Source organism: Leptodactylus fuscus, chromosome 2, assembly GCF_031893055.1.
Source record: "Leptodactylus fuscus isolate aLepFus1 chromosome 2, aLepFus1.hap2, whole genome shotgun sequence".
Classification (NCBI taxonomy): Eukaryota; Metazoa; Chordata; class Amphibia; order Anura; family Leptodactylidae; genus Leptodactylus; species Leptodactylus fuscus.
In genome coordinates, this window is record NC_134266.1 from 215701529 (window position 1) to 215842465 (window position 140937).

At 42.7% G+C, this 140937-nt stretch overlaps 2 protein-coding genes across 6 annotated transcripts; one reads left to right on the forward strand and one right to left on the reverse strand.

Annotated features, from left to right (window-relative positions):
• Positions 1 to 9085: 9085 nt before the first annotated feature.
• On the reverse strand, positions 9086 to 86476 carry LOC142195605 (formin-like protein 3). Of its 5 annotated transcripts, XR_012715100.1 has the most exons (28): positions 86224 to 86476; positions 40985 to 41068; positions 38118 to 38198; positions 36384 to 36460; positions 27709 to 27792; positions 27195 to 27347; positions 26329 to 26440; positions 26044 to 26120; positions 24365 to 24458; positions 22736 to 22810; positions 22542 to 22652; positions 22279 to 22428; positions 21373 to 21474; positions 20689 to 20986; positions 20171 to 20233; positions 19958 to 20082; positions 18375 to 18577; positions 17557 to 17791; positions 16802 to 16870; positions 16637 to 16717; positions 16413 to 16542; positions 15266 to 15426; positions 14289 to 14390; positions 13654 to 13746; positions 13166 to 13289; positions 12854 to 12971; positions 12217 to 12260; positions 9086 to 11535 (listed from the first exon to the last, which is right to left on the reverse strand). XR_012715100.1 is itself a non-coding variant. In XM_075265514.1 (27 exons), the coding sequence occupies exons 1-26, from the start codon at positions 86329 to 86331 to the stop codon at positions 12880 to 12882; spliced, it is 3084 nt and encodes a 1027-aa protein (XP_075121615.1). In that variant the 5' UTR covers positions 86332 to 86476; the 3' UTR covers positions 11476 to 11535; positions 12854 to 12879. The 5 variants fall into 5 exon arrangements, 2 of the variants coding, with proteins under 2 accessions (XP_075121616.1, XP_075121615.1); XR_012715102.1 differs by lacking the exon at positions 27195 to 27347 and having other exon boundaries at positions 26329 to 26437; XR_012715101.1 differs by lacking the exon at positions 27195 to 27347.
• Positions 86477 to 100157: 13681 nt separating this feature from the next.
• TMBIM6 (transmembrane BAX inhibitor motif containing 6) lies at positions 100158 to 115314 on the forward strand. The gene is made up of 10 exons (XM_075265504.1): positions 100158 to 100264; positions 106490 to 106581; positions 108307 to 108415; positions 109185 to 109305; positions 109879 to 109927; positions 110657 to 110754; positions 111417 to 111496; positions 111680 to 111780; positions 111891 to 111966; positions 113378 to 115314. Exons 2-10 carry the CDS (start codon positions 106526 to 106528, stop codon positions 113399 to 113401), a joined length of 714 nt encoding a protein of 237 aa, XP_075121605.1. The 5' UTR covers positions 100158 to 100264; positions 106490 to 106525; the 3' UTR covers positions 113402 to 115314.
• The last annotated feature ends 25623 nt before the right edge of the window (positions 115315 to 140937 follow it).

Sequence of the window (140937 nt, forward strand, 5' to 3'; positions counted from 1 at the left end):
AGGGGTCCTCTTCTCCCGGCGGGGACCCTGCCGGCTCGTGCGCGCTCCTGTCTGGCTGGCGCGCCGGGTCGGGGTTTTCCCCGGGTATAGGAAAGCTAGACCTAGGAACCTTTCTCAGGTTCCTCGGGTCCGCCGTCTAGCAGGGTCCGCCGCGCAGGTCTCGCAGCGGCCAGAAAGAGAATAACCCCTAGACACGAGCATTGCCGTGGTAGTTCGGGGGGGGGGGGGGGTGTCCCCCGGTCCCCCGGTCCCCCGGTCCTTGGGACCATACCTGAGTCGGATCCCCCCCTCCCCCCTGTCTTCCCCCCCCTCCCCTTTTCTCGTGGAGATTCTGGCTCCGTTGTAGCCCCTGCCCTCTGGGCGGGGCTCCGGGCAAAACCCCGCCCCCTGGCCTATTTAAGTCCCCCTAGAGCTTCAGTTAGTGCTTGTCGCTCCGGTTGCAAGCACATCAGTTGGTGAAGCTCCCTGGTCATTTTATTGCTGGAGAGCTGTCTTCATTGACTAAGATTTGGTGGACATGGCCGGGGGGGAGGTTGGGGAGTTGCATCCCTGGGGGCAGTAAGTAGTTAGTCTATCCTTTTCTTCCTCCTCAGAATGTCTTCTTCTTCCTCCACTGTTTCTCCTAGAAGGAAGTCTGCTTCCAAAAGGAAGCATCTGGCGTGCGCTTCTTGTAGAGTGCCGCTGCCTGATGACTCCCAATATCGGTTCTGTCAGGGGTGCAGAGCCCCCTCTGTTGAAACAACTCCCATGCGAGAGATGGTTTCCTGGGTGAAGGGGTACGTCCAGGACTCCATGAAAAGGATGGAAGCCGTCTCCCTGGCCAAGAGGCCACGGCTGGATTGTGAATTGTCCCTGCCGCCTCTGGAAAAGCTGCGCCTCAGGGATGTGGAGTCGTCTTCTAGTACGGAGGAGGAGAAGGAGATTTTTCCCCTGGACAAAATGTCCAGAGTATTCAAGACCCTAAGAATCAGAGACCGGGAAGGCGGGGAAGGCTCTAGCCGTAGGTCTCGTACCTTCAGGCCCTCTTCGGAGATGCTCCGCCTGATGGAGGGCGAATGGAGGCACCCGGAGAGATCCTTTGCGCCATCCACACGCTTCAAGGCACTTTTTCCCGTCTCTGAAAGTCAACTAAAGGCGTGGGGTCCCCCACCAAAGGTGGACGTCGCCGTGGCCAAGTTATCAAGGTGCTCCATCCTTCCATCAGAGGACGGCTCGGGCCTCAGGGACCCCATGGATCGCCGAGTCGAAGGATCTTTGAGGCGTGTATATTCGTCCGCCTCTGCCCAGGCCTCTTTGGGCATGGTCGCAAATGAGGTAGCAACTGGCTTACGCGCAGAACTGTCATCCCTGGCCAAGGACATCGATTCCGGCGTGGATCGTGATGATCTCCTCACAGCAGTGTCCGACATCACGCTGTTGGTGGATCACCTGACAGAGGCTACCCATTTTCAGACCCGTCTGGCGGCTAGATCCATGGCACTGGCTACTGTGGCTGAAGCCCTGGAAGGCTGACCTTACTTCCAAAAATAGCCTCTGTGGTCTCCCCTTTGAGCCCGGACGGCTGTTCGGAAGGGAGCTCGACCACATCATGGAAGGCTGGGCCGACTCCAAGGGCAAGAACCTGCCACAGCCCCTTGAAGGTCGGAGTACCTCCTTTCGAGGAAGAGGCACCCGGAGAGGCACCAGAGGCCAGCGGCGATCCGGGAGAGGAAGAGGTCGGGGCTCATCTCGTGGCCGTAAGAATGCCCCCTTCTAATTCCCTCTCAGTACACCCCCCCTCCCTACCCTCCCCTGGGGTGGGCGGTCGTCTTTTCCACTATGTGGAGGCCTGGCGGCAGAATATTCGGGACCCCTGGGTCATCCAGACGATCCAGGAAGGCTATAAAATTAATTTTGTTTCCCAGCCGCCATAGAAGATGGTAAAAACCCGCCCTCTTCAGGGCCCCAAACAACTTCATCTGGAGAGATTGATTCAGGAGTATGTGGACAAGGCCGCGCTAGAGGTGGTTCCTCGCGCAGAGCAAGGCACAGGCGTCTACTCTCCAGTCTTCCTGGTCCCCAAGTCATCAGGCGAGTGGCGTATGATCATCGATCTCAGGTATCTGAATCACTTCATCCGCAGGATGCGGTTTCACATGGAAACCATAAGGTCAGTACTACCTTTCATGCACCCTGGAGATCACTTCGTCACTCTGGACCTGAAGGACGCCTACCTCCACGTACCCATCTTTCTGGCACACCGAAAGTTCCTAAGGATTGCCGTAGACATACAGGGGAAAGAGGCGCACTTCCAGTTCGCAGCCCTCCCGTTTGGCGTATCCTCCGCCCCTCACACCTTCACAAAGGTTATAGCTCCGGTCGCTGCCGCCCTGCGCCTTCAAGGCATATTCATAGTCCCGTACCTGGACGACTGGCTTCTGAAGGCTCATTCAAAGGAGGTTCTTACCACGCAGGTGCAGACCGTCGTAGCTCTACTAGACAAGCTGGGGTGGCTGGTAAACTGGCAGAAGTCAGTGATGGTGCCATCAACACGAGTTCAGTTCCTGGGACTTATTCTAGACTCTCTCAACATGACGGTCTCTCTACCCTCTTCTCACAAAAGGAAAATTGCTCGGGCGGCACATCATTTGTCTTCCACACGAAAGGTCACCATCAGGACGGCTATGAATGTCCTTGGATTGATGTCCGCTGCCCTAGATGCAGTTCCTTGGGCCCTATGGCATATGCGCCCTCTACAGAACGAGATCTTGAGAGTCTGGAATCACAGACCTTCAGGTTTACAGAAGCCAATCCAGTTAACCATCAGCACCCGGCAAACCTTGCCCTGGTGGACCCATCTGCGAGATGGGAAGTCCTCGGTCCAGCCCACCTGGACCCTGTTGACTACAGATGCCTCCCTCACAGGCTGGGCAGCTCATCTGGGGGAGACCCCGGTTCAAGGTACATGGAATCAGCGGGAGAGGACGCACTCATCCAACTGGCGAGAGCTTACCGCAGTTCATCGAGCCCTTCTGTCATTTGCACCACTTCTACGTGGGAAAGTGGTCAAAGTAAGATCAGACAGTCTGACGACAGTCCACTATATCAACAAGCAGGGAGGAACCAGGTCCCCCTCGCTCATGCAAGTCACCAACCTGATCTTCTCCTGGGCAGAACGAAACCTCTCCCAGCTGGCCGCGGTACATATCCAGGGCCGCCTGAACATCCTAGCGGATCAACTCAGCAGAGGCCGGCCGACCGCAGGCGAATGGTCCCTGAATCAGGACATCTTCCACTACCTGACCAGGAGGTGGGGTCTCCCCGAGGTGGATCTGATGGCCACCCAACACAATGCCAAAGTAGAAAGGTTTTGCTCCCTGTACCGGGAAGACAACCCTTTGGCTGTGGATGCCCTGTCAATACCATGGAGGTTCGAACTGGCATACGTGTTCCCTCCCATCCCGATGATACCGAAGGTATTGGCGAAACTCAGGCAGGACCAGACTTCGGCAATAGTGATCATGCCGTTCTGGCCAAAAAGGGCATGGTTCACCGACCTTATCCTTATGAGTCGGGGGAACTACTGGAGGCTTCCACCAGTCAGGAACCTGGTGTCACTGAACAGTCGGCCTTACCTGGGCCTAGACAAATTCAACCTCACTGCCTGGAGGCTAACCGCGCCATACGCGCAGACAGAGGATTGTCCCAGGGAGTGCTAAGTACCTTAGCCCATTCAAGAGCAGAGGCAACCAATCAGAGCTACCAAAGGATTGCCCGGATATTCCGAGATTGGTGTACAGGCAGCCACCGCGATCCAGACAGAGATGCAGTCCTAGAGTTCTTACAGAACGGCTTGGAGAGAGGACTAGCACCTGCCACCCTCAAGGTTCAAGTGTCAGCTCTATCTGCTCTCCTGGAGATACGGTTATCACAAGATCCTCTTGTCAAACAGTTCCTTAGGGGGGCTGCCAGGCTCCGCCCCCAGGTACGGCCCCCTGTCCCCAGGTGGGACCTGGCCGCGGTTCTACAAGGGCTATGTGCGCCCCCCTTCGAACCATTATCTGAAGTGGACTGGAAGTACCTGTCATTTAAAGTGACCTTTCTGTTGGCAATAACCTCCGCCAAGAGGGTTGGCGAATTGCAGGCTCTAGCAGCCTCCGAACCTTTCATAACTTTCTTTCCTGACAGAGTACAGCTAAGGTTCGTCCAAGGATTCTTGCCGAAGGTACCCACACTTCAGAACACCAATCAAGTGATCACCCTACCGGGTTTCTTTCCCTCCCCTGCTACTGAGTAGGAGGAGAAGCTACACACACTGGATCTGGTAAGAGCACTACGTATCTACCTGGATCGTACAGCACCGTTCCGAAGATCAGAGAATCTTCTGGTTAATGTGTTTGGCCACAATAGAGGCGCTAAAGCATCAAAGGTAACCCTGTCTAGATGGATCAGAGAAGCTATCAGCTGTTCCCTACGGGCTCAGAATCTTCCTGTTCCAGATTTCCTACGAGCCCATGCCACCCGATCAGGGGCGACATCATGGGCAGAAACACGGTTCCTCTCTCTAGAGCAGATATGTGCTGCAGCCTCTTGGAGCTCACAGCTGACTTTTGCCAAACACTACAGATTGGACTGGCGTACGGCCGATGCTACAGCATTTGGGCACTCCGTCTTGGCATCAGCCTGCCAGGAGGTCCCGCCCTAGGGGAGATAATACTTGCTAAATCCCCAGTTGTGCTGCTGTTGGGCGTAGGGGGAAATCTGTTTTCCCTTAGCCCAAACAGCAGCACAAGGCTCCCTCCCTAAGAGGTGCTATTGTACAGATTTTGTGTATGTGTGTGTAGCTCTTGGCATAAATTGCTCTCTGTATATCATACTTGTTACTAACACAAGGGAGGAGCATGTCTTCCGGCCTCTTATAGGGGTCAAAAGCTGTTAGGTAATTAAAAATTCCACCTGTCCTAACAGCTCTTTAGGGGCAGGAATACCCCAGTTGTGCTGCTGTTTGGGCTAAGGGAAAACAGATTATCATTCATAATCTTTCTTTAGTAGTGCTCAGTTTTCAGGACTAGTGGGCAGCATTTGTATAGTTCAGAATAGATGGGAGAATCTGAAAGTCCTTTTGGCAAAGGGACACTGACATAGCGGGTGGATAGATGCACACAGCACAGGTTACTCTTTATTAGGTTTTTAATACTCCTTTTAATGTTCTGATCGTCATTTCCCTAAGTTTCAGCATTTTACGGATACCTGTCCTGAACCGAAAATTATAGTCACCCTAAGGCCTCATCCATACTTTAGCATTATATCACCAAGAGTGTATCCTAAACACACAAAATACACAGGAGACCACTTGTGATCTTGGCTTGGACAAGAAAGCAGAGGTAAAATGCTGAAGTGTAAATGAGGCCTAAGGCAGGTGTCAAGTTTTGCTATTTTAGTCTTTCTTAAAGTAAAATATTTTGAGAATTAACCTGTTCTATAATAAGCATAGCCTTAGGCCGCTAGACAGTGCTTTAGGCTCAGGCCCAACAGGACAACCCACAGCTATAAAGCGCTGCAGGAAAAAAACGTGGCGGCAACACATTGCAGTTCTTCCCGCAGCACTTCAAACTGAAAGGCCACAGGGTTTTCCTCTGCAGACTTTGTTTCAATCATATCTATGGGGAAACCATCGGCATGTCCGTAGATATTATTGACATGCTGCGATTTCCAAAATAAGGCCAGTTTTAGAAATTGCATCGTGTCCACACCGCAGTTTTTACCACAAAGTGGGCATGGGATTCACAAGAACACCATCCGCTTTGCAGTTACTGTAAAACGCCACGATTTCTCCCATGGCGTTTCTGCCACGGGCAACTCATGGCATTTCCGATCCGTGGGGCCCCGGCCTTAGTCAGTATTTCTAAGCCAAAACTAGGAGTGAGTGAAAAGCCTTATGAAGTGTTTCATTGCAGTTTTTAGTTCCACTTTCACTCCTGGTTTGGCATACAAATAATATTACAAAATACTGACAAGTGTGAAAGTAGCCTTAGAGGTTTTTTTGTAGGTGGATTTTCAAGGTAAAAATCTCAAGGACTCAAAAATAAATAAATATATATATATGTCTTCCAGCTTTTCCATTCATTTTATTTGGAGCCAGGCAGATTTTTTCCTATAGGTCATTTTTTCAACTAGAGGAAAAAACCCATGATCTATCTTCAGGCAGATTCCGCCTTGCAAAGCCCCTTGAAATTAATGGAAGGCAGAAAAACGCCAGCGGGTTCCACTTCAAAAATCTGCCTACAAAAAACTCAGTGAGAATATACCATTCTACCTACATGTGAACGTACCCAGTGATCGCTCCATCAAACCTGAAGCTTCATTCACGTGTGGTGGAAGAAGTGACAGTCTGGATAGAAGCAGTACTTGGCATCTTCTGTGTCTGATACATTGGTGAGCATATACTAATAAAATACACCAAAATTCATGAACAAAATTGCATCAAAGAAATGGACTACAAGTTCATGATGTGTTTAGACAAATTTTTTAATCCTTTCCTGCCAAAGCAAATTTTCAAGTTTTCTGTTTTTTTCCCCTCCACCCTACCAAAAGCCTTAGCATTTTTTTTAATGCAGATTGTGAGCCCCATATAGGGATCACAATGTACATTTCTTTTTTTTTTTTCCTATCAGTATGTCTTTTGTAGAATGGGAGGAAATCCACAAAAACACGGGGAGAACATACAAACTCCTTGCAGATGTTGTTCCTGGTGGGATTCGAATCCAGGACTCCAGCGCTGCAAGGCTGCAGTGCTAACCACTGAGCCACCATGTTGCCCCTGCATTTATATTTTTCTGTTCATGTGCCACATGCTGGATAAATTGGACTTCCTATTGGCACCATTTAATATTCCATACACTGTAATGAAGCCAGGTCATTATTCTAAAGAGGGTGGAACTGGGAAAACAATTCAGTTGTGCCGTTATGTTACAGGTTTTGTTTTTACGGCATTATTTAGTGTAAATTAAAAAGGGAGCTTAACTATATTTTACAGGTCAGAGCAAGTACAGCAATACCACATTTATATAGTTTTTACATTATAATGCACTTTCCGAAAAAAAAAAAAAAAAAAGCTTTCTTTGCGTTGCCAAAATTTCTTATTTTATTTACTTATTTAAAATAAAAAACCTTTTATTTTTAGTCCCCCTATAGGGGATTTGATCTTGTGTATTGCAGTATATCATAAGAAAACCACAATTCTATTACACTCTGCTTTTCACTGGGTATAAAAGAAGATCACTGACGACAGGCCTGAAGGACCGATATGGGATGTCCTCCTGGCTCACCTACGGCCACCTACTGGTGGCACAGATTCTGCAGCTGTATACCACTCAGAGGAACCCTCTGTCAATTGGTTCTAATCCGGTTATAGTAGTTGTGAATTCTTCACAACTCACTACGGTCAGAGCTCTCCCTAGTTTAATTCATTGGCACTGTTGGTTAACAGTATTACACTATGAGCAGCTCGGTGCTATTTTTTTGTTTTATTTCTTTGATAACAGGCCTGGGAGCCTTTGATAGCCAATGATCTGTCATGGCAGCATTGTTGTTGGGAGGAGGGAATTGAATCCTATATGGTAATGCCGATGCACCACAACAGATTAGATGCCACAGTCGTGATTGACTGCGGCATCTAAGTAGTTCACAGCTGCAGTTCCTTCTATAAGCCCTGTCTGAATATCATTTAGACTAGGCCAGTACAGAAACTGGTGTTCATGTGACATAAGAGCGCGATGTCACACTATTACATTGCACCTAATGACTGTGAATGTGGTCATGCTGCAATCCGCAGGGTGCCGCAATTACAACACAAACAGCAGAGATCCATACCTACTATATTTTTGTATATCTATATGAATTGCTGGATCTAACTAGCACCTTGATATTTACAATTTTAATGTTACATGGCCAAAAGTTTCACAAAGTGTATAATTCAAAGTTCTATTTGGCCAAGTTTCCATCTGTCTACTGTAGATAAAATAGAAATAGCAAAAATAATAAAAGTATATTTACAAACTAATGATAGTTTTGTCCTGGTGTTCTAACATATGAAAAAAGTTCTATATAGTCTTATCTGTTCTTCATGCTGGTTCAGGAAAGTGCACAAGCACTAATAACCAATATGATGGTTAATGGCTGATATATAAGCAATGTTACAATATGCATTCTGTAAGGCTCAGTACACATCTCCATCATCGATGCTGCTGGAATTGATAAAATAGAAGCATTGGGTCTCGCTTGATGGACAATAGCGTTGTTTTGACTACAAAAGTATTGCTAGATGTAAGCTCTTTTCTTCCTGTTAAAAATTCAACAAAGGATCGTACCAGACCCCCTTGATAAATATGTCTATATAGTCTTGTACGCCAGTCTTAAGGCCCTGACTGGTACAAGGCACATCTGAATTATCAAGAGCCCATGTGCCAAATAGTTTTATGGTGTGACTTATGATAAGTACGTCTGACTGGGGAGTTCCTGGCTTGCACATATGTGCAGAAAATAGTGAATGAGGTGCAGAATGGGGGATATGGCACATCTTTGGTGCATGATAGTGCCAGGAGCCAAAGATACATTATCACCCATATAAAACAGAAAACTGGCGTTTATGAGGTGATAAATTCCCCCAGAGTTTCCAGTTGCATTTTAGTGGTTGGCCACCAGAGAGCAGTATAGGTCAGCAAACTGTAACTGGTCCTTCAGCAACAGCAGGAGATTTGGATAGGAAAACAAAGTACGGTAACAATGGCTTGTGTAGAACAGGAAAGAGCAGACAAATATCAGACATGTTCATTTGCTGTTATAATGGTACCTCAAGCATATTTTGCTGTGCAGCACATGCCAGTATTGTCACATGTGGACTAAAGTCATCTGATTTACAGGAAGAGATTTCTGCTCATTCTGTTATTGGGAGTCCAGTGGGCGGTCTCATTGTAAGTAAGTGTGCATACAGAGGTAGCTGTCAGTCACTGTCCACTAGACTCTTGTGACCAGAACTGAATATTTGTGGCTATGATAATGGTGGTAATAAAGACACACATAGCTGGAGGGACACAAACACTCACAATAGGGCTCTGCACATTTATTGTCAACAAAATAAAACACAATAACATAAGAGAGCGCTAAATACTTTCCTGAAATCTGACCATAAGTAAACGGAAAAAAATGACCTGTAACAAACAAGTATTGGCATCTAACATACTGTACAAGATTAATACACTGAGAAAAGGCACTGGAGCCTCTCCATAGCCACATGGCCACCGGCTACAGCAATGGAGGAGGCTGGGAATGTATTTCACATGCACAACAGTTACAGTATAATACCATGGAATGAGTAAGAAGAATAGTTTGCTGCTGGCCTCTATGGCTTGGCCACATCCTAGTGAGTTACAGCTGTCACAGCAATCGTTTCTGGGACACAGATCTGTCCACAGAGACCAGGCCAAGTTCTGAAACAGTATATTAAAATGTTTTAGAAAACCAATTGCAAATAGCTTATGATAACACAGTATGTAGGGAGAAATCTCTGATATGGCCATAGTAGATTGTCTAGCTAGAGCATAAGGTGCAGGTCTACGTGAATAGCTCTGTCTGCATCCAGTCAGCTGGGTTTGGTCCCTAAGGTCACCTTCTGGGTGTTGGATACACAAGTATAAGTGAGCCGGAAACATTTCCACGTGATGCTCCGTCACATCATATACCTTAACATGTATGACATACCTGCTAAAAGCACGACAGAACATAACTAGATAAAGCGACTAACACAGTGAAAGCCCATTTAGTATGACAGCACGCCCCCTACTGGTGACATGACACAAACATGGAATGTCTCTGAGATCCAGGACATGAACAGTAAGTCCAGAGTCTCTACTTGGCTTTGGCCCATATACAACACTACAGTACTTCCCCATAACATGCGGCTCATAACTCTCTTAAAAAGCAAAATGTGTCACTTTAAAAGTTGTGGCCCCGTTTTTCCTCATCTATTAAAATACCTCTTGCTTAGCGCTATATTAAAAAATACAATTCTTCTTGTGAACCGAGACTTTGGCAAGTAGTGTCACCGACTGCCTGTTGTCCAAGGAAAGCTCCAGGCAATTACACATCAGATTCTCTTCTAAGACTGTACATATAAAGCTCCAGATCTGGACAATTTAGAAATAAATTATCTTTACCAAAATTAAAAACAGGGCACGCTAATGCCCCCTAGACATAGATGTAGGGTAGCACATCAAATCATAATACCCAAATCCCAAACCTACCAAAATATAAAGAAAAAACTTCACTGTGAAGTATGTATGGGTAGGAATGGGACAGCACTGCTAGATACTCAGTTCAGCTATAGCTAAAATACATACATATATATAGATTTTGATATATAATAATAAAAATGTGCGCAGACTGACTGTGTAAGGTCTGTGCATAGTGGATTTAAAGGATAGATATCCAATGTACTAAACCCTGTCGGCACTGCTTTATCATGCCCAGGAGCAGAAGCGTGCCAAGTATTGTCTCCCCAAGTGCCAGTGCCGACAGAAGAGAGATACATTAACAATGGCAGGATGGATTGCAGATGGTTGTAGTTCTTAAAAGTCAGGCACATATTCTCTTACAGATGGGAGAGAAGCTGTAATATCAGAAAGGAGGCTGTCAAATTTCCTTATACAGAACTTGACGGGCTATGAAAACCAATGCCACAAAGTCATAGTAAGTTGGATATCTTTCATAGATATGCCGATAGTACGGGAGGACATAAAAAGCTCATATAAACATTCACAGGCCCTCTGCCATGTATACCTGGCTCTACAGTAAGGCAGAAACAGAAGGAATGGCATGAATGTCCTCACCACTGCCTACTTACCATTCCCTTTAGATCTTCATGTGAATTTCTACACCTACCTACAATCCACGCGAACACTTGATAGGTCACCTCACAACTTTCTGGAGCTATCTTGGCAAATTCTCTACTTTTCACCATCCCCAATAACCATTACCAATGTGTAGGGTAATGTGAATCTAATTCCACTGACCTCATCACAGCCATTAAAGGTAAACCAATGACCGTGCCAACCCTACCACGTGACAATGCCTGAGTGGCGGCATCACTTTAGTGTTCAGACTATCCACCTGCAGACTTTTTAGCACTTACAAGGCACTTCTTTGTAACAGTTATTGCCTGCAGCAGCCAGTACAGTTCAGCAGAGAATATTACAAAATATTTACATTTTTAACAGTAAAACATTAAAAAATATATAAATAGTAAAAGAAAAATAGTTCTATAATACTGTAGCAATAAGGCACTTTTCTCCTCTGTAAAGTGTCCCGGCTTCTTCATTTCCCTTACAATGTGGAGTGGAGGGAGGAGCGCAGAGTCACCTGCTAAGTTCTATCGCTCTATCACCTCGGGGGCAATAGACAGCGCAGCCCAGCACGACGTCTGAAACTGGAAGTGCTAGATCCGTCGCCAGGCGTTCCGGAGGACCGCGTCTGCTCTTCTGAAGGGTTGGTTGCGGAGGTCTGAAAGATGGAAAGTAAGAGCTGATGAGATAAAGAAGAGGCTTTCGAGGATGGAGGAAAGCAGACTGGCGTTAGCAGTTAGTGGCGGTTATCAAATTTTCTGAAATATGTTTAAAAGTGTGTTAAGGGGGAGGGAAATCTCCTTCCTAGTCATATACTGACCTTATACCCAGTGTCCTCTTGGGACGGGTATATATACTGGGGCATTAGTTCTAACAATTTCTGCAAAGCCAGCGAGTTAGTCCTGCAATATATTCCCATTCAGCAGCTTCAGAGGTGTTTGGTAACGGTGTGAACATAGATATATTGCTAATAGACAGCCTCAATCCATGTGTTACTGTATGTGCTGCAGTCTGAAAAGCACAGAAGCTGACTAGTCAGACAAGTCTTCCATGTAGTAGGGTTATCTTCTTGTTCTTTAAATTAAGGACCATCGGTATAAAACCATGTACCATGCTACACCTGTTTCTGTGTCAGTGGTGTGCCCTGGGTGGCATAGAAATGTACGGTAAGATGCAGCAATATGTCCTAGTCCAACCCTTTATTAAACCAGTAAGTGGCACCTCTGTGCAAGGTGCAATAGTCAGAGTCCCATGACATAAGTCAGCCCTCTCCTCAAGCAGAAGCAGCATAGCCTGCAGTAGCTGATGCACATACAGCTGTTTCGGGACAGTTTCTTACCCTCTGCAATAGGAGGGATAGAACAGGATCTTCCTGGGGCTAATCTGAGAGATAAAATAAAACATGTATGTATATATGTATACTCAAGAACAAACTATCCTGGGATAAGTAGTAAGGAGGACACCATGAGGTCATGAAGAATTCAGCGTGCAGAGTTGTCATCCATTATTGCCAACATACCAGGTAACAGCCCGTAGAAGCACAACAGGGAGGAGAGCCGGGTCACATACTCCAGGGCTTTCAAGTCTACACTTATTGTGCCCAACAAGTCTAGAAAGACTGTATTCTTAATACGCACCATGTATATCATGGAGTGGAAGAGTAACAATAAAAGAAATATCTTCCCACTGCCTTATTGTGCTTCATATTTCAGAGGGAATAAAAGGTAAGTATATATGTAACATATCCAGAGAAGATTACATATATAACACGGCCACAGAGCATTGCGTGTTCTCATAGGTGTCCAGGCATGAAAAGAACATGCAGTCAGGTGCATTGCAGATTATTAGTAAAGTGACTACAAGGTTAAAGCATAGAGCCTGGGCATGCATTCCAGCGTTGTCCAAGAGCGCCATCCATGGCTGAACAAAGGAGGTGACAATGCATGCATAAAGAGAGTGGAGGTACCTTTACATACTTTTTTATTTTTTAAAGGCACTGGACTTAACAGTTTGAATCCTCAAAAAGGGATGTATCACAGAAGAACCGAGAGCCTCTCTTGGCTGTTCTGGCTGTGAAGGGGACACTCTTCAGGACTGCAGCCATCAATGTGGGTTGGGGAGACAGAGAGATATACATAAATGGTCAAATAATATCAAATCTCAAGCCTCATCATAAGGAGCAGACATCCCCAGGAGTGCAGAACCTGCAAACTGGAAATAACTCCATGGGGTGTCTGAGTTTGCTGTAGAAAAAAATCTGCATTATTCCACACGTAAAAGAAACCCACCTGTGATTATATCCTCAATGGTTCCATCTTTGCCTTCATACACAGGGCGATGGTCCTTGGCCTGCCGCCTCCTCAGCTCTGCTATCAAATCTTGTTGTTGACGCTTATTTTTTTGCATTGGAGACTGAAGGAGGAAGTAAAGATGCTTTGAATTGACCCCTGGATATATAGAACATTACAAGTATGCCGTATGCATGTAAATTGATAAGGCTACGTTCACATCTGTCATGTTTTCTCCATTCTTCTGGTCCATCACAAGACCAGAAGAATGAAAAAACAGTCTGTTGAATGATGGACAGCAATGAAACCCCAGGGACCCCATTGACTATACAGGGTTGGGTAAGGTGCCCGTTATATTGTCATAGAATTGCTGGAGAAAAAAGTCGGGCTCCCAGGACTTTCTTGTCCAGAATTTCTGCTCGACTCTGTGCTGAAGGCTCCAAATACAGATGTGAATTCAGCCCCGGACAGTATCTTCTATTACATACCTTAGGATCCATCTTCTTTGCCTCCTGAGCTAGTAACTTTTCTCTTAGTACCTCCTCCTGCTTCTTCCGCATCTCATTCTCTTGCTCAGCATCCTATTTGAAAATAGTGCATATTGTTATTCCAACAAACACCTCATACGGCCCTCATCCTGATCTTTTCCATATGTGACAAAACCCATGTGTTACATGTGGTTAAAATCCACAGCAATCACAAATTTATTCCACAAGAAAATCTACAACAAACCTGCCAAAACTAAAAGTAACTTATGAGCGGAGACAGTAAAGTCCAGTGCCTGGAACAAGTCAGTTTATTGTGTCAGTAGGCACTGTATGTAAAGTGAAGTCTGAGATCTGAGATTTGTTAGGTACACTCACTCTGGAGTGGAATTATCAATGGACCAGTGTATGCTCCTACTTGTACTTGAGTCTATTCTGAATGCCGTCCCACACACTGGACAAAGCTGTTCCGCAGTTACTGTTCAGGTGACCACACCCCAAGGACCTTTTCCTGCTGGAACAATCACAGGAAAGAGCCTTTCTTCTGGGGTTTGAGGACACGCATTAAACACACAGGTGGTTCTGCAGCATCCAACAGGCTTGCACACTGCTCTATGACACAAGGTTAATTTCTGTACCTTATAGGATTTGATGAATCTGGCGAACACTGGAAAGAAAACAGAGGGCGGCGTTGTCTTTGGATTTTCTCCAAAGTAATGCACCACAGCTGCGTACGCTTCCTGCAGAGGAGAAAAAGAAGAGATCTGGAGATACTGTTGTAAGAGTGCACAGAACTTCTCCAGAATACGTTTCCTGCAGGCAGAGAGGAGGGAAGGGTGGGAGGGGGATCACAGTGGGATGGATTGCTATAAATACCCAGACAGAACAGGCCAATAAAGCAGGAAAAAACAGCTGATGGAGAAAAACAATACACAGTTGAAAAAAAAAAAACAGTAACAAGCAAGACTAACACCACTAGGCAATAGCCTGAGACAATACGACATTCTGGGGGAACTACAGTCAGATACAATACTTGGAGGTCAATTGTTGGTACAACGGACAGAGGTATTTACTTGAAAGACAATGGTAGACAACTATGTAAAAAATATTCTCTTGCAATTCCCACAGTACAGTTATAACTATGGATGGATCCAGTACACTGGGTGTCAGGACCTCCATAAGAAAAAACTAGGAGAAAGCAAATCAAGCAGAAATATGGACAGCTATGGGCATCCACATCTACTAATAGTTTAGCTAGAAGAAGCAGATACAACTCTAACTTTGCTCCACTGTCTATGGCAAAGATGGTTATTAAGCGGGTCATACTTGAGATATATAAAACGATCCAACCCTTTGCCCTCAGAGGTTTCTGACAACAGATTACTGACTTCTCCCCATTGAAAACACGCATGCTTGGCCAAACCGTGAATACATGTGTACTGGGGAGTCAGGAGGAACAGACGTCAATTGAGTATGTGTTCTGCTGACAGCTACTGAAGGCTTATGGCCAGCTTTATACCACTATTTTCAGTTACACATTCATTACATATGACCCACATTATTCCACACAAGTAAATACATGACAAGCATTGCTACCTTTCTGCAATTTGCTTACCTCCGCTGTCCTAGCATCTTTCTGAAGCTTGTCTAGTTTCCCTTCATTTGTGCTCACAAAATTCTTCAGAACACTGTTATCATGGTGGCTGCTCTCTTTGCGGATCAGGTCCATTCCCTTCCCCAGCTCCCTGACATCCAATAGAACATTTTCTAGAGACACTGCAAATATAAAACAGAATTACGTCCAGTAACTTCACAACTGCACCACAGAAACTGCATTGCCAAAGACGACCATTAGCTACCTAGTAGGATACAGAAGGGACACAGCTCTGTATAGGGGACTGAGCTGTGTCAACAGTCTGCTTACAATGGTTCATATTTTCAGTACTAAACTTTCCCGTGGGTTGCCAAACTAGAGGCACAAACTTCGTTCCTGTCTGTATAGACAGTACATTAGAATGCATCTGCTTTATGGTGGTCATAGTGGATGAGAGTTAATGGACTCATCATCGATTGTTGGAACACCTAAATATACATTAGATGGTCCTGCTGAACTTGCCACCTTTGGCCGACATTCATCAAAGTCTATGGCCATATCTTTAATTAAATAACTCTTACCCTGTGTACTCAGCAAAAAAAGTAGCAAGTCATTCTACTGTATCCTAGTGTGTTCTCTAGTAGGGCCAGTCTTACAATTGGAATTGTATATATGGAGAATCCTGAAAAACCTGATTTAAGTAATATGCAATTCATTATAGGATGATCTATTCCCTTTAAGAAAACAGATCCCCTGACATGAGGTTACCCTTTGATATACCTTACATCAATACTAGCACTTGAAAAGATCCTTGCTTAATCTCATTATAATGGACAGATGCCTCCTGATCAAGGCCTGAATGCCACAAAGGATTTCTCTATACCTCAGGCAATTGTCAGAGATGAGGCGAAATAGTCTGCACAACATGGGTATAATAGAAAGCAAACAAAAATGTGATCTAATTGTTATACAAAAGCCCTTGAGCAAGATCAGGACCAGCAGAGAGAAAGTATGCATGAAGATCAAAGCAGCCACTGCTATGTAATGGGCATATGGAGAACAATATACTGGTATTGTTAGGAGAAGATTTCATTTTAAAAATGTAATAAAATGTTATAAATGTTTCTTTCGTATTACAGAGGCGACATTATCAAGCCGATGTCCTCACCTGCTGCTGCCTTCTCCACAAAGTGAAGCTCATTGTAGAAAGTTGCCACGTCAGGATACTTCTCCTTGCAAATCAATGCAATGTAGTTTAATAGGGTCATTTTCCTGTCAGTCGACTTTGTGTCTTGGAGCTAAAGCAAACACATTATTACATAGCAGAATATCATCCAGCAGTAGACTCCTGTTCAGTGCTGACAAGCTCTTAAGTGATAATGTCAATCTTACCAAGTCCAGGCTCTGGAGTTTGAAGCCATAAACAGATCCTCTTTTGCTGCTATTCATGTAATTGCCTAAAGCGAGGATAATCTGCACAGAAACAAGACGCAGAAGAGTTACCATCTCACAAAGCATTTAATACAGTCTACACCCTATCCTAAGGCTCTCACCCACCTCCAGCATTTGTTTCAACTTCGGCGAGGACTTGACTGATGCGGACGCTGCGATCACTGCGTTGAGTTGCTGAAACGTTAGAGAATGTATCAGCTGGACATAAAACAAACTGAGGCTCTAAACACTACACATCTCGTCCCAGTGTAAAGAATATGCAGATGGAACAAGCTAAAAGTATTCAACACTGTATGCACATCCATATTTACACTGCATTACAGTAATCTAGATCTCGGGCTCTGTTCACATTTGCATCCTGTTAATAGCAAAGATCAAAAATGGGCAATACATATAGTATACACAAATAGCCAGAGTGTTAGTAACACTAGAATACAGAAGCCAATCCCCCAAAAGCACTGAGAAGAGGTGAAGGGGCCTCAATATACTCTGTCCCTCCTGTACACAAAGTAGATGTGCCAAAATAATGCCATTAATGCAATAGCAGGGGGTAGACCAGAGATAACAAAATAAATAGAATACCAAGTAAATATCAGTATGGAAGAAGGGAAGGAACCTCAGTGGGAGCGGACAACCCACACATATAGCAAATTCATAAATGGACACCACAACACACAACCAGCCAACACCAAGAGTGACCAATGGACCACACTGATCTATAATGCACTCTCTCAGGTACCAAAATGTGGCTCATTGGTTTTGACAGGAATATAATACTATTCTTCCCATCAAATACAATACAATCTGCGATGGAGGATCCCAATAGTCTCCAACTACTACTATTACTAGAGTCTTCATACCGGTGTGAGCAGCTGCAGGTTCTCATTGAAGTTGCCCATAAACGTCATGATGGACATTCTCTGGGAGAGACGTTCTACTTTGCTGAAAAGCATCATAAATCGGTCTTCATCAGAAAGGTCCTCGAGAGGCTTCCTCTCCCTCTCGTACTGTCTCAGCAACTTAACTTCTGCTTCTGTGGGAAGGAAACGCACCAGACACTCCACAAAATCCACAGGTATTGTCCGCAAGTCGAACCTGTAATGAATTGAAACCAAATGAATTATTTTATGAATCTGTAAAAATATATAACATAAAATGTAATGGAAAAAAGTTCTTATATAACATATTTAATCCCATGAAACTAACAGCTGTAGAAGTATGTTCTGGACATGTGCTAGTGTGTTATTTTCTCATAGTGGGGTGTTTAGTGCCAGCAGCTGGTTATCGTAAGGGGCCATTAACATGTAGGAATTTGACGTTGATTTGGGAGTGGATTCCACATCCAAATAAGCAGCAGATTCCACCCAGATTGTTTTCAATGGGAGCCAGAGATCGCAGCAGGGCACTGAAAACAAGTCATCTTCATTTTCCACTGTGAATGATCCCTAAAACTCTGTTTGGCACCTTATTTGCCAGCAAGAATAGTGCAGCATACTACCCTTGGTGTTAAGGTGATGGATACCATCAAAGTTCCTTAAGAGACCTAATATAAATTGATGGGATGTCTTAGGCTTCCTTCATTTCTGTTGTACATGTAAGCCATGGAACAGATGTAAGCGGATTACAAAATGTAAGGGGAACACGTAAAGTAGGAGTATGATTGAAATGGGAAGCTTACGTTTGGATGGCTTTACAGATCTCCTCCGTTGACCTCCCAGCTTTTCGCAAAGTGATGGCCAAGTTCTTGGCACGGTTGGCTTCTAGAAGAGTCACTTTACTAACAGCCTTTTGAGAAGTTTTATTCTTGGAGCAGGTTAGGTCTATGCCAGCCCCCTGAGCTTTAGTTTTGAAGAGTTCTTCAAATTTATCCATATCCAGATCCTACAACAGAGAAGAATAGTAGATAACATAGCCTGATACCAGGAAAACTACCTACTGAATAGGGACTGTCAAAATCTTTGCACACACAGGGGTAGATACACTAAATATACTGCCAATGTCTGTAAAGTGCTGTGGAATATGTAGGTACTATACAACTAAGGCCAAGCCCCCACATTATGGAAATGCAGTATTTTTGGGTGCTGCGGAAATGCTGTAGAATAAGATGTTCCTTTTACAGTACCAGCAAAGTGAATTAGATTTTGGTTAATCTCACACACACATTGTGGGGGAGCGGGGGAGGCAGCAGAAATGCAGCATTTTCAGAAACATGCGGGGTTTGGAAAAACACAGCATGTTAATTCTAGCTGCAGGATTGTAGACACTTTCCATATAAATTTGACAAAGGAAGGAAAAAGACAGAAAAAAAAATGCAGCAAAACGTTGCATGGTTTTTTTAGCTGCATTTCACTACGTGGGACCTTAGCCTACGAGAAATAAATAAATACATCTCAGATGTGCAAACACAGACTAGACAGTCCTTAACTGCACCAGTTTTTACAGTCTGTGATGCCATTTGAAAAATAAGTGTAATACTTGTGATGAACCATCCCCTTTTTGACAACCCCTGTCCCTTTACTGAAAAGACCCACCACTTGATACAAAAGATGCAGAACACTAAAGCTGAGGCCCCACGTTGCAGAAACGCAGCATTTTCTGTTGCAGATTTTGATGCGTCTTTTTAAGCAAAAGTCAGGAGTGGAGAAAACAAAAGAGAAACATCTAAAAACTTCCTTTATATTTTCCATTTCTTTTCAAGCCACTTCTAACTTTGGCTCAAAAAACCACAGCAAAATCTGCAACAAAAATCGCTGCATTTCCGCAATGTGGGGCCTTAGCCTAAAACACCTAGCCCACACTATTCCACAGCTAAAATTAACATACAGCTTTTTTTCGGCACTGTGTGGATTAAATGAAATCTCATGCGCCTTGCTGGTACTGCAAAATGCAACATTCTTTTTTTGCTGCATTTCCGCAGCAGACACAGGTATTCACCAAAAGCATTCAGAATTTTAGAACATTTTTATTCGTTTATCTGCTTCACTCTTTTTACTCTTTAGTAAATTAGTCCAATACTAAAACTACCACCTTTGGGGACAGTAAAGTACAGGGATTAAGGTGGTATAGTTGGGATGGGAAGACAGATTGGTTACATGATGAGGGGAGGGGTAGAGCTGCTCTTATTAATAACACCCTATCAATATAAGGAGATAGTAACTACATGTTGCAGACGTCCTTTACAAAAACATGAATTATTGTTGCAAAAAAGACAACAGCACAGTCAGCAACAAGAAATACTATAGGATTTTTTTTTTTTTCTACCTGTAAAATGCGCTCATCATCAAGATCACTGAACACTGTCCCGCTGATCTGGTTGGGCTTGAGAGCCGTCCAGTTAAACACAGGCAAGCGGAATTTTGTTTTTATTGGTTTCTTGATTCGGATGGCTGAAATGGGAATGTTATGGTAAGTCGCAAAGAGAAGTCAGGATGATAAGAGTTGTATAAGATTCTACTTTCTCATTGTAGGGCTTACCAGCTAATCCAGTTGTGATGATGACAGGACAAGAGGATGGAAGTGGCGGTGCGGGAGGACATTCTAGGAGGAAATTAAATATAGTTCAGATTAATATATCCACAGAATGACATCACGTATACATGTCTAAATAAATATTCATTCACAACCCAAAAGACTGGCTGCCATTACACTTTGCTATTATTGAGATGTTCCAGCATATAGGCTTATGTAGAATGGACACAATCAGCAAAACTGCAGGCAATACTAGTAGTATAAATAGTATAGTTCTTTACAGACCTGTACATATAAAAAGCTAGTCTGTAGTGCAGTACTTATTATATATTGCTGCCACTCCAGATAGTCTGTGTGTTCATCGTCTGCCAGTTGGTTTTTAATTGATAGGTGTCATAACTAAGACTATGTAAGGTTAGGTGGACAGACAATTTTTGATGTCTAACCTTTTGCTATAGAAAAGCACGTGTCTAAAAGTGATTGTGATATTCTCAAGATGATCTTAACTTAAATTTGCCCCTTACTGTGCATAAGTGGCGGAGGTGGGGGAGGAGGTGGAGGCGGCGGTGGTGGAGGAGGCGGAGCGACAGGAGCTGGTGCAGGAGCAGGTGGTGGTGGTGGAGGTGGTGGGAAGTCTGCAATCAATGACAAATCTCCACCAGTACCACCGATAGGTACAAGCATAGTGCCAGCAGACCCCTGCTTCTGTTGGTGCAGAGCATTGGCTTGTTCCAACTGGCGGAGATGTTGAACTGCTTCCTCCTTTTCTTTGATGATTTTTCTTAGCGTGTTCACCTGGTGACTTGTTTTTTCATAGGTTTCCTAAAGAAAAAGGTTTCAGTCAAAAAAATGTATTCTGACTGTGATAGTGCCATAAGGTACATAATTTGTGGCAAATTCCAATATTATTCAAATAGAACTTACATTCTGTAGAACAATGGTATAAGATGGAAAATGTATCCCTTATAATATATCTGCCAAATATACAGCAGAACTATAGCTATGTGGAAAATAAAACATTGTAAATTTGGTAAGGATTTTTTAGTACTTAAATTAGAATGGCAAAATCTTTGAAAGCCTATAGAAACCACAAGATCAGGAGATATATATATATATATATATATATATATATATATATATATATATATATATATATATATATATATATATATATAATATCCCACATGTACTCATTCTCAGCATCTCACCCTCATGAGCTCAAGGTCCTTTTCTCGCTGTAACAGAGTTTTCTCAAGTTCTGCCACCCGCATCATGTTCTCATTCTCCAGATCCAGCAGCTTTTCGGTCATCTGGAGGAAAATCATGGTTTTAACAATTAGATGTGTAACGTCTTCAGCATCTACTAAATAAATGCCCACTGGCAACTCTGATCTTCCTAAACACAAGTTGAAACTAAAAGAATTTCTCATGTGTTTTTTTTTTTTCCTTAGACAAGAAGAGAAAAACCCTTGAAAATTTCCAAACGCTCCAAAGGGGAAGAAAAGGTCATGTGCAGCCAGACCTTTCACTTTCATATGTGCAGTGCTGCAATCTACAAGCATTATGGAGATCACCGGGTAACACGTTGTTTCAAGGAATCACATCACATGATTCCACAGGCACTGCCAGGTTTATAATAATATATGTTAGTTTACTGGATGCCTGAGCTGGCATAGATTTTAGCGCAGGCACAAGTCTCTGCTGGAGGATGTGCCTTATTGATGACCAGATGGGAGCCTTTACCTAAATGAGGCACATCCACTGAGGACGCAGGATTATTAAGCCCCATGTACTAAAAACACTGTTTTTAATAAATCACCCTCAATGTGCCTATTTGGCTGGGCCATATGGACACATTTATGGGGTTCCCAGGGAAAACGGATTTTGGCTGCATATAGGAGATCAAAATAAAACACAAATGAGATCACCTCTCAAATATTTAAAGCACATCAGCACTTCTCACCCCTATAACCTGGGCCACTCACCCCATTAGGAAAAAACAACAACAACAAAAAAACACACCTCACACAAACTTTAAAAAAGCTTAGATAAAGATGTTCTTTATCTAAAAGGTGAAGTCTAGCACCAATTGCAAGAACCATGCCTATACTTACATGAGATAAATGTTCCTCCAACTCTTCCACTTTCTCAAGTGCAACATTCTTGGTCTCGGCATCTTCCAACAGACCCCCAACATCAAACACATTGTCTAGGTAGGCCTGGATCTGAACCAACAGTTTCTCGCTCTCTGTGTGCTTAGACTTCTGTTGGGAAACAGTAATTCAGACTTTGACATCAGATCAGGAGATGTATTTTGTCAGAAACCTCTTGAGGAATCTCATTTTAAACAGGTTTTTAAGAAAATAATTTTTTTTACCTCAAGAAATTCCTCAAGACCCAACTTGGTGAACTCGTATTGAAGATGTACACGAAAATTCATGTCTTCCACAGAATGGACCACAATGTTAATGAATTGCATACAAGCAACCTGTAGAGGCGATAATTTACTAACTTGTAAACACTGGACTTTTGGGATCAGAATATGTATCAGAGAATAGTGCTGTCACTTACCATGAAATCAATGTTGCCGTCTTCATTCCTGAAATATTCCATGAGCTTCTCAAAGCGATGCTTCTCTTTACAGACCTAAAAGAAATATTCACCAATTCACTAAAACGGCTCAGAAAACAGAAAAAACATAGCAAGGCATCTTCATCGGCACATTGGTGCATAAACGTCAGCCACACTGACTAAAGGAATAAAAGCAAACATAAGGAATGCAACCCCAAAAGACCCCCATGTAATATTCTGTGAAGGCAAAGACTACTCTAAACATAGGATAGTTTTATTATAAAACCATCTGCCTAGAAATGTAATCTATACAGTATTTGTGTAGAATATTAATCAAAGAAAAGATGAAAAATTACATATATATATATATATATATATATATATATATATTTTTTGTTTATTTATTTTTTCGTCCCATCAGTTATCAGCTTGTGTCTGATCTACATCCATTCCAGTCACAATATCATCCTTATGGCCACTGTAATATACCTCTGCCTCATTTTCCAGCTGGAAATAAAAATCGTCTTAATTATAATATTTTGGCAACTACACATTCATTCAGATAGTGATGTTGCCCACACCAGGCTTCTTTCAATGCTCTTTTGGGCTGTTTGGGCCACCGTAGATAGTGAAGTAACCTAGCAATACAAGACGCTTTTCTGGGTTCCTCCACCTCGCAGCAGCCTAGTGAGGTAGTCTAGAGACACAAGACGCCAGATGGTGCTTCTGCTCATATTCGCATCTTTGACCATTAGATTTCAGGAGTTTTTGGTTACCTAGATATACAAGTGTATACGGTGTCACCATATACACCACTATTAGAGATGAGCGAGTACTATTCAAAACGGCCGTTTCGAATAGCACGCACCCATAGAAATGAATGGAAGCGGCCGGCTACGTCCATTAATTCCTATGGGTGAGTTCTATTGGAAACTGGAGTTTCGAATAGTACTCGCTCATCTCTATGGATATAGTGGTCTACTATAGCTTAGCCTTTGACAAGACTCATAAATAAACCTCACTGACACATTGATATTTTATTATGTTTGACCATCTCTCATACCCAACACAGGCTCAAGATCTGAGCTGAAAAAGGGTACATGTACTAATAAATAAACGATACTGACTACAGATAAGATCATTCAGGGCTTTACTGGAGACGACACAGTCAGACGACAACTAGGCTTCAAGCCCACCGGAATCCATGATACAAGAGACCAATATTCCTGATACCGAGTTGTGTCCACAACCTTTGCACAACAATTCTAAGTGAAAGAAACAGGGCTATGGAGTCCGACTCCTTCATAAACGGCAGACAGTCATGGTCAGCCAGAAACGGAAAAGTTCCTCTAGCTATTGACTGAACTTTTATGAAAGTAAATATGTAACAAGCTATTATAATGAATTATACAATATTAATAATAGCATGAAGTAATTAAAAATAATTAACCATTTTATTTCAGCACTTTTTCCTGCCTCCAAGTCCACCTTTGGTCCTGACTCTGAATCCACCCTTATATTAAAATACTACGCCTAGAAGAATGCCTCTCTTTTAACTCCTTTATGTACTGACCACAACAAAGAACGCTCTTTATAATATTTATTGAACGTCTTAAGCTCTATTTTTACCTCTTTAAAGTTGTCAAAAGCAGAAAGAATGATTTCATGTCCTCCTCGGACAAGACACACAGCTGCCAGTAGTTCTAATACAAGAGCTTTAGTCCTAAAATTAAAAAAAAAGAAGTCAATTTTAAGAAATCAAAGGTGGACAAAATGCGCAGCTGTCGACTTTTACATGTTATTTAAAGAGGTTTTCTGGCCTGATGGAACATTTTACCAAGAGCTTAGGGTAGGTTCACATCCGTGCTTGTATTTCAGAATCCATTACAAAGTTGAAACCAACATGGACTCCAGTGACTATAATCTCTATTATCCATAATAGTTAATTTTTATAGTAAAATGACACCATTTTTCCCCCATAGAATCTGTGACAGAAGCTAGGCAGATGTGAACTTTTTGTTAGGTGCACATTAGTACAGGGCTCTCCATTGTTTGGGCCCATCGGGGAACCTGAACCATGGAGAGCTGGACCACTACAACAGTGGTTACACACGGACAACCAGCTGACCCCACTGACATAGGACACGTCGCTGGGAGTCAGCTGATTCAGAACTGAAACAGTCAGAAAAAAAATGTCCTCCTTTCTCCAATGGAGACTCCAGCGCAGATGTGAACCCAGCCTTAACATGAAGATTTTCTTAGTCTTCCTCTACTGTTTTGTTGAAGGGCCTGCATAATCCCATAAAACTGTTTATAGAAGGGGCTAAAGTGCTAAAATGCTGAAAAAGGAGTGATGTGCACCCATCCTCTGCCACACCTGTTGTGATGCTACCCTAGTAGTTGTAATGACAAGTGAACACGACACAATCACTTTAACCAAGCACTAGCTTAAAAGTCATTTGTTGACACCACTGAAGACAGTGACTGACTATAGTAGACACATGTTGAGTCAACACATTGTTGCTGGGGAGGGGGTGAACATAAATCTATGGGAAACCTGGTAAGCGTGGGCATGGGATCAGAGGATTGGTAACATAATTATTACGATTTTTGCTATTTTTATAGTAAAACATTTCATGGGGTTAAAAAGTTTCCAAACGGTACTGTAGAGGGAGGCAAAGAAAATCTCAGGACAGACTATGAAGACACCAAGGTATAAAGCAAAGTAATATGTGACCCACCAGGGCAAGCACTAGTCAGCAGCTGTAACTTAGTTTTAGGCTAACCCATACTTTGAAGCCCCTACAACACTTTCTTTGATTAAAGCTCAGGCCCAAGCTTTTTTTTGTTGCAGATTTTGTTGCATTTGTTTGAGATAAAGCCAAGAAGGGCTACAAAAGGAATGGGAAATATTTGGGAAGCTCTTATATTTCTACCTTCTGCTCAATCCATTCCTTGCATTGGTTCAAAAAACACAGCAAAGCCTGCAACAAATAAAAGCTGTATTTCTGCAACGTGTGTGTATATATATATATATATATATATATATATATATATATATATATAAAAATTAATCTCAATAACAGGGTGAATATGCTGCATGCCACCCTGGGGCACACATTGCTTGGATGGTGTGTTCCTCTGCTACTGTCTATTGTGCCAGTCCCACCTCTCCCACCCTTCTCATTGTTTCCTACATTATTCTTGCAAACTAAGCAAGTAGGAACTAGCACTTAGTATATAGTCTGTGCAAATACAGAGATTGATGAGAAATGTGTTAATATTAAAAAATGAATAATGCACATTACCTTGGATTCTTGTTGTTCAAGCTAAGAGCAATTTCATTGACTGCATGAGGATGAGACATTACTAGATTGAAGCCGTACTAAAACAAAAAGGAAGAAGAGGGAAAAAAAATAATTATATATATATATCTCTCTATATATATATATATATATATATATATATATATATATATATATATATATATCTCAGAGCCCAGACTCAATATATTATTATTGTCTTAAGTAATCTTCTCACCCCATCACATGATTGGTCGGATACTAACAAATCTTGTGAGAGCATACACTAACCTGGTAGTTCATGATAGCCCGTAGGCACATGATGCACACGTGTACGTCGTCCTTCTGACTGACCAACCTGGAGTTTTTCAAAGCTTTCTTTCCTGGCAATGTATTGTAGCTGCTATTGGGAGAAAGTAATTTTACACAGGTTAAGTGCTTTGCTGGCTTTGTCCACCATTAATATGACAAGTTCCAGCCTTCTCTAGCTGCACAAGCCTACAATGGTAAATGAGGTTATAATGAAGTGTTGGTTAAGACATTTTCATGGTACTTGGGTTCCAACAATGGCATTGCCTGAAGTGAAGTAATAATCATAATGTGGTAGGGGTTTTATTTGCAGCAGTAACACCCAAAAAATAAAAGGGGTCGTACAATGTTAATATAATCTTCTCTTCAGCATCTGTGTACAAGGAAGTTGGAATGGGGGTCCCGGTTTCCATTTTCAGAAAGGCACTGCTCACCGTTTAGGATTGACAGCGCAGTGATAATGGCATATAGGCATATACAATCTCCCCCAGTCATGTCACTTTCCAAGCCTCAATATTTAATGGTTTGCCTATGATGACCTATGGTGAATGGGTGCTGAATAGTGAACCATTCACACAGGAATCAAAGCAATACTAAAACACAATGAGAATGAAGACAGAAATAAATAATTTATATGCCAACCACAATATATGATTTGGGGGAAGCTCCAACAATAAAATCTATCGAAAAATGAAAGGCTAGAAGCTTATGTATGGGGAAAGACCTTTTATATTTCCAGGTGCTACTTGCTCACATTTTCATGAATGGACATGGATATGGAAGAATCACAAACATGGCATATTGGCAGGCTGGCTGCAGGGACAAAGAGCAGGCACACAAATACATACCGGAGCACAGACTGGCGGGCAGAGCGAGCGAGGCCGTTGGTGAAAGGGGCAGGGAGGGCGTTGGGATTCTGCAGATCCTCGATAGATCTGCTCCACGATTTTGACTTTTCAACCAAGCCATCCTCCCCGTTTTCCAGGCCATCAAAATCAAACCTACATCAAAGGGATACAGAAGAAGCTTGAGCGGCCAGGGGGCAGAGAGAGGGCTGGATAAAGCAAAGCTACAAAGCAGAAGAATGGTTTCCAGACTGAAAATGTGCAATGGCTGGAGTGGCTAGGACCAAAAACACAGACAACTGCAAACTCAGCTCCAGATGGAAGGCGATGCAGGATGAAACTGTTATTTGGAACACATGCTTCTACTTCAGCACTGAGAGACACAACTGTACAATGGACCATCATTATTATTAGTGTTCAATGTGCGGAGATATCCTCCTTATTATTACATCTATATCTAGGCTCTTAGAACTTATCTCTTCCTTGTGTATTCCTGCGTGGTTCTGTCTATACTTACATAACCGCGCACTGTGCAAATGAGAGATACTCCACCAACACATCCAGTCCCTTGTTGTCATTGTTCAAAAACTCTCGCACCCACCTGGAATAGAAGTCAGAGATGTCTGGGTCATAAAAAGCAGATCAGATTGGTTTTATATTAGGTGCTGTCATGTTACAGTATAGGACAGCAGTCTCGTGGTGAAGAAGTGACTCAGAGCATCACAGATAACTATGATACTGTGAGCCCAGGTCTCTGCGCAGAGTGCAGTCCCTGAAAAACAGTCCACATACGAACCACATTTTTGGGACACAAAATGCCGACGTGCTGCTGGTCTTAATGGGATCAGATTACTCCAACATGGCTAATGCTTTTATGTATAAGGAAAATGTTCGTTGTTGTACCATGTTAGCCAGTGGGTTAGAAGTATAAAAAAAACACAAAAACTTGATAATCTTCAGTAGTTGATACCTTTTTAATGGCTAACTCATAATGATGACAAATGGCTGACGTTTCGGAACGCAAAAGGCTCCTTTACTTTGATAAAGGAGCCTTTTGCGTTCCGAAACGTCAGCCATTTGTCATCATTATGAGTTAGCCATTAAAAAGGTATCTACTACTGAAGATTATCAAGTTTTCGTGTTTTTTATAATGCTTTTATGGAAGAGTTATTTCTTCTGGTAAACAGAGGAATCTGTGACTTTCAGAATAACTTTCTATCTTATATTTTAGTATAATTGACCAGTAGGGCACCTAGCTAGTATTGTTAAGACTTGCCCTGGAGTACCTTCACTCATGTGATCCTACCAGCTTTATACCTTCATTTCCAATACAGTTATCCCTTACACCTTGGACAGAACGAAATATATACACTGTCACTTTAACTGAAAAATACAGCCTGCCAAACTAACAGAGATCTGTGTAGGCGCAGGAGTCATTGGGGAAATCTGGGAGGGTCCAGCAATGAGGCCTATAGTATTATAAATGCAGATGTGTATAAATACATATCATATATACTGTAACATATCTATAATAGTAAACTGTATGTAAATTATATTTTTTAAGCCAGGCACAAAATGGTATAAATCCCTTTACTAAAGCTGTAAGTCCATATACTATATTATATTACTCAAGTCTTCAGGTTTCTTTTTCCCCCATAGACATGATATGAAATGACCGTATTCTAATATAACAACTAGCTATGACGGACTTGCTCTTCCAGCACTCACAATATAATGTCCCCATTCAAAGTGTAATTGACAGCTCGGGCAGGATAACCCCCTGGCCTGTGCACCGACACAGTGTAAAAGTACATGAGGGCCCCAGCTACATGCCAGGAAAGAAAATAAACAGATGTGAGCACTTCTCAGCGCGGGGACTGTTATGTCTGTGAGGTACCATAATTATCCGGCAGTCACAGGATTAGTCAGCGGTGCAATAGTCTAATATAATGGTATCAATATGAGTAAGGAGAAGGTGCCAGGGAACTTACCCCGTGCACTATGCTGCAGCCAGGGCAGAAGGTACAGAACACTACAGGGCAGATTCATCAATGTCCCCAAACTGATATATGTCTACACACACACACACACACACACATATATACACTATTCACAAGGCTGAGAAAATTCAGCATTTTCAGAAACACACATTTTAATATCACAGTGGAGCAGACGTACTACATTGTCCTTGATGTTGATGCTGTAAAGGGTAATGGACACTAGCTGGCAACTTTCCATTTCTTCTGAAAATTAATAGTTCAGGTGGAACATCTTATCTATCTATCTATCTATCTATCTATCTATCTATCTATCTATCTATCTATCAGGGAAATGCTCCCTTCTCCCTCTATCTTATCAGTTCCTCTCCAGCCTGCTAAACTGCCTCACTGGGCTCCTCCCCCTCACCTTTCCATAGACTTCTATGCAACTTGTTCTGTCTGTGAGTCTTCACAGTAAACAGATCCGACAGTGAACTTAGCAGTTGCAGAAACTTGCAGTTTAGCAGACAGGAGAGGAGCTAATAAGAGGAGAAGCATTTCCCCCTCTGAAGAGAATTGTTACAAGGTTTCTTACATTCACCTGAATTATTCAGTGACTCTATAAAGCAGTCAGCAGTTCAATGGCAAAACATGAAGTGACCTTTCATTCCACAATAAATCATAATGCAGCATTAAAATACCTGGTTCCCAATTCATTTCTGTAAACTGACCAACAGATTCTTGGACTACCCTATGCACACTGTGCTTTGCTAGGCTGAGACATATCCTCCCTGCTCTTGGAGGAGCAGATGTGAGGAGAAGAGTCCCGCAGTGTATATAGAGTAGTCTGGGACACTCCTGCCCATTTTACAGACATGAAGAGGAGGTTGAGAAAAAGAGGAACCAGATATTTTACCTATCCATTATGCATTTTAGGTTATTTTTGTAATAAGGCGGGTTGCTTTACGATATATATATATCATACAAACCAGACCCTATACTAAATGTCCACCTTTAATTCTTTTGTATAAAAGGAACACATAAATAAGACCCAGAACCCCTATTTTGGGGCTGTTCCTGCCAATAACTATACCTCACAGTGCCATTTTTGCAGTATGCCCATTTACGCTATAAAGCGCTTCCTCTAGTATAAATCTATAAAATTCACAAAAAAATGTTTGTAAGTTTTGCTCTCATATTTCTTATTGCTTTTGTAGTCCTAACAAGTTCTAAGAAGCTACATCACTCCGTTTCTCACACATAAAGCCATTTAACTCATCAGTAAGTTTTGGGGTGTGGGAACGGGAGTGAATGTTGGAAACCAAGCAAAGACAAGGAGAACTTCCAAAATCTCCATGCAGATGTTGTCTTTGGTGACCTTTGAACCAGGACACGAGTGCTGCAAGGCAACAGTGCTAACCAGCCAGCCAGTGCTCTGTCAATTTAAAGAGTCTAGAAGTCTTCCCAAAACTATGCTACTTGGCAGATTTTGCAATGACGCATTTGGGAACACTAGGTGTCAACTATCTGTACTGGCTTGTCACACAGCTTTCCCAGATACAAATATTAAGATCTAATTTACCGTATATACTCGAGTATAAGCCGAATTTTTCAGCCCAGTTTTTGTGCTGAAAAAGCCCCCCTCGGCTTATACTCGAGTCAGCAAAAAAAAAAAAAAAAAAAAGTTTTTTGTTTTTTTTTTTAGGAGGGAGTCTATGACCAGCCACAATATTAATGTATAGAATCTCCCATAAAATAGTGCAAAAGAAAAAAAAAAAAAAAAAAGATTTTAAAAACATAAAAGTTCTAAAACACTCCTTTTCCTAGAATACATACAAAAGTAGAAAATGACTGTGAAACACATACACATTAGGTATCCCTGTGTCTGAAAGTGCCCGGTCTACTGAATATAGAGGATCTGCAGTGCTCCTGTTCCGTCAGGAAGGGGTTAATAGAAGCACTGCAGATCCCCTATATTCAGCCAGACTGAAGTGGGGGGAAGAAAAAACCCAGTCCTCAAGCTCAGGGAAGGGGCAGACAGACAACCAAAACACCCCTCCCCTTTCCCAGCAACTACTGCACCCCCCCCCCCTAGGCTTATACTCGAGTCAATAAGTTTTCCCAGTTTTTTGTGGTAAAATTAGGGGGGTCGGCTTATATTCGGGTCGGCTTATACTCGAGTATATACGGTAACTACAGCTAAAGAGAATTATATTTTTATTTTTGTAAAGATTGTATTTTTACATTGTTGAATATGTATGTATGTAGTGCAAATGCTGCAAATTTTATCTCTGGATTTGCAGAAAAATCCACTGTGAAATACAGTAGCAGCAAAAGGGAAGAGAATTCAAGCAATCACAATCACAGCATGTCAGTTCTTCCAAGGACTTTCACCCATTGCAATGCATAGGGTAAAAATCACAGGATATCTGCAACAAAATCCAAGGTATAAAATATTAAGTATAATCTGTAGAGGATCTTTTCTAGTACTTGTGACTGCGCAGTGGGAGGATCTATGAAATGCAGACTAGGACAGTTAGAGAATATTGACTTCTACACATACTAACTTATACATATACCCTTCTGGCTTGTGTGCAAGGGAACAAAAGAAACCAATGTGAGTAAGTGACAAATCTGCTAGAACCGCACACTCTCCCCCGAGTCAATGACTAAACCTTTACAACAAAAATTATAAATAAAATAAAACTGTAAGGAGGATGAAATGTAAGTAAAGGTTAAAGGAAACATGGTGGTAGGAGGAAAGTGTTCACACCATGTCCACAATGTTGGACAAGTTATTATGGGGGCTGTGATGGGGAATGTACACAGTAGTAGGTGAGAAGGATTGCAATGTGACATATTAGTCAGTAGTGGTGTGACAGAGGCTTCTGTGACGGATGTTGGGTGACGCTTTCTGACTATAGATAGGTTAGCTCCTTTTACAAACTTTCCAAATTCCTATTTATTGTGTAATGTCAAAAAATCATTTATAAAAAAAAAAAAAAATAGTGGAAGACTACAGCCAATGTTATTAACATATAGTCAGATGTGTTATCTCTTCTAATAGTAATTCACTAAGGATGTTGAATATGGCTCCAGATGGGACCATGGTAGAGAGGGTAAATATCAAAGTGGAGAGGGAACATAGGAGGGTATACAGGTTGGGTTACTTGTGGAGGCTCAAAAGCGGCCAAAGCTTTCCTCACTATACAGGGGCATGGCTGTGACAATTCTATTATTATTAGTATTAGTTGATTCCACAGTATGAGAGGAATATTAAATAAACAGGATAATCCGTAATTCAGGGCATTATAAGCCAATAGACCTCATTCTCCTCATCCTCCAAGCAGCATCTTACCACCATTTTTTATCATACTCTTTTACACTTGACAATACCAGTTTAGTGCCATATAAGATGTCTGTCCACCATTATTGAGCAGCAGAATGGGATCAGCGTTCTAAATTCCACTTCCAAAACAGACCACTACATAATGCACAGGTTTACCTATACATGTATGGTTTTGACAACTAGAAGCTAAGTTTGCCTCTTTCCCTTACTCTTTAGATCCCCTGATGGGTTGGAAACACATCAAGTTGAATAGAGCGCATGCAGGCTTCAGCCTTATGTGATACTGCCCTCGTAAGAGTGGGAGTTATTTAAAGGGATTCTACCACTAAACCCTTTTTTTTTGTGGCTAAGACATCGGAATAGCCTTTAGAAAGGCTATTTGTCTCTTACCTTTAGATGTGGTCTCCGCTGCGCTGTTCCTTAGAAATACCGGTTTTTACAGGTATGTAAATGAGTTCTCTCGTAGCGATGGGGGCGGTCCCCAGCGCTCAAACAGCGATGGGGGCCTCCCCACAGCTGCCAGAGAAGTGCCAGTGGATACCACGTCTAAGGGCTAGTTCACACGTGAACTGCCCGCGCGGGTTTTGACACAGAGAGAGCCGCGGCGAGCCGCGTCTCTCTCTTGTCAAAACCCGCCCGCCGCGACCATCGCTGTCGCGGCTTAACCCTCTGCTGTCGGCTCAAATGAATGAACCGACATAGGAGGGAGCTGCGGGGGGCGGAAGCCGCGCGACTGAGACAGTGCGGCTTCCGCCTGAAGAAAGGACATGTCCTTTCTTTTCTCCGCTAGCAGCAGCTCGCCGCTAGCGGAGAACAGAAGCCCGGCGGTCTCCATAGACCACCATTATAAGGGGAGGTTTTGGACGCGAAATCCGCTGTCAAAAACCTCCCCTTATACTCACGTGTGAACTAGCCCTAAAGGTAAGAGACAAATAGCCTTTATAAAGGCTATTCCGACGTCTTAACCAGAAAAAAAAAAAGGTTTAGTGGTAGAATCCCTTTAATTGGGGTCTTCAGGTAACAGGGAAAGGGTATATGGCAACTTTCTGTGCTCCATGGGTCCAGTTTCCTGTCCTTACTAACCCCAGACTAACCCATCCACACTGTTTTTGCTGTAAGACTGTTCTATTTGTTATTACTAAATAATCAGATACATGACGTCTTATCGATATATGATGTGTGAATCCATAAGTTTTATGGAAATATGATATTTTAATGATTTATGATCATTGCATTTTATTAATTATTAGTAAAAAAAAGTTTTATTAGGGTTCATGTTGCGGTGAGTTTTTTGCCCTGACAAAACTAATGGTGAGATGTGATTTTTCGCTGTACGCCAAGCCTATAGTTCTTGCATTCTGTGTTTAGAAAGGTCTCCTTCAGACATTTTTAAACACAGAACACAAATAATGCCAAAAATGACTCACACACGTCCGGCTTATAATCTATACCGTATTTACCACATACATGCACATTGCTGAGTTTATATGTAATAAAGCAATTTTATATGTTTTTTGTATACTATGGCGTTGCACTGATGAGGATAGCAGCCTCGTTTGACTCTAATTTTACTCTGCAGCATCTCCGTCATGTACATGGGCTCTGGCACATGACTCAGTCTGACACTGGAGCCGAGGAGCGACTTTTTCCTCTCTCAGGCCAGCAGCCCGCCTATTTCCTGTCTGCTGCCTCTACAGTTCCCCCCTCCACCTCCTGCACATTTCCTGTCTGACTACATGCTCTATTTCTGGGGTTGCTTACAGCTGACGTATGCCTGAATCCCACCTAAATGATGCCAAAAAGTATTCTTTTTTTCTCCTAATTTGCTTCTGCGTGTATTCAGGTTACTTTATTCCCACAAGCTACTAGTCTGCCGTGCTGGTTAATTTCCAACCTAGGAAGACTGAAGCCAAAAACCTGTTACGTAATACTGCTTTCACAGGCTGCACTACAGCACGTTACATTAGTGCGCTCTAATATTCTTCCATGTATTGGAGGAGTTACATTCCTCCTTGTAATGCCTCAGCTGCTGCAGAACCTTGCTTCATGAGAACTACTGACTGTATAGCAGAAGCATGAGGATATAAGGGTCTGCAGCAGCTAAGGTGTGTATTTACGTATCAGACGCAGTGTGTCCTGAGGGTCAGCCCACTTTACTTCTCTATATTACCTACAGTACTGTGTAAAGGTTTTAGGTAAGTGTGGAAAAAAATGCTGTAAGGTAAGAATGCATTAAATAAAAAATAGTCGTGTTCATAGTTTATTTTTTTCAATTATAAAATTAAGTGAATTAACAAAAGGAATTAAAGGGGTTGTCCCATCACAAGGATCCTATCTATACTGCTTGTTAATGTAGATGTAAGACTTTTCCTAAATACACTGCTTCAGCAGAACTGCTTTGTTTGTCCACTATCTTACTTTATTCAATTCTTTGTGGCCACAGCCCTGACTTAGCTACTCATGAGTCAAGTGATGTGTCTGCCTGCTCTCAGGGGGGAGGGAGGAGGGGCTAAGTGCAGGGAGCCAGCCTGTGTTTCTAGCTATTGCTGTGTCTACAGCACGTGACCTTCCTGCTATCAGATAGGGGAGAGGAGCTGCTTTCATTTCTTCTGTTCTCCCAGTTATTAGGCTAGCTAATTCAATTGTGTTCATTATGGCAGAGACAGGCAGTCTCTGTATGTAACACAGAATGGAGTTGCTGCTGCCTGTACTTCATAGTCCAATATGGGTGGGCGGAGCTACATGCGAATTTGGGGGCGGAGCTAAAAGGCAGGTTGCATGTGAAACCCCGCCCACCAAATGATGCAAGAAACCAGGAAGAAAGAAGATTTTACAGCAGTAAAGACTGATGAGTACGTGAGGTGGGAATACCCCTTTAAATCAATATTTGGTATGACCACCATTTAGAGGAGCAATCCTAAAAGTGATGATATGGCCTCCACAAAGCCCTGATCTCATCATTATCAAGTCTGTCTGGCAATACATGACGAGAGAGAAGGATTTGAGCAAGTCTTCATCTGAAAAATCTCTAGTCAGTTCTCTTAGATGTTTGGAACAACATTCCTACAGAATTCTTTCAACAATGGTGTACAAGTGTACTTAGAAGAACTGACGCTGTCTTGAAGACAGAGGACGGTCACACCAAATACTGATGTGATTTACATTTCTCTTTTGCGCTCAAAAATAAGACTATTAACACTTATTTCTGAAAGCATTTTCCATGCCTAAAACTTTATTATAGAGTACTATATATATATTTATTATATAATACTCCATGATGGTTGCATACAGCACTGGCAATTACACAGAGCTTAAATCATGTCCTAAGGAAGAATAGACATGCAGGAAGTGGTAATGTTCCTGTTATTTTTCTTCCTTCCCAGTTGCCACCTCTAGGCCTGCTGTACCAGGACGTTTCATAGCACATCCTGTTAATAAAGTCAAGATACACCTGCACAGGCCCTTCCTTTGATACGCCCATAGTCAATGCAGTGTGTCCAGACACTTTAGATTTTGGCAGTGTTATACTTAAAGGAAGTTTGAACAAGTTAAAAGGGTTTTCCACTTCCACAGACTGATGGCATACAAAGCTGCCATACCAGAGAATGGGAAACAGAATGAGTGAATTGGAATACTTGTATGATGCTAGCTCTAAGAAAATATTAGCAGGTGTGAATAATTAGTATAGCATTATGGCAAAAATAATGTATTTGTTGCTACACTTATAAAAAAAAAAATCCCATAAAATAAAAGTGATGATCACTGGGAGCCTCACACATCACTAGAATGGAGATACTCAGCATCTGCAGTCCTCCAGTGAGGAGGAAAAAGAAAGGGGCATTTAGCCCTGGACAGAGCACTCACCCAATGTGATTTGTCCTGAGAGATATTTCCAGTTCTCGCAGCACTTTTGTAGACTCTTGGACCCGTCTTCTAAACTTCTGAAATGTGTAAAAGAAAAAAAGTAAACAGGAGTTAAAAGGTGCCGTTCTCATACGGAATTTCACACTGATTGACTTTGAGGGGGATTACGTGTCTCAATCTGCACTAAATTCTGCGCTGATTTTTCCTCTCACTTTCTCTCTCTAAAAAAATAAGCGCCCTGCTTGATATTCCTCCGATTTCGTAACTGATACAGCCACAGAATCTGCGTCACGATCCTGTTCAGCAGGTGAATGGTGCGGCTGAAGATGAAGGGTGCTGGAGGGGCAGAAACGGAAGAGGAATCTAAAGCAGACTTCCATTTACAGAGTGTAATGCTGACATAATGCTTTCAGTTGTAGGAGACATGGACAAATCTGCAGCAGAATGGAAAGGGATTTGAAAGTCTTCAACATGCCCTGAGTTTCATAAGGGTTTTATTCCACTACATAAACATAAGGATAAAAAGAGGTTATCCAGATTCTAATATCGGAGGTCATCAATATTAGATCTGTGAGGGTCCAGACCCTGGAAACCCTGCAAACTGGGGACAGTGCAACTCTCTGTTATGTTTACATGCCAGGAGCTGCACTGATCATTCACCATACGATCTGTTGCAGTAGGTTTTGGTACTGCAGCACTGCTCCATAGACTTCAATAAGTCTGCACTGAAGTACCTAGAGACGCTGTTATAGTTTGTTTGGCGAGTGAACAGCACAGCTCGCAGAATATAAACATTACCATGAAATGTCCTTTTCCTGAAAAGCAGTTCTGTGGCGTCAGACTCTTGCAAATCATGACATGGTCATGACCTTTCCTAATGTCTATGTGAATTCAGAGGCCTTAAAGAGGTTTTCCAGGCTACAAATATTGATAACCTATGCTAAGGACAGGTCATCAATATCACATTGATCCCACCAATCAGCTGTTCACAGCATTTGATACACCGAAAATGAAGCAGGTTGCAAACAGCTCCATTCTTTGTGCAGTGGCCAGACCAGAGTATTGCACATCAGCTTCTATTTATTAGAATGTGACCCTCCTGACCCTCCCTAGAATGTGGAACCTCCTAACATGACTGAAATTCCAAATATACAAAAATATATATTAACATATGTCAACCACTGGTAAATACTGGGAACTTATAAGGCAAGTTAGTCCAATACTTGGCTCCTTCAACTTACAGAGTGACCTATAAATTGATCAATGAGGCTCTTATTTACAGGATCTTCACACTGCACTGCTGCTTATGCAATCCCTTTACCTGGCTGTTACAAGACATAGAAAAACTTATTGATATCAAGTGTTTTATCTCTCTGACCAACAAAATAGCAGCTCTACGGGGGTGAAAAAGTCCTTATTGTATTAGTCAGGAAGATAATTCACTGATCACCAGAATGTGGTTGACATTTCATAGACAGTAAAGCAGCTGTACGGTGTGAGAACTCCAGCAAACAATCTTGGCTTCCTAGTCTCCGATGCGAGTGCTAAGAGATATTCAAGGTAACAGAGGTTACAATAGCAGTAAAGCTTTATAAAAGGCTACATATGGATGCCCAACCCTGTCACTTATTCATGTCATTATACCAGCCAATAACTTTAAGGAAAATTTAGGCAATCAGCCTTAAAAAAAAAAAAAAATAAATTAAAAAGTGTTATAATAGAATAAACCATTACCTTGCGTGTCACTCCAGGGTCTAAGAAAGATTGTAGTTTCTGGATGTAAGTGTGCGGGGGATTTTTGACTTGAAACCTCTCCTACGTACAAACAACAAAAGGTAAAAATGTAATATAACAAAATTAAAGTGGAAAGACATGTTAGGCCGAGGTTACATCTGCGTTGAAGTCTCTGATGACTGAAAATTGACAGATGAAAAAGTGCTGCAAGTCTAATAGTCAATGGGATCCATTGGGCACCATTGGTGTCTGTTGTTATAGAGGTCCTTGTGTCCGCTGTTCTGGCCCACTGACCAATTAGAACAATTGACACTGCGGCACCGATTTAAACTTAGCAGAAGTTTAGAGAAGTGAATCATCCCTATCATTTTCTATCACCAAAAGTCTCCTTTCATAACATTGATATGGGTGCTCTACCTGTCAACTATACAAATTGGTAAAATTCTGTAGTAGAATAACATAACAACATGGTGGACTCGAGCACCACCCGAGCCATTCTAGAGACCACCTTCCCTCGTTTTATAATTGGGGATTCACTTTCAATACAACTCTACTTTTGAGGATATTTCCTAGATTGATGTCAAACATGAATCAAAAAAAACAAAAACAAAAAAACTCCAAAGCCAGTGTGAAAGAGTGACATAATGCAGAAGTGACTAAGTCTACACTTCAGCACTTTTTGATGTAGTCTGGAAGTTTTAACCTTGTGACCGAGAACCAAATTTGCTGTATAAACTTCTTATTTCTGCAGCATCCTGTTTACATAGTTATATTAAGTATAGGGAACATTCCTAGAGCAGCCAATCGTAAGTCTAAGTAGAGGAAAACAGAGTGGTACAGAAAGAAAATGTGTAGAAAAACAACACTCTTACTTTGAATGGAATCTATCCTCAGAAAACTGGCCTATTATTTAAACAAAGTTTTCATGATTTGTTTTAATCGATGGCGATTTTCTCCTGCGACTAAAAACAATTCAAAATCCTACTGTTTTCACCTGGCCATTGAGCCCTCACATAGAAGGACACTTCCTGTTCTGTAGAGATCACTTTTCAGCTGTCATCTCATTATAATCACAATCAAGGTTACAATGAAAGCTAACACTTATACATATATAAATAAAACAGGATCACACATATATAGTGGGTGATGTCACAGCTCACCTACCCCCCTGCACAATGATCTTTACAGAGGTCACAGAGCATGCCAACAACACTCCCACTGAAATCGACAGGTAATTTTCTGACTGAGGTGCCTAACATCCAAACGTCTGCTGGAAAGCAAATCCCTGGCTCATAGTTTCAAACCGCAGCACAGGCGAGATACAGAACATAATATTAAAACAATCTAGTAATTATTTTGTAAAAAAAAAAATACAGATGCTTTTACAGATGCTCTGAAATGGACTAAAATAACCTTTCAAGATGATTTACTGTAACTTAGTTGTCAACATAATTGGAAACCAGAGAGACAATTATTACAATGGATGGCGCCAGATATTTCATTTTTACCTCTTGCTCTGCTAGGCCCCATACTAATCCAGAGTGGGCCACAGTAAACAGAACTCAATTTCCCTTGTGTTCTTTGTTCAGGATAATGTATCATCAAAACCGTCTTCAAATACAACGGTCTTTATTGCTCATCGCAACCAATGGCAACTCCGTTTTCATTTTTCTCAAGCAGCTTAAGGAATCAGCAAGGCTCATTGTATCGTTCCCTGCCAGTCGTGTCCTACTCTTTACGGAGGGCAGTAGTATTGTGCAGGAGTGTGTCCAACATGCCGTATTTGACTAAGGTAAGCTTTGCGGTAATGGAGGCCTATGTAAACACAAGCTCTCTCATAGAAACACAGAATTGCTGGTTGATTTTTAGACCTTTCCATTCCAATGGAAATAAAAACATGCAGGGTTTGGTGAGGACCCGGCATAACAAATAGCAAAATAAACAGAAAACTACATGAACCTAAAGTTTTTGGAGACATCCAGTAGTGCAATGGATAGCCAGAAGAATATGGCGTGTTTCAGTTTGCTACTGCATATGATCATTAACAGCCATTTCCATGAGTAGCAATTCATCAAGTCCAATGAAGCATGGATCCATGTACAACATTCACCTGAGCTGCACAGCCATAATATAATTCAAAAATCAGTGTTTGGTGCCTGGCTAGGGGTAGGCAGTATGGATCCAATATTCTTTGCTGAAAATGTGAACACAGCCGTGTACATGGACATCTTCAAGCAATCCTGGGCACTGATCATGAGTCCTGTTTCCTTCAGCAAGACAGGGCGACTTGGCATACATGACATGTCCCTGTGCCGAAATCATCAAGCTTTCAGAGAAGAACGTGCAGTTGTGCTCTCCAGACCTAACAATGTCTTATCTGTAAGGTTACCTGAAGAATAGGTTTATAAACTAAACCCCAGACATTGGCCAAACTACAACAGAAAATGGAAATTCATGTCTGGATTACAAAACGCGTGGTGTTACAGAAGGTGTTCCTGGCCATGATAGCATGGGCACAACTTTACATAGATACTGACGAAATTCACTTCCAGCATCTCCTGTAGTCTCTTCTTCCATTATCCTGTACAAACTACTCAAGTGTAACAGAGTTCTGTTTTTCATGAGCTTGTACTACTTGCTGTGGTTTACAATATGATGTAACCACAAATAAACCTCTTCAATGTACACATATGTTTGTCTATCTGCATGCAATACACTTAGCACTGGCGGTGCAAGGCGCTGCAGCTTCATCCCATTAAATTAAATAGGCTATAGCTGCAATACCATGCACGGTAGCTAATATATGAGTGTCAAGCAGGTAAACACTGTAGGGACTATATATAGAGTATATAGACACAAAGCCGTACCTGATCACAGATGAGATCCCACTTTTTCTCATTGTCATACTGTCTCAGGAGTCGCGCCTTGTCTGGGGGAAGATTCATGGAACTCTGGAAGAAAGAATCAAGACAAAGGAATCAGCCACATGAAGCGTTTCACTGAAAACCGCCGTCCATTTATTATCTGCACACACACATGAATCTGCCTTACATAATTTTTCCATAGATTTTATGGAATCTCATGCTAACTGTTCACTGTCCATTTTCTTTTATGAGCGCCCTGAAAAAAACCCAATGTGTCTATAGGACTGCGGCTACAGTATATAAGGCACAAACTAAAACCCTTGTGTATAACGGCAATTACATTATGTGGTGTGTCTATATACCATATATTATTCATACACATCACGCACAGTACTTGGTGGAGTAGGAGGTGCAGCTTAGTAGGAACGGTCCAGAAGTTTCTACATAAATAACCATAAGTAACAAAGAGCCCAGAAGAACTTTCCTGCACCCAGTCACATCTATTCTCAAGCAGAACTTTTTACTGACTTTTTACCAATCCTCCACACTCAGACGTTAGAGGGTGGTTCATTTCTATCAGTTTGCTTTATTCTGTGACATCATCTCGCCTTTGATAGCATTTAAGACATGAGACGGAGAACATTTGGAGTTTTGCATTGGTACAAGAGACCACACCACAGTACAGTTTGTCTGTCCCACCTTCTTAGCATGAGATTCTTTCCATTTATGAAAGCAGCAATTTCCATAGGACATAGAAATGCAGCAATTACCAATAGAAGTGCATATATGTAATGGTGCCCCCCCTCCTTTTGATTTAGAGTTGCTTCATTTCTCTTTAGAACAAGGTTATTGCTAAACATGTGTAATAAAGAGGAGCATGTGATAATCATAAGCACTTCACCAGACTATGAATGGATTGTATGAGCCCTGCATGTCCCAGAATGTAGGAGCAGATTCTGCTCCCTGGCAAAGAACACGGAATACCCAACTCATCTTCAGCTCGCACGCCCCAAGCACTGCTCCACATTTAGAAAACAGTGGTTTTGTTTGTGCCTCGCCTCGCTGCAGGGATGTTATTAGTGCTGGAGAGGGAGTTTCCTGGTTATCAGATCCATCAGCACTGCCTGAAAGGATAGGAAAGGTTCCCACACTGCCACATACATCGATTCTCAGGCAGAAAATCAAGGTGCTAAGCATGTTCTCTACACAACAGACTGCATATTACAGGTCTGTACTACTTCCGAATTTGGACGCCCCCAAATATTGAATGAGGTCTCAACACTGTATTGAGCTATTCATACATTCACGTTCAACTAAAGGCAAACCACTGCAGGGTACAGCCCGATACTTACAGCTGCAGATCACAAAACAGCTTCAAGATGAATAGATTTGTAATATGCCACCGACTGACATCTTATACCTGCTTTGTCAGTGTGTTAGCTCATGTATTATCATGGGGCTGTGAGCCCAGGTCCTATACCTGTCTGTTTTACAGGCCAGACTCCCCGAAGCAAATGAATGGCATACTCTAGGATAGTATTCAACACTGTGCAGTCTAGTATGCTCCTGATGTATAGTATACCACCAATATAGCTATGACTATGTGTATATTAGTGAAGCAATTGTGATCCTGCGGTTCCTGTCAAAGGGTTTTTGGGCTTTAGTGAATGTCACCTGTGCCATCTGCCATGTCTGAATATATTCTGGGTTTAGACTTTAGTCCAGAGTCCATAAGAAAGAGATGGACAGTCTTTGTAATGTCGGTGGCATCAGTATAAGAATTAGAGTCCAGCAAATATATTACTATTACAACTGGAGATAATGGGATAATTCAGTTATTTTACACAGATGTACAGATGAGAATCCCTCATCCACCACTAAGCATGGATACCACACATTCAGGGCGATAAAAAAAAACAACAAAAAAAAAAATCTCAAATGTGTCAATATATTAACATTTCCTGGTTCTGTAGGGCCGACTCCGAAATGAGACATGAGCTCTCCCCTGATAGATCAGCTGTACTGTAGGATTGCAGTCCATTACTTTGTGCAAACAATGGGGTCTAAAGAGCTCTGGCTGCTAACCAGAATGGGGGAAAATGAGGAATGAGAGCAAATTCCAGCACTATTTATAGCGATTGCTAAGTGGGTCGGCAAAACTTTATTTGTGATGGCAGCAGAAATGGAAATTTTTTTTTTGGCAATTCTTGACACTGCACAGACCGTGACCAGGTTTATTGTGTTAAACTATTAAAATCGGAATCTTCTGGAAGAATAGAATCAATGACCACTTACAACTAGTCCAAGAGCTCACCCAAAATGATTGCCAAATATTCATTGTAATCCAATTGTGCCCTCCTCTTATACTCAGACAAATAAATCTGCAGGTGAAGTTTACCTGAACTCACAGAAAAGGTGTCCTTATACGTAAGATTAACTGGTAGGCCTTAGGTTAGTTTGGGACTACATGGCTGCGATAGCCTTTCTACGTCCAATGAGCGCTGCCTCACCCTGCACAAGCAATGTAAGTGCGACTGACAAATGATAAAGTTATGATGTATCTCTAGTATACACCATCCCTTTATGATAGTTAGGAGCTAACCTCTGGTGTAGCACTGTGTCCCATTCATTCTTGGTATTCCTGTGCACTACCGCTCTCTCCTACCTGGATGTGGCCCCATGGCTGACTGCAGCTCATTGGGCAGCCGGGTGGCAAGTGCTCCAGTCATATGTGTTGGGGTTTTGTCAGGTATAAACCACACTTTCTAGGCTTATCAACTGAAGACCTATCCTTAGATCAGTGGGGTCTGATACAGTTCAGCTGTGGGGCGCTACATTTACACTTCACAGGTCATGTGACATGATCATTGCTGTTGTCTTTTCAAGTAGCTGATCAGCTAGGATCCCAGATGTCAGCCCCCTGCCAATTTTCAACTGATTATCTAGCCTGAGGATAGGTCATCAATTAATAAGGTCGGAAAGTAGTTTTAAGATATGATCTGAATGGCCTACCTTTTCAGTAAACTCTGACGTGAGAGTAAATGTTCAAGCTAGTGCATAATAAATAATAATAATAATAATAATAATAATAATAATAATAATAATAATAAATCAGCAGGGGTCAGTATATTATACATTATAAATTCAGAGACCATCACTATGATCAGCTAGTTCAGTAAGGTCGTAGTTGTGTATAAGCCTTACCATTCCCTATTAACATCTTCCCTTGTCATTTCTGAGCACATTACACTGACAGCCTCCGTCACCCTGATCTGCACTAATCCTTGTACTTCCATTCTGCAATTATTTTGGTTTACTCTGAATAAGAGTTAGCCTCCCTCCATTTTAACACATAGGGCCACTCCCAACATAAAAGACCCTGAAATCCAATTTAGTGACTCCAATAAATTTGTACAATCTTTGCTTTTCTGCTCCGCATGTGAAAAAAAATCACAATCTGCTTCCCACACACTGGTTCACGTCTAGAGGTAAATCTTGGAGTTGTCTTCACTCTTGTTTCAGTTTTATTATAAACATACTCACTGGCCACTTTATTAGAGACACCTGCCCTTTCACAATTACAGCTTCTCTGTATGGAAATAGGACATGTGGCCCAGGTTCGCAGCATACATTGTGCGCTAGCTTTCCTGTCTCTGTTTTCGTGGAAATCTACATGAGAAAGGGAATACGGCGTGATCTGAACAAACTCAAAGAGGACCATTGGTGCTAGACTCGTACTTTACAGACTGCCAACCTTGTGGGGTTTCTTATGCAACAGTATTGAGCGTGTACTTAGAATGGCGTGATCAAGAAAAAACATCCAACGAAAGGGGATCCTATGGACATAACCACTTGTCAATGAAAGTGATCACAGGAGGATGTCAAGAATAGTTCTCATGAACAGGTGGTGCCCAGGTTAGGAATCCGACCTGGAACAACATCCTAGTGCTCCAGCTAAAGAGTCTGAATGCACCATACCTCATTCCTTAGCATAGATGGTCTAGACAACCACAGGATTCAGTGCCAGTGCTAAGGGATGAAGAAAGGCAAGACCCCAGTGGGCAAAAGAGCAAAACTGTATCACTAAGAAGTGGAAATACAAGCGTACAAGTACACGCGGCCTACAAGCTTGCTTTAGAACCCGGTCAGTGAATCTTTCCTCCTCATATCTGCCGATCCACCTGGAGACCCATCTGCCGCATCCAGCCTAAGCCACGTGTTTGAGACCCCTGAGCTACGATATACAGTATTTTTAAAGGACAGGCACCCTTTCCAGTCCTTATTACGTATAATACCTAAGAATAAAACTGCAGCATTTCAAAAAATTATTATTTTTTTTTGGGGCACCCATACTTTATATGAAGGGTGCTGCTTAATCCTCTTGTTTATACACAGACACACATATACAGATGTAGAAAAGTAACCTGAATGTCTACAGTTAACGTATATACTTGAGTATAAGCCGACCTGAATATAAGCCGAGGCCCCTAATTTTACCACAAAAAACTGGAAAATCTTATTGACTCAAGTATAAGCCTAGGGGGGAAATGCAGCAGCTACTGGAAAATTTGAAAAATTAAAATGGTCGAAGATTTTGGTAGCAGTAGGTGCGGGGAAAGGGGGAGGGGTGTTTTGGTTGTCTGTCTGCCCCTTCCCTGAGCTTGAGGACTGGGTTTTTTCCCCCCACTTGGAATTCAACCTGGCTGAATGTAGGGTATCTGTAGTGCTCCTATTAACCCCTTCCCGACGGAATAGGAGCACTGCAGACACCCTATATTCAGCCTGGCTGTAGTCAGACTGAATTCCAAGTGGGGGAGGTCTGCCCCTTTAAGCTCAGGGAAGGGGCAGACAGACAACCAAAACCCCCCCACCTTGCCCAGCACCTACTGCACCCCAAACCCCGACCCTCCATCAACATCAATCTAGTATTTATCCCCTATGGATAGGGGATAAATAGTTTAAAGATCACTCTTACTTATTCATTTCGGTTAAGGGGATATTGTTATATACACTCCAGACACTGTATTGTTTGCACGGTGTAGGTTGTACTCACATTCTGCTGCAGTTGTTCCAGGTAGAGAAGGTTGTCCAGCCAGAAGGTCCACAGGGAGTGCAGCGGGATGCCCTCACTGTCCGGCTCCTGCGACAGCTCCAGGTGATGGTTCAAGTGCAGCTGCTCATCGCTCTCTGCCTTCACCTCCCGCCGGCCCGGACCAAGCGCCATTTTCCTGTGGACCCCGGCAACATCGTCCCTTAACTGCGCAGAGCGTCAGCAGTTTTGGTGGCACAGTCCGGACCCGCGTGGAGCGCCATCTTCCTGTGGACCCCGCCAGCATCGTCACTTAACTACGCAGAGAGTCAGCAGTTTTGGCGGCAAGGTCCACGGGGAGTGCAGCAGGATGCCCTCACTGTCCGGCTCCTGCGGCAGCTCCAGGCTGGTGATGGTTCAGGTGCAGCTGCTCCTCGCTCTCTGCCTTCAGCTGCCACCAGTCCGGACCCGTGGGGAGCACCATCTTCCTGTGGACTCGACGCAGTTAGTGACGATGCTGGCGCTCCCCGCGGGTCCGGATCGGCGGCAGCTGAAGGCGGAGTGCGAGAAGCAGCTGCACCTGAACCATCACCAGCCTGGAGCTGCCGCAGGAGCTGGACAGTGAGGGCATCCCGCTGCACTCCCCGTGGACCTTCTGGCTGGACAACCGCAGTAGAATGTGAGTGCAACCTACACCGTGCAAACAATAGTGTCTGGAGTGTATATAACAATATCCTCCATGCGCTTGACTCGAGTATAAGCCGAGGGGGACTTTTTCAGCACAAAAACTGTGATGAAAAACTCGGCTTATACTCGAGTATATACGGTATATAAAACTATGAAAAGTCATTGAAAAAAAAAAAAAGATTTCACGCTGCAGCAGACGTCCGGGTTAATCTGCTACATCTGTATATATTTTATATACACTGTAGTATGTAGTTACACTGAGCATACAGCTGGTGATTTCCTTCTGTCTAATCCCTAGGGGGCAGCAGGGGACACCAGGTACTTAACACTGAAGATCTAAGACCATGATCCGACATCCCAGAAGATGAATTTAGGGCTGGAATCTGTTTTTGAAATTACAAGCTCTTGTGCTCACCGCATCGCCCACATACATTTACGAGGACAGATTTTTTTTTCCACTGGCCAACGTACATTGCTTTAAAAACAGTACTTGCTTACTCCATAGTGTCAGGATAGTTTGCTGTGGGATACCCCCTTTACTACCAGGAATGGGGGTAGGGGGGTTTATGAAGGGGGAGGTGGGACTGTAGCATTTATGTGTACTCTGGTTAAGCTGGAGCACATCTGTGCTAGCTCCCTGCAGGGCCCAGCACTCCCTCCCCAGCCCCAACACATATATACACATATTTTTGCTGCTAGGCTCAAATTGCAGATTCCCAAATCCACCTATAAATTCCCGCCCACTTCCACCTCAGCCCTGAAAAGTGCCCCTTCTGTAGTAGCGAGACTACAGACAATGAGTTATTTTCAGACACAGTCATGTATAACAGGAGCCAGCTGGCCCATCACTGAGGGTGCAATGTTTGCAGGACTCACAAGCCCCTTCTGTGCTGGTTTGGATGAGGTCTCTCTTCTCATAATGTTTTTATGTGTCCCCCTCTTAGGCATATACATAGGCGCAATTGCCACCTTATACTTGTTGCTGCTGTGTTGAGCCTAACAGATGATGAGAATATCGGACTTTACTCCAAGCATTTCTAGTAAGGGTTAAAAGCATTATAAAATGCATATTATGAAAGGATAGAGTTCGCATATCAATCTAAGGCAGAACAGTTCATCTCCAAATGTTTCAATGTACTTAAACTTTTAAGGCCTTGTGCACATGACCGTGGATATGAGCCGGGTCTGAAGATGAATGTCTGGATGACATGGTCGATGTCGGACCCATTTATTTAGTCCAGTGACATCAGGCCACATAACGGACAAAATAAGAATATGAAAATATATGGTCATGTATATTGGGTGATAGAAATGAATGGGTCAGTGTGCTAGCCGTGAAAAAACATGGCGAGCACACAAACAATATACATGGTCGTGTACATGAGACCATATAATAAAAAGGGGTGGGAGGAATACAACCTGGACACTGCCAATGCAATATGCAGACATATGTATCTTAATCAGTATAATCTACCTGTGCTTATCTAATGCTGGCCATACATAAATAGTCAACATTAGCAGATTTGGCCAATATTTCTCCCAAATTAAATAAAACTGAGCAAGCCTTTAAGCCGGTCAGTGCTGAAACCACTGAATATATTAGAACATCCAAACAATGAACATTATGCACAGCAGCGATGTAACATCTACGGATTCTGTCTGGAACCGGCATTGGTAATTTGATCTGTCTAGGCCATCATAGATTTGTTCCTTGTACAATAGCAATTACCATTCTGCACCGCACTAAATGCATTACTAATGCACAGTCACTCCGTACATAATTCAGCTTCTCCGTCTTCCTTCTCAATAGACTGTACTGTGGAGCCAGTGTAGAATGTGAGCCAATGGACGTAGGTTTTACAGCCTGCCATTATTTCTACCACTGGTGGAGAGAAGCGACTGACTGCTACAAAAATCTAGTGAGTATAGCTAGCCATGTAAATGACACACGATCAAGTATTTTACGTTTTCTTATATCAAAAATTGGGGGGTGGGGAAATGCCATAAAACCACTTTAGGCTAAAGCCCTGCAGTGAAAGAGCACCGTGAGAAAAACCTTGTCAGCAACACATCGCAGTACACCCCACAGCACTTTTAACAGAAAGTCTGCTGAGTTTTCCTCTATGGACTTTCTGCTTCAATTACACCTATGGAAACACCAATGTTTTCTGTATAGGTATAGTAGACGTGCTGCAGTTTCCAAAACCTCAACGGTTTTGGAAATTGCAGCATTTCCACTGCACGTATTTTTCCCCTGAGTGGGGACAGGATTCCCTAGAGTTTAGCTGTAGAGGTCATGTTTGTGGATGGCTATATCATCCCTCCAATAAAGTAAATGAAATCTGATACAGCAGTGATAAAATGCCCAAATACCTGCGCGAACTCTGCAGCCAGGCAGGTATGTCATCATTGCACTACAAGAGCCGCACTGGAACAATGGGGACTTATCAGGTTCGTAATGAGCCCATTACTTTATGTCATCCACTTAACCCCCCCACCCCCACATAGTTTTAAAGGGGTTGTCCAGTTTCAGTAAATAAAAGGGTTTTTTTGTACAATGAAAAGGAATACAATTTCCGATATAGTTTCTGTATTAATTCCTCATGATTTGCTAGATCTCTGCTTTCTGTCATTCATGGTTTACTTCCCATGAATAAAAATCAGTCCATGGTCATGTGATGGACACACGGGTGTATGACTTGTTACAAGGCAGAACTCCGATCACCGTTAAAGGCTGTGCACCTGCGTGTTCATCACATGACCAAGGACTGATTTTTATCAACAATGGATGGCAACAACCAGAGATCTAGATAACCATGAGGAACGGATATAGAAATTTGGAAAATCGGAAAAGTTTTCATTATACAAGCAATAACATTTATCTGCTGAAACTGGACAATCCCTTTAATTATTTAGGAAAACCCCTTTAGACTAAGGCCCCAAAAACAGGTGGTGGAAACGTATTCTGGTTTTTCCCACAATACTTTTCACAGAAGGTCTGCAGTTTTCCTCGGCGACCTTTCTGCTTCTATTATACTTACATGGAAACCGCTGCGTTTTTGCAAGTATAACTGACATGACTTACAAAAATGCAATGGTTTTTCAAATCGAGGCATTTCCGCTGCAGATTATTTTCTGCAATGTGTGGATGGGATTAGCCAGAATCCCATCCACTTTGCAGAGACTGTAAAATGCCATGGTTGTTGCCGCAGCGTTTATGCTACATGAGGCCCCGACCTTAACAATGAAATTAAAGGATTTCCTTTTCAGACACATTTTGGCGAAGAAACGGTTTTGTAATTCTCGACAATTCCTTTCATGTCTACCAGTTTCCTAGGACTCACCAAAATTCAGGGTGTTTTTTGTTTTTTTTTTGACCTAGCTGAGGAGAACTCAAGGACTTAGCATTGTAGTTGATTTTTTTTGTACTTTACAAGGAATTACTTTCACAGTTTTAGCTAATCCATGAATTAGGTTACTTACGGTACTTGCAAAAAAGTAAACACTGGAAGCTTTTTTTTTTTTTTTTTTTCTCCAATTTCCTTCAAGACACAAGACCATCATTTTTCAGTAAGTAGCGTCATAATGAAAAGTAGAAAGGGAGCTGCAAAGGTTAAAATACAGCAATACTCCAGAAACATGTCCTTCCGCCTCTATTCACTGAGACATGTGCAAAAAAATGATTATTTCTCAAGTCCTCTGAGGCCTTGTGAAGACAATGGAGCTATTTCCTCTGCTTGTTTGTATACAGATTCATATGCGAATGATTACACAAAAACCCGCTGGAATGTAAAGTTTCTAATTTTATTTTAATTTGTTTGGTGTAAATTATTATACAGACATATATATATATATATATATATGCAGGCTCGAGCTACGTAACTAGTTTACTGGTGGCAGCCAAGCCACTTACGATGATGGATTAAAAGAAATACATACACATCCTTACATATCGTACATGTAAGCAATAAATGAAAAAAAAAAAAATATATATATATATATATATATATATATATATATATATATATATATAATATACACAGATAGATAGATAGATAGATAGATAGATAGATAGATAGATATTATGAATGGCTGAAACCTTCTAATAGTCTCCCAGGCCAGTCAAAACACAAACACCCCCTCATATATACTCGAGTATAAGCCGACCCAAATATAAGCCGAGGCCCCTAATTTTACCACAAAAAAACTGGGAAAACTTATTGACTTGAATATAAGCCTGGGGGGATGGGGGATGCACCATTGCAGATAAAAAGTCTGGTCATGTGCATTACAGCTTAGTAACTCCATGTGCCTCATAGTAATAGCAGTTAACCTCATCATGTCCCTCACATTAACCCCCTGTGTGCCTCACCTAAGAGTTACTGATATGTAGGACATATGGAAGTAATGATTAGGTATTTTCATAATTAAGGTCCTTCATTAGTACCCTCATGTGTCTCACATATTTGTAACCCTTATATGGGGCACACAGGGGTTAATATGAGGGACATGATGGGGTTAACTGTTATTAATGTGAGGCACATGGAGTTACTGAAACTAAATTAATAGCCCCAAATGCCGGACATTACTAGGCAGAGTAACTAAAGGAAGGTCCCCGTGTGTCACTTTACTGTAGCTTCCTCTCCTCCATACAACAGACATCTTCCGTAAGGCACAATGAATCCTGGCCACTGACTTATCTGCAGATGTTACATTCTAGTGGCTACAGGACATTTGATGACCTCACAGTCACGTGATCTAAATGACAAGCCAATCACAGAGCAGTAGCACTAAAGGACCTCCCCCTTTTTTTAACTCACGCAGGTCCTTGCAGGTCTCTGTGCTCCGTGGACCCTGACTCGAGTATAAGCTGAGGGAGCTTTTTCAGCATAAAAACTGTGCTCAAAAAGTCAGCTTATACTCGAGTATATACGGTATATGTGTGTGTGTGTGTGTGTGTTCTGCATTCATTTAGGCAAAACGTATTATCATTGGCACAACAAACATACTTACATGTACATCAGAGAGCCAAAGTGCAGCACGTTTTCCCACAATATGGGGATGAGATTAAATAAAATCTCATTCACTTAGCAGAGACTGTAAAACGCAGTGTTTTTTTCCGCTGAGTTTTCATAATGGCCAAAAGACCTGCATTTCCATTACATGTAGCCTTAGCCATTCAATCCCATCCCCATGCTCCAGAGAAAAATACAATGGAAAATGCATGTTAATTCTACCTACGGAAATGCTGTGTTTTCCCCTTAGACTTCTATAGAGTGAGGCAAAAATGGAAAACACCATGGAAAAGTAGTAAAACAAACAATTTATGCAGCATTCTGTGAATCACTATGCATGGCCTTAGCATAAAGGGGGTTTCCATCCCAATAGTGGGACTACGGTTCGCTCAGCCACTACTGTGAAAAGGGCCGGTATCAGCTTCACTCCTATCCAAGTAGTCCACACAGAGCTGCAGAGTGTGGCTCCATGACTTTAGTGAGGACAGGGCTGCAGATATGTGACTATTACTTGAATAGGAGCAGAGCTGCTACCAGCATTGTAGACCACTAAAAAAAACACTGCAGAAAAATGCAGCGAAAACCCAATAGATCTGTGTGTTTTTTGACTGCTCTTTTGCAGCGTTTTGCCTTTTTCCAAAGTCTGGGGAAAACCCAGCGTTTCTGCAAGCAAATTTAAAATGCTGCGTTTTTCAAAAATACATGGGTTATTGCAAATGTTGTGTTTTCTGCTGTCTACAATGCTGGTATCATGTCTAAATAAGACCTAAAAAAAAAGACTATCAATATCAGATTGATGTGAGGCTGACAACCTGATCGGCTGTCTGAACTGACTCACTGACCTGTATGCAGTCTGTCTGGTAGACGCTGTGCAAAATAATACTTGAAGTGAATGGGACAAAGCTGGAATAGTCTGCACTGTTGCCAAGTCAGTGGCGTGCAGCTAAGCGTACCCATGAAAACAAAGAAGATGTTGCGGTGCTCTGAGTGTTGCTGCCCCTTCAAACAACTGATGGGCAGAAGTTCCTAAAGTTAGACCCCACTGGTCTGATGCTGATGGACTGCTCTAATGATACAGTAAATTGGAGAACCCTTGTATATAAATATATTAGGCCACTTTCGCAAGTCAGAAGGCGGCTCCAAAGCAAAGCAGAGGTGACCCACATCCTTCTATTGTAGCTTTTTGGCTTACAAATACTTACCAATATACTGTGTGAATGTGGGGGTCTCCTAACTAGTAACCCACAAATCCCAAATTATGTTGGGAAGGCCTTGCATGAAATCACCACAAACTTCAGATTCCATCCCCATAACTGGTAGCCAGAAGACACAGGGCGCAAATGATCAGGTTACTAATACTGAGCTTTAAATAAAATAAAATAAAAAAGTCAAGATGGCAATCCCCACCCCCATGTAAATGTAATACAGCACTGGAAAACCCATGTAAGAAAATAGTGAGTGTCCTGTATCAGTTCGGTAGTGAAATGTATCCGTTCCAACATACTTTTTTCTCATCATTGTTTAGGGTGTGAGCACTTGGCTTAGAAGACTCTAAGATTTCCTAAAACTGGTGACACAATTATCTGGGGTCACTTACACAACTTGATACATAGAAACTAGACTGTTCTGCTCCAGAAAAACTATGACTCAGGCTTGGGATAAATGGCAACCATGCCCAAGATACATGATGCACGGCCAGGGAGGATAGGACCGCGCCGGCTAACAAAGTGAATGTGGTTACATTGCAACCTGCCAGATTCCATGCCTGCAACATTGCAGATACCAGAAACACAAACACACAAAATTTTTGGAGTCCGTCATGTTGCAGTCATGACAATGGGTGGGTCAAAATGCAGCCACATTCACCAGCTGAAATACAATCAGCGTGACATTTCGATATTTGGCTAGGCAATATGTATCGTGGCTAAAGGCAATGTGTAGCCCTAGCTTTATTATTAATGGTTAATGACACAGGATTTCTAGAGGTAGAAAGTCCTCAGAGGAAAACTTTGCAGACTTTTTGCGACAAACGCTGCGGAGAAAAAACGCAATGCGTTTCCTACTGAATTCTCTACTACTACACCTATGCTCTCCACCAATTTATGTTAACTATGCAGAGATGACAAGCAGTCTACGCATGTGACCACTGCAGGCGATCACTGGCTGCCGCCATCTTGCAGGTAAAAGACAAAACACTGGAGTGGAGGCAATGAAAGCAGAGGTCTCAGTAGGTGGGGAATGGTTCTTCTATTATCTCATGCCATCCAATGGGGGCCTGATCCTAAGAAAGAAATGTAATCATACCAATAACTATGGCAGGGAACACGGCATAGAAGTTAGCATATCTATACACACTGATTTTTGTAATTTTTTTTCAGAAAAATTTCCATAAAGCAAATCCTTCATTACAGAATACAGCGGTAAAGCAGCTAGGATGTATCCGGCACAGCAGTAATGGCTGCCAGGTCCTGGCACTTATCACAACGCTCTTACAGATTAGAGTTGCTTCACATTAGCTGCTTGATGGATGACATATCCCTTATACATGTACGCTTACAGTAATCTGTCTCATTGAGTAAAGAGCATCTCTGCCTTACATACATGAATGGCTTCATCCACATGGACAAAATAGCAAAATACATAATACAGTTTACTCCATTGTGAGAACTGATACTGGTGATGTCATCATGTATTTACATGACGACATAACACATATTACATCACCAGTATCAGTTCCCGCATTGAAAGCACTACACATATTAGAGTTGCTGATGTCATTATTGATGAGGGAGTTTTCTTTATGGAAGGAGCTGAAGAATTTTTAATGAGAGAATTCCTATTTTAGCAGCTTATACCCCCGGAAGGACTTTCCCATAGTGAAAATTTCTTATCAAAGAAAAGAGGTGTCAATACTGAACATGCATTTGAACGGATCCTGGCCTATACTGTTATATAATGACCTACATTTAATAATAATGGTATATTTTGTACGCAATTATTGCACTTTGGTTCTGTAGTGAATGGGTGCTGATCTGCAGCAATTCGGCATAGCCAGTACACAGCGTTTCCCAGGCCAATCTACTTTATAGTTCCAGTGTTGGCGGTGGCAGAGACCAACAGATTGGTTAGGGGCACCTGGTGTAAACCCCCCACCGATCTAAGGATCACTCGATGCAAAAAGCCTGATAATCCCTATAATTCATACAGAGTTTTTTTGTCAGGAAATTGGTCAGGAAACTCTAAAAAACGCCTCACCATACAGTCCTAACCAGTCAAAGTTATGGAGTTTCAAAATAATTAATAATAATTTTAATTATATTATATAATTATTGATACTGCATCATTAATTAGATACATAGTTTGTTACAGATTTACTATCATAGGAGTCAAAGTCAGAGTCGGGCATTGGAAAAATAGAGGAGTCAGAGTCGATGGTTTCAACTACCAACACTACAGGCCTGTTCTTACCTCATACAATGATCGAATATTCCTAGAATATGCCAGTATTATAGGACTGCTAAGGTTGTGACCCTCACTGTGCAGGGGAACTGTAACACAGCTCCATCCATTCCAGTGACTAGGTATAGCCAGGTGGCCAGGACTGCTGCTACATAACAAAAACCATTGGAGGCATCACAGCACAAAAACAGAGGGTCTCCATAGTGTGGACGTCCACTGATCATCAGGTGATAGCATACCCTAGCAATATAGATTATTACTTTAAGTGATCCCGGTCATTCCAACAATTACACTTATCTCACATGAATCTACCTCCCATTACCCAAGACATTCCTTAGATAACTGCACAACCCACAAGTATGTTGCTTATAAACAGTCAGACGATTTGGAGGGTAGATATCTTTTGGCTCAGTCATGAATATAAACTTACAGAATGTTCTTTTTGTGTATGTAATCACCATCATCACCATAATATACAAGTGATCGGAGCTCACTACTCCAGTATAAGAACATAACACAGTGTATTCAGACAGATAGCTTGGGTGCACTTAAAGCGGCATCAAAATTGCATCAGAAGATACATAAAAAATAGCAAAAGCTGAAGCAACAAACCAGATTAAAAATAAATAAATGTATGTCTCAACCGCAACCAACCTGATCAAAGTACTAATAAGTGAGTGAGAGTCTGGTGAGTGTTTTCCATGCTCAATATACGGACCTATTGATTTTTATGGACATATTTTGCCCATGGCTGATCCTTTCAACGATCAAGTTTTATTTTTTATTTTTTTAACGCTAAACTGCAATAAGTTTCATTGTCTTAGGGCTAGTTCACACGTGAACAAAGGGGCGGATTTTGACAGCGGATTTTGCTTCAAAATCCGCCCCTTTACAATGGTGGTCTATGTAGACCACCGGGCTTTTTTTTTCCGCTAGTGGCGGGCTGCCGCTAGCGGAGAAAAGAAAGGACATGCCCTTTCTTCAGGCGGAAGCCGCGCGGCTTCCGCCCCCGGCAGCTCCCTCCTATGTAGGCTCACCGCGTCTCTCTCGGTGTCAAAACCCGCGCGGGCAGTTCACGTGTGAACTGACCCTTAGATCTGCGAAAAAACAACAATATATGATTTTGACAGATGGGTGTGTTTAGCCCATAAACCTAGTAAAATAAATGTGAGTGTGTCCTGTCCACTATGAACCTAGACAGTAAATGGAGTCCTGAATAAGCTCTTATGCAATTATATTTGCAAGCAGTAATAATCTATTGAACTCCCACTAGAAGCTGTGATATAGGAATTCACATTACAAAAAAATATTTATATGTACGTGCCACACAGCCTAGAGTAGGTTCAGACAGAGTATTTTGGACCGGAACCTGAGGCGGAGGTCGTCTCAGGTTCCGGTCCAAAATACGTGTAGCCACAACTGAATGCCAAGGCACTGCACCGGCATCCAGTCGTGCACTCCGCTCCAGATTAAGCCCAATGAATGGGCCTAGTTGGGAGGAGGGAGTGTCTTCAGACCGAATCACGAGGTGAAACGGCCTGAAGAATGAGCATCTCACTTCTTTTTCCGGTAGCCAAAACAAACCGGCTCCCAGAAAAAAAAAAAGAACTGACCGGCTCCCATTGATTTCAATGGGAGCCGTCTTTTTGGTTAGACTGAGTTCACAAGGAGTTTTTCGGTAAGGAATTTGATCAGGAATCCACCTCAAAACCAGCCTCCAAAAAAGCCTATTGGAAGGCTTTTTTTGGAGGCTGATTTTGAGGTGGATTCCTGACCAAAAAACTCTGTGTGAACTCAGCCTCAGGATTTTGAGGCAGATACGACTTCAAAATCATGACCAAAATACTCTGTGTGAACTTAACCTTAGGCTGTGCTTGTCTGACATATTTCTGGGACCGAACATTGAGCAGTGACCTGTAGTCCAAGCATCAAAGTTATCCATAATGCTAGGAGTCCCACCTCCCCATGGGACTACTGTCCCTACTGTAATCATGTTTTCAATACAGGGCAGTAACCCAGAGGGAAGGCCCAGGGTATAACTATAATGCTTGGAGTCTAGGTCCTTTGTCACAAAATATGGTCCCATGTGAAGCGGAACTTAACGTAATAGAGCTAACTTTCTCTCCAAACAGGAGCTCTACCAAGTAGAGTATCACACATGATAACTTAACCAATACCACTTTGGATAAAAGATATGAAAACTCGCATAACAGGAATTCAGACAACCAAACAAAATCTGGAAAATCTGCATTTACAAAGGCTGCAATGAGAATAAGATTTCAACAAATCTAAATCACAAACTGCACCAAAACTCTAAGGTGTAAACCGACCTGTGTTATGGATTTTATATCTTTGAAACTGCATACGGATATCATACAAGTAATTCCCCCCCTTAGTGATTATTCTCTACTCCTCCGTTATGTTAGAAATCATCCAGATGTAAAACCTACACATAGCATCCTATGGAGCTGCCCACATATGCATGGTGTACTGCTGTCAGGAATCACAACAATAACCAGGCAACCATATGGGCAATGCTAAACCGTCTTATGGGCCTGAGCAGAAGTTCTTAATCTGTACGTTTTTAAGTCACTTCATATAGCAAAGTAAATTTTTCTGTTTCCTTCTGTTCGGGAAGTTGTAGACAATTGATCTGGCTCCCAGCACTAGTGACAGGCTGGAGGTAAATTATACGCTTGTCTAAAGATAAAAGACTTGTCGCAGCTCCACCCAAGTAACCCATGGTCATTAAACTTCTTCAGGGAGAGAGTTCATGGGCCCTGGGAAGATCGCTCTGGCATGGCTTTGTTTTTTCCACCTATTCAAAAGGGCAGAGGATAAACTTTCCTCCGGCAGTCACTCTCTCCCAGCAAGGACGCCCCTGAAATCAGAAGAGAAGGGACAGACCCCGAACAGAGGAAACAGGAAATCCATTACATTGTGGCCTAAAATTAAAATACAGCATATGACTTTTCCAGATAATTCAAGGTTAAAAAGAAAGCTACTACTGGATGAAACAAGATAAAAGACATATCCAGCTACTAGACATGCATGAGAGTGATCAACATTAAAGGGGTATTTATAGAGTCACATCAAGTAGAGAGGTTTCAATCTAGCTGAAAAAGACAATAGGTTGTAAAGATAATGTAAGCAAGAAAAAGGCTCAGAATGGTAAAAAGGAAATCTCACCTCACCAATCCCCCACCACTCCTATCACAATGAAGTGGTCACCACTGCGGTCATGTCCGGTGTGATGAGACGGACTGGGAAGTAGAGAATGGCAGAGACCTGGGCAACATCACAGTGGAGTAGTGAGAGATCGGTGAGGTGAATAATGCTTCTTTTACCAGAGGTTTTCAATGTGTAGTAATATGTGCAAGTCTATACTGCACTTCTGTGTGTATGTCTGTATGCCCTATGGACCCCTCGCTATTATGTGCAGCAAATACCACATCCTGGTAGACTTCATTCACACTGGCTGCTGTGCCAAATATATGCCACCTGCAGCTGAGAAGTCAATTGTCAGGGGTTTCAGCAGATGGCCGCACATCAAGCGGAAGATCACAAAAGCTTGTATGTCCCGTAATAGAATCTCTTAACACAACAGATATGACCTGCAAAACTAAACAGAGATGTATAAAGTTGCTATAATACTGCCATTTACTTTCTTTTAGCCTTCTGTAGATATGTATAATCTCATGCTCTACAGGAAATATTCCAGACCTGTAAAGAGAAACCCTTAGAGGCTCACATTTAACATTCAAGTTGAGAATATCAGAAGTCCATGTTAGGGCTAGTTCACACGTGGGCAAAGGGGAGGTTTTTGACAGCGGAATTCGCTTCAAAAACCTCTCCTTTAACATGGTGGTCTATGTAGACCACTAGCTTTTTTTTTCCTCCTAGCGTTTTCCGCCTGAAGAAGCGACATGACCTTTCTTCAGGCGGAAAACGCCTGAAGAATTGCATAGAAGTGAATGGGAGGCGAAAACCGCGCGGTAAAAAACCGCGCGGTTTTTTGCACACAAAACCGCGCGGTTTTTTGCAAAAAACCGCGCGGTTTTCGCCTGCAGTTTCTATAGCACATATAGGAAAAAAAACCTAGCGAAAACCGCTAGCGAAAACCGCGTCAAAAACCTCGTCAAAAACCGCGTGGAATGCAAAAAACAGCGTCAAAAAAACTCCTCGAGGTTTTTTACCTCGCACAAATAAGCTAGGCGGTTTTCACGTGTGAACTGACCCTTATATTCCAGCTATAAAGAGCAGGACGTCCTGTTAAAAACAGGCCACAAACCATCCATACAATTATAATTATTGCTATTGAGATTAATGGGTACCCACAGTCTGTCCAGGTAGTCCGTCTGTCAAGATGTTGTCTGCCCATTAAACCAATAGCAGCAGTGCATATAGGCCTGAACAGGAATCTGTCAGCAGTAAAGAGAGGATTCTACAGTTTACCTCTTATTACCTCTGTTATTCAGTTCTGGGGCCCCAGTTTCATGTAAAACGTGGTTTTATTTATATAAAGATGAAGGGAAAAGTGCTTTGCCTGGGAATCTAGAGCTGAGACTGAAGCCCAAGCAATCTAAGACACCCCAAAGCACTTCTCTCATTTGCATATGAAAAAAGTAACTATTTACAAGAAAATGGGGCTCCAAAGCTGAATAACAGAGGTAGGTTTGGAAACTGTAAAAACACCTCTACAAGGTATTGGGAATTGGTTTATAATTCATTTACTGCTGGCAGACTCCCTTTAGACATAAGTGGGTACATATCTATAAAGGTTTGGTTGCCTAGAACACCCCCTACCCGTAGTCTTGACTGACGGAAGGAATGGTGAGGGTGTACTGAGGACAACCTGAGCATTTCAGTGCCTTGGGACTGCCAACCGGGCACTAGGAGCTCATTTGCACATGTAATAAAAGCTTGATTTCACAACATCTATGTCAGTATCAATGGTCGGAGACTTGTGTTTCAACATCTATTTAAGTCCCCTCTCAGCACTGTTGTGGCATAAAGAAGACCTTTCATGTCCTCTGACATAGAAGGTATTGCGTACCACTAAAACATGGACAGTGGGCTGAATTTAGTGCACCATCAGCTTTGCTGGTATGCACCCTGGGGTAAAAAAAAAATATTGGTGCTGTTCGTTTCGGCTCCAATATCCCTAAACTGTCAGAAGGGCAGGCCTTACAGCTCACTGTCATCCCTGGGTTGTAAGGAATGTCCTCCCAACAGTACACTTCCACAGCCTTCTACTGTGCAGGATGATGCTAGGCTATAAGGCGCACCTTTCTGACAGTGCAGAGTATCTGAGAGATGGCGGCTGCATATAATGACCTTGCAGCATTAACGAAGTTCTGCTCCAACTGAAGTTAATGGCGGTTGAACTGTAAGAGTGCGGCTCAGCCACTATACAGTGTACAGAGCCATCTGCTTCCACCTCCATACCTTGTGTAATACCTGCCTGGCAGCAGTCCTAAGGAGCACCAGTCAGATATTAGTGAACTATCCTAACAATAGGCCATCAACAAAAATATCCTAGATGACCCATTTAAAAAGGACCTTTCACTATCTCCAACAAGTCCACCTTTCACTTAATAGGCTCTACTCCATGGATTCTGGCACAAATGGAATTTTTTCTCTAGCCACCACCAATCCTGAACAATCTGTGCTGTGAGATTTGATGTCTGATATACTATTTAGTCTCTGTACTGCCGGGAGGGCGGTGTCAGGCAGGGGCAGACAAGGGGTGTGACTCTGAGTTCTGCCACTGGCTGCCTCTGATTGAAGCTCTGACCCACGCCCCCTGCCTGACACCACCCACCTGACATTACTGAGCTTATATAGCACATCAGGCACCAAAACTAACTGTGCTTGAAGCTCAGGAACAGTGGGGAGGGGAGGGGAGGGGAGGGGGGGGAGAGAAAATTCCAATGGAGAAGGAGCTAGTGGAGCAGCGACTATTTACAGATGCTGAAAACTAGAATTGGTGGAAGTGGTGAAAGGTCCTCTTTAAGAAAAACATTTATTTAAAAAGCAAAAAAAAAAAAAATGTTAAACCAATATAGCAAAAGTGAAAACTAGACCAGAGTAATGCATGGAGTGAACAAACAACTGTGCAAACTAAAGTTCATGGTAATGTGCTCAGTCAAGAGTGAAATAGCAGTGCGTGGTTATGGGAAATTCACAGACATGCAGAGTCAGCCCTGGCACACGTCACACAGGGTACAGCTGACCAGAGAGTGGGGGCACTGAGAAACAAACAAAGAGCCTTCCTTCATGCCTGGCTTTAATCCGAAATCCTGGCATGAGCTAACACTACTTCAGGAACACCGATCCATGGCTCCTAACACCGTACACAGTGACCTAATGAACTAGATATACTGTATACTCACACATGCTATCTGAAATAAAAAGAGAATTCCTCCAGGAAAGTTCACCAGTCAGGGAAATGTGAAAATAAGTATTGGTCCCATTATTTCTGGCAATGGCTTGTTTGGGGCGGGAGGCCTAGTCTACTTGATACAGATTACTGTATTATGGCTAGACTTTTCATGTAAAATACACAGCCTAGATGTAAAGATGGGCAAACACATTAAATACATCAGCTGAATCTGCCAATTTTAACAAGTTTGGCAAGCCATCTCATTTTTATGGAAGTTTCTAGACTATTCTCCATTGGCAGATGCTGGAAGAAAGATTGTTCCTTTGTTAAAGTGGACCTTACAGCACCTCCATCAACTCCAGTTCTCTGCATTGGAAGTTTTTCTCTAGCCCCCACCATTCCCGAGCAATCAATGCTGTTAGTTTTGGTGGCTGATATGCTATTTCGGCTCTGTACTGTCAGGAGGGCAGAGTCAGACAGGAGCAGGTAGTGGGTGCGAGTCTGATCAGAGGTGGACCATGTCAGAGCTCAGAATCAGGGTGAGATTGTTGAGGGCTAGAGAGAAAATTGCAACTGTACAGGAATCAGTGGAGGAAAGCTAAATAACAGCTGCTAAGAACTGGACTTTGTAAAGGTGTTACAAGTCGACAGCAGCTAATTCCCCTTTACTCATTCAGAACACACACTGACCATGCATATGTATTGGGCACCAGGAGGAATAGCATTCAAGGTATATGGGAATAAACAGACCCTTTTCAGTGCTGCCTCAGTTTTACTTTACATAGACACAATACCTTTCTCTTATTGACACCACATATCCATTTATGAAGTGTATTACTAAAGCTCTCCCAGACAAAGATGTGACTGCATATGAATTACTACATAGGAAAAATATCTCCACATCAAAGCCAAGTTTAAGATCTCAATAGCACTGGGAAGCTCATACTGGAATTACAGAAAAACGAACGGGGTTAAGATTAAACCCTTCTTACAAATTGCTAACATGGGAGTAGTTTCTAAGCAGATCTATGAGATTGATGCATGAAGATGTAAGACAATGTAGCACATGGGGAAATATTACTTACTTCTTCTACCTATGAGACACAACATCTGATAACAATTCTTGTAAAATCATGACAACCCCAATGCATCTTATGTGGACTTTGTAAGGTCACATGTTACTTTGCACCTCTATAAAGATGAAGGTGAAATCTCTAGGCATAGTCTCTTTAGTCCTGGCTACTAGGCAGGGCAGTCTGTAGTCTGTTCCTACTCATTTTCAGCTTTGGGAAAATTACAATTATTTTTTCGGGCGTTTTCATTTTTGTTTGCTGCCTCGCACATAATACAATACACACCCTTTAGCATCTGCACACAGAAAGTTACGGCTCACAAATTCAGGCCATGTGTCTCAGCGTCATGTAAAAGAGGCCATTTCCAAAGTATTAAGCGACAGATTGTGAAGCGGAACGCACTCAGATGAGTGACATCCTCCATGTACGTTTTGTTATGCATTCACATCTATAGGGGCTTCGGATCCTCAATTGGAACAGAATAAATCTGAAGTCTGCATAGACATGAATGCCTAATATAATGCACTTGGATGTCACTTGGTTGTGTGCATGGGAGTCCTCGAAATGCAACAACAAAAAAAAAAAAAAAACACTGCTGCGTTTTTAATTTTTTCATACATAGCTGCTTTACAGCTCGGATTTGTACAGGGGCGTATCCGAGCTGCCATAGAGGTGCATTTAGTATTTGAAGACTTCAGTGCAATGTTACAGTATATAGCTCTGTTAGTACTAATGTCATGTCCGAGCACTCACAAGCACCATTCCTATGAGGAATAGTTTTCGGCTGCATAAACAACAATACAGTCACAATGCGCAGCCCACCGCTGATCTCTAGCCCTCAGATTTCCACACAAAGAACATTTTCTTCTTCACCACTTCATTCACTAGATCCAGGAATCAAAACAACACAAATAAGGGTTGCTGTGAGCCTAAGTTCACACCACAGAGTATATGTGCAGAAGGCGTCTTTCATCTTCCATGAAGCAGATAGCAGGTGCAGGAGAAAGCAGGGAAACACTCAGAGAAAACACACACGTTGTACGCAAGATCCATTATTTTCATTGGACTGGTCCCGAAAACTAAATTCTACAAAATATTTTATAAACTTCCCAAAACACACTTAGTTCACACGTGAAAAAAGTCTAGCTGATTTTGTCACTGATTTTTCAGCGTCGCTTTTTTTGGACACTGTTTTTTTGCATTGGACGCTGTTTTTGACGCTTTTTCAGTCACTGTTTTTTTGAAGCTTTTTTTTTTGCATTACAAAAAAGTACATGATAAAAAAAAAAACGCTAGCGGTTTCAGTCGCTGTTTTTGCCAAAACAGCTGCAAAAATAAGCAACCAAAAACCGCTAGCGGTTTTTTCAGCGCCCCATAGACTCCTATTCATTTTTTCAGGCGTTAAACGCCTGAAGAAAGGTCATGTCGCTTCTTTTTCTGCTAGCAAAAAAAGCTAGCAGAAAAAAAAAGCTAGCAATTCACATAGGGCTACATTTCATGGAGGCTGATTTGGCCGCGAAATCAGCTGTCAAAATCAGCGTCCATGTCCCCGTGTGAACTAGCCCTAAGGCTTCAAGTTGTGGAAATGCAGTGTTTTTTTGTTGCAGATTTTGCCTTGAGTTATCGTGCCAGAATCAGCGCCAACTTCATCTGTGTGAATGCCCCCTTAAATGTTTCCCTGCTCCTGACATTGGGTCAAAAAAAAAAAAAAAAAAACACAGCAAAATCCACAACAAAAAATACTACATTTCTGCAAAGTGAGGCCTAAATCACAGAAACACAAAAAACAAAAAAACATAAAAAACAAAACCAACACTTATTTTTACAGCACCAGCAAAGTGAATAGGATTTAATTTGATCTCATCCATACAGTGTTGGCCAAAAGTATTGGCACCCCTGCAATTCTGTCAGATAATACTCATTTTCTTCCAAAAAATGATTGCAATCACAAATTCTTTGGTATTATCTTCATTTAATTTGTCTTCAATGGAAAACCACAAAAATAATTGTCAAAAAGCCAAATTGGATATAATTCCACACCAAACATAAAAAAGGGGGTGGACAAAAGTATTGGCACTGTTTGAAAAATCATGTGATGCTTCTCTAATTTGTGTAATTAACAGCACCTGTTACTTACCTGAGGCACCTAACAGGTGGTGGCAATAACTAAATCACACTTGGAGCCAGGTTAAATGGATTAAAGTTGACTCAACCTCTGTCCTGTGTCCTTGTGTGTACCACATTGAGCATGGAGAAAAGAAAGAAGACAAAAGAACTGAGGACTTGAGAAGCAAAATTGTGAGGAAGCATGAGCAATCTCAAGGCTACAAGTCCATCTCCAAAGACCTGAATCTTCCTGTGTCTACCGTGCACAGTGTCATCAAGAAGTTTAAAGCCCATGGCACTGTGGCTAACCTCCCTAGATGTGGACGGAAAAGAAAAATTGACGAGAGATTTCAACGCAAGATTGTGCGGATGGTGGATAAAGAACTTCGACTAACATCCAAACAAGTCCAAGCCTCTGGCACTGGACTGCTTGACTGTGTGCATGGCATTATGAAGTCTGAAGACTACAAACAAATTTTGCAGCATAATGTAGGGCCCAGTGTGAGAAAGCTGGGTCTCCCTCAGAGGTCATGGGTCTTCCAGCAGGACAATGACCCAAAACACACGTCAAAAAGCACTAGAAAATGGTTTGAGAGAAAGCACTGGAGACTTGTAAAGTGGCCAGCAATGAGTCCAGACCTGAATCCCATAGAACACCTGTGGAGAGATCTCTTGATGGCAGTTTGGAGAAGGCCCCCTTCACATCTCAGGGACCTGGAGCAGTTTGCCAAAGAAGAATGGTCTAAAATTCCAGCAGAGCATTGTAAGAAACTCACTGATGGTTACTGGAAGCGATTGTGCGCAGTTATTTTGTCTAAAGGTTGTGCTACCAAGTATTAGGCTGAGGGTGCCAATACTTTTGTCCGGCCCATTTTTGGAGTTTTGTGTAAAATGATCAATGATTTGACTTTTTTTCATTCTCTTTTGTGTTTTTTCATTGCAAGCAAAATAAATGAAGATATTAATACCAAAGAGTTTGTGCTTGCAATCATTTTCTGGAAGACAATGAGTATTATCTGACAGAATTGCAGGGGTGCCAATACTTTTGGCCAACATGGTATATTGCTTTAAAAGAAAAAACTGAGGAAAACTCCATTTTCCAAAATACATGTGTTTTTGAAAATCGCAACACGCAGCAAGAAAAACAACACCAACAAAAAAAAAAACGCAGTGAAAAAGACTCAAAAAGGGAAATAAAAATGAAATAGACTAATCACTTGGATTAATACAGTGAGATGTGGCTTAGGAATATGTTGCTCTCATTGCCCACCTCCATTTCTTTAGAATACACTGTAACCATCTAGGGGTTACATATCATTAGTTTCAGGTTTCTGGGTTTTAACCTCTTTGAATTTTTTTAAAGAACGAAATAATAGTACCATTTATATAATGTGCTCTATAAAAACACCGCTACCAGCTGTCTAAACTGCAACACAACCCAAAGACACATTCTGCCTTAGGACCTGAAAACAAAGGGCACTTATCTCTACCTATCCTGTTCGGATATTGGGTCTACAAATTATTGACTAGAAAGAGATATTAAAAAGTACACAGCACCACAGCAAATGTCTCGTGTAAAGGGGTTGTACCAAGTTATATACACAATCACCCATCTACAGTATCGGTGACAGTCTAACGGATAGCACCCCCAACCAGGTGAACAGGGGCCCTGTTTCCCACCTTATTAATGAAGCAGTGGTCACGCATGTGCGCTGCCACTCCATTCTTCTCTATGGAAATCTGGAATAGAAGCCAAGTCAGACTTCTTTGTGTTGCTGTCACATGTTCCACTGAAAAAGACAGGTTATATTTTTAAAGGGGTTATCCAGGAATTGGGACAACCCTAGTGGGAGACAGAAGAAGTATAAAATAAAATAAAAAAAAAAAGCATATGCTCCTGTTTCCGACACTCCTTTGTGTCCATTCAGAATTGTGCTAGTACTTTCTTACCAGAAGTCCTCCGCCTCAGGTGACCGCTAAGGGGGCGTTCACACTACCGTCGGTGTCCGACATGTAGTGTCCGCTCCTAGTGTCCGCTCAAAATCTGTCACGGACACTAGGAGCGGACACTAGATGTGTCCGTGACACCTGTCATTCACTTGAATGGGCATCGGGTGCGTTCTTTTGCACTCCGTGCCCTTCCTTCACTGTCCGCAAGAGAAGATGTCCAACTTCTCAAGCGGACAGAGAAACCCTGCATGCAGGGTTCCTCTGTCCGCTTGAGAAGTCGGACATCTTCTCTTGCGGACAGGGAAGGACGGGCACGGAGTGCAAAAGAACGCACCCGATGCCCATTCAAGTGAATGACAGGTGTCACGGACACATCTAGTGTCCGCTCCTAGTGTCCGTGACAGATTTTGAGCGGACACTAGGAGCGGACACTACATGTCGGACACCGACGGTAGTGTGAACGCTCCCTTAGATCGATCTATAGTCTCAGCAGACGCTGTAGAGGGACCAGTGATGTAATTCGTATTTCTTACCAGTCACTAGTAGACACGGGACTTCCAGCAGTGAGGTGCTGGTATAAGACTGAACTGACACTGTGGGTGAACAAGAGAGCACCAGGGACAGGAGGGAGTGCTTTTATTTTTCTTCTCCATTTTACACCTTCCCTGGACTCCATATGGGTTCCAACTCCTGGACAAGACTTTTTCTCCTAGTTCTCATAAATCTCACATCAGATATCTCTGGCTATAAAGCAACTGGCCGTGGCGAGGGCCTCCCCAGCGCCTTGGTGCCATACTATTATACAGTAGGGCAGTGGTGAAGAACTGAGGTTCCTTGGGCCCACCAGACAAAATGAATTTGAGGGTCCACCCTCCAACAACCCCTAGGAAAAGCACAATGTTATCCTTCAAATGTGTTTTTCTTTTCTGGACCACTATTCTATTGTGTTAGGCACAGACATGTTTGCTCTATTTATCTCTATACCCCATTTGGCAGATATAAGAAGTTCTTACAAAACACCATTTTCTTTGGATCCTCTCGGACTCTGGTGGCCAGTCTAACGCTGGTGTACGGCCACTAATAAACAATTCCCTCCAAGCTAGAATATCACAAGAGCCTTGATCACGGGGTTGTACAACATTAGCAAAACAGTGTCACCAACAACATGTCGACAGGTGTGCACTGTTTCTAGAAGAAAGCAGCCATCTAATCCTGTACAAGCCCTTTATCGGGTCAAGTAGCTCACAATGAATAAAGATGGACACTGAAGCAAGTATTTACAATAAAAAATAATATCACAATTCAATATCAGTAGATAAGGTCTATATCCATGCTATCAGTCATAGTCAATCATTTTCCATATAGTATAAAAAAACTATAAGACAACAATAAGACTACATCGGAATACACAGCTGACCTAAGTCTAAAAATAAACCCAGCCTCTAAGTGTACAGGACGGAGATCACTGAGACTAAGATTTTCTACAGACTTATCATCCTGTGACACATGGCGCTTAGTATCTGGGACAGAGTCCTCTCTCTGCGGTTCTGGAATTTCCTTTTCTCAATCCACTGCTTCCGTTCCAAGATGAAGGAAACACTCAAGTCTCTACCACACAGGCCTATCCAGGGACGTTCTGGTAAACGCCGGTGACACACTATCTGGTCACAGGAAGCAGCTGGATGCTGCATTTTGTGTTTTCTTTAAAAAAAAAAAATAATAATAATTAAAAATTAAAAAAAGAAAAAACTCAATAGGAAGCAGTCAAGCATAAATGTAGTTCTGCTCCTCATATCTGCTGAATCTAACCTTGTGAATTAGTGAATAACACGCACTGAACTCCTGGAGTCTGACCGCAGAGTTTGGCTACAGGTATGGGCTTTGAGTGGAAAGACTTTGAAGCTGAAGCCACGCTTTGCCGAAAAGCCACATTTTTGGTGCAGATTTAGCCGTTTTGGGATTTGCTTTTTATAGACAAAGCCAAGAGTTGCTTCCAATGGAGCGAGAGATATAGAAGAAGCACTTACACTTCTACCTCACTAAATCCACTGCTGGCTTTGGTTACATTTTATTTTTTGGCAAAATGTGGTCTTGCCTAAGGACCGTTTGACATAGTTTTTTTTTTTAAGATTAAAAAGATTTCACCTCCAAAAAACCCTTATTGGGAACTGGTTACCATAAAAATGCTGTGTATTCTACAGGCAGCATGTTATAGAGCAACAGGAGCAGAGCAGATGAATGTATACTTCTGTGGGGGGAAAAAAAAAATCAGTATAACTGGTCATTTGTCTATTTACCTCTGTATTCCTTATTGAGTCCAGTGGGCAGTTCTAACAATGACTGAGCACTGAGGGCAGCTCCGATACACCGGACTGCTGCGCCCCACTGTGCTATTGGCCTCCTTCCTGCAGCTTTTGGTAAGTGACAGGGCCAGAGACCTAAAATGAAGTCTTGCCTGGCCCTGTATTATTATTACATGTACAGAACTGGCAGGCCAGAGCAGGTATACAGTACATGCGCTGAGTGCAGCACAGTACATCAGGAAGGAAAGTGCGTGGCCCTGCTGCTTCCGAGTGTACTGTGACACAACCAGCGCATGCGTAATACACCTATGTAACAGTGTTCTTGCTTTTATATACATGACCATGGTGACAGACTCCCTTTAAAATCAGCAAACACCTAAAAGGATGCAGAAGTTTGGTAAGCTGGTCTAATGCAGTATTGCTTCTCAGCAGCAGATCACCAGGAGGGTCTATCAGCCCCATTGTGACGGTGGCAGTAAGAATCCCTGTATGGAAATTGTGCATGCAGACAGTATACAAAACAACAACAACAACAAAGGCCAAGCACTACACGAGCTCAGTTGTTTTTACTGAGAATTCAGGATCCAACCAACTGCTACAAAAGGGATCCGCTCTCCCCAGGTATACGTGACAGATGTAGCTTGTCATCTTACATAATTAAACATGAAAAACTCCTCTGGCAGATCATAGCATTAGTATAAGTGCTGCGATAACAATTGTAGGCTTAAGCCACAGGCATCATCAATATTACCATCCTACCCATCTGCCCTATAGATATAGAAGAGAAAAATATGAGACAGAGTTACAGGAGCCCTTGTAAAACAATTACCATGTATACAAAGAGTGAGCACATAGTGAGTAGATGCCAAGGTATTGGGCTCCATGCACACAAACATGTCCTAGTACGCAGACCCTTTATTTTCTATGGTTTGTATAAAATAAAGTTACACAATTTTCCAATATACTTTCTGTACTAATTCCTTATGGTTTGCTAGCTCACTGCTCACGCCCAGTGGATACAAATTAGTCCATGTCATGTGATATACAGTCCATGGTCATGTGACCACACACAGCTCGTTACCAGACAGATGTCTAATTACTGTGCTGGGACTATAACGAGGGACAGGAGCCATTTGCTTCGTGAAAGTGGCAAATTTATTAAAAAGGTCTAATTGTCCACAACAACCAATCACAATTCAGCTTTCATTGTATATTCTGCTCCTGAATCTGTGCTGTGATTGGTTGTATGGGCAGGCAGTCTTCCTTTACACAGTTTAATAAATCTGCCTTATAAGTGTTCTCATACCCTCACATGCTCTGGTGACATCTAGGTTTACACTAGCATTCAGGGATTCAGTCCCCCATTCCGCTTAAAATTGGCGGAGGACTTTCTCTCCGCTGATTTCATCATTAACTTATCAGATAGGGTTTCCATTTTCCTGGTCCACAAGCGGACCCGAAGAACTGAACCCTCAGCGCTAGTGTGAACCTACACTCACCGGCCACTTTATTAGGTACACCTGTCCAACTGCTCGGTAACACTTAATTTCTAATCAGCCAATCACATGGTGGCAACTCAGTGCATTTAGGCATGTAGACATGGTCAAGACAATCTCCTGCAGTTCAAACCGAGCATCAGTATGGGGAAGAAAGGTGATTTGAGTGCCTTTGAACGTGGCATGGTTGTTGGTGCCAGAAGGGCTGGTCTGAGTATTTCAGAAACTGCTGATCTACTGGGATTTTCACGCACAACCATCTCTAGGGTTTACAGAGAATGGTCCGAAAAAGAAAAAACATCCAGTGAGCGGCAGTTCTGTGGGCGGAAATGCGTTGTTGATGCCAGAGGTCAGAGGAGAATGGCCAGACTGGTTCGAGCTGATAGAAAGGCAACAGTGACTCAAATAGCCACCCGTTACAACCAAGGTAGCCAGAAGAGCATCTCTGAACGCACAGTACGTCGAACTTTGAGGCAGATGGGCTACAGCAGCAGAAGACCACACCGGGTGCCACTCCTTTCAGCTAAGAACAGGAAACTGAGGCTACAATTTGCACAAGCTCATCGAAATTGGACAATTGAAGATTGGAAAAACGTTGCCTGGTCTGATGAGTCTCGATTTCTGCTGCGATATTCGGATGGTAGGGTCAGAATTTGGCGTCAACAACATGAAAGCATGGATCCATCCTGCCTTGTATCAACGGTTCAGGCTGGTGGTGGTGGTGTCATGGTGTGGGGAATATTTTCTTGGCACTCTTTGGGCCCCTTGGTACCAATTGAGCATCGTTGCAACGCCAAAGCCTACCTGAGTATTGTTGCTGACCATGTCCATCCCTTTATGACCACAATGTACCCAACATCTGATGGCTACTTTCAGCAGGATAATGCGCCATGTCATAAAGCTGGAATCATCTCAGACTGGTTTCTTGAACATGACAATGAGTTCACTGTACTCCAATGGCCTCCACAGTCACCAGATCTCAATCCAATAGAGCATCTTTGGGATGTGGTGGAACGGGAGATTTGCATCATGGATGTGCAGCCGACAAATCTGCGGCAACTGTGTGATGCCATCATGTCAATATGGACCAAAATCTCTGAGGAATGCTTCCAGCACCTTGTTGAATCTATGCCACGAAGAATTGAGGCAGTTCTGAAGGCAAAAGGGGGTCCAACCCGTTACTAGCATGGTGTACCTAATAAAGTGGCCGGTGAGTGTAGTGTAAGAGGTTAAGACATCAGAGAGCCTGCAGCTATGACACACACTCAGCTCCTGATCGGGAGCAGTCTAAGGGCCCGTGCACACGATGTAACGTGGCGTTCAGTCAGTCTGATATGTAGACTCGTGTCAGAATCAGCGCTTCAAAACAGAAGCCCATTAACTTCAATGGGTTCCGTTTAACGCACATAACACATTGAAATCAATGGGTTAAAAAGCCTCCCATTGATTTCAATGTGTAGCGCGCATAAAATGGAAGTCAATGGGATTCTGTTTTACAGCGTTTGATTCTGATACGAGTTTACGTGTCAGAATCAACGCCGCGTTACATCGTGTGCACGGGCCCTAAAGACCCACTGTGCACCATAAAGGTACCTATGATGGACCTGGCACTGCCATAATGTTTAGAACAGATATGAACATATCCCAACATGTGAATACAAAATATTTAGTGGGAAAAAAAAAGTGAAAAAAATACAGCTCAAGATACTACTGTACGATGAGACCTTTTTCAGGCGCACACACAGCAGGTTGTTGTTCTCCAGATTAGTGTCAAGTTAATCTTTATTGGATAACGCGTTTCGGGCTACATGCAAAGCCCGTTCTCAAAACCATTTGGATACCTATTATATAAATATAGATTTTTTTTTAATGTAGATTGTGAGTCCCACATAGAGCTCACAATGTACATTTTTTTCCCTATCAGTATGTCTTTGGAATATGGGATGGAAATCCATGCAAACACGGGGAGAACATACAAACTCCTTGCAGATGGTTTTTTGACCTTGGCGGGATTTGAACACCAGGACTCCAGCGCTGCAAGGCTGCAGTGCTAACCACTGAGCCACCGTGTGGCCCCTTATATTAATATAGATTATATCAAAACCCGTAAAACTTACATTCTACAAATTATTTTCAATCACTACTATACTACCAAGCTCTTATTATAAAAAATCTAATAAGGAGAAGACAAAAGGATGTAGGATACAGATTTTTTTTTAACCAGCATACAGACTTTAATGGGCTAATTTTCATGTCGTTTTTGCAGTATTGACATTACTGGCCCTTTAACTGGCATCCTAGAAAATACTAAAATAGGGCAGTGATTAATAACAGACTACACAAAAAGTCCTCGAAATTGGAGAAAGAGCTGGAAAAGACTGTTCACTGTAAGTCATCAGGCTCTCAAAATTTCTTCCACGAATAAGGAAAGCCACAAAAATGTGCTTCTTTTCCAGGACATCACAGCACTCATGTCTCTCAGCTGCTTCCCATCCATTACGCTCGCTGACTGCTTTTTCACTTGGACAATAAAAAGTGTGGATACAGATGCCAAACTGCTCCACTTTAGAGCTTATTCACATGACAGTGAAAAACGACCGTCACATGGCCGGTTTTAAAAACAATGACAGGGAATGAATGTATTCACACGTCCGTTTTTTTGTACAGGCAAAAATAAATCAGTCAATAGTCCATTTGATTGACCCAACAAAAATCAATAGAAAATAAAATAGATTGATGTCCGAGTTACTTCCTTTAAAATCGGATCAATGGGTTGGGTCAAAAAAAAGATCAATGAAATTCAGCGTTAAAAATGTGATGGAGAATAGACAACACTTGGGCGTCAAATATAGACACAGAACAGCTGGAACATGGAACATTGTGTCCCCATTTAATGACTGAGAAACCGAATACAGCCTCATACACAAGACAAGAGCTTGTCAGCAGCTTGTCATAGAGCAAGAGGAACTGAACAGATTGTTGTAATGGTGTAGGAAACGATTCAGTATAATTATATTCGTTCTCAGGAGTCCAGTTGGCGGTTCCTGTCAGTGATTGACAGCCTACCCTAATGAAATAACTGTCAGTCACTAAGTAGGACCGCCCACTGGACTCCTAAGAATAGAATGAATAAAATATAAGTTATACTGAATCTTTTCTCACTAAACTATATATTTATCTGCTCAATAACATCATACCTGCAGACTGGTTGCATTACCTGTTACAACCACAGCAATCCATTTAGGTTAGCATTATCTTATCTTAGGATTATCTTTATCACAGACAGCCTATTTAGTTCCAGGGGCTCAACAGAATATTTTCTGGAAATTGCATCAATACTCTGCCATAGAAAATCTCTAGCACTGCAATACACAATGCAATGTTATTTTCCTAAACCAATGCCAACAAAATAATAATAAAAAAAAAATAGTACAATTAAAATCAGGGGTGCACAGTCCACTTCTATACAGTGGACAGGACTGCTGAGCCACTCCTGTTACTTGAATAGGAGCGGTGCAGCACAAGAGACCTGTCTACTAGCAGCAATTGGCACACAGAGGCTGCTATAACAGCTGATCTGTGCGGGGTCCAGGTGTCAGAGCCCAACAGATCATATACGGAGGACCTACCCTGTGTATAGATCATCAAAATGAAAGCTCAATTTGAGTTAAGGCACCTTTGGATGCCAATCTGCTCCACTTTACAGCTTATTCACAAATCCCATTTAGCAATGGTCATATACTGTCACATAATAACAGAGGTTGGTGGAATTACAAGGAACCTGACATGTAACATAATGTCTTATCTGCATCTCAGCAGTTTGTCATAGGGCAAGAGGAGCAAAACAGCTTGATATATAAGGTTAGCATCATTGGGCCTGAATACACTGTGATACTGTCTACTAGTAGCTCCTGGCACCGGAGGCTGCTAAAACAGCTGATCTGCGTAGGGTCCGGGTGTCAGACCTCAATATATCACATGCTGATAACCTACCCTTTGGATAAGTCATCAGTATGAAAGCTCGATTTAAGTTGTGAAAACTCTTCTCAGCCGCATCTCATGAGAAGTCTACATGGACAGGTTAACAAAATCTAAAGGCAGAGATAAGCTCAATGTGAACATGAGTCGGTAGACTCAGTATAGAAGACAAAGTCTACATTATAGCAAGTGATATGAGAAGCCTGAACCCAACTCCCTCGTGAATTCCTAGAGGTGAAGGAGTCTCTGTGATGTTTCTTCTGTCACTTAAGCAGCTGTTAAAAAGCAATGTCAACATTATTATTTTCTATCTCAGATTCCCAACCTGAGAGAGAGCTCCCATCTGGCAGTGGGAGAGTCAGTGTGAATCACAGCCAAGACATGTATATCTTGGTTATTCCAAGGATTTATTTGGAAAGCCTTCCATCTTCTACAAACGGGAGGTGCCATTACAAACCCTTGCAGATGATGCTCTGGGTATTGCTATGGAGAACATACTGTACTTATGTGTTTGCTTTGAATTGTACACATAGCTTGCATTGGCCGGGTCACAAAAATAGGCAAAATTAATTATAATAATTATAGTAATACTAAAAATAAGTTAAATAATAACACCAGTCATATGATAGCCCATATTCTGACATTGACAAAAGCTATGTACATATAAAGGCTATGGACAAAATTTGACATAGAAGAATATGTTTCTGATTTATTACATATGTTAGCGCTTACTATGAGCACATTTCATGCAATTGTCATTCCTTCCTTCACTCTCAGACCCCTGATAGAAAGTTTACAAGTTTTTTTATTTTCTTCATGTGGAAATGTCCCTCTCAGTAACACAAGATGGATGTGAATGCTGTGTGTACAGGATGCCGCAGTCTTCGCTATAGCTGTCATGCATCAACACAACTTCATTCTTGGAATGATTTCTCCTTCTACAGCCCAAGAGGGACCTCTTGTCTTGCAGTTGATGTTCTCCTTTCTCACAACACTAATACACAACTTTGTAATCTGCCTCCCCCTCCTTGAAGGCTTGGATGCTGTTGGCCAAATCCATTTATTTGGTGGGACCAGTCAACCATTTAATAAGTGTTGGGGGTCTCCTAATTCTCTCCTGATGTCAGATGTCTGAGGAAAGAAGGATTGAGCAAACTGGATTTCAACATGCCTGAACCAACATCAAAGGTGTCCCTACTCTCCCTACGAAGAACACATACAGGCTTGGCATCTATACTGGATTACAGTATTTGCACTAGATATTATAACTTTGTTTTCACACCATCAGAAAACCCATTTAGCAATCTGTCATCTCAATCTCTTGGATCCAGGAGGTGTTCTTATCTGAGCTAGGGGGCCTACAGAACGCAACTCTGCCCCATGACCACATATTCAACCAGCAGAAGGGCCCCTAAAAATTATTTTTCAAGGGACAACATGGTGACTTAGTGGTTAGCACTGCAGCCTTGCAGCACTGGAGTCCTGGGTTTGAATCCTGCCAGGAACAACATCTGCAAGGAGTTTGTATGTTCTCCCTGTGTTTGCGTGGATTTCCTCCCATTCTACAAAGGCATTACTGATAGGAAAAAAAATGTAAATTGTGATCCCTATATGGGGCTCCCAATCTACATTAAAAATATATATATATTTCACATGTGCATCGTAGACCAAGAAATGTTAACTAACAAAAAAAATGGTGTGTGCAATCCATCATGAGTATATGCCCAAAATGTAGCTACTGTGTGGTGAGATGTAAAGACTGGTAAACCAATATCCCACCACATCCATAAATTCAGAAGGGGGGAACTGATGAAACCAAACTCGTAGTTTTCATTACAGTTTTGTTAAGATCTGCTATATATAAACCTTATGCCACCTTCAAGTACCATCATAGACTTCAGGCAGATACAGTATAAGGAGTACAATGTACAAACAAGTAGCTTGCTTGTCCAAAGTCAAACTATTTTAGTCTACAACATACCACTGTCTATCTAACCTCACCTATATATTATATATATATTATCATTGTATTAACTGGATACATGTATTTACGGTATCCTGTGACCCATCCAGGGCTCGGCAAGTAGCTCTAAACCATATAAAGGAGTCTGTATAAAGTGTAATTTGCCATTTTGCTACTCAGTGACAATACTTGCAGGTAACACTTATATTGGCTGCAGTACTAATAGAAAATGGAACATCACTAGTACCAAAGCCATCGTTCATCTTCATAGGGAGGATGCTGCAAACATGCAATGGGATTCAACAAAATGGATGCTGCCATAACAAAGCTCCATGGCAAGATTACTACAACATAAGAACTTTGTGTGACAGAAATCTGTGCATATACGCTTCCTAAGTCTCAGATGCTGAAAAGAAAAAAAAAAGAAAAAGAATCAGGAAAGCAAAGGGGGATGTGGTGAACCCGGACCACTCAGGAAACCCCTACTGAATATGCTGAATGGTGATAAAGCTGCCAAAATTCACTTTAGAAAAAAAAAATGGTTGAACTGAAACAATTACAAAGGCTCAAAACTGCTAGGATCTCTATTCCATAGTAAATGCAAGTATTATTCCTGATCAGGACACTGAATTATCATATGGTGACAGGGAATGCCAAAATTCAGACTGATTGTAATAGTAGTATAGGGTGGTGAAACACTAGAAAATAATGATTGCTTAAGAATAGCGCCCCTCTTGTTCATGTAGGGTGAACATTGAAATATCCATATGCTAAGTTTACATGTGCCATATTTGTTGCAGATTTTAGGCACAGACTTCTGCCCCAAATAAGTGCCACAATTGTGCCATATGTAGGTATCATGAGCACTAGGTGAGATCGAGGCTTGCTTACTTGGAGCTGGGTTCCAACTTAATCCACCGCAGAAGCTCAATAAGTAAGAAGGGACCCAGACATCACAAAACAGATTTTTCAATTCCTTATAGTGGAGCACAAAAGTACATCAGCACCATTTGGCACATCAGACAGTCGGATACTGCAAGACCTGAACTGGACTTGGATCAATAAAGAATTGAAAAATATATTTGGAATGTCTTAGACCCTTCCTGAATACTGAACCAGTGAAGTTGGCCTGTTAGATATGGTGTGTATTTGGCCAACATGGTGAAGATGATGCCAATAACTGGACCCCCATGTGTCTAATATAGAGAACCTATGTTTTGTATGAACCATCAGATTCAAAGTCCCAGAAAAAAAAACTTTAATATCTTCTTCTAAATTTACTCTAAAAATCTAGAACCTCCAATTATATAACTCATCTGCTGCTTTTGCAAGACAGATACTTTATGATCTATTTTCTAAGTTTTGGTGGACATACCCTCGTAATTACACGGCGAGGATGACCATTTTAACATCTGCGAGCTGAAATAACCTCTTGTTATAAAAAGAATGCTAACTATAATAGCCAACTGTATTCAATAAATCAATGTACAGGGGTGTGTATGCTTACACTTGCACAGGATATATACAGTATATATGGCTATCAGACACTGTTGAAGCTGTCTCATATTCACATAATTTCAGAAATTAAACGGAAAGTCTTCCCAAGTCTATTTAACTGCCTCCACAAGGTTACAATGCACATTATAGTGATAAATAACATGCCTCTTTAATCTAGGTCACTTTTATAGATTTCAGAAATACAACTTTGAAATTTTATGCTAATAAGGCAGTTGGTGCACTGGGGGCGGGCCTTCAACTCAGGGATCACTGCTTTTGCCACCCTGCCATCTCCTGCCTGCAGCACCCTAAGCAGTGAGACTTGATCCTCCCATCACTATGACATCACCGATTCTACTTGAGCAGCACAATTCACTCCCAGAGATGAAGGTCCGCCCCTTGTGCACCAACTGCGTTACTTGCATAAGAAATCAGAGTTAAATTGCCGAGTGTGATCAGGGTAGGCTGATTTACTAAAACTCAAGTAACCAGTCCTGACGCGAGTTAGAATGGAAATCTACACCAGTTCTTACTTGGTGTATATTTCCATTTTGGCACTCAGGACCTCCAACAGATTTATGAAAAGGCCATAGAATTTTTATAAACCTCTTGGCCCCTGCGCCAGTCAGGCCATTTATTAAGACTGGTGTGCAATACACCAGTCTTACTATATATGCCCATTATGTCAATCTGCTATATATTTTCCTCCCCGAGTTATTGTCCCCCTTTCCTTCGACCCTTAAAGGGTCTGCCCACCTTCCCAAGTTAAATTCTAAATAAAATAAATTATCTCGACTTCCCTCTCCACCCTACATAACCGCCTCTAACCACAGACAATGTGTGACAAAGCAGGAGATGTCACTCAAGCAAGCAGAGCTGGGGGGGGGGGGGCAGAGCTGGGCAATTAGGGGCAAAACTAGAGCAGAGCGTAAAGCCCTGGCAGAAGAAGAGATGCCCCTAAAGCCGGGGCCCCATGTTGCGTAAACGCTGCTTATTCTGGCTAATCCAATCCGCACATTGCAGAAAATAATCTGCAGTGGAAATGGTGCGATTTGAGAATGTTTTTTGCAAATCACAGCATGTCAATTATACCTACGCAAACACTAGTGGTTTCTGTATATAGGTATAATGAAAGCAGATTCTGCAGAAGAACACTCTCCGGACTTTCTGTGAAAAGTGTTGTCGGAAAAAAAAAAAACGCGGTGGAAACACACTGGGGCCTTAGCCTAAAGTCCTTTTCAGCTCATTTGTATAAAATGCTGATTTTCATGAGAATGGACTTGCCAAACAGAATAAGAAAGACGTCTTTGGAAAACGTAGAAGCAGCCCTACAAGGTACTGCCATTAGTCTGATACTGATTTTCCTGATGACAGACTCCCTTTAAGAATTGCATGCAGTTTTGAACAGCAGTTATGACTAGTACATATAAACCAGAGGCTGTCAATTTAATGGACATTAACATACAGATGACATGTATAGTAACGTGCCCTAGGGCCAAGCGGCAAGGTATTCCTGAAATTTAAAGCTCTAAGCAGTTCTTCAGTAAAGAAGTGCCATGTAAACTCAGTCTTATAACTCAAAAGAGCCAATGAGCGAATAATGTCAAATGGAGAACATCTGACATAATACAGTTCACCATAACTATATACAGTATAGCAACATCATATCAGCCTTCATACATCCTCAAGGTAAGATGTCTTATATCAGACTGCTTCACAACCAAAACACTTACCATCAAAGGGAGTCTATCATTGGGGAAACATCTTTTTAACTAAAGCCACGTTGGAATAGCCTTTATAAAGTCTATTCTACTCCTGCCTTTACTTCTCTTCTCCGAGCTGCCGTTTGTCCCAAAATGCGTTTTATTTTCATATGCAAATGATGCTCAGGGAGTACAGGGGGTGTTCCCCTGTGCTTCGAGCACACCATTATCATCCCCACCACGACGCCTCCAGCGCTGCTTCTTCACGCCCCTTGCATCTTCTGCTGTTCCTCTTCGCTTCACAGCACACATGCCCTGTCGGACCTGCCACTTTGGGTTTGGACAGAGCCATTGGCGCATCAGGGGAGGGCCATCTGTATTTCCTGAGCATTATTCGCATATGTGAATAAAACACAGAGAAGTGTGGTAAAGGCAGGAGTAGAATAGCCTTTATGTCTTCTCCATGCCACCGTTCGGTAGAAATCCCGGTTTTCCAGAGTTCTCTCGCAGCACTGGGGGCGGTCCCCAGCGCTCAAGCAGCAATGGGGGAGTCCACAACGCTGTGAGAGAAATCTCCAGCGCCGCCTCCATCTTGTTCTGGAACGGCCTCTCCCTGCGTCTTCTTCCAGCGCTGGCTCCAAACTTCTAGGTATGCACAGTCGGCTCTGCCCTTGAGTCTCGGGCAGAGCTGACTGCGCATGCCCACCTGGTGTAAGCGGCCATTTTCTTGTGGCTGCTTACACAGTAAACTGGAGTAAGCGGCCACAAGAAAATGGCCGCGCGCATGTGCAGTCGGCTCTGCCAAAGGCCCAATGGCAGAGCCAACTGTGCATACATAGAAGTTTGACCCTAGCACCGGAAGAAGACGCGGAGAGAGGCTGTTACAGAAGAAGATGGGAGGCAGCGCTGGAGAGTTCTCTTACAGCATTGGGGACGCCCCCAGTGCTGTTTGAGTGCTGGGGCTCACCCCCAGTGTTGCAAGAGAAATCATTTGCATACCGAAGAAAACCAGGATTTCTACCAAACGGCGGCGCGGAGAAGACATCTAAAGGTAGGAGAAGAATAGCCTTTCTTAACTCTATTCCTACGTGCTATCGAGAAAAAAATGTCGTTTTAATGATAGAATCCCTTAAAAAAACATGTTTTCCCAATAATAGACTCCCTTTAAAGAAACTGTGAATATGTAATTGTAATGGAAAAATTGACGAAGTCTCTTTCAGATGCCTTATCTGGCTTCAACACAAATGTGACACTAGAAAGCAAAGTGAAAATGAATGAAATAGCAACCAACAAGGGTGATTTCTGATTAGGTCACAAGGTCACCATGTCATCCATTAACTGAAGTCCAATAGCAACAAAAAGTAAAACCAGTAAAAAAAAATACAAGCATCATTCTGCCACATTCTAGCGCAAAATCCCCTTATATAAAACTACAAATATCAAACGGGTAATAGAGAAATACCCACACATGACCTGACCAACTTCCTCTTTGTGGTTTGAAGGAAACTCCAATGAGAAAGTAAATTGTAAATCCCCTCTACACCATGATATCATTAATCGTCCTCCCTTACTACTGACCGTGACGATACCCTATAACCACAAGTAGTCTTAGAGTTTTTGTTCACAAGGCACCCAAATATGAAATTATTTTTTTTTAGGGAAATTCTCTGGAGCGGCAGTGTACCATGGCAGGGATTACACAGCGAGATGTGAATTGCCAATTGCAGAAATTCCAATATGATGTTACAGTAATTTGCATTGCTTTGCCCTTGGGATCACCATAACCGTGATAGCTACAGGACCACCACATCTCTGATAGCAAGACGACCCTCCAATATAGGATATTCATACTGGTAATAGCAAGAAAGACCCCTAAAATACAGTGCTAACCACAAAACTCCCATAAAAGGCACAATGAAAAACCACAAAGTAGTCTGCCCCTGGGTGGTTGTGATATGGCGGATGGCTCTGGATGGACCGGATATGTGTGGGTCTCTTCAGCCAGAACCAGTACTGAGCCCAGAAGTGCAGCAAGTCAGTGCCCTGTACAGACAATGCAGTCTACAGGAGGGTTTCTGGTTTGGCCAGTATAATGCCATTTGCATAGCCAGGTGAGCCAGGAAACTCTTTCTCTAATGTCAAGGCTAGGTCTTTCATATGCATCAAAGCAGATACTCAGGAATGCCACCTACAGAGCTGTCTGTAACAGGTTAAATAGTGTATGGGGAGAGCATTTCCTGTGTTTTAAATGGTCATTTCTGTGGTTCATTACCCATTGTTCAGTAGTCTTTCCGCTGGTGTTTGTGCTTTACCCCTCCCTGTTGCAGGCTATAGACTTCTGAAGACTACGCAGTAGTATCTATATCTATTCCGAAAAGATTTACAACCTTAAATCTGAACCGCTTTATCTTTTTTTTATAAAAAAATAAATTTAAAAAATTAATGTGCATTGAATAGATGTCCACCAAACAGCTATGCCCCAATTCCCACATAAATATATTTGGAGCTGAGCATGAATCCCATAAAGAGGGATGTGCAGCCGCCCGACACCCTGGCGCCACTGATCTCAAGGGAGGCAAAGTACTGTAAATGTTATATCCTACCTGCCTTACCTCAGTATCAACAGCAGGCAGCGGTAAACAGTCAGGCTGTCCCATACAAACTAACCAATTGGTTCCCACGTGTGACCAGCTAAAGGTATTCAGTAATGCAGTTCTAGAAATGACTTTGCTTCTTTCTTCCAAACTCTTTTCCACCAGAGCCAAAAATTTCAGACTGATCAGAACCTGCCTGTCCTATAACTCTGTGAGCTTCTGAATGACTACGGCTGTAGGGTACCGTATCTACAGCATCATGTGACTACCGTATACTATGGCCAAGGTGATTTATTGGCTCTCAGCTTTTATTAAAGAACATGTTGTAAAATCTATTCCTACAAGTCGCTGAATGCAGTGCACATTGGTTCCGTTAGCTCTGATATCCCTTCACTGTCAGAAGGGCGGGCCTACAACTTAGCATCATTTTTGGCCCATAAGGAAACCCCCCTAACAGTACTTTTCTATAGCCTTATACTGTCAAGGGGGTGTTCCTCACAGCCCAGCGATGACACTAGGCTGTACAGCCCGCCTTTCTGACAGTGAAGGGATAATGGCACAGAAACAAACAGCACCAATATTTATGGCACCCGGGATAACTGACAATGAGCTGAAATCAGCACACAGTCAGTTTCTAACAGTCTATAATACCGCCGATGTCCAAGGACATGAAAGGTCCTCTTTAATCTCAAGAAGCTTAGCAAAACCAGTAGCTGCCCATAGACCTTATATGTATAGCTGTCAAACCCATCAATTTCAATGGGTTTGGTGAACACTCTAATGTGTATAGGGACCTCCAGACACCCCCTTAACTGCAGATATCAGGGAGATAAGGTTTGGGCAGTTGAATTTCAACCACTTGTTCCTTTAGTCACTACCAAAGGAGCCTTGCAGTGGATTTCTGCCCTTCTTCTTGTTCAGTACACATGTATTACGGATACATACACCTGGGGATGACAATGAGACATCACATTTTTCGTTTACAAAGCATCCCTAGGGGTGACCAATACCACCATTTACCTATAGATCAGAAAATCTTTGTGAACTATACCACGAACAAAAGCCTCAGACAATTGCGCACTTGCAGTTAATTATCTTAAGTGACTGTCCAGTTAAGGCCCCACGTAGCGAAACATTACAGGAAAAAAAAACAAGTTGTGTTGTGTTTTTCATTACGTTTTCACTGAGGTTTCTCTGCATTTTTTTCTCCCCTTATTAAATAAATAGGGAAAACATCTGCAATTCTGCAAATAAAATGAACATGCTGTGTTTTTTACAAATCCATGCACTTCTGAAAACACAACTTTTCCACAGCTCTTTTTTCCCACAATGTGTGGTTGTGATTAATAAAATCTCATTCACTTTGCTGTTACTGTAAACTGCAGTATTATTTTCTTCTAAGTCGCCACAGCAGCCAAAAACGCTGCATTTCTGCAACATGGGGCCTTAGACCCCAACAGGTAAAGTCAACCTGAATTGCACATGTCAAAGCCACTACACATCCCAGCATGTCGTGTTGTCACAGTAACTTAGTCTCATCTTTTTTGCGTTTTTTTGTGGGGTTTTTTTGTTGTCAATTCCCATCTGATAATTTGAGAATGTAAATGTACTTTATCAGAAGATACACATAAAAAAAAAAGTTGCCTTAAAGTGGAGCATCACTTTAATAAGAAACCAATTAACCGTCAGTCACTAAGCAGTTAATTATGGAATCCTAAATCTCTAGCAAGATTAAGATGGACAATCCCGGATAATCTGTGATGGCCTCATGTCTGCCATCCCCCATGCACTACTTGTCTAATCTCTCTATATTAGAAGCCCTACTTCTACCACTATATTGCAGCACCAGAGCGCTTGTCCACAGGTAAAGAATTGACAGTTGTTCTCTGTTGGTCTCGGATACGTCTTCTGCTCCATAAGAAATAGCTGTCTATTGGAGCTGCCTTGTAACACGCCTCCTCTATAGAGTTATGCACAAATTCCTCAAATCCCAAAAGAGACTTCAGCCAAGCAAGGGAAAAAAAAAATCTCGACTGAAGAGAAAAAAAAAAAAGGAAAAGAGAGACAGCACTCACTGAGATCTCCAGACCTAAACAAATAGGCAGTCTATCATGAGCTCTAGAGTCACCACAGGCCAGATCCATAGCAAGAGACAAAAATGTAACCAAAACCAGCCGCGCAACGAAAAGGCAAACTCCAGACAGACCCTAACACAGAAACACAACCCAGACAGGGAACAGGAACGTCAGCAACAGGGAAAAAGGAGTGCAAAAGCAAAGACGTAGCACAACCAGACGGACATTACCATCATGTGTTACAGTATACACATCTCATGTCACAGAGATTGGTTATGGAGGAGGTGGTGGTAAATAAAATATGGTGGGGACAGAGACTCTTATTAGATGTAACACCTCCGTATCATCATGATGTATAAAACATGTCCAGTAAGCTGACGTCACACTTGCCAACCAAAGAAGTGCTTTGCTCTTCAATGCGATGGATGTCTCATTTGGCTAAATGCCCACAAATGGGTGTGAACCAACCCAAAACGCTACTGAAGTCTTGACACTGGCAAAACATTTCAGATCTCTTACGTTATATATACTCTGACCGTCCAAAGTTTAATATCATGGTAAAACCATATGAAGAAAAGTAATATGCCCTTGTCTAGGTCACAGCACACCCTCACCCTGGTTAACACCAAGTTCTCTGCCATCTCCACAGTCATCACCAAACACTCAGTCTTCAACCCAGCCAACATCAAACACTCTGCCCCCACCCTGGGCAACACCAACTACTCAGCCCTTACTCTGGGCAACACCAACCATTCAGCCCTCATCCGAACTACCACAAACCGCAAGTGCTCATCCCCGCCAACATCAATGACTCAGATCTCAAGCTGGGCAAAACCAACCACGTAGCCCTACCCTAGGCAATAACCACCACTCAGCCCTCACCTTGGGCAACACAACTAATTCAGACCTCACCTCAGGCAACACCAAAAACTCAGACCTTGTCCTTGGTATCACCAAGCAGTCTGCCTTCACTCTAAGCATCATCAAACGGCCATGACCCAGGGTATCACTTGCCATCACCAACCACTCAGCCCTTACCCAAATTATCACCAGCCAGTGACCCTCACCATGAGTATCAGCAATGAGCCAGCCCTCACCATAGTTATCATCATCTGGTCAGTTCTCACTTCATGTGTCAAAAACCATTTTGCCCTCAACATGGGTATCATGGGGAACTAGTCAATGCTAATCCAGGTTTGCCCAGAATACCACTAGTGTACTGTCAGTCAGTCCTAGGCCAGGATATTGTCAGCCAGTCCTAGCACAGACTATCACCAAGGTATTGCCAATCAGTCAGTCTTCACCCAGGATACCACTAAGGGATGCCAACCAGTCAGCCCTTGCCAGGATATGACCAAGGTATTTGCTAGTCAGCCCTTGTCAAGATGCTATCAGGGTATTGCCAGTCAGCCCTTGCCAGGATGCCACCAGAGTATTGCCAACCAATCAGCCCTTGTCAGGATATGACCAAGGTATTTGCCAGTCAGCCCTTGCCAGGATACCACCAGGGTATTGCTAACAAGTCAGCCCTTGCCAAGATGCTATCAGGGTATTTGCCAGTCAGCCCTTGCCAAGATGCTATCAGGGTATTTTATGCCACCAGAGTATTGCCAACAAGTCAGCCCTTGCCAAGATACTATCAGGGTATTTGCCAGTCAGCCCTTCTCAGGATGCCACCATACTTTTAGCTACACGAAGTAAATGCCATTCACACCTATGTGGGTAGAGGCTTCAGCATACGCTACCCCAGTTCCCAGTAAACCGAGAGGACTGGGCACCTTCCCACCTCCCTCCCAGCTGCAGGCTGCGCCCACCGGAGCCCCCACTGGCAGCGCTCCCCATGACTTAGATGTGGGCACCACCTCACAGACACAGCCGGGCACAGCCACATCTATTGTCCCGTTAACAGAAAGTTACTTCACAACTCACCAGCACCAGAGCGAATCTCTCCTCCAGCTCTCCGGGGTCCGGCATCGGAACTTTCAGAGGTAATAAGGGGGTCCCCGGGGCTCCCCCCGCACTCTCCGCGTTACCCATATTCGGGACCCTGGTATACTGCACCCCAAAAGCCGGGTGTCCCCCTTATCCCGTGCGCGCCCCCGCTACACCAACACAAAGTCCCCGGGACCCATCCTTTGTACTAGAGAGTCCCGCCTCGCAGCCCACACTGTGCTCAGCTCCATTCACCCCGGCCGCACACTCCAGGCCACGCCCCTCCTCGCTGTAGCCATTGGTACACTGCCCGATACCCCGGCCTCTCATTGGAGCAGAGGTCGTCTGTGGAATTCCAGTCACACAGCGCCCTCTACTGGTGTCGTAGGACTGGAGGATGCAACAGTTGTGTTTAGTGGAAGTTTTCACAAACTTTGCAACGTATAGTCTATGGACAATCCCAGTGCTATGTATCGTCTGTAATGACGTCACCTTTGTAGGGCATAATGTTGTGATATCATCCGTCAAGGTCAGGCCGCGAATAGAAGCAGCCGTAGCGCTACCCCTTGCCCCTGGCTCCCAGGTGTCCCCCTTCCCCCATCTTAATGGTTACAGCAGCTGGGAGAACCATGGAAAAATGCTACACAGTGAAACATGTGCTACATGTAGTGGTGGTAGTCACGCCTAGATGCAATGTATCCCTTATAGTGGTTATAGGACGGGGCTGGGAGATCAGGGTTCCCTATGGACCGCTGCTGCTGCTTTTTTATTGGGCCGTTTACCTGCTGAGGTAATCCCATCAGGCCTTATTTACTTACTGATCCCCATTCTTTTTTACATCACAATTATGGGACGCACAGGGCCCCCTGGAGGACAAATGAGGAAGCGGAGGTGGCTGTGAGCAGGAGCGAGGATCGGTGAGTAAGGGCTAGTTCACAGGGGCAAGAGGGGGTGGATTTTGGCGCGGAATCCTCCTCAAAATCCGCCCCCCTCACAATAGAGGTCTATGTAGACCACTAGCGTGCTTTTTTCTGCTGGCGGTTTGTTCCTGCTAGTGGAAAAAAGAAGCGAGCTTCCCTTTTTTCAGGCAGATTCCTCAGCGGCGTCCGCCTCGCAGCAGCACATTCATTTGGGCCTAATCCGGAGCGGAAAGCCGCGACGGAATATACTAACGCAGAATCCCCGCCTGAACTAGCCCTAAGGCCATGGGCCCGCGGCAAGGTTCAACCCGCAATGTTTGCCTGGCAGTTCTGTTCGGACCAAATATGTCCAAACTGAAACTTCTATTATTATACTCGGGCGTCGGATAAACATTCAGCATAAATACTGACATAGGGTATGACAAAACAAATTTGTACGTCTCCCAAGATCAGGGGTGGGCAATTCATTTAACCATGGGGCCGCATAAGAAATTGAAACTATGCTAGAGGGCCGCACCGCAGAAAATTTAGCTCCACCCACTTCTACGTTGACTCCGCCCATTCCCAATCATCTTTCCATGTGCCCCCACAAAGTATTATCCTCCTACAGTCACCCGTACATTATATGCCCCAACATTATAATGTTCCCTTCCAACTGCCCCACAGTATTAAGTCCCTCTCCTGGTGCCCCAGTATAAACTGGTGGTAACTAGAGGGGACACGAAACTGGAGCAGCTGGAGGGGGACATTAAACAGTGGGAGTAGTTGGAGGGGGGCAATAAATTAATGACAGCTGGAGCGGGGCATGAAACTGGGGACAACTAGAGGGGGACATTAAGATCGGCAGCTGGAAGCAGACATTGAACCGTAGGGGTAGCTGGATGTTGACATTAAACTGGGGACAACTAGAGGCAGACAGGTCCCCCTCCAGCTACCTCCACAGTTTAATGCCCCCTACAGTTGTCCCCAGTTTAAGTGCCCCCTTCATCCTACCCCCAGTTTCATGCCCCCCCCTCCATTTCTCCCTCAGTTTCTTATCCCCCTTCATCTGCCCCCAGTTTCATGTCCCCCCTCCATCTGCCATCTCTACCCCAGTATAACATTCCCCTTCCATCTCTGCCCCTTGGTTACTGACGCACACACACACCATCTCACACGCTTCCCTAGACAATGCTCCCTAGTCAAGCTGTGGGGGCCAGACTGAATTAGTCAGAGGGCTGGATATGGCCCGTGGGTCGTGCTTTCTCCAGGTCTGCCCACATGATCCCTTTACAAAAAAAAAAAATCATATCACATATATATATATTTCACGATTACCTTGCATTAAAAAGCACAGTGGAGTGGACAATACTTCTCAACACTGTTCAATATTTCAAGAAGTAAACTATTGTTAAGGTTTAAGATAAGGTACGATAATCCCTTAATAGTCCCACAATGGGGAAATTTGAGGCCTTAGGGTGCATTCACACTACAGATACGCTGACTGATTCTGAACGTTAAAACACATTCAGAATCAGTGCGTATAAAGCAGATCCCATTCATTTCAAAGGGAGCCAGCATACGAGCGCTCCCCATTGAAATGAATGGGCTGCTTTTTTCTCCACGAGCGCTCCCATTGAAGTGAATGGGAAGCACTCGCGTGTACGGCTCGCCGTGTGAAGGAGCCCGGCACTCGGCTCATTCCAAGCCATACACGCGAGCGCTTCCCATTCACTTCAATGGGGAGCGCTCGTATGCCGGCTCCCATTGAAATGAATGGGATCTGCTTTATACGCGCTGATTCTGACCGTGTTTTAACGTTCAGAATCAGTCAGCGTATCCGTAGTGTGGATGCACCCTTACATGGAAATGCAGCGTTTTTAGTTGCAGATCTTGCTGCAGTTCTTTAAGCCAAAGTCAGGAGTAGAATGAAAAGAAATAGGAAATATAAAGGAAGACATTTCCCTAATGTTAAATCCACTCCTGACTTTGGTTAAAAAAAAACAACAAATGCAGCAAAATCTGCATTAAAAAATGCTGTGTTTCTGCATCGTGGGGCTTTACCTATAGTCTGGAGAGCTCTTCAATATCAGATCAGTGGGGGCGGGGGGGGGGGCAACACCTGTTTCTGCATGTTGAAATCTATGCTGAGTGGAATGCAGCTACATGGAATAGTGGCGCCTCCTGTGACTTTATGGCTAAGGCCCCACATAACAGGCCACAGCAAAAAAAGAAATGTACAGGAAAAACCACAGCAGAAACGCATCACGGTTTTCTCTACAGCACTTTTCACAGAAAATTGCAGAGTTTTCCTCTGCGGATTTTCTGCTTCAGTTATACCTATAGGAAAACCGCCGGCATTTCCGTAGGTATAACTGACATGCTGCGATTTCGAACAATACATGGTTTTGAAAATCGCAGCATATCCGCTGCTCTTATTTTTCTGCAACATGTGGATGGGATTCTACTGAATTCCTAACACTTTACATGGACTCCAAAATGCTGCAGCTTTTGCAGTTGTGAACAGAATCTACTTTCCTGTCCGCATGATTCATGCGGGCAGCGCGCAGCAAGCACACGGACCCCATTATAGTCTATGGGGTCCGTGTGCTTTTACAGTACAGCGCTTGCAATTGCATTTCTATTTCGGTCGGGCGATCTCCATGCGGACTCTCCCCGGACGGAATACAAAAGCAGATGTGAACAAGGGCTTAGATTTCAACATTATGTGGAAGGAAGTTGGCATTAAACAAACAGCCTAGGCAGGACCAGGACAAGACATTTTAGTGCCCTGGGTAGATAAAATAACCTGCAACCTCCACCCTCCCGCCATAGAATGGCAATTGATAATGGAGAGGTTACTGAGAACATGTCTAGGTCCAGTACCTGATTTCCAGTAGTTTATTCACTTCCTCAAGCACCAGCGCTCTCCACAAATAGTCTGGCTAGAACTGAGAGGGCAAGGATCCCCCCTTAGGGATGGCCAAGGGCAGATATATAGTGGTTAACACTTTCCAGTCAGGGACAGGCATCCACTCATAAGAATACAGCATTTACAGACAAATATACAGCATAGGGACACATAGCTTTGTGTTCTCCATTACTTGCTTACTTTTGGCTGAGAAACACATGCAATTTTAGTCTATATTGTATAAATTTCTTAATAAACTCAAAGAGAAACTCCGCATAGTCCAGTCAATTGAATCCTGACCCACAGATACAATAATTACATAATCCAGACATATCAATAGTTCTGAGATGAAAGCACCTATTATATGATTGTGCAGAGGTTACAGATCATATAAAGAATCCTCACAGGAAATAAGAACAGTTTTCAGGATTTGGGTCAGAAATGGATCACATATTGAAATAGACAATACATAGCACACATTAGGTGTCTGGGAGGATGACAGTCAAACACTCCAAACCTTACTGAAGTGCTCCATTGTGTCATAGCGGACAGTATTCAATGTCTCACAAATCATGATGTCAGTGACGAGGGAAACCACCGCCCTCCTCTGGAGAGTGGGAGAACGCCACTTAAAGGCTGTATGAATCCTGGCAGCTGTGACTATGAACTGAGTAAGGCGGCACGTAGAATAGGGAAATCCTGGAGGTTTGTATCCCAGCATGCAGACAGATGGGAGTTTTAGGCAATGACGGTTGGCCTGAATAATCTGGAGGACTGAGTCCCAAAACTGGCTTATTATTATCAAGCCTTTGTGAGTCCAGGGAATGTAAAATAGACTATCTCTGATCCACTCTTAGTATTTCTGTGATGGGGGGATTAAACAGTGAGCAGAAGGAAGCGATCAACAACTATTTCCTATTCTGGGCAAAGTCAATCAAGCACGTAAATCCTGGCTCTTGCAACCAAACATCATAGGCCCAGGGTTCAATTCTGTTACATATGTCAAAGAAGAATTGCAGCTGCTCACCAGTGTAGGCATTGACCAGACATATATAACAATATAATAATAACATCCCAGGGAGTGTACAAATTGCCGGGTAAATGCGGTCAATAGCACCAACTTATTCCGCAGCGCTGTACAATTAGTAGGGTTCAAATACAGACAGAAGGATACATAACAAAGAAAGTCATTTCACACAATGGGACTGAGGGCCCTGCTCGCAAGAGCTTACAATCTATGAGGTAGAGGGGGTGACATAGTTTTTATTGTATAAGGTACTTTCCAATATTAATCATCTCCCTTTAGGGTTGTTTTAGAGTGTTAACACCCCCACTAGATTTCGTAGAGAAGGAGGCTGTATAGCTATAGCTGGCATGAATGTGCTTGGGGAAGGAAGAGGCATTCCCAGGAAGGTGATAAGATTGAGGGCTGCAGTTACAATGGGATCTCTCACCTCTAAGTAGTGGAGATGAAGAATGACATCCCAGGGAGTATACGAATTGCCGGGTAAATGCAGTCAATACATAGAAGTTCAACTGATGTTTGAGGATGGAGCGCATGAAAGAGTGGGAGGTAATAATTTCTTTCAGGTAGGTGACCAATTCAGTGTCGGGGTCCATTCACACGGAGTAAACGCGCGCTCATTTTGGTGTGTATTTTTACACGTGTAAAATAGGCGACGCATTTTTTTGATGTGTTTTTTGGCAAGACGTGTTTTTTGGCGCGTTTTTTTCTCACAAAAAACACGTCGAAAAACACTTTGCACTAAAAAAACGCATCAAAAAACGCCTTGCCTATTTTTACACATGTAAAAATACACACCAAAATGAGCACGTGTTTACTCCGTGTGAATGCAACCTCAGAAGGTCGTTTCTGACAGTCTGTCAGGAATGCCCCTCCTCACAATACTGTCTGTACTGTCAGAGGAGGCGTTCCTTACCAACCAGCCATGACGCTTAGTGGTGAGGAATGCCCCCTCCCCCTCCTGACAGTGCTTGTCTATAGAAAGGTCCTCTTTAATAAGTGCACCCAAATACCTTTAGCTGTGTTTTGAGTGATTTTTGGGTTTCCCTGGGAACACAGCTCAGCTCCTGCTTTTACCGCTGTGCTCCGGCTAGTGGATGTGAAGGTGCGATGTGATGACGTCACTCACATCGCGCCTACAACTCTATGAGTGAGACTGTGGAGAGAGCTACGGGGGAGTGTTGGAAACTGGGGGCAGATGAAGGGGGGGGAGAACGGCATGAAATTGGGGAAGAGATGGAGGGGGGACATGAAACTAGGGCAGAGATGAAGAGAGGGACATCAAACTGGGACAGAGATAGAGGGGGGACATGAAACTGGGGGCGGAGATGGGGGGGGGACATTAAACTGGGGGCAGAGATGGGGGGACATAAAACTGGGGGCAGAGATTGGGGGACATAAAACTGGGGGAAGATGAAGGGGGTATATAAAACTGGGGGAGAGATGGAGGGGGGACATATAATTTACAGGTGACTGTAGGAGGATTATACTGTGTGGGGGCACATGAAAAATGAATGAGAATGGGCGGAGTCAATATAAAAGTGGGTGGAGCTAAACTTGCAGCACGCTGCACGTTTTGTCCCTCTTTCTGTTCTTCGAAAGCTGGGAGGTATGAGGTATGTATGATGGGGCAGGAGGGTTAATATGACATTCCATTTCGGAAACAGGGAAATGGAACGCCACTGGAATATCTGAAAATGTGCCTGGGGACTATGATAGATTACTAGTTTATTACAACAATAATGAATAATGCAGACCACTAACATTAAAAACTTTAAAAATGTAATTCATCAAGAGGATGGATAACCGTGGAGCCCCCTTTGTGTAACCCTAACATACCTCAAACTATTTGAATAGTTAAATGATTAACAATTTCATATGGATAACTAATCAATACATTACAGAATTGCCCACAATTACATGGATATCCCAGCAAAGTTAATGAGTCTGTAATAAATGAGATGTCAATACATAATAATATATCAATACAACAACGCTGCACTGCCAGGATGTTCCAATACAATACATAGAACAATAATGAATGCAACATTCACTGGTGAGATAACGTTGACGGTCACACGTGAGCCATTCAGACCAAAAAGTAAGGAGATATGGAGGGTTCAGGAAGGGTGACCTCACTTCCCAGCCCTCAGCCCCAATATAATGACAAATAACTGCAGGCCAGAAAATGATGCACTATGAAAGGATACAATGTCTGCTTCTCAATGTCAGTGTGAAATGAACAGAGTTGCAAGATTTTTTTTGCAATTCTAAGTTTATTAGTTTTCAATAAGGCATAAAATACAGTTAGAAAGGATAGCTGCAACAGCAGCAACAACATACACTAGGGATAACAGGGAGATCCCTGAGTAGACGTCAGCGGACAAAAGGAGAAGGGGAAGGGGAGAATAAAGGAAGAGGAAGGGAAAGGAGCCAAAGGGCAACAAAAATAAAACAACACAGAGTGAGAGACAAAAGGAGGAGAAAAAAAAGTGTTGCAAGAATTAAAAAAAATAAAAGCTCTTGTTTCCAGAAACTACGCTCGGTCCTCTATGGACTGTATCTGGTATCACAGCTCAATTGAATGGGGCTGAGCAACAATACTGGATACGAGCCATAGAGCAAAGTGGTGCTGTTTGCTAAGAGTGGACAGCCTCTTTAATTTTACATATACTAATACATTGCCTTCATCCCTCAACATAAACAGATATGGGCGGCCCAGTGTCCTTGAAGTGCTAGAGTCCTAGTTTTGAATCCAGCCAAGGACAACATCTGCAAGGAATTTGTATGTTCTCGCCATGTTTGCATGGGGCAGTGAGGGCCGCCGATAGGCCAGTACTACTGCTACTGGCGTCAGGGGCCCGGCCAAATTTAAAAATGGGGGGGGGCCCGGGCCCCCTGGCGCCGGCAGCTGTCATTGTATGTCCTGTTTGTTTCAACTCAGATCTGCGTCCTGGACGTAGATCTGAGTTGAACACATACACGGCTGAAGCAAGGAGCTGTCACAGTTCAGCTCCTCGGTTCGCCGCTGCGGCCTCTCTCACTGACACATATGCGGCTGAAGCGAGGAGCTGACCTGTGTCAGCTCCTCGCTTCGCCACTGCCGCCGGCTACCCGGCAGTGTAGACGCGATGTGATGACGTCACATCGCGTCTACAACTGTGCGCCAGTAAGAGAGAGAGGCGCACAGAGAGCAGCGGGGGAACGAAGGAGAAGGTAGGTGTAATGTGGAACGTGAAACTGGGGGCAGATGAAGGAGAGGACGGCATGACACTGGGGGCAGAGATGGAGGGACATGAATCTGGGGGCAGAGATGGAGAGGACGGCATGACACTGGGGGCAGAGATGGAGGGACATGAATCTGGGGGCAGAGATGGAGGGGACATGAATCTGGGGGCAGAGATGGAGGGGACATGAATCTGGGGGCAGAGATGGAGGGGACATGAATCTGGGGGCAGAGATGGAGGGGACATGAATTTGGGGGCAGAGATGGAGGGGACATGAATCTGGGGGCAGAGATGGAGGGGGCATGAATCTGTGGGCAGAGATGGGGGGCATGAATCTGGGGGCAGAGATGTGGAGACATGAATCTGGGGGCAGAGATGGAGAGGACATGAATCTGGGGCAGAGATGGAGGGACATGAATCTGGGGGCAGATATGGAGGGGACATGAATCTGGGGGCAGAGATGGAGGGGACATGAATCTGGGGGCAGAGATGGAGAGGACATGAATCTGGGGGCAGAGATGGAGGGACATTAATCTGGGGGCAGAGATGGAGGGGACATTAATCACGGGGCAGAGATGGAGGGGGACATGAATCTGGGGGCGGAGATGTGGGGACATGAATCTGTGGGCAGAAATGGAGGGGACATGAATCTGGGGGCAGAGATGGAGGGGGGACATGAATCTGGGGGCAGATGAAGGGTGTATATGAAGCTGAGGGAGAGACGGAGGGGGGACATATAATTTACGGGTGACTGTAGGAGGATTATACAGTGTGCGGGCACATGAAAAATTAATGAGTGGGTGGAGTCAACATAACAGTGGGTGGGGCTAAATTTTGTGCGCCGCATATTTTGTCCCTCTTTTGGTTCTTCAAAAGTTGGGAGGTATGGGTACAGGGGGCAATGGAAAGATGTTAGAGGGTGGACGGGGGGGGGGGGGGTTGTTGGGACATCGGGTGTGCGGCACTGCGGAGAGGGAACTGAGGCAATAATATATAATATATAAGTTTTTAGCTGGAGAATAATAATGATGTAGGCGGCTATGCTACTAGCATAGCAGCCTGTTTGGGGATGGGACTTTCACTTTAAAGGAGTGTTCACATTGCGTTTTTGGCCTCCCTTGCTGGGATATGTTGGTAAACCAGTCACAATCAGCTCCCCACTTATCCCTGCATGGAGAACTGCAGGCCCCCCTTTTTTTTTAATGGCCAGTTCTTCGTGCAGGGATAAGTTGACAGCTGATTCTGACTGGTTACCAACGTATCCCGGCAAGGGAGGCCAAAAACGCAATGTGAATAAGCCCTGAGGATTTATTAGGAGGGCTCTTATAAATGGTGTTGGCTCTCTATAGGCGCTGTCACACGTAGCAGATTTTACCGGCAAATAGAATCTGATTAAGCCTTGTAATGCTGCTAAATAAAGGAAAATGTAATACATAATTGGTATGACGCAAAATAAGGTAGTTTCAAAATGGCGGGGGGGGGGGGGGGCAGACACTTAGGCTCTATGGGGCCCCAAAATTCCTGATGGCGGCCCTGGGGGCAGTGGCGTAAGTGTCAACTTTATGGGGCTCCTGCTGCTTTTCTTTTAGAGTAATCCCAGCAGATAATGGACCCTATTTACTTACCGATCCCCATTTCTGCTCACTGCTGCCTCTCCTTTCCCTTCTGCCCTCCAGGGGTCCCGAGCATCCCATATCGCTAGGGCTCCCTGGAGGGAAGAAGGGGAAGCAGAGGCAGCTGTGAGCAGGAAAAGGGATCGATAAGTAAGGCCGCGGGCCAGAGGTGAACCTACCCCTTTTGCCGCCCGAGGCGAACTACAGAAAGCCGCCCCCCCCCCCCGGGAGGAGGGGGCGGAGCGAAGGGGTGTGGCCGAGGGAAGGGGGCGTGGTAGAGCGAAGGGGCGGGGCTTAGCACCGTTCGCGGGCAGAGAGCAGGCATGGAGAGGACCTGCTCTCTGCCTGAGCGTGAGGGGAGGCTGCTGGAGCAGCGCTGCTCCAGTGGCCTCCCCAAACCACCGCTCGATGCTAAGCCAGTCCAGTCCTTAGGTAATCAAAAATGCCGCCCTCCCTGGGGCCCTGACATAGCGCCGCCTGAAGCGCTCGCTTTAGGTCGCCTCATGTGAGGTGCGGCGCTGCCACGGGCCCACGGCAAGAGTACTTGTTGGGCTAACCCCCAAAAATACAGCTATTATTATACTCTGGGGTCTCTTCGGACCCCAGAACATAATGATTGGAGGCCCAGGGGAGGTAAGCGAACATAAAAACCAGTGTTACCTCTCCTGGGATCCGGTGCGACGCTCACCTGTATTCAGGCCTATATATTGAAGTTACGTGGTCAGACTGGTGTTGCAATGTCTGTGATGTCATTGAAGAGAAAAACAGCAGGGAGGTCCACAGGAGAGGTGAGTACCACTGGTTTTTTTATTTGTCACCTCTCCTGGGCCTCCGATCACTAAACTCTGGGGTCTGAAAAGACCCTAGAGTTTAATAATAGTTTGTGGGTGGTGTACCCCATAAATGTCAGGTACTGCTGACCCCAAAATTTTTGTAATATTTGCAACGAACACCATTGAGGCCACTATGGGACATAATACTGTGTAGAGGGGCCACTATAGGAAATGATACTGTGAGGAGCAGCCGCTATATGACATTTTACTGTGTAGAGGGACTACTAATGTAATGTAATGCTATGGGACATTACACTGTGTGCAGGAGGCACTATAACACATTCTAGTGTATGGAGAGAAAATTGTGGAATATTATATTGTCTGGAGGCCACTTTGGGACATTATAGTGTGTGTAAATGGGGCGCTATGCTGTGGGGGGGATCTTTTCTAGTTACGCATGTGTATGGGGGTACACCAGTTTCCTCCCACAGACAGTGATTGGAAATTTAGATTGTGAGCTCTATATGGGGCAGTGTTGACAATACCTGTAAAAGTGCTGTGATGATGATGGCGCTATATAAGTAAGGGGGCGTTCATACTACCGTCGGTGTCCGACATGTAGTGTCCGCTCCTAGTGTTCGCTCAAAATCTGTCACGGACACTAGGAGCGGACACTAGATGTGTCCGCTCCACCTGTCATTCACTTGAATGGGCATCGCGTGCGTTCTTTTGCACTCCGTGCCCGTCCTTCCCTGTCCGCAAGAGAAGATGTCCGACTTCTCAAGCGGACAGAAAAACCCTGCATGCAGGGTTCCTCTGTCCGCTTGAGAAGTCGGACATCTTCTCTTGCGGACAGGGAAGGACGGGCACGGAGTGCAAAAGAACGCACCCGATGCCCATTCAAGTGAATGACAGGTGGAGCGGACACATCTAGTGTCCGCTCCTAGTGTCCGTGACAGATTTTGAGCGGACACTACATGTCGGACACCGACGGTAGTGTGAACGCTCCCTAAGCAAAACATTTTTAAAAAAAATGGGTTATGCATCATAGAGCCACCTAGTGGCCAAACACAAAAAAGCACTGCTTAGTGCACAGAAATTTTTTTTTTAAAGAAATTTCTAACATAGAAAGAAAGTTGCATATATCTGAAAGAGATTGTTGTGGGGCATACATAAGGGTGGACATATCATATGTGTAGTCTGTACAGCTGAACAGGGGCTCATGGAGAGCTCATGGAGTTTAGAGACAAAGTTTGAGACTTTTGTGCGGGCCGCAGACATGCCTGTAACATGCCTGTCCCAACAGTCCCGATTTTGGTGGGACAGTCACGCTGTCCCGGACAGTTTAGAGATTGTCCCGCTCTGCCCTTGAGTGTTTTCACTTTTCCCCAATCCCCCAGCTCTCTGCTGCATCCCCCCCCCCCCCCCCCCCCCCACACACACACACACACACTGCTCAGTCCCTGCTGAGCCGGCAGAGGAGAGTGAGTTTGTGACCTATGAGCCCTCCTCCTCTACAATCCAGTGTAATAATAATGAAGATACCTAATTATTACCTTCATGTCTTTCACATATCAGTAGCTGTTATGGGAGGTACACAGGGGGTTAATGTGAGGGACACAATGGGGTTAACTGCTATTACTATGAGGCACGTGGAGTTACTCAGGGCTCGTTCACATCTGTGCCCGGGACTCTGTTAAGCTAAGGCCCCACGGGCCGTAATCGCAGTGCTAAAGCGCTGTGGAAAGAACCGCTGCGTGAACGCATTGTGGTTCTTTCCGCAGCGCCTTGAAGAGAAAGTTCACAGAGTTTTCCTCTGCGGACTTTCTCTTAACATTATATCTACGGGAAAGCTGCTGGCGTTTCCGTAGATATAATTGACATGCTGCGATTTGCAAAGCCACAATGACTTTTCAAATCACAATATGTCCGCGCTGCGATTTCTTCCGCAAAGTGGGCATGGGATTCACATGAATCCCATCCCCTTTGCTTGCACTGTGAAACGCCATGATTTTTCCCGCAGCGTCTCCGCTATGGGCAAATTGCGGCGTTTACGTCCCGTGGGGCCCTGGCCTTATGCAGGTTTCTGTTTCCTGCACAAAACAGGGCAGGAGATGAAAACCTGCCAGTATCTTTCATACCCATTCATTTGAATGGGTTTGAAAAGTGTTCCGGCCATGAACGTTTTATGCTCTCCGCAGCAAAACCGTTTTTTTTAACCGGACACAGAGTCGGACATGTAGTACTCTGTGTCCGGTTTAAAAAAAACTATTTCGCCGCAGAGAGCATAAAACACTCACCGGCGCTCACGGCTGGACTCCGCATGACAGGTTTCCATCTTCAGCATGCACAAGACGGAAAGCTGATAACGGAGACCCGAACGCTGGTGTGAACCCAGCATAACTTGTAAGGCATATGACCATATTTTTTATCCACTATTGTGGACTATTATATTTTAATGGTTCGGTACACACGGTCGTTGTTTTTGTGGCCGTGTGTCCAGGCCAAATTGAAGAGCTGCAAATTATGGAGCAGGTCCTATGGCTGTCCTAAACCTAGACCTTTCATGTCCTCAGAGATGGGTGGTATAATATACCACTAGAAAGACAATTCACTGCACTGCCAGCTTTCACAGTATGTGCCCCTGTGCTGGAGATATCGGTGCCATTAATTTCGGCAGAAGAGCGGGTCGTAGGTTCCATTCACATGGAGGAAAATGTCGTTTTATTTGACGCTGAATTTTCCACGTTGGAAAAAACACCTCCCATTGAATTCAGTGGGTTCCGGTAGCTTTTATTTCCGCTGCCTTTACTTATGTAGGACTGCTGCCATTACATATAAAGAATAGCCCTGTGTAACAGACTTGTCTGCTTTACATGGAATGAGAGGCAGCAGTGGTAAGGTAAATGGGAAGGCTATGTTCATACATCCATGGCCAATTCTCAGCCATGTTTTTCATGTCCAAGAATCATCCATTTTTTGGGGCTATTTAGGGGTAGACACATCTTATGTGAAGCTGATTTGCACAAACGTCCACTGAGGCCCCGCTGACTGTTCTCTTACTGGTAAAAAGACTTTGGGGGGAAGAGGGCGACATAATAGCTGCACAGGGGCCTTCTGCAATATGTATCTGCCCCTAGCCATACACAAGGATTTCTGCAATGGAACAGTTGTAGAAATGTCTGCAAAAAATCTGTGACGTGGATAAAAAACTAACTGTCCTATGCACCCACTGAGGGGGTCTAAAGCATATAGCCCTGACAAGTATGCAGCATGTATCCTGACATAGGAGCAGAAGGTCGTGATATCACGGAGACAAACAATGCTTATTTACCTCCACTAGGGGCGCTGCTGCAGAATAAAAACAAAGCAGGAGGGACAAACACGTATCAATGATTCTGATTGGATAGCGAAGGGTTAGTAACGTAGGCTTCAGCCAATAGCAGTGCGCTGTGTAGAAGCTGCAGACGTACCGTGACGCAGGGGAACAAAGTGCTGAGGGGCGGGGCCGTTAATGCTGTTATCTGGTGGTGTGACACGTACGGCGGAAGCGAAGGGACAAACCGAGAGGCGACACAGACACTTAGACAGGTAAGTGGTGGCAGCTGCTAAAGACCGGGGCACAAGCTGGACATACCGGTGTATGGCAGGGGACGGCAGGGTGGTGGCCGCCATTCTGGCTATTGAAGACTGTATAATGAAAACAGGGGCCTTTTCGGAATACCCGCGGTACCGCATATAACCGCGGCCTGCCCCTCGCCTACATGTATATACTGTATACAGCTCATGTATGTCTGCTGTGTACTTAGTACTGCGAGCACCTGGGTGACAGTGGCACGGTATAGGGCACAGGTGACTGGCAGCATTACACAACATGATGACAGCATTGCAACACTGAGGCAATACAGGCAGAGAGAAGGGCTCGCCACCAATCACAGCACAGCTTTCATGTATAAGTACCAATACACAATAAAAGCTGCGCTGTGATTGGTTGCTATGGGTTACAGACACGTTTTATACCGTTTCATAAATCTCCCCATATGTTGTGATATGTAACAGCTGCATGGAGCCTGCGGAAACCAAGGGAGACTTCTGTAAATGAAAGTGAAAGAAACCGTGCCCGGCCATCATGTGAGATTTTTATAGAACGAGGGAAGGGGTGTAAATATTATATACAGACAGCTGGCATCTGTGTGCCGCAGTGCTATTGTGGGCATACGCTGACAATGACAGATCCAGCACTGCTATATCTAACATACTGACCATATGATGATGGGCCAGGAGTATAAGAGTAGGATCTGTCCAAAATCTTCCGAATAACAGTAGCATGAACATTAGGATAGTGACTTCCTCATAAATTTTGTTCTCAGATTTCCAAGCTCCAGTAAAGTCCATCTGTCTCGAAGTCATAAGACCAAAATCTCATCTTGCTCTTTCTAGTTTCTAACCCTTTCTAATCTACTCCTGGCTTTTGCTATAAAGGTTACATAAAACATTCGAGTATCTGTTATAATTCTCAGGCTATATTCACACCATGGTTTTAATATTTGTTTTTCTGATCCATCAACAGCAGACACTAAGGCTCTGTTCACATCCTTGTCAAAGTCTCTATGTGAAGACTCCACTGTGTCAAACTGTCATAGTGTTAAGTCCAAAAAGAACACTGTCCATTTGTATCCGTCCTCATTGACACCAGTGTTAGAATAAAAAGGAAGGCTCTAATATTTGGTGCAGTGATGCTGAGTGTCCTGTGTGTACCCCTCATTTTGATAGTTTTAGGCTAGATTCAGTATTCATTTCACTATCAATTAATGGGGACTATTCTCATGTCTGTTATTTTGTGAAAATGTAAGTTATGTCCTATTTTCTGAAATGTGTGGGGAATGTTTTCACTGCCATTTTGCACCCCTTTTGTGTGGATCTAACCTTAGTGTCTGTTCTGAACATTTGTCATCACAAGGACCTGACGTATGCTGGATTGTGTAATATTTTGTGTTATCCAGTGGAAAAGCTTAAAATTTTCCTCCAGGGACTTGATTTAAAATTAAATGGTGACACCAAATCTATTAGAATACATTCACCTTGTTGTTGTCACATCAGTTTAGCAGGCCATAAAAAAATTTTTTTTATATATATATATATATATATATATATATATATATGTTTCATTTTTTTTCTGCTAGGGGAATTCCTTGACTACTTCTCTGTTTATTCTTAAGCTTCATTTCTTGTAAGAATACTTTTATATGTTGTTCAGGTTTTTGAAGCCAAAACCTGGAGGGTTAGAAGCGCATACTCTTCATACTTTTTCTCCTATTATGATCCACACCCCTGCATGCAAAAAAAAAACCCCTCAAATCTGGATATGTAAATTTACCTAAAGCCTTATTCACACGTCAGTGACTATGAGCCAAAGAAAGGTACACAGGTGTAATAGAATTTTTTCACCCACTCCAGGTTTCGCCGGCATGTGAATAAAGTAAAAAACTCCACAATATTTAGCATAAAACAGCAAATATGCATGAAACAATTGCATATGTGATAACATATGGAAAAATAAATGTTGATCTTTTTGCAGAACAGTCAGAGATATCATTGTTCCTGAGAATAAAAAGGAAACCACTCTGACGTAGCCCTCTATCCTCTTGGATGTTTTCCCTGCAAAGTGCTGCTACCGACTGCTTTTAGTGCAGGATAGCCCAGCAGGGCGTCATACACTTAAGCTAGTCAGCCACCAATCATATAATGAGTGTACTGTATGTCCTAATGATATGTCATCATATAAGATTGGGGAAATACCTTCAGAGGAGCCTGGCCTATTAAAAAGCACTTTTGGTTATAAATTATCAACTGGTGGGTGTTTGGAAACATTGCTTCGTTTTCGTAGACCTGGGTTTTCCATTAAAAGTCAATGGGTCCATGAAACTGTGGATACTACACAGATGGCGACTGAAAAATATTCAATATAATAATAATCAGCCGATATCTGTATTTAACTAACTGCTGCCCTTTATCAGACAGTGGTGGATTGCCATATGGAGCAATATGTCATTTAGGAGTTGTCCCAGATACAGTTTAATAGCTTAAAGAGGACCTTTCACCACTTGGGGCACATGCGGTTTTATACCCCGCTAGAAAGCCTACACTGCGCTGAATTCAGTGAACTGTTGGCTTTCATCTTCTGTGCCCCCGATGAAGAGCTATCGGTGCCAGTACTGTAGCTTTTCACCGTCAGAAGGGCGTTCCTTACAGTCAGTCAGGAACACCCTTCCTCACAGCAATGCCTATAGCTCTGAAACTGGTAGTACTTGTCCATAGACTAGTAACTGGAGGGGCATTCCTCCCCGCTCTCACAGTACAGCGCTATAGGCACTGCTGTGAGGAATGGCGTTCCTGACTGACTGTCAGGAACGCGCTTCTGACGGTAAAGAGCTGCAGTACTGGCACCGATAGCTCTTCACCTGGGGGCACAGAGCATGAAAGCCAATAGTGCGCTGAATTCAGCGCAGGATTGGATTTCTAGCGGTGTATAAAACCGCATGTGCCCCAAGTGGTGAAAGGCCCTCTTTAAGGGGAATTTGCTTTAGGCTAAGACTCTTGTAGAGAAACGGAGAAAATACGCTATTTATTTCTGCAGTGTTATTTATTGAGGTTTTTCTTCTTCTGTGAAATATATAGAGAAAATACTTGCGATTCCGTAACTAAAATTAACATGCTGCATTTTCTGTACTGTTCCCCCCCCCCCCCCTCCCCTCCATAATATGTGGATGAGATTAAACAAAATCTGATCTGTTTTGCTGGTATTGTAAAATGCAGCTGTTTGTTTTGTTTTGCTTTTGTTTTTTCCAAGCTTGGTTTACTCAGCATCCTAAAACATTGTGGAGCCTTATGCTAGGTTGACACTGGCATTCGGCTCCCCATTGTTCAGGTCAGCAGACCCCATAGACTCATGTGTCTCTCCAACACCTAGCCTTAAATCCCTGTTTGTGCTTTACAGGTAAAGGTGTGACCTGCAACATCTAGAATATTGTTGCTAACAGCACTTCTGTATAGAACTATATAGATTAACAGCTGTCTTGTACCAGGTAAACGTGCTTTATTACATTGGAACGGTGCCATAGCTCTTTGACTAGTTGGTTAATGGATTATTTCTAAGTTATGTGTAAGGTTTTTTCTCTTCTCCCTCTCCTTTATGTGAACTTTTATATGATTTACAGTTAAAAAAAAAAAAAAAAAATCTTTACGTGTTGTGTTGGACATATACATTAATAAAGCATTCCAGTATATAGTTATTGCTAGTTATAATTATTTCACCACCTTCACCAACTCCAGTTCTTAACCCCACTCCACTGATTCCAGCACAGTTGGCCCCAATTCCAAACTATTGGAATCACTAGAGGATCATCTTTTATATTATGCAAAAGCTGTTTTTTTTCCTCCGCCACTTAGCTGTTGTCCTGCTCCTTCGTTTCAATCTGCTTGTTTACATAATATTTGTCTCTGTATTAATCTTCGCATACAGCTGTCTATAGAGAAGGGAGGAGTGGAAGAAGGCTGCTACTGGATATTTTATTGCCTTATTTCCTAATTCTGTACACTAGTAGCCCCTCATCTACAAACCTAGCAATCTTAAAAGAGCACAGACTAACAGTGTAGAAGCAGCAATTATGTGAGTGTTTTCTAGCAGCCTCATTCTACCCCCTTCGTTCTTTGTAGACTAATATGTAGAAAGTAACTCAGCCTGAAGTTTCTTGTCTTCTGCACCTGTACTGTATATTGAAACAAAAAAAGTAATGTCTGAATACTGTATAAGCAATGCCGCCCCTGCTACCTCTTGTGTCACCCCTCTTCCTCATAGCTCTTGCGAGCAGGGCCCTCAGTCCCATTGTGTGAAATGACGTTCTTTGTTATGTATCTGTCTGTATCTGAACCCTACAAATTATACAGCGCTGCGGAATATGTTGGCGCTATATAAATAAAATGTATTATTATTAATGTGAATGATTGATTTGGAGTTATAAGTCCTGGGCATTTTGCGGACTGTGCTCACGTACCGTAATGAATGGGGGCACAGGCGCCACACAGATGTCACCCAAGTGCCGTTCAATGACGGCCCGGCAATACACATATGGTCGTGTGCATGTCGCCTAATAACCGTTTTTCTAGTTACAAATCCAGCATGACCTCAGGAGATTGATCATAAAGCGTCACAAGTATTCAGTACATGAGGAAATACTCATGATTGTGGTGGAACTTGATTTTCTGGCTCCTCCATGCTGCACTACAATGTGTAACAGGTGTTAATCCAGTTTATTGTGTAACTTCAAGTAGGGAAATTGCATTAAAATTCTTAATGTTCCCTTCACCTGAGCTCTGTTCTGGATTTCCAGCCTGTTTCCTGGAATTAAAAAGGGTTTATGGGATTAGTTGATTATACAATTGGTATCCAGTTGCATTTGTCTAAGTATCTGGCTGGGGTGATAATTTTTTTTATTTTTTTTCATCCTGTTATGGTGGAGGGGCTGTAAATTGCCGCATGTGAAGTAGACCACAACTACATTAGCTATTAGGTTATCCCCATAATATACAGAAAATAGGATATACATATCTACAATTAGAAAAAAAATAAATAGGGACCTCTGCTTATATTCGGGTCGGTTTATACTCAAGTATATACAGTATTCCTGTAATACCTTGAGCCTGCTTGCTCCTCCAGGTTGAGAAGCTTTGCATGATTTCTATTTGCCATTCAAATACCCTGCAGATTGGATGGATGTTGGATATCTTTACACCTGCATTGACTCACATTGAATTTTGGATGTAAAGGGCACACTGAGAGAAAAGTGGTGCTTGCAGGACATTTCTCTCCGCATGTTTCCTGCAAATACCACATGGGCCCTATTATAGTCTATGTGGTCAGCAGGTTTTCCCAGGTAACTGCTTTTCTATGCGCATAGGTTTCCATTCAGGGGTGCCCAAGCAAACTCCCAAAGAGAAACCCAAACACAGATGTGAACTAGGCCTCAGGCTAGGTTCACATCCTCACACAGATCTCTGTTGTTTGGGTCTTCTGGTGGAGCCGAACGACTGAGGACCGGACAAACTATAATGGGATCTGCTGAGTGTCCTTTGGTTCATATCCTCACACAGACCTCAGTTTGTGGACCTAAACGAAGGAGAACCGGACAGCTAAAACAGCAGTTAGGGGGCGTTCACACTACCATTGGTGTCCGACAGGTAGTGTCCACTGCTAATGTCTGTTCAAAATCTTGCGCGGACTTTAGCAGCGGACACTAGCTGTGTCCGTGACATTTTTCATTGATTTAAATGGAGATCGGGTGCGTTGTTTTACACTTCGTGCCTGTCCTTAAGTGTCCCTTTCTAAAGATGTCTGACTTTTCAAGCGGACAGAAAAAACCTACATGTCTTATTGCGTACAGTTTTTATTACGGATTTGGAGTATTAATTTACCATTCCTTAGCTACCTGTGCGCAGTCATTGTTGTTGCCAAGGGAAATCATTAGCCATATTAATGACTGGCGTGGGGCGGGACTCCCGACCGACAGTGATGCGTATTCTCTTTGGAAAAGCCTGAGCCTATAGTTTTCTTGCAACAGCCTGCAATAATTGCACCATCTAGATCAAGAGATCCCCTGGGCCTCCATAAGACTGAGTCACCCGGAAGAAACTCCAGTAAGATCATTCTACCTGGCTCCTCTCACAGCACAGCAGATCTCTCCCCTCGCTGCTCAAATCGCGTTCGTTTGGTATCGGACCAGCGACCTCTTTAATTCCATTTTACTCTCATCTTTACAGGGGTTCGGACAGAAGACGCCTATAATCCTTTACACTATGGATTTTCTTGATCGGAATATCAACTTTGATGCCCTCCTCAAGTTTTCACACATGTAAGTATTTTATTATAGTACTGTTCACTTTTGTCTTGCTGTTTTGGGTCACTGGTCCTTTTGGCAAGATCTGGGTGTCTTTTAAAGCCAAGTTTCTACACATTGTGACTCTTCAGGTCTGTGTTGCTGAGAATTTTCATGTTATTTGTGGACTATTCCTGTACAATTTACTCAATCAGAATAAGCCCAGATGTTATAAGTATATTCTGTAAGACTGCTTTAGTATATACAAACAGTAACCCAGGATTGTCATTTCATCTCTGCATTGTACCATTCCTTAGTTATTCCTCCTGGCAATGCAGGAATAATTTATCTGCTTTTGTGCATGACAAACGTGAATGTATGTAAGAAAAGCGCTGTGTCCCTACTTAGTCAGTTTTGACGGGACAGTGTCAGGCAGACCCTCAACTGGAAATACCCAGTTGTCCATTTATATATAAAGAAACAGTCTTTCAGTTCACTGCAGATCTAAGAGAAGATGCTCTGGAATTGTTATATTATGGTAGTAAAAAGTGACCTTTCAGGGTTTTTTAAGGGGGTTTCCTAGAAAAATGATGTTGTTGATGGGGCATCAATAATATTTGCCTGGAATACCCCTTTAAAGAGAGCCATGTTCTCAGCAGGCACTACACAGAGCGGCTATGCTATGTTACAGCACACCAGTTTAGTTGAATCTTTGCAGTAGGTTGTCTTATTTTAGATATGTAGGAATTAAGTATTAAGTTAATCATTGACATGAAGGTTATTCACCATCCAAGTGTGCAGATCGTCTTTTCAGATAAATTCAGTTTCATGCAGAGTCCATACTTGCACTGGTGTTGTCTGCCAGCTAGGCAGTAAGGTAAAGAGATAAGGATTTCCATCATGTGGTGTGAACAGAATGATAGGATGGTCAGGTGTTAACATGGATTTGTATGTTTCTTGATCAGAATCAAGTTGGCCACTTCTATCACCTGTCCCTAATGTCAGCGGTAAGGGGTGTTCAGCAATCTGTCATTATGTCGGATTCTTTCTCCCTTGTAGATGGGTAGGTCAGAGGTGTCTGGAAGCTGCTTTATCTAGTCAACAAATATGTTTGGAAGGAAAGTAGTAATAACTTTATGTTAAGGGAGCGTGGCTTTGCTATATGCTTCCCTTTAATTGGCTGAGGCTTAGAGCACAAATGTCCTATCAGTTAGCCATTTGGTTGCCTACTGGTAGCCAGCTGGAATGGTGCCTGATACACTTGACTTCACTGGTCTCTGGCTGCAGCGGTCACATTGACATGACATTGCTGTAGTGGGTAGAACAATCGCTGGCTTGAAGCTGTGATCTCTGTGGTATCTACGTATCGCCATTACAGCCATTGAGTGACTACAATAGGCGCATGTTGTGTCAACACAGGAGCAGGAAGATCAGACACCAATGTGAGACTCAGCAAGGGAGTGATAATGCAAGTATTACAAAGTATAAAAAGGGACAGCTGACAACTGGCATCTTTCATGATACTGCCTATAAGATTTTTTTTTTATTTTTTTTTTTGGGGGGGGGGGGTTTGCTTTGAAAATGGCATATAACTTGATTTCTTGCAAAAGAATATCAGTCACTTACACCCTATGGTTTACCTTTTTAATAAAATATAAGTTGTTCTTTTTTTATGTTAAATTTCATTTTGGACATTAAAGTCTGTAGATCAGTAATGTGAAGTCATCGATTAACCTGTTTGCCTTGTCTTCTCTGTTACAGTTCTCAGTCCACGCAGCAGCACTTGAAGAGAGTGTATAGCAGCTTTGCCCTATGCATGCTGGTAGCTGCTGCTGGTGCTTATGCAAATGTCGTATTCGGATTTCTGCAAGTGAGTTCTTGTAATTTACTGTCATGTTATATTTTCACGACTGAGTCCAGAACCACTAGTCACAATTCGCTTTCTTCATTCTTGCTGTACAGTTAGTTGAACCAGCACTATGCTATCTCCGATGTTCCCACTGAAATGTATGGGGACACAGATGCATCCTGTTCAGCTTGGCTGTGGTCAAGCTGAATTTGCATTCTCAGGACGCCTTAAATCATATCTAAATTTATACAGTTAGCCAAATTTATCGAAGTGGTTCTCAGTCATGGTAAACTTGGGGCTTCTTTATAACCAGCTTTAAACCACCTCATGTTGACTTATTATAGGCAGACTATTGTCCATCATAACATTGATTTTGTGATGCATTATATTCCACTCCATTTTCCCTCTTCATTTTCGAGAGTGGTGGCAAAAGTGTCTAAAATAAATTTGGCAAGAGTCGTGAAGCAGAATTCTGGCACATCTTGCTTAGTAAATCTCCCCCACTGTTTCATTGTTCCCTCTCATTTCTCCCCCCTCCCTAACAATGAACCTGGTCGCTAGTAAAACTTCTGGCATGGCCATTAAAGAAGTCCTATGATGTCAGCCATTATATGTCTGCAGAGCACAGGAATAGGTTTAACTGCACTGTTTGCCAAAGTCTTTGTGCTCATTGAAGTAATATAAAGCTGTAATTTTTTTTGGAGAAAAACTTTTATCGTTTATCATCTGTTACTGCATTACTGTAATGTTGAAGGGATTGATGAAGTTCCTTTCTGTCTTTTCATTGCAGGGCAACTTCCTGGTCTTTGCCGGTACTCTGGGCACCATGTTATGGCTGATGTTCACTCCTCACAGCTATGAAAATGAGAAGAAGCGCCTGGGAATTTTAGCCGCTTTTGCCTTTTTTTCTGGTGAGCTTTTCTTTCTACACAAATTTCCAACAGAATAAATAATTTGGAGGGTGTATTAGTCGTACTCAGAGTCATAGGATCAACTTGCCTGTATAGACGCCAGGGTGAAATTTCTCTTCCCAGCACATTCTTGTGACATATTTGGCTACTCATAAATTGGATAAATGACATTTCCAGCTATTAAGTAATCTGTGATTGCTGTGTACATAGGAACATGGCCGATTATTTCAAGCTTTTGTGTTAAGCTTATTAAAAATTATGAGTTGTTGCCTTCTATTTTGTCAAGATCACTTTTCAGTAAACATGTCATATTATAATGTTAAGATAAAATCTAAAATGAAAGCCACCATATCTCAGAACACAAAGCACCCTTCAGCAGCTGAGCATTGGATGGTAAAATGTGGAAAAGGTCTTGGTATCTATTAGATGAAAAGTTAATATGTATAGGTACATGTCCTCTATCTTCTCACTCTGTTACAGGAAAATATGCAATTGTAATGGTGGATGTAGGTTATAAACTCTAGAGAGTGGAGGGTATATTAAAAGCAAGTAAATTTCCATTTTGTCTTCCAGGTTGTGGCTTGGGCCCCATCTTAAACCTGTGTATTGCAGTTAACCCCAGGTATTGGCATGTTAGAAATTTGATGTTTGTTCTTAAAGGACAAATATGCCTTCCAGTGTATTTCCTGTAGTATATAAGCTTTATTTCTAGCCTATAAGTGGGTACTCCAGAGCCCTGATCATTACCTTTGCAGATCTCTGCTTTGGCTCCTTGTGATGTCAGTGACTCGGCTCTACTCCAGATACAGATCTATAGAGTAGAGGGGAGTTGGTCATGTGTCCAAGAGTCAGATCTTCAGCAAATGAACAAAACTTCCAACCTCTCTAGCTGTACTCTGCAGAGTAATGAATGGGGGTCCAGGAGACCTGCTTATATGTTAGTAAAAAAAAAAAAAAAAAGTAGGGCGAGCACTGCTAAGCTTTGATAACCCCTCTTAAATATATGTTTTAATTTTATTAATGTCGAAACATTTTAGTGGTGCCTTACCACAGATGGGTGTACAGTTATGTCCATGAGATGTCGCAGGCACAGGAGCTGTGCCCATATTACAATGATCCTGAGTAGATTCCTTTCATGCATTATGGCACAGATCAGCAACAAAAAAAAAATATGATGAGAAATCACTTAAATGTGGTAGTGAACATAGTCCATGACTAGATCGTGATATGAGCCAGTGGTGTCGCAATAGAAAGTCATGTGTTTTTGGGGCCACACATGGAGACTACCTCTGATGTTACTTTGTGTCCTGATGTTACGCTCATGGGACTAAGCAATCTGGTTTTCCCACAGCATCATCCCTACTGCTTTCATGGGAACAGCTGTAATCTTCATCTGCTTCACACTCAGTGCCCTGTACTCAAGAAATCGCAGCTTCCTTTTCCTGGGAGGTAAGAGCTATTTTCTGTGGCAGTTCATCACTTCATCTTCTTCATATATGTTGTTAAAGGGTTAATTTCAAATGAATTAGCAAATTATGACTGAGACTCAAATAACTGTCCATAAGTCTCAAATATCAGTGTGGGGCCTACAGAAACGGGCAGGCAACCCTGCTCTACACTGTTTCCGTACCTCTATAATTAAATATGCAATGCTGTTTCCTTCACTTCATTCATTACAGTGTAGAGCAGCACCACTTGCCTGTCTGCATAAGTCCCACCTTGATGGTTCCTACTTATTAGAAGTGTTCATTGTCAATAGACACTTCACAAACTGTTCCCTCTGCTTACACCACCAGCCATTTGCCCTATAGTCCCTATAGTGTCACCACAAGGTAGATAAGGAATTGCACAGTGCTCATTGAAATCAATCGGTTGTCTATGCAGGTCTTCCAGAGCAAGACTCTCTTTCCTCTAAAGGATGAGGATCCTGAATTTTGCACCCGCTCTATTAATTCATAATCCCTAATGATGCGTGAAAATATGCTTTCTAAACCAGACAAGCCCTTTTAAAACCTATGTTGGATTTGTATATTCTTTATCTGCAGCCCATATGTATGATATTGCCAGCACAAAGTATAGGCCTCATTGCCTATTAATATATTTCTCTTCAGGTATTCTCATGTCTGCTCTGAGCCTGCTTACCATCTCCTCCTTGGTGAATATCTTTATCGGATCTGTTTTTCTCTTTAAAGTAAGTAACAACATTGCTTAGATTATAAATGGGGTTACCGTACTATTTAGTCATCTTGATGGGCTGCTTTTTTAAGACTTGGAAAGAACTACTACTTGGCATAAAATGGATTCTGATTTTTATACTCAGCTTTGGCAACTGTAAAATATACAAATTCTATAAATGAATGTGTTATTGTTTCAGATGCACATGTACGTTGGCTTGCTGGTCATGTGTGGCTTTGTCCTGTTTGACACACAACTCATCATTGAAAAAGCTGAGAGGGGAGACAAAGATTACATATGGTAAGTCACGGCCTTAGTTCATACACATGCATATAGTGATATTGAGCAAATACATTTATATTACAATATGGTCTGGCTTGGTGTTCACAACTTGTATTCTTCTTTTGAAGGCACTGTGTAGACCTGTTTCTTGATTTCATCACCATCTTCAGGAAACTCATGATAATCTTGGCTATGAATGAGAAGGTATGTCCTTTTGTAACTTCACCAAATAAGTTAACCTCATCACAGTTTTGCCCACATTGCTTTGCACAGACAATCTGCAAAGTTTTCCTCTGCAGCCTTTTTGCTTCAATTATACCTATAAGGAAACCACTGTCCTTACCATAGGTATAATTGGTGATGTGACGGTTTTTGAAATCGCGGCATTTCCGCTGTGCAATTTATTTATTTGTTTTGCAATGTGTTGGATGGGATTCACTAGATTAGTTTATGGGGTCTGTAAAACACTGTGGTTTTTGCTGCCGTCTTTCCGCCACATGGGGCCCTAGTTTTAAAGGGGTTTTGTCATCCCAGGATCTCAGCTGCTCTCTTGTCTCCTCTCTCCTTCACTTCCTGGTTTTCAGCTCAGTGCAGCGGCCTGCTCATGTTTGTTGTAAACTGAGAAAAGGGACTGAGTCTTCTGCAGGATCAAAGAGATCTAGGCAACCAGCTATAAACACTGAGGAGACAGATTTAGCTGTATCTGGCAAAGGGAGCAGGATAAATAAAGTAATGTATTGAGTAAAACAGTTCAGTTAACTTAAGCTACAAGTCTGAATATGATCCTTGAGATTGTAATACCCCTTTTTAAACTTTTTTTCAAGGAAATGTTACAGAAATGTTGTTTGAAACAGTTTCCAGGTCTGTAGGTCCCTTAGACTAGGTTTAGATTTCTGTCAGAGTCTCTGCTGGTTTCAGTATAAAAACTGCAGAAACCCAACAGACAGCCTGCAGAACCCCTTATAGTCTATGGGGTTTGTGAGTGTCTGTGGGTAACTGCTGTTTTAGCAGACTGGCACTCTGTTGTTTGGGTTCCCTGGTGGATCCGAACGACTGAGATCCCAGCGCATTTGTGAACCTGGAATTAATTGTCCTGCAGCGACAACTTGGATGTATTACCATTGTAACCAATCAGGGCCCAGCAGTCTTGTCCAACAAATTCCATCATAGGTGTTAAAGAGAATGTTTGGCTGCAGCAGTCTCGTGCACATCATCACTTCAAATCAAGTGAACAAAGACTCACTTGATCCCCCTGTACAATATATTGCAGGTCTTCTGTATTGCAGTACATTATACATATACTTCCTATGTAACATAAGGGAGGGCAGCAAGGAGGCCGTTGGTTGGCCTCCTGGTGGTCATTGCAATCTTTCAAACTCCTGACTCTTTATGACTCCTGCAACTAGTACTGGGTCCCATCTGTGTAATACAGCTGGAAGCTGAAAGCCATGTAGCAGTTACAGCTCTGTGCCATACTATTACTGCAACGATCATTAAAGGGGATGTGCCATTATTAACTTCTCTCCTATCCTGTGTTAAGGGATTACATATGCTCTGTCTTGTATGCCTTCCAATGTTACAGTGTGGAGTAACCATTATTTATTCTTTCTTGTAGGATAAGAAGAAAGAGAGAAAATAAATGCAAATAAACAACCCATAATCTTCTTGCTGATGCCATTTTCATTTCCATACTTTTTCTTTTTGACTTTTTTTTTTTTTTCCCCCTTTCCTTTTGGCTCTGTGTTCCATGGTGTAATAAAAAGCTTGGGGGGGAAGAAAACTCAGTTTTTTATGTTTTTGTACTTTTGTTTCTGTTTCTCTTTGACAGTCTTTTTTATATTTGCTTTCTTTTCTTTTCCGAGTGCTTAAAGCTTCATGTCAGTTTTATTGCCATGATGCACATAAATAACAAACGACTCTGATGCATACTTGAGGCACAATATTCCTAAGCAAGTCTCTTCTTTTAAGGCAGAATTCTCAAGATTGTGCTGGAATTTGTGCATCATGTGTACGTTGCATTTCTAAATCCCTATTCTGTCTAACCTAGAGTTTAACATGTGGCACATTGAATACTCACGAGTTTTGAGCGAGGAGGGTTTAGCTTTTTCCATTCTACACCACTGTTCTCTTGTGTGTTCCACCTTCAGGCAAGTAAGAATATCCCAGCTGTGCCGCAGTATGTGATGGATTTTTCGACTTTACTGGAATTAATGATTTCTTTTTGTCTGAGCACATTTGCCTCTGGGACTCTTAGCTTAACCTTTTGCTCTGCTAGCTGTTTTTAACCACTTGCACTAACAGTCCATACCTGGATCATTTGGTGCTCCCTCGTAAAAGAACTGAACAGTGGAGGCCCTGTCACTTTGCTGTGCACGTGTGCCTGGCTGAACACAGTCGTTCAAACCTGACTTGTAAAAGCTGTGTTTGCTTCCCTGCTTTCTGCCAAATCTTGTGTTTATTCATCGATCAAGTTGCCATCCCATGAAGGAAGTAGGAATGATTTAAGCACTGTATAAATATTAGCGCAAAAAGATCTGTACAGCCCCTCCTCCCCTTGACATCATTTTTATCTAGGCATTGCCAGCTTGCCAGGATCAAGTGTCCTAACGTTCAAGATCCTAAGACACAAATCCTTTTGTGTCTTCACTTATTGTGTAAGAAGGCAAATCCAAAAGAAACCCCTGCACAAAAAGTATTGATAAGCTGTAATTACGTGTAGTCTTCTAGTACTAGACCTGCTTCATGAGTAGTATATAAGAAATATTTCTGTGGTTTATGGGAGTAGAAGTATATAGTATAGATGACGTCTGTCTTCACGTCTAGTGACTGGTTCCTTAGGCTCGCTTTACTTGCCCAGAGCTTTACATTTGATCCAAATGTTGAGTGACTGGTTAAAGTTCTAATGTGGCTATTCTCCTGTATGATGACATTGGAGAAGATCTGACCAAGGTTTTTCTCAGGCCAGTCAACTGGATCTGTGCACTATCCATCTATGCAGTAGTTGGGATATGACCACCTCCCAGAAGCTTCATCTTCTCATCTTGTTCTCCAACCTCCTCCGTAATGATTCCATGTTTGGGAGAATCATTATTGTGAAAGGTGATATAGTCCTGTATATATACATAATGTGAGTGGCAACACTACTCCAGTATGGTAATTTCTTTGTTGCCTGCAGTAAGGCAATCCACTTCAGATTTTTCTTGAAGGTATAACAGGTTAGCAGTTTAAGGTCTGAGACTTTGTGCAGGAGGTTGGATTAAAGTGTTACTTTCCTCTGCTGTCCCTACCCAACCTTTGCCCTCACCCCTGCATGCTTTTAGGGATACGGCAAGCTGCTTTAGAAACAGTGCCAAGAAGTATGTTGAATAAAAAAAGAAAATTCTATGTGAAAATGTATAACATGTTTCATAATAACTTTATTTTCTAGTGCAGTGATTTCTCTGAAGACTTAACTCTGACTGTGAACACAGTGGAACTTTTTGATTGATAAACCAAACTATGGATTAATTTGTACAAATTCTTAAAGTACTAAAATAAAAATTACAGAACTCATCACATACGTGTCGTGTGTTTAAGATATATATATATATATATACACACTATTATTTTTTATTTTATTTTCTAACTAACCCAATAGCTTAACTGTGACCTTCAGAAATTCTACTTGTAGCCAAGTGTATTCTTTCAATGTTTAAAGGGATTCTACCATTAAAAATCATTTTTCTGTGGCTAACACGTCGGAATAGACTTTAGAAAGGCTATTCGTCTCCTACCTTTAGATGGGATCTCTGCCGCGCCGTTCCTTAGTAATACCGGTTTTTACCGGTATGTAAATTAGTTCTCTAGCAGCGATGGGGGCGGGCCCCAGCGCTGAAAATGCGATGAGGGCGTCCCCACCGCTGCCTGAGAACAGGATTCTGCACCGCCTCTATCTTCTGCTGGATCCTCCCCTTCTTTCTTCGGCAGCTTCACCTCTGTCGGCTCTGACACTAGTAGAGCCGACTGCACATGCGCGTCCATAGTTCCGAGGCCGCAATTGCGCGCATGCGCAGTCGGCTCTACTAGTGTCTCAGTGGCAGAGCCAACTGTGTAGGCGTCAGAAGAAAGACTAAGAAAGAAGGGGAGGATCCAGCAGAAGATAGAGGCGGCACAGGATCCTGTTCACAGGCAGCGGTGGGGACGCCCTCGTCGCATTTTTAGCGCTGGGGTCCGCCCCCATCGCTGCCAGAGAACTAATTTACATACCGGTAAAAACCGGTATTACTAAGGAACGGCGCGGCGGAGATCCCATCTAAAGGTAAGAGACGAATAGCCTTTCTAAAGGCTATTCTGACGTGTTAGCCACAGAAAAATGATTTTTTTAATGGTAGAATCCCTTTAAGCCAAAACCAGAGGTAGAATCTATAGAGTAAAAGCAAAATGGAAATATTTGTACCTCTTCTGTTTTGGACCTAGACGCTAGAATTTCTATAGTGTGGTAACTTTGGAATGTGTGGCATCAGTCTTTACTTCCATTAACCGGTTAAATATCAATTCAGGCTTCCTTTCCTTTACATCTGAATTTCCACTTCACCCCAGATTTCTAAGGGTATGTTCACATACAGTCCTTAAACATTCATTCTATACATCTAAATGCAGTTGTTTTTGCAGATTACACATAGTTTACCACAAACATGATCCAGATAGATAGACCTATTGCTGACATTTCAGCAAAAAAATCTGTCAGGTGTGAATATACTCTTTAAAAACAAATTGAGGCATTTAAATTGTCATCTTTCCCTATCAAGTTTGTGCAAAAAACACTAAATCGGCCTGTGAACAAATGCTAATCTGCTGTGAAATGTAGGGATTCATCTGAATACAATTGCCTTAGGATTCATAGAGAGAGGAGAGAAAAATTACAGGGTTTGTGCAAAACGCCTGTAGCATGCATCAGATAAAAAAAATAAAAGCCAGGATGCACAATAAGAATTCAGGGCATGACACAAGGCAGGTAGCAGCCCAGAGGCCAAGGTTGTCAGGGGTATAAAAACAGGACAAAGAGTCTAGCATAAACGAGAGGAGCAACATTCATTCAAACAGATCTGGATCAGAACTCTAATACCAAACAAGACAGGTATAACCCAGCATAAAACAATGCATGTATGGAACAGAAATGGCTCATTCTAAGTGGGACTAAAGACACAGACCTAAATACATTCAGAGACTCCAGCATAGACAGGAGGAAGTTTAGCAGATGTAAGCATTAATTCTTTTATTTTAAATTAAAGTCTTTAAAATCTGTGATCTTTATTCTTTTATCAGATAGAGAAGCTCATGGCTAAGTGTACAGCAACCTGCTTTAAAGTATGTAAATAATGGAGTTTTAGAGCATGTGATTAGGGATTAAAAAATGTATTCATATGTACTGTACCTTACTATGTCTTGGATTTAATTTTTTTTTTTGTGCACAAAACCTAAGGTTCTTAATATCCTAAACTCAGACATTTAGGAGCACTGGATATCTAACTGTCTGGCTTGGAAATAACCAAGGTTCTGGAATGGTTCACAACTTTCTCAGGGGTTGTCTCACTAGATATGTCCATGAGCCTAGGAAAGCAATTGATTTTGCTGGAGCAAACCTTGTGTGGCCTGATGTCTCTCCTGTAGAATCTGATGGTCGGTCATCCATCTCCTTTACGAACACCTAGAGTCTGTCTGAGGGGCCTTCTACTCTGGCTTATGTCATATTTAAGTTTCTCTTGTGAATTTGCTATGCAGTGGAAAATCTTATTCTGGGGATAGAATGAGAGTGAGAAATCTAGTGTTCTGAGGATATGTAAGGATTATGTTGTCTGACATTGTGAACAGTCCGTGCTGAAAGACTAGTGAGGTACGTAACACAGCATGCTTGTAAACAACAGAAATGTTACCAGTCTAATTGCTGGTGTTGCATCATGCGGAGATGTCTTCAAGCTTCACACATATTGCTTATATTGCTCAATGTGGCTGACCTGATGTGATGTATCTATTGCAAAGCACAATGCTAAATCCAGCAAAACAATCTAAAATCATTAGCTTATTTGCCAGACACAGTGAAATTTTCCATAAAACTTAGACGTTGCGTGGAGTCTACCTTTTTAGCTTGAAAACAAAAATAATTTACATACAGATTTTTCTTTAGATTTGTTGCAAGATTTATTCTCTGCAAACAAACTAGGCACATTGCATGTCCTCTAGAATATTGTAACATACATCAAAAGGTCATTTTATTTTACTATATTATGCATTTGAGGGCATGTTGAAAAATTTAAGGAGAGTTGCAGAATTTTAAGCTAATCTCTTTTCAGGAAGCATAGTTTTCTGCAAGTTACATGCATATGAATGGGGCTGTTGCAAAAATTGCTGCAAGAATGCTATCACGCTTGTTACAATGGTAATTTTGGACTTTCATATCTATGCCTTTGGCATCATTCACATCTGCATTTGGGTTTCTGTTTGGGGAGCCTGCTTGGGAACCCCCGCCCCAATGGAAACCTATACGCATTAAAAAGTGGTTACTTTAGGAAACCACACAGACCCCATAGACTATAATGAGGTGTATGTGGTTTCCGAATGGAACATGCACATAGAAAAGTGCCTTACCAATCCTGACTCCTCACAGCCTCCGAAGAAGAAGCAGTGCTGGTGGCCGTGAGCAGGAGCCAGAATTGGTAAGTAAATAGGGCCCGTTACCTGCTGGAGTTATTACAGCAGGTAACGAACTATTAAAGGTAAATCTGTAGCGGCTGCCGCCGGGCTCCATGATGTTCTGGGCCCATGGCAGCTACATCTGCTACCTTGATAGTTATGCCCCTGCAGGTAAGTGTAATGTAATCGTAATTCTAGTAACAACATGTGTATAGGGGGAGACTGTTAGGCCACTGTTACAGTTATAGTTCCCAACCCCATAGTTAGTATCATTACTTTGGAGGAGCATTATTAGGTCACTATTCCAGTTATAGTGCCCCCTACAGTTAATAACATTACCTATGGAGGGGTAAGACTATTACCTGTTTGGGGCACTATGTACAATACATGTATACAGTGAGGGAGTTTTTTTTCCATATCCATAACCTCAGTTTTGGATATGGAGAAAGCTCCCTTAATAAAGTGTAGGAAGTGCAGTTAGGACCTATAATTAGTCCCTACCTATAATTTCTTAAGGGAGCTCGCCCCTATCCTCCCTAATTTAGTGAGAACCCTAGCCCTACCCATAATATTATTAAGCAAGTTGTACATACCACAATAATTTATGCATGATATGGAGAGAGATCTCCCTTAATAAAGTATAAGGAAATCCAAAAATGAATTAAATATACACTTTATTGTGATTTTTAAGGAGCGACCCAATCGCCCCATCCTATCATCAAACCCTGCCGGACCAGAGAAAAATTGGCTTGCATAATAGTGGTGCTTGGGACAAAAAAGGATGGGGACTGCGGATCTAAAATATAAAATATAATCTGGTAGTACCTGTTTGCTTACCACTTACACCAGGTTCACACTAGCATTCGGCTTTCCGTTCTTCAGGTACACTTGGGGACCCCAAAAAAATGGAAAGCTAACCTGCTTAAAAAGCAATTACCTGTGGACGTCATAGATTATAATGGGGTCCCTGGATTTCCTCCTGAAAAATGCATTAAGTGGGTTTGGGGATGGAAACCCCAAATGTATACCGAGCGATAGTGTGGAGCTAGCCTTAATTTCCTATGTGTTCCCTCATAGTTTTCATGTTCTTGTTTAGAATTTTCAACAAAGAAAATAATAATAATAAAAGAACAACAACAATAAAACCATGGATTTAATTGATGTACCCAAACTTCTGCCCCATACTTTATACATCCATACATATTAATGTGTATCTGTGTTGGGTAATGGCTGTGTAGGTTGTAGGTCCATCCATGGATTACTTGTTATTCATCTCTTTATACAATGGTAGAAGAGTGACCCTTGTGATGTTACAAGCAGCTCTCTGACTTGTGACACTGTTATACCCCCTTGCATCACCTGAGCTCCATAGCAACCCAACCTCTCGAACATATGTGCTGTCTGCCATGTGCGAACCACCATGTTCTATGTTAGTGTATGGTAATAGCAGATATATATGACCATACCTGTACAATGCAATGTTGTTTCTGTTGTATAAGACTGACCTACTTATTACACAGTAGAAATAAATACTTGATTCTTGCATTTCCTGAACTTGTGTCTACACAATGGGATCTATGATGCAGCCCTGAAACACTTGGCTTGCTGTCTAAGGGTCCATTCACATGGAGTAAATGCGTGCTCATTTTGGCAAAATAAACGTGTAAAATGTCATTGAAGTCAATGGGAGTCTTATTTTTACACGTGTATTCTTTACACGTGTATTTCGCCAAAATGAGCTCACGTTTACTCAGCGGTGAACCATGGGTTTCTGCCGCCTGAGGCGGAGCGAGCGTCTTTAGCAGGCAGGGAGAAGACCTGCTCTCTGCCTGAGCGTGAGGGGCAGCCGCTGGAGCAGCGTTGCTTCAGCGGTTTCCCCAATCCACCGCTCAGTGACGGTGACCCTAAGCCAGTCCAGGGCAGCTTGTCCTGGACTGGCTTAGGTCAGCAAAAATGCCACCCTCCCCGGGGCCCTGGCATAGCGCCGCCTGAAGTGGTCGCTTCAAGTCATCTCATGGGAGGTGCGGCGCTGCATTTACTCCATGTGAATGGACCCTCAGGCTGCTTTTCATACATCACAATTTCCCAAGGAGAAGAATATACTTTACACTGTCAGGTGTCTGGAATCTTCTCGACTTATTCTACTTAGGGCTAGTTCACACAGGCACTAAGGGGGCGGATTATGGCGTGTAATCCACGTCATAATCCGCCCCTTCACAATGGTGGTCTATGGAGACTGCCAGGCTACTTTTTGCTACTCACGGAAAAAAGGAGCAGGCTGCCCTTTCTTCAGATAGAACACGCGGCTCCTCGAGCCGTGGCATCCGCCTGGCGGCAGCAACCTCCAGGCTTAGCCCATTCGTTTAAGCCTGCTCCGGAGGAGGAAGCCGTGACTGTCAGAAGCCGCGACAGTCGTGGCAGGCTCCCCCGCGTCACTCTCGGTGCCAAAATCCGCCTTACCGCTCTCAGTGTGAACTAACCCTTATTGATATGAATCTACAATGGATACAGTCGAGCAAGATAGCACAGTCCACCTAGTGTGTCATGTCAGTGGTTAGGTTCTCATATCGGGGTGACTGGTTACTAAAGGTGCAGAGGCTTGAATTTCATACATGGCATCATGAATTCCCATGTGTACTACAAAAAGAGAAGATGCTATCCTTTCAACATAGCGAGAGGTATAAAGCACTTGTTCATCCTGACTGTGACTCCTAATATGCTTCCTAGGTCACAACTGTATTTCTCCCCCCCCCTCCCCAATAAAATAATAATCATAATTTGCAGAGTTTTAAAGACTGTTCCAGGCAGCAATTTTTTTTTAATTCTTTCTGTGTTCTTAGACGTTTTTGAAGATTGCAGCGTGTCAATTATACCTGTGTAAACGCTGGCGGTTTTCATATACATATAATAGAGGCAGAGAATCTACAGAGTAAAACTCAGCGAAAATGCAACTAAAAATGCTGCAGAAAAGACAGCAATGTGTTTCTGACGTGTGTTGTTTTTTTTCCCCCCCACAGCATTTTTTTTTTTTTTTTTGCAGCTTCTCTACATAAGTATTTCAACCAATGTCTGCAGTATAGAATACCTGCAAGGCTCAATGTTAAAGCTACTCAGACATGACAATATGTTGTGCACTTCATGCCACAATAGTTCAGGTCAAAAACATAAGGTAACAATGGACATAAGCAATTTAGTAGTATATCAGGATGTATTGTGTAGTCATATTAGCATTTTCTAAGATATACCATGTAGTCATATTAGGAGGTACCAGGATGTATCATATAGTCATATTAGGAGGTACCAGGATGTAGCGTGTAGCATACCTCTCCCAACCGTCCCAGATTCAGCGGCACAGTCCCAAATTCCAGGTTCTGTCCCACTCGGCATCTGCAGTTTTCATCCCTGCAAGTTGCACCCATATCTAGCAATAAATATATTTCATGACATAAGTATATATTGTCAGGGTCTGGGGTTGCTAGGTGGGGTGGCACAGACACAAAAGCCCAGTTTCTTTAGTCCAAAACAAAGGTAGAGTTTATTTTCACTCAAAAAGGTTGTGCAGCAACAAAAGGAAATAATACAAAAATACCGTATTTTTCGGACTATAAGACGCACCCAGGTTTTAGAGGAGAAAAATAGGGGAAAAAAAATTTCAGGCAAAAAATGATAAAATATTTAATGTATGGGAGTTGTAGTTTTGGAACAGCTGCAAGGCCACATTGACAGGTGACCCTGCGGCTGTACGGGGATGTATAGGGCGTTTTTTTTGTGGGGCCAGGTGTACTTTTTAGTTATACCATTTTGGGAAATGTTTATTGCTTAGATCACCTTTTATTTAATTCAGAGGCAAAACAGAGAGAAAAACCCGGCGGTTTAGCACTTTTGATTTTGACGTTCACTGTACATAAAACTATTAGTAGACCGAGCATTTTCAGACACAGGGATACCTAATGTGTATGTTTCACAGTAATGTTATACTTTTATATGTATTCTAGGGAAAGGAGGTGAACTTTTATTTATTTTATTTTTTATTATATTTTTTTTTGTGTTTTTTTTTTTACTATTTTATTATCCCCCGCCTAGGGGGCTTGAACCTGCAATCATTTGATTGCAAGTCCCATAGACGGCAATACAAGTGTATTGCCGTCTATGGGAGATTCTATACATTACTATCGCGGAGTGTCATAGACCCAGCCGCGATAGTAATATATATCTATGACAGGTCTGGGAGTCTTCATTAGGCTCCCGGCTGTCATCGGAACAGGTCGGCTCCTGCGGCCTCGCCGTGCAGGAGCCGGCCTGTATCACTAAAGGTATGGGGCCGGTGGGGACCGGCCCTGGGGCTAACTAACTGCCGGGACCTGCGGAGGAGGAGCGGATTTACAGCATGGCCGTGCTACTGCCACCGCTGGTTTTCTTCAGCGGCAGGAGCGTGACAATCTGCAGGCCCGGCAGCTAAGACAGTCCCCGGCATCTGCTGTAATAGACCGGCGGATGCCGGGGAGTGTCTTAGCTGCCGGGGCCTGCAGATTGTCACGCTCCTGCCGCTGAAGAAAACCAGCGGTGGCAGTAGCGCGGCCATGCTGTAAATCCGCTCCTCCCCCCACATTCAGACTATAAGACGCACCCTAATTTTCCTCCGAAATTTTGGGGAAAAAAAGTGCGTCTTATAGTTCGAAAAATACGGTAAATACCTGCCCGGCTAGGCTCTAACTAAACATAGAATAGGTTACCTCACCTAGAATCACAGAAATCCAAAAGCCAGTAGAATCACTGAGGACACAGCTCCAAAAATATGACCTCTCTGTTTGCTCTCCGGCCAAGCTCTGCCCAAGGTCTGCTGCTGGAGCTGGCTTCTTAAGCCTCCCTTCATGAGCAGACTCTCTGCAGCTGAGTCGCATCCAGAACATCCCCAAAGTGTGGACTGTAGGGGGGTGGAATGACAGGTCCCACTACCAAACCTACCTGCCATTCCTAAAAATCCAGCCCAGTACTCTGAAATAACCCTCAGCAGACAATAGTTATCTGCTGGGAAACATTCTTTCTGGTGTTTTCTCATCTCACCCACCTTAGTAGTCTGGCTGAGATGTACACCCCCTCCATTACCTGACCAGGCATCGGCTTACAATATATAAAAAAAATATATAAACACTATTTCCCAAGGCTGCTATGTTGTAGTTAATCCCATTCCATTAACACTATAAATGAGCTGCAGATATAAAATAGTTAACAGCTGGCTACAAGTTTTATGTAATGGAAATGTATAAGTTAGGAGGCCATGAAATGTTTGGATCCCTTACAAGTCAAACAGTGCAGGATGTGCAGTTATTTATTAAGCAGGCAAAGCTCTGGTAAAGGTCAGATTTCATGGCAGCTGACAAGGAGAAGTGCCCAAGGGAAAGAAAGAAGTTGTCAGCTTGCACTATCTGTAAGCTCTGCCACCTCCCTGTGACAGCTGTGCAGAGTTAAGGTGCAGGCGAGTATGCTTAAAGCATTTACAGGAACATCCTAACGTGCAGGGGCAGACATCATTCAATATGCTCCTCTTTGTTACTTGTGTTTTCTATACTGTGGTGCCAAGTCATGGCCACCGAAGGTTAAGAACAATCCATTGTTGTACCAAAAAAGCACAACAGACATATTTCTTATTTAGAATGATGTTACAGCAACTCTGTATCTGAACAGCATCAGACAAAAATAGTAAAGGGGTATTCCAGGAATTCACTGGATAGAGGAAGATTTTCTGATAGGTGGATAAGGAGTCCCATTCCACCATCTCAATGGACAAGTGGAGAGGCTTATTGTCCAAATAAAGTGTAACCATCTGAACAATGGTGTAACTAGGAATGGCGGGGCCCCTTGGCGAACTTTTGACATGCCCTCCCCCCCCCCCCCCCCCAACCGACGACCTCGACCGACCCCCTCCTCCGCATTCCTACGTGCTCTATTATGTCCCTTAGTGGCCCCTGCACACAGTATTATGTCCCACTGTGGACACCCATAAACAATTATTATACTCTGGGGTCTTTTCAGACCCCAGAGTATAATAATCGGAGACCCAGGGGAATAAAAACATAAAAAACTACTGTTTCTTACCTGTCCCCCAGCTCCTACACTGTCGGCCTCCACTGCCGTCCTTCTTCAATGACGTCGGACGTCACATGACCCGGGACACAGGCAAGTAACAGTGTTTTTTATGTTTCTTACCTCTCCCGGGCCTTCGATCATTATACTCGGGGGTCTGCAAAGACCCCTGAGTATAATGATAGTGTTTGTGGGGCCCGCGGTGTCACTTACCGATCCCGGCCCAGCCAGGATCGGTAAGTAAATAGGCCTATTAAAAAAAAAAACAAACCACAAACAAAAAACGCAGCGGTAGCGGCTGTCACTGGACCCCCTAATGCCCCGGTCCCTATGGCAGCCGCTACCACGGTAGTTACGCCACTGCATCTGAAGCTTATAAAACCAGCGTGTGAAGGGTATTGCAATTTTGACACAGATAGAGCATCTCCTACCTAGGAAAGAGGCCGAGCAGGTTGGTTAACAACACCGTTTTCTCACTACGAATAGCAATTCCCACAAAGTCATTAGGAGAATTCTTGAAGATCCTTCTATATTATTGAATGACCCGTATTTACAAGGTACAATCCCTGATCATCCAAAACTGGTCTATAGAAGAGCAGGAACCATCGAAAACATTGTCGCCCCCAGCAGACTCTGTGAATCTATGGATGGGGATTCAGCTAATGGCCTAGCAGGACTTAAAGGGATGTATAGATGGAACAAACCTTATACATTTTTCTACAACATTCACTTTGTGGAATAAATAATGTTAATTCTGTAGTTAGACTTGACCCTGAAGTTCTCTGATGTCTATAATACATTGCATCACTTCTCTATTGGACTATCTGATGTGTCCTTCTTACTAAAGGCTCTAGCTCGGGCTTGATCACTCAAGAATTCTGGGCTAAAGCAGGCTGAAATGGGAAATGTCTACACTTCAGTTAGCATGGAGTAGAATGGGGAACCTGCATGCAGCTTGTAGCTACAGTACCATATAGTGGTAGATACCAGATCTACATAAGGCTTTATACAGATGTCAATATAGAACAAGAAAATGTAGTGACTTACACGTGATGTCTCTTACTGATAATTCACGTTTCCCATCGCTTTCATCACCACACCATTCGAGATGGGAAAAACTCTGGAGATTTGTTTTGGGGGGTTTGATCAACAGGTTTGGTACAAATCACAACTTAATTTGGATTAAAACATAGTGTATAACACTGTTGGGCCCCTAAGAACCTATCTATCCAATGTATAGCTCTCTAAGGCAAACACAGCTGAAGTTATGTGACAGTGAACGTTACATGTATGTCTATGGGGAAAAAAAAAATGCTAAGCTGTGGATGCAAATTGTGAGTTTAGCCATACCCTGCACTAATACTCACTTTTATGTGTTTTAACATTTAAATGCTCCAAAAAGTACACTTCTATAGGGGGAAAAGGTGCTTGTCTCTGGTGGGGTTTTTTTTGTATCTGTGGAGGTGGAGAAATGGTGTATGGCAAAATCTTGCCGTATGTTGTGTATGCCATGATGAATTGCTGTAGTTATTAAGGGCCAAATCTATTACTAGATGGTGTCACTAAAAATGTGTCCATTTAGTGTAGTTCAATAAAAAGAATTCACCAACAAATGCAATAATTTATATTATCCCTCGTACATCCTTTTAATAGTAAATAGATAATGTACAGTATATAGGTAAGCAGGAGATAGAACACATAATCCTCCTCTAATAACAATTGCTGAGTTTGATGTTGCCATCTAGTGGTCATAAGCAGCACTGCAGTTAGGTCAATTATTCTTACACATTTGCTATAAGGGAAACCACAGCTTTATCTATATTAAACCATTTTAATCGTCTCCATTGTGGACCCAAAGAAAGGGAACACAAATGCTAGTGTGAACTTAATGTAAAATATGTATTGTGGGATATAAGAAATAGTAATTATAACATCCATTCAATCAGGGACATAACTAAAAAAAAAAGGCTGAGCCCTTGGAACAAACTAGGCCACTCAGTATGCCCTTATCCATCCCATACAGCTAAGCTCTGACATGTTATACTAGATCATTGTAAGAACACTATTCAAGGAGCAAATATCACCATAAATGTTACTATTATTATATAAGTCAACATTTACCAAGACCAACATTACCTATAATAATCTAATAATATTACAAAGTCCAAACCATTCCACTACACATTACAACCACATAGTGCAAGGTTGTTTTAACACATTGGTGGACCCAGTGTAAAGGTTTCATAAATGAGCATCCACCACCACCATGTATAACAGACAGCGATGAGGCCTGCTTAGCTCCCACTACACATTATAATGTCCCCAGAGAGACCCCACAGAATATATGTGTATGTCTCCCCGCACATACTTTATTGTTCTCTAATCAGCCCCCACTCCAGTCTAATGCCCCATCGGTGGCTTCTGATATAATATAAGGTCCTCTGAGTGGCCCATCACATATAATATAAGTTCCCTGTAGTGTCTCATCACACAATACAATGTGCTCTTAGCGTGCCCCACTCAGTATAATCTCCCCTAAGTGGCCCCCACACAATATGTCTCCTCAGTGGTCCAGGGTACTAATCCATAGCAGCCATTTATTACAATGCAATAGATTTTGTGCCCCTCACCCACTTCCTCAGACTGATAATCAAACAAGCGAGGAGGGTAACAATATATGCATATACAAAGGAAATGACATCATATTAATAAACATTAGAGATGAGCGAGTAGTACTCGATCGAGTAGGTATTCGATCGAATACTACGGTATTCGAAATACTCGTACTCGATCGAGTACCACTCGCTATTCGAATGTAAAAGTTCGATGCAGAACCAGCATTGATTGGCTGAATGCTATACAGTCGGCCAATCAACGCTGGTTCTTCTCCTACCTTTAGAAGTCTTCTCCTTGCAGCTTCCCCGCGGCGTTTTCCGGCTCTGAATTCACTCTGCCAGGCATCGGGCGTGGGCAGAGCCGACTGCGCATGTCCGCTTGTAGTGCGGGCATGCGCAGTTGGCTCTGCCCAGGCCTGATGCCTGGCAGAGTGAATTCAGAACCGGAAGATGCCGCGGGGACGCTGCAAGGAGAAGACTGTTCGGAGGATCCAGCCCGACCCTCACTCGTGGACTTGGTAAGTATAATTTGATCGAACGTTGCCTACCCCTGAAACGAGCATTTCCCCCCCCATAGACTATAATAGGGTTCGATATTCAATTCGAGTAGTCGAATATTGAGGGGCTACTCGAAACGAATATCGAACCTCGGACATTTTACTGTTCGCTCATCTCTAATAAACATATTAAAATACATATCTACCAGGAAAACTAACCATTAATAATAAATCTATGTTGCATAACACAAGGCATACCTCCCAACCATCCCTATTTCGGTGTCCGGTCCCGCGGTTCCAGTTGGTGGGAGGTATGTCCCGATTTCAACTCAGATCTACGTCTGGAGGACGCAGATCTGAGTTGAATACATACGCGACTAAAGCAAGGAGCTGTCACAGCTCAGCTCCTTGCTTTGCCGTGGCACTCCAACTAGTGGCTGTGTAAGCGCGATGTGATGACGGCACATTGCGCTTACAAGTCTGTGAGTGAAACTGCAGAGAGAGCAGCGGGGGAACGAGGAAAAGGTGAGTATAAGTATAAGGGATTTAATATAACATTTACGGTGCCTGAATAGCCTTTTTAAAGGCTATTCACACATATGTGGGGCTCTATTAGCATAATTTTGCTGATAGAGCCCCTTTAAGAACAAAAAGCACAATTTTTTGAGCTGTGTAACAAATAAGCAGAGTAGTGGATGACAGATGCCTTGGTTTGCATGTATGTCCTTGTCGGAGCAGTAGAGGGCACACTTACTGCATTCCTTCATGTAACTTCTTATTTACATTGCTATCATAGCTTCACTATTATACTAGAGATCATCTTGGGATTCCAGAAAAGAGAGAATAAAATGATTCTCGATCTGACTGTGTAGTGAGGTCAGTTAGACACAATCCAGTTTGGCCGGTGTATTGGCAGGATTTACCAGCCCAAACCCCACTCAGTTGAGTTCGGTCGAGCTACATTTGAGCTGGTAAATCCAGTTAATACACAAATCACCTTTCCCAGCTAGAACTTGACAGTGTGAAATCGCCTTAAGGAAGAACAAGGATTTGTGACTTCATCTCACTCATTGGTCATTGTAAAGCCAAGCACATTGCAAGATTTTATAAAAAGTGGCAAACTTTCATTATTTTTCCATCACAATTATCCGCATACTTATTCAGTATGTTGGTAAGTAATTTTTAAACTCCGTTGACCCCTTTTCTAAGGATGTACGTATAACAAAGTTGATAAAAAAAAAAATCTCCCATCTAGTGAAATACACAAACAAGTATTGTCCTGATAAAGTAATTCACCTACTGTCTGCTTAGGGCAAACTTGTGTACAATAGACAGACTTCTATCCCAAGATGTTATGATGGTGTAGCCCACTATATCGGAATTACTGCCTACTACTAGTTAAAGGGGTTGTCCAGAGTTTCTGATGATGTTCCATTTCTCTGTTTCTGGAAACATGACGTCGCCAATATTAAACCGACCCCCCCTCCCCTCCCCCCAATTATACATACCGGCAGTGGCGTAACTACCACGGTAGCAGCTGCCACAGGGCCTGACACCTTAGGGGGCACAGGCCCCCTCACTAGTTAATATGCCAAAAATATAAACAATAAATTTTACTTTTTGAGGCCAGAGGCCACCTGAGGTGTTGGGTTCCGGGCAGTGGAGAGCCTCAGCTTGTGTCCTGACAGTAGGGGAGGGGCGGAAACATTGTTCATGAAGAAGATAGAGCCGGGGGATGGAGTGAGTGCAGACTGGTGAGTTTAATCCATTTGTGCAGGGCAGGCTGTCAGCGCACAGTACTGGGCTGGAAGCTGCCTGCTGCCTAGGGATGAAGGGGTTATTACAGTACATAATACTGTGCTACAGGGGCCACTATAGGGCATAATACTGTGTGCAGCGGCCACTATAGAGCATAATACTTTGTGCAGGGGCCACTATAGGGTATAATACTGTATACAGGAGCCACTATAGGGTTTTATACTGTATACAGGAGCCACTATAGGGTATAATACTGTGTACAGGGGCCACTATGGGGCATAATAGTGCCTGCAGGAATGCGGGTGAAAAGGGGCGGTCGGTCGGGGTCTTTGGAGGGGGGGCCCCCATGTCACAGGTTCGCCACGGGGCCCCACCATTCCTAGTTACGACACTGCTTACTGGTCTTCATGCCCTGGTCTTCTAGGCACGAAACTTTACTTCTGCCGCAATAGAGCCGGAGCGCCAGCACTGAGTTAGTTAGGACTAGTAGTCCGTGGGCTAGCTAGGGAAACAGGGAGTGAGAGGGGTATATGAGTAAAGAGCAATGTATCATGATAGTTGTAGGATAACAGAACAGAAAGCTACCCATGTAAACAAATGCAGATGACACCAGGAGCTCCCAGAGACACCCAGAAATCACTTACAACACTGCTAAATGTATTTGCATCCACTTATTAGCCGAATAATTGCACTGATAGAGCTTTTTTTTTGTTTTATTTTGTTTAAAAGTGTTTTTTTTTTTTGTCCAGAAAACCCTTTTAAAATGCGATAAAGCTACATATGAGGAAGAGACAGAAAACCATACCTCCAAGTACATATGCAGTGAAAACTGCATTTCCCAGTTTCCTGATACTGGGAACTCAGATAGACAGCAAAGTGCATCAGGGCACTGGGAAATGGTAGAATAGTGGGCTACACTTGGCCACTGAAAGGGCTTTGTCTGGCTCATATCACAGGTATTCCTGCTCTAGTACATGTATTGTGTATCTGACCTCCTAGTGAGCCCCATTTGTATATGTGGCATGTAAACGGATACGGTGAAACCGAATGCATTTAGCCAAACACCCAATTTGGCTGCTGACAGCTCCTTTTGCAATTGCCAAACAATGACGAGGCTGTTGGTAGTAGGGCGACCTACATGCAGCCTTGCGTTGTCCTGTAGAGAATTGACCCCAGGGAAAGGTTGGAAAACTGGTTCCACAACCAAATCAATTTAATGCCAAGTTAATAGTGTACCCGACAAGGCGGCTAGAGGGACCAGTTTCTGTACATAATTTTACCCCTCACCATAATCCCAAGTATAGGACCAGCCTGACATTACCTTGTGAATGCCTCTTCATGGCATTGCCCTTGTGGTCTCCAGACCAGCCTCTGGCTATCATTGTCTGAAACAAAAGCCAGACCCATCACTGAAGAGGATAGACCTCCATTCCCGCCTCCATTGTGATCTTGTCATGTACCATGATGGCAGTGGCATGAGGTTAATGGAACACCTATAGCTGATGTTTAGCTTTTATCCCAGAGTTGCAAAGCACCTTCTGATTGTTTTTATCAAAACCGTTTGTCGACCTAGGCTTAGGATGGGACTTCCAATTTCACTAGTAGTACACAATGGATCACTACGCGTCATTCTTCATCAGATGGTCCATCCATGTAGAGCTTTGCCTCTATGCACCTCTTGCCATCATTCCACTTTTTTCTCCAAACCATCAGGACAGATAACATTGTACAGAGCGGACATCTTGGCCTAAGTATGCAGCGATCCTCCAGAGTGATAAGCAAAGGTCTCTTAGTTCCCGGATTCTGTCCCTCTCAATTTGTGACAAGTGTCAATAGCTGGCACTTCAATGAACAGGAGGCATTGCACAATCTTCCCACATCTCTTGATCTGATTTTTGAGGTTTCATATGGTTAACAAACCTTGCTTTCAATCAATATTTTATGCCCCTCCCACATGCCAGATTGGAGGTAGGTGCTTGAAAAGTTGATCATTTGCACATCTTAGACACCCCTGGCTACTACTTTGATTTGCATATCCTTACAGCTTTTCCTTTTTGCTGTTACAATTTTAATGCAAAATATATTATATACTTAACGTAATTATTTTATAATATTTTGGTAGAGGAAATTATTTCATAGTCCGAGTTGCCGGGGATAACTTCATGTATGGGACTTGTTCCAAAGACTGTTTAAAACCCCATAAATCATAAGGCAAATTGCTGTGGATGGATGACATGGACATCTTACACACGCACAAGCAGCCACCAAGTTCCTCTCTGCAAGTACATGACAAACTGTAAGAATACATTTCAGAGTAATGGCTGCAAGCAACATTCCCACACACATCACTAGCCAAGCGACCGCTGCAAGCGAAATGTAATGTAAATAAGTCTGACTGCCATCAGAGGACTCGATTAAAAATAAACCTTCTCTTGAAGCCCTGCCAACCCAACATAGTAGTCGCATGAGTGACGTGGTAGACTGGCATGTGAAAACTCAAAGCTCACTTACAGGAAGCAAGCAGAACAAAAAATATTTTAGGAATCGGTGGCGTTTACTAGCAAAGTGCTACCCTAAAGTGCCAGTCACCTATTCTACCATTGACTTTTTATGATCATCTGCCAATTCTTATAGCCTACTTATATATGTAAGGAATGAATCCTATAACCAGGCGGCTACAGAGTCATAGCTGGATCGGGTAAAAATTCAGTTTTATAAATGGTTCTTTATCCAAGAGTGGCTTGTTGGCACCATTAATCCACCACTCTGCATATTGTATCCAGACACGTCCCACCGATAGACCCGCTAAATAGACAACACTAAGGCCAGGTTCAGATGTTGTGACATGGTAGTATACGTCCAACAAGTAAACATTTAGAATTTTTTTTTGGTTACTGTAAAGCTAAGGGCTCGTTCACATGAGGCAAGAGGGGGCAGATTTTGACACGGAATCTGCCTCAAAATCCGCCCCCTCACAAGAGAGGTCTATGTAGACCGCTAGATTTCTTTTTTCCGCTAGCGTTTTTTTTCCGTTAGCAGAAAAAAGAAGCGACATGATCTTTCTTAAGGCTGATTTTGGCAAAAACTGCTAGCGTTTTTTGGTGTGTGTTTTTGGCAAAAAAAACCACCTCAAAAAACGCTAGGCGGTTTTTTCAAGGATAAATAAACCTGAAACAAAAACGCCTCAAAAAAAGCTCCAAAAAATGCTCCAAAAACCGCCTCGTCAAAAAAACCCCCAAAAAACGCTCCAAAAAAGGCTTCCTAATTCCTGAAGTGGATTTTTTCCTGACCAAATTCCTCAACCACCGTAACACGTGTGAACTAACCCTAAGGCTCCACCTTGCAGAATGCATAAAAAAACAACAAAATTAAAAATAAAGGATGCTGCGGGAAAAAAAATGCAACAAACACAAAAAAAAAGTTACAGGTGTCAGAATATGGAGACTATGAATTTTTTTTTTTTTTTTTTGCATAGTTATGTATTTTGTTTTTAAAGGGGTTAAAATGTGGAAACGATATTATGACTATAGAAATTTGGTATCACTGTAATCCTAATTATGGCTTTTGGAAGACGGGGAGTCAAAATTAACAATTAAAAAATGCTTGCAGCATGAAGGGTTAAAGTGAAAAATGTAATATCCAGGCCGTTAGAAAGTCACATGGTGTAAATTGTAGTGAAGGTAATCTTCTTAATGGTTGTAATTGTGAGGGATCCATTCTCTGCTGGTCACATGACGCAGCTGAGGATCAGAAATCAGACTCTTCCACTGACACGGCCTCTCATGTGTGGGCAGGAAGTCCGTTTCTCCATTTTCTCATAAGACGACTTCCTGTCCACACAAGAAGCTGTGTCATTTGGAGGATCTGATGACTGGTCACATGACAGCTGTGGACCAGAAAAGACTGGATGGCTCACAAATATGACATTCCATTATGAAGATTACCATCACTACCATTGCTATTGTGGGCCTACCAGGCCAGAGAATACAGATATCTGTGGGATTCTATGATAACGCTTATACGGATAAGATCAGCCTTCCTTGGCGTTATACAATGTTATTTTATTTGGAAGCTTTTTGTAGCCTCACTTCCCAGCTGTCAGTGCACAGAGCGCTGTGTGTTCAGGGGCTTAGAGCATTTGCATGTGACTGGGACAATCTGTGTCCAGCATTGTATGTCTACCTACTCCTTCTTACCACGGGGCTCTCCCACACCCACGCCTGAATAACTCGTCTGTGCTTACCATAATAACATTGTGACATAACTTCTATAACGCTTCATACTATAATTATATTTTATGGTGGGTAATGGCAGAATTTTACTATGTAATAATAACTATGGAAGCAGTTACAGAGGAGGTCTGAGAAGCCATTTACTGGTAGACAGAGGTTAGGCAGTGATCGGAAGGCACAGCTCAGCATGGATGTGGAAAGACGGGAATTTTATATTCAGGGGGATAGATTGTTAAAGCAGATTTTTCAGGTCGTGTGTGTAATATATATACTGTGTGTATATATATATATATATATATATATACTGTGTGTATATATATATATATATATATATATATATATATATATATATACTGTGTGTATATATATATATATATATATATATATTATATGTATATGGAGTCTCAGACACATCCTCTATCTCATCATGTCACACTGCCACAGTCTCTTCTCCCTGCAGCTGTGTCCTCAGATTGACAAGTCTATCACTTCCCCACCAAGAAGTCAGGGCATGTAAAGCGAATTACATTATAGCATGAATAGAATAACTGTAATATACTACTAGTGCAGGCTACTGAGAAGAAACAAGTCTATGGATGTATTCACATGTAGTAATATTTTTTGTGTGATCAAAAGTACAAAGTTTTTTTGCAAATTTTAACCAATTCTATGTTTTTTGCCACAGTTTGGTTTTTTCAGCGTATATTTTTTTAATCATACAGCTAAATACAAGTACATGTCAGCAGTGTCCAAGGCCCACCAGCAAAGTTCATTCTGGGGCCTCATGTGCACGTTGTACATGTTAATGATGAAACACTTGGACTTACCCACATGCGTACAGACAGATGCCTTCCTATAGTGCCATATAGGTTTATGTTCAGGTACAAGTGCTACTTCTTGAATACAAACGGTTAAACATTCAGATACGCCTCAGACCTTTTTAAGGCTACGTTACTATATAAATAATAATTGTCAGAAAAGTATTTGCATCCTTTAGAAATTTTAAGGCTAAATATATGTATTTTGGCATAGAAGAGTGGGTCTCAATTTCATACAAGGTTATGAAACAATAATTTGACAATGTTACAATGGCCAAAGGTAATCTAAACAAAAAGCGGGGGTGGGGTGGGGTTAACTAATTGGTTGCACAGAAAATTCCATGGTAGATATTTTGGAGGATAAAATGAACAACAGGCCGGTGTTACTAAGCGATGAAAAATAACTTGATTGCTAAATCACAGACATAAGAAAAGTGGTTTTAAGGAGTGACTGTCGTAGGTAAATGAATAGTTCTGGTAAATATAACCAGCTTTGTAAAGCTGAGTTCACACAGTTTTTTGGTTCGGATTATGACGCGAAATCCACCTCAGAATCCAGTTCTCAAAAACGCCTCCCATTGACTTCAATGGGAGCCGTTCACTTCTTTTTATCCACAAGCGTTTTTTTCCCACTCGCGGAAATAAGAAGCAATCTGGCCTATCTTGCTGCGGATTCTGCAGCTCAATCAGCCACGGACATCCAGCGCGCTACATTCCCTCCCAACTAGGCCCATTCATTTGGGCCTAATCCAGAGCAGAATGCCGTAACTGGATGCTGGTGCAGTGCACTGGCATCCAGTCACAGCTAGCCGCGGGAGGCATTTTTTGAAGCAGATTCCCACGTCAAAATCCGCTCCAAAAAACTCTGTGTAAACTCAGCTTAACATCTCCTGTTATCCATCGTCTACTGTCTGCTAAACTGCTCAGTTCAATGCTCAGAACAGTCTTCAGTGAAAACAAGCTGCAGAACATAGAAGCCTATGGAGAGGCACAGACAAAGGCAGCCCAGCATAGCAATAAGTGTTAAGCACATACACTCACCGGCCACTTTATTAGGTACACCTGTCCAACTGCTCGTTAACACTTAATTTCTAATCAGCCAATCACATGGCGGCAACTCAGTGCATTTAGGCATGTAGACATGGTCAAGACAATCTCCTGCAGTTCAAACCGAGCATCAGTATGGGGAAGAAAGGTGATTTGAGTGCCTTTGAACGTGGCATGGTTGTTGGTGCCAGAAGGGCTGGTCTGAGTATTTCAGAAACTGCTGATCTACTGGGATTTTCACGCACAACCATCTCTAGGGTTTACAGAGAATGGTCCGAAAAAGAAAAAACATCCAGTGAGCGGCAGTTCTGTGGGCGGAAATGCGTTGTTGATGCCAGAGGAGAATGGCCAGACTGGTTCGAGCTGATAGAAAGGCAACAGTGACTCAAATAGCCACCCGTTACAACCAAGGTAGCCAGAAGAGCATCTCTGAACGCACAGTACGTCGAACTTTGAGGCAGATGGGCTACAGCAGCACAAGACCACATCGGGTGCCACTCCTTTCAGCTAAGAACAGGAAACTGAGGCTACAATTTGCACAAGCTCATCGAAATTGGACAATTGAAGATTGGAAAAACGTTGCCTGGTCTGATGAGTCTCGATTTCTGCTGCGACATTCGGATGGTAGGGTCAGAATTTGGCGTCAACAACATGAAAGCATGGATCCATCCTGCCTTGTATCAACGGTTCAGGCTGGTGGTGGTGGTGTCATGGTGTGGGGAATATTTTCTTGGCACTCTTTGGGCCCCTTGGTACCAATTGAGCATCGTTGCAACGCCAAAGCCTACCTGAGTATTGTTGCTGACCATGTCCATCCCTTTATGACCACAATGTACCCAACATCTGATGGCTACTTTCAGCAGGATAATGCGCCATGTCATAAAGCTGGAATCATCTCAGACTGGTTTCTTGAACATGACAATGAGTTCACTGTACTCCAATGGCCTCCACAGTCACCAGATCTCAATCCAATAGAGCATCTTTGGGATGTGGTGGAACGGGAGATTCGCATCATGGATGTGCAGCCGACAAATCTGCGGCAACTGTGTGATGCCATCATGTCAATATGGACCAAAATCTCTGAGGAATGCTTCCAGCACCTTGTTGTATCTATGCCACGAAGAATTGAGGCAGTTCTGAAGGCAAAAGGGGGTCCAACCCGTTACTAGCATGGTGTACCTAATAAAGTGGCCGGTGAGTGTATATGCCAGTTTTATTAAGAAGTTTTCCAGCAGGTTCCTTTACAATCGGCAATAGAGTGTATATTTCTTATATCCTTGCTTCTCTATGCATATACAGATCTGTCTCCACCATAAATAAAGCACCTTCATTCTTGAACTTTGTATTAATTCACACCAACATTTCCTGGACACACTGCAGTTGACATGCACAATACCTGTTTGTAGCCCACGTTTCCTAATAGTTTCACAAAACCACAATGAACTGTGATTAATAAGCATTTGGATCAAGAACTGAAAAAGCTGGCACCGGTTTTGTTACTGCAAATTGTACAGCAGCTGTTCAGAGCAGCACAAGCCAGGAGCTGGCAAAGCAGAGGGTTTCCCCACAATCAGGATTTAATCTGCATATGAGAAACCATTGTCACCATGTCCCACGCTGCAGAGAGAGAACCCGGTCAAAGGGTCATGAAAACCGCTTAGACCTTACACATAGCAACAACATGCCTCGCAACGTGGGCGCTGTCAAAGACACTATAGTTTACTGGGTGAAAGTTTAAAATCTTTGCATATAGATATGCCCAAATAGGTTTTTATTGAAATATTTATAGGCAAAGTTTATTTATATTAGCAAAAATGTTTAACATTATACAGAGTTTTCTTTCACCATATTAGTGGAGACATTGATTGGCAACCGATCACAAGACAAGACACTAAGACCATGACTGCAGGAACTTTCTATGGTCTAGCACTTATCAGAAGAAACCCAACCATGATTTCCTTATGGTGGACAAGTTCTCAGGCAGGGACACACCACCTACAAGAAGATAACCCACTCAATATAGAAATCATGGCTGGGTTTCTGACAAGTGACAGACCATAGAAAGTTTCTGCATTCATTGTCCTGCCCACTGGCAACCACTAAGATGTCTATAAAAGTTTTTAAAATTCTGCAAAATTTTTATTGAAGCAAAAAAAATTAACTTTAAAACTGTAAATATGATTAAGTGTGTGGGAAAATCACTTCACGTTTGTTAAAAAGTGTTTTTCTCCCTAAAATAATTTTTACATTTGTTAGACAATTAAAATATTTAAAAAAAAAAAAAAAAATTGCACAGCTTTAAAGATTTTCTCTAACCATCTTAGTGGTGACAGTCTTTTGTCTCAATCAGTTTCCAGTGGATTTGACCATGAATGTAGGAAATTTCTATGATCTGAAACTTGTCAGAAGACCAGCCGTAATTTCTTTACTCCTTACACATCAGCAGGCAGGGACAGCCCATGTATGAGGCAATAACCAAGGAAACCATGTCTGGGCTTCAGCGCATAGAAAGTTCCTGCTTTCATGGTCATACCCATTGGCAAGTGATTTAGACAACAGACAGTCACCACCAAGATGGTTAAAGAAATTCTTTACAACTCTGCTAAATTTTATTCAGATTTGTAAAAACATTTAACTATTGTCTACAAATTGAATCAGGTTGATGGGAAAACCTACAATGCACATCTATTCCCACTATCACAAGGAGGGACATTTATAAGAAAAGAGCAAAGGAGGAAGACAGAGGGACACGGCTTAAACAGAGGGACTGTCCCACCAAAAGAACAAAGCCCTAAACATACGTGGACATAAAGTGATCTATGTGCCAATACTGGAACCATTCTGACCTAGGCATGTGCGGAGTAGAGGTGAAATAGTCAAAAGGGCCTGAGCTCAGGGGTTAAAAGATCAATCAAATAAACCACATGAAACAGGCCTAGCCTACTCCAGGGGGAGGAAATACTTTTAAATATTTGTAGTTCAGACAGGATTGCATAATTTGCTTATGTTTGGTTTTGTTTATTTTTGAGATGTAGGCAAAGGGGGTGGCAATTATTTATTTTTTTTATTTGTTTAAATGTTTTATCTTTATTTAATTTAATCTTATTCATATAAGCAAATTGCAAATTGTCAAGGAACATTTACTTCGGTACCTGGATGGGAAGGCATTAATTAACCAGAGCCAGCATGGCTTTATGACCAATAAATCTTGTCAGACTAACCTGATTTCCTTCTACAACAAAATCACTGAATGGTTGGACCAAGGGAATGCCGTGGACATAGTATATCTTGACTTCAGTAAGGCATTTGATAAAGTATCACATAACCTTCTTATTGAAAAAATGATTAAGTATGGCTTTGACAAAAAATCAGTTAGGTGGATTCACAACTGGCTTAATGATCGGGCACAACGAGTAATACTAAATGGCTACACATCGAACTGGAAGAAAGTCAAAAGCGGGGTGCCGCAGGGCTCTGTTCTGGGCCCAGTACTTTTTAATATCTTTATAAATGATCTGGACGATGGAATTATTGGGGAACTCATAAAATTTGCAGATGATACGAAGATAGGAGGAATAGCCAACACTAGAGAGGAGAGAGAGTGTATTCAAAAGGACTTAGACACACTGGAACAATGGGCTGAGGCGAACAAAATGGTATTTAACAGGGACAAATGCAAAGTTCTACATCTGGGTAACAGAAATGTAAAAAACATGTATGGGAGGAATAGAACTAAGTGATAGCATAGGGGAAAAGGACTTGGGCATAATAGTAGATCACAAATTCAACATGAGCCAACAGTGCGGTGCTGCTGCAAAAAAAGGCTAATAAAATCCTGGGATGTATTAAGACAAGCATTGAATCTAGATCAAGAGAGGTCATTATTCTGCTGTACTCTTCCCTGGTCAGACCACACCTGGAATACTGTGTACAGTTCTGGGCGCCTCAATTCAAGAAAGTCATCAATATATTGGAGCAAGTCCAGAGAAGAGCAACCAAAATGGTGGAAGGTCTGCAAACCATGTCCTATGAGGAGCGGCTAAAAGAACTGGGATTGTTTAGTTTGCAGAAGAGAAGGCTGAGGGGAGATTTAATAGCAGTCTACAAATATCTGAAAGGTAGTCACAGTGCAGAGGGATCTACCCTATTCTCATTAGCACAAGGAAGTACAAGAAGCAATGGGATGAAACTAAAGGGAAAGAGATACAGATTAGACATTAGGAAAAACTTTCTGACAGTGAGGGTAGTGAGAGTGGAATAGGCTGCCACGGGAGGTGGTGGGCGCTCCATCAATGGAAATCTTCAAGCGGAATCTGGATAAACATATGCTGGGATGATTTAGGAAAACCTGCACTCGCAGGGGGTTGGACCCGATGGCCCTTGAGGTCCCTTCCAACTCTACCCTAAAAATAAAAAAATAAAATATAAAATATATAGCAATAAAATAACACCGGGGTAAATGCAGTGGTGTGCGTCTTTAAGAAAATGCAGAACGTTAATTTTAGCTGCAAAAATGACAAAATGTAATGAATTATAAAAAAAACAAAAAACGTGATAGTCTTCAGTAGTTGATACCTTTTTAATGGCTAACTAATAATGATGACAGATTACAACATTTCGGAACTCTAGGCTCCTTTCTCAAGTAAATGGAAAGGAGCCTAGAGTTCCGAAACATTGTAATCTGTCATCATTATTAGTTAGCCATTAAAAAGGTATCAACTACTGAAGACTATCAAGTTTTTTGGGTTTTTATATTTCCTACCCACTGGCTAACACGGCACGAGAACAAACATTTTCCTAATACAAAATGTAATGAAAAATGGAAATGGAGAGTCCATTTTTTGTATTGCGATTTCATTAGAGATGAGTGAATAGTTTTGAATACCTCCGCTCCCATAGGAATGCATGTAAGCGGCCGAACAACAAGGGGTTAAGCACCGGCCACTAACACACATTCCTATGGGAGCGAAGTATTCAAATCTACTATTCGCTCAACACTAGATTTCATAGTTTTTTTGTTTTAAACCACAGCTGTTTTCCACAACGTGTGGCAAAAAAACGCTTTTGGGAAACATCCACCGTTTGGCCAACTCCTGGAAAAGGCATAGAGTAACAAAAAAACAAAAACAAAAAACCATCAAGTACTTGCCCCCTAAATGTTCCTTCCATTGCAGAGTCACTGCTCCAGCGCCCCCAATAGACAATACTTTACCCATTTACATCCCCCAAACAAGGGACATTTTGCATGAGCCAGCAAAACCCATTTGAACAAATTAGTATCCTGAAAATACAGGTCAGCCTCCTGTTGACCTTTGACCTCCTGTTTAAGGCTGAGGTCACATAAATGCGCACACAGCATTTTTTGGGCTGTTGTGGAAAAAAAAAAAAAAATCTCGTCCCAGCAATGAGATTTCATTTAATCTCATCTACACAAATAATATAAAAACATACTGCA

What these genes read in the sequence shown, in the direction of transcription:
- LOC142195605 (XM_075265514.1), bottom strand. Translation starts at nt 86,331, where the DNA reads ATGGGTAACGCGGAGAGTGCGGGGGGAGCCCCGGGGACCCCCTTATTA. An exon ending in AAGATGCTAGGACAGCGGAG is followed by an intron (nt 14,391 to 15,265) that starts GTAAGCAAATTG and finishes TCTCCTCTGCAG; the next exon opens with GAAGCGTACGCAGCTGTGGT. An exon ending in CAAAGAAGATGGATCCTAAG is followed by an intron (nt 13,290 to 13,653) that starts GTATGTAATAGA and finishes TTCCTCCTTCAG; the next exon opens with TCTCCAATGCAAAAAAATAA.
- TMBIM6 (XM_075265504.1), top strand. Translation starts at nt 106,526, where the DNA reads ATGGATTTTCTTGATCGGAATATCAACTTTGATGCCCTCCTCAAGTTT. An exon ending in TGTATTGCAGTTAACCCCAG is followed by an intron (nt 109,928 to 110,656) that starts GTATTGGCATGT and finishes GTTTTCCCACAG; the next exon opens with CATCATCCCTACTGCTTTCA. An exon ending in CAGCTTCCTTTTCCTGGGAG is followed by an intron (nt 110,755 to 111,416) that starts GTAAGAGCTATT and finishes ATTTCTCTTCAG; the next exon opens with GTATTCTCATGTCTGCTCTG.